The 126748-nt window shown below is 33.1% G+C and overlaps 2 protein-coding genes and 1 long non-coding RNA gene across 4 annotated transcripts; 2 read left to right on the top strand and 1 right to left on the bottom strand.

Annotated features, from left to right (window-relative positions):
- Positions 1-5182: 5182 nt before the first annotated feature.
- Positions 5183-21633, bottom strand: LOC143252228 (lysine-specific demethylase 8-like). Of its 2 annotated transcripts, none has more exons than XM_076504031.1 (10): positions 21472-21633; positions 20606-20804; positions 18284-18474; positions 17519-17665; positions 14728-14900; positions 10568-10703; positions 10203-10250; positions 9409-9555; positions 8727-8819; positions 5183-8023 (listed from the first exon to the last, which is right to left on the bottom strand). In XM_076504031.1, the coding sequence occupies exons 2-10, from the start codon at positions 20778-20780 to the stop codon at positions 7859-7861; spliced, it is 1275 nt and encodes a 424-aa protein (XP_076360146.1). In that variant the 5' UTR covers positions 20781-20804; positions 21472-21633; the 3' UTR covers positions 5183-7858. The 2 variants fall into 2 exon arrangements, with proteins under 2 accessions (XP_076360146.1, XP_076360144.1); XM_076504029.1 differs by lacking the exon at positions 21472-21633 and adding an exon at positions 21205-21307.
- Positions 21634-37882: 16249 nt separating this feature from the next.
- LOC143252226 (laminin subunit gamma-1-like) lies at positions 37883-115642 on the top strand. Its single transcript, XM_076504028.1, has 26 exons — positions 37883-38767; positions 79896-80197; positions 83087-83217; positions 83731-83909; positions 86170-86355; positions 87955-88072; positions 88834-88941; positions 89843-89979; positions 90407-90529; positions 92272-92574; positions 93320-93544; positions 94005-94190; positions 97725-97854; positions 98446-98558; positions 103049-103360; positions 104424-104561; positions 104989-105180; positions 105537-105846; positions 106033-106170; positions 106682-106859; positions 107837-107959; positions 109025-109139; positions 110615-110814; positions 111694-111852; positions 112424-112523; positions 113546-115642. Exons 1-26 carry the CDS (start codon positions 38278-38280, stop codon positions 113797-113799), a joined length of 4950 nt encoding a protein of 1649 aa, XP_076360143.1. The 5' UTR covers positions 37883-38277; the 3' UTR covers positions 113800-115642.
- Positions 40203-51617, top strand: LOC143252227 (uncharacterized). The gene is made up of 2 exons (XR_013028889.1): positions 40203-40495; positions 51440-51617. It is a non-coding gene; the product is annotated as an uncharacterized LOC143252227 (long non-coding RNA).
- Positions 115643-126748: the final 11106 nt, after the last annotated feature.

Raw genomic sequence — 126748 nt, 5'->3', positions numbered from 1 at the left:
ATGCTTATTTAGATTAAAATTAGTCGAAACGGTATAAAAAAACATTGAAAATACACAGTTTATTTTTTGTATTTATTACCCGATGGTCAATTAAATTACTGAGACTGTTTGTTTGTCATATAAGTTTAATAATAATCATTGAATTTTGATTATTTATTTTTATTACGTAAATAATTGTTATTGTAAATTATTCATAGTTATTTGATAAGTTTTAGTGAATTTTTGATGGTGTAAACTCAAACTATTTCAAGTATTGTTTGTTTGTTTTTGAATTTCGCGCAAAGCTACTCGAGAGCTATCTGCGCTGGCCGTTCCTAATTTAGTAGTGTAAGACTAGAGGGAAGGCAGCTAGTCATCACTACCCACCGCCAACTCTTGGGCTACTCTTTTACCAACAAATAGTAAGATTGACCGTCACGTTATAACGCCCCCACGGCTGGAGGGTGAGCTATGCGCAAAATTCAAAACAAACATTCAGATAGAGATGATATAAATACGTGGATTGAAAACGTAAAATGTAATGGATTGTTTAGATTAAGCATTTATGTTCAGAATTTCGGAAATTGTTCTACTGGAACCTCCTAATGGGATATCAAAAGGCCTTCGATTATTCTGTGGATGCGAGGCGCAATCACCACTGTCTACATTAACTTATTTGTTGATTATGAAGATATATTGTGCTTCTCGTGAATTTCATGAGTAGTATAGTTGAGTAATTTATTTTCAAATGTTCTCTCTTTAGTTTAAAATTCGTTAACGTTTGAAAATGTTAAGTAAACATATATTTCTGTTTAAAAAATTAAAAATGACCGAAATACAATTTTTAGAACACTACGTGGAATTAGAAATAAAGCCATGTTGTTTGGTTTATGAAATCTTTCTCGATCTGTGATCCACTGATTCGAATGAAAACAACAACACTTTTTGATAGTAGTTTACAACCAAAGAACATGTGACTCGCACAACTCACTTTACCAAAAAACTGCATGATTGCGTACGAGGTTAAATCACTTTGTGTGTGTTTAAGCATGAATAGCCTCGAATATCTCAAGCAATTAGCAAGTTACAGCGAAAATGATGCCAGATATCAGTTGCCTTATTTAGACAATTAAATTCAACCATTTATCTTTCTAACAAGCCCACTTTAGACGTAGCCTCGAAACTCATATTATTAACCTAGTACATGCAATCCCGAGAAACGTCACGCCAATGAAAATAAATTGTAAAAATACAAACTTATGTTATTAGTAATATTTTAATATTAATAACAACTGACGTATGTGGGTATGTATATATACTCTTCAAAACAAGAAACGCTAAAGGGATATTTTTGTTATTTTAAAAGAAATATGTAATGTAATAACGTTACAAGCTCAGAGTATGTGATGTTATGTGATTGTCAAACCAAAATGACAATAAAGCACAACGCAACAACGCCATTGGTCGCTTGGAAGCAGGCGAATCTCGGAACCACCACTGCGACGTCTACTGCCTCAACCATACCAGGGCTGCGTAGGATTTCCGATCAGACAGTACGCAAACGTCGACTAGATGCAGGAATCCGACCTCGACGTACACTCAGAGGCGTCATCCTCACCCAGCAACATCGTCAAGCACGGCTGCAGTGGACTCGGGCACATCGGTTATGGCCTCATCGACGATGGAGGCATGTTTGGTTCAGCGATGAATCACGTTTTATGCTTCGTAGGCAGGATGGAGGACCCGTGTTTACCGTCGCCGAGGTGAACGTTTTGCAGCAAACTGTGTGCAGGATGTTGAAAGATTTGGTGGTGGCAGCGACATGATGTGGGCGGCCATCGCCTACAATGCCAGAACAGACCTTTTGCACATTCGAGGGAATCTTACGGCTCAACGATACGTCGACGAGATTCTTAGGCCCCATGTGTATCCCATCATGGTGAACGTCAACGACGTTTTCAACATGACAACGCCCGTCCTCACACAGCGAGATGCCAAGTCGTACCAAACATGCTCGCCCTTTCAGCCGTGGGGGTGCGTTATAATGTGACGGTCAATCCCACTATTCGTTGGGATGAAGAGAGTAGCCCAAGAGTTGGCGGTGGCCAAGTGTGTTAAGGCGTGGTGGTGATTAGCTGCCTTCCCTGGGGGCTAGTCTTACGCTGCTAAAAAAGTTAGAGCTGCCTTCCCTCTAGTCTTACGCTGCTAAATTAGAGGACTAGCGCAGATAGGCCTCGAGTAGCTTTGCGTGAAATTCAAAAAACAAATCCATCTCTAAATCATATCAATTTCAGAATAAAATATTTTGCTACTAGTTTTTACACTTTTTTGCAAGTCGAAGTCTCGGCTTTCAATGATGCTGTAACTTTTAGGTAAAAGGCACCGTTTTACCAACTTATTCAGTTCTATTCTACAGGAAGACGTAATATAAAATTAAGTCATGACCAGAATGCTGCGTGGCGCTGTAAGGAGAATACGGTAGATTATCCAATTCCATATAACGCGCATAATGGGCTGCTGATCAGAGACCCGCGATTGGTGTTTAATAGTTTTTATGAACTCATTCCTACATAAGTATAGCTACCGCTCTCTCTGACTTATGTTTAATTTAATGAAATACTATACATTTTATACAGTCTGTCTTAGTAGCGACGTCAATAGGGTTTAATGTTGCGAGAACATAAACTTTGTTTTATCAATTTAAAATGTTGCTGCATTTCATTATTTCATTTCTCTATTTTCATATTATATAGTTAGTTTTTAATTTGAACTTTTTCATGGTTACTTTACAGCGTTTTGTCTTTTCTACGAAGTCTTTGCTATTTTTTCAATCCTGTTTATTTTCCCTTAACTATAATGTTTATTTTTTACAATAAAAATGGTTTCACCACTCTTTTCCTGGGAGTGTTTGTTTGTTTTTAAATTTTGCGCAAAACTACACGAGGGTTATCTGCGCTAGCCGTCCCTAATTTAGCAGCGTAACACTAAAGGGAAGGCAGCATGTCATTACCACCCACCGCCAACTCTTGGACAACTTTTTTACCAACGAATAGTGGGATCGACCGTGATTATATAATGCTCCCCCCTACAACTAAAAGGACGAGCACGTTTAGTGCAACAGAGATTCGAACCTGCGACCCTCAGATTACGAGTCGAGCGCCCTAGCCACATAGCTATGTCTGGCTCCTTGGAGTTAGAGCACGAGCAAAATACTTCGAATCTTAAAGATTTTGTTAGATCCAGGATGGTAAGACACTGAGGTTGGCAATACTTGTTAAACAAGCAAAATATTTTAAAGACGTAGAGAAACGTAAGTTCTCAATTGATTCGTGTCTGTTCTTCTAACACAGAGAGATCAAGAACACATCTTAAGCGGCTGCATTTTATTTTTCTAATACGCAGAAGTCAACATCACATCTCAAACGGCTCTATTTTGTTTTTCTACCAGCTGATTGCAAACATTACATTTTAAGTAACGTGTATTGGTAAAAACACGACCAATAAAGTGAAAGTTATGGTGTAAGTTTTTTTCAAACGCAAAAAGAAATGGGCGCTGACAAATTCAACAAAACGATTTCCTTGTGCTTGGTATTCTTATCAAGAAGTCGATGAAATAAAACTTTGTACACGAGTTGGAAGTAATTAATGGTAAATGCTCAATACAACCACTCACGAGAAACCGTCTCCTCTTGGCGTTTCGCCAACTTTTGAAATATGTCCCAAAACGCGCTGATTGGTAGAAATATGCTACTTGACTCTACTATTCAGAACCTTATTTTCAGATTTAAAATCCATGAATGTAAAAAAAAAAGAAAGAAAGAAAAAAGGTTACAGCTGTATACAGCAGTAATGGTTTTAGAGGCTTCAGCGTTCCCAGATTCTCCAGGATCATCATACATCTTGCCCTCTTATAATCTAATTCAATTTTGACCTATCAGGTCACTCGTCCTTTTCATAACTTTTTTTCTGCATCATGACTTGCTTTATTAGAGCATGAAAACCAAAAGGTAAGCAACATCTACAAACGCCACAGGCAAAGTTGTATTATTTCTTTCTGTTTGTGTGTCGGGCAAGGCATTTCACAAATTTCACTTACTAGTATATTTTTTCAATCAGAAGCTTTTTAGATTGTATTATTGGATTAAGGTTACATAGTCTGGTGCATCCAATCTGTTTTTCAGATTGTATGTGGAATATGTTGTAATACCTTTCCCATCAATATTTCTAGATGTGAAGTAAGGTAAATTGTATTTGGATTTGAAACTTGTGTGTTTGTTTTTTTAATTTCTCGCAAAGCTACTCAAGAGCTATCTGTGCTAGACGTCCCTAATCTAGCAGTGTAAATCTACAGGGGAGGCAGCTAGTCATCACCATCCACTGCCAACTCTTGTGTTACTCTTTTACCAATGAATAGTGGGATTGACCATTACATTATAATGGCCCCACAGCTGAAAGAGTGAGCATGTTTGGTGCAACAAGGATTTGAACCTGCAACCCTCAGGTGACAAGTAAAATGCCTTAACCCACCTGGTCATGCTGGGCCTTTGAAACTTGTGTTATTTGCAACTAGGCTTAAACAAACAAACAAAAAAAGTAACGTAATAAACACATACACATAATGGAGTTGGAAAAAAATGGAAATACACAGTAGTTTTAACAGACTTGTGAATCCAGTAAAAGAAAAACCTGCAAATAAATTGGATAAAACATCATTACCTGATGTCTGTTTCGTGTGTGAGGGTTAATTACATCTACTCTGCTTCAATTACAAATATTTTCTTCCAAGTAGAATCTAACAGTTTGTAACAAGAGTGATGGTAAAGTGCCCCTGCTACCAAAAGTGCATAGCTTGCCAAGCGTTAAGAACACAATTAGCTCCAAGTGACATCAGTTGTTTCGTTTTCTTTAGAATGTTCTTACAAATTATACAAGGGCTAGTTGCACAAAGCCATTTTTAATCTTGAAGTGATATACTATAATGTATGGCAACTATTAGGCTTAGTTTGTCTGATCTTTAGAAAGACATTTATTAGCACTATTTATGAGATAAAAAAACTAAATTTTAAATTTTTTGACAACACTGAAAAATTCACTATCCTTTGTAATTTATATAAAATACAAACCTGTTTGTACAGTTGTTGTTATGGTTTTATGGACTACTAACCAGAACAATAATTGATATACAATCACAACCATAACAAAGTACTGTTTTAACTAAATAAAATAAACTTTACTTGGTTATCATAATTAATTTTACAGTCTTCTCAAAAGAAAAATGTATTCAAGAAATAAAACTTCTGAAACACTATAAGAAATGTTATGATGTCAGAAGGAAATATTCATCATGTTGTTTCTTTCTTATTTGGATTAAAACCTCATTTAAAACAAACCTTCCTAACCCTGTGTATATAACACAATAAAGATACAGATAATTCTGTATATTCATCTCTTACAGAGATTAATATTCTACTTTCAAGCCACATCATATGTAATTATTTTATTTTTAAAGTACTTCATACTATATTAATCATAATTTTATTTCTACTTCTACTTATTTCATCTCACATCTTGTGAAATATCTGATAAAAATCTTTATTATAAAACAGAGAAATTCAATAAATGAAACATTAATACCAGTAGAAACTAATTATATACAAAACTTTTCAGAAATCTGTTTACTTACTTATCTAATGGGTTATGCAGAAGAAATCATATTACAGAGATGCCACCTATTTCAAATGACTAAGCGTAATAATTGTAGACAGAGCCCTTTCACAGTTTTAGTCCTTTTAGATTTGCCAGAAACAAGACAATCTGGTGAACGAGGCCTCTTTCTTTTCTTTTTTTTTCATCTTGTGAACGATCGCATTGGTGTTTCTATGCCGCTTAGAAAATGAGAAATACCCATCTACGCGTGCGCTGGTTGGCTGACAAGCACTGATGACGTAACTATGGATTCCCCGACGTACCGAGTATGGAGAAGCACTGCACTCAAACTATTGGTAGACGTCGGAGATACAAATATTTGTTTATTATTTCAAGTGCAAACATGATTATCGCAAGTAGCCATTTGGACTGTGTCTGTTATTTATTATCAAAATTTATTTGTATCTCACTGCCCCCGCTAGTACAGCGGTATGTCTCCGGATTTACAACGCTAAAATCAGGGGTTCGATTCCCCTCGGTGGGCTGAGCAGATAGCCCGATGTGGCTTTGCTATAAGAAAAACACACAAAAAAACACACATTGTATCTCACTAGAAATTTTCTTTTCACCCCTTTCAAGTGCTGGGGGAACAATTTATCACTTTATTGTATAGGCCTATATAATATATAATAATTTGGGAGTTGCAACAAGTCGTAATATTTGTATGCATGAGCGTATAGTCGTAATGTATACACCAAAATTGTAATGATTATGCTCAAATTGTTATTGTTGGCATTTCTGCTTATTAGTTTAATTCAAAAAATCTTGCTGTTTGCCAACTCCTAATTAAATGCTAAATTTTGTTTCTGTTATGAAAAACAAAAACATTTTTACAAACTTTCTTTTCAAACTATCATCATACTCAATACTCTATATTTTCAAAACAGCTGCACTTTTATAAATGTTCTCCATTTGTCTAGAGCTCTAATTTACTAAATTCACTCTTCTGAATAATCTTTTGGCCATGACTTTTCTATTTTCATGACAACAAATGGTTTGAATCACATTAAGTTATTTTTGATATCATATAATGTACGAGGTCTGTTCAAAAAATATGCGGACTATTTGAATTGCATGGCTCCAGTTGGTTCCAGGGTAATCTGCTTGGTGTCACTAGGTTTGCACAGATCAGCTGATTACGACGCCATTTCCTGATTGCAGATATCTTCATTTGTGTATTAGCTACGCGGTTTTAAGTGAAGTGCGATTTTTTCGTTTGGCGGATTTCAGAATGAATGACCTGAAGGAGCGACTTGCTGTGAAATTTTGTGTTAAACTTGGAAAATCTGCGACTGAAACTTTTGCTATGCTTAACACAGCTTACGGTGATGTTGCTATGAAGCATACGGAATGTTTCAAGTGGCATGAACGTTTTAAGGATGGTTGACAGTCCATTGAAGATGATGAGCATCCTGGACGTCCTTCCACATCAACTCACGACCCACACGTCAACAAAATCAACACCCTGGTGTGGGCAAATCGATGTCTGACTGTCAGGTAGCTTACTGAAGAGTGTGGGATATCAGTTGGATCTTGTTACGAGATTTTGACCGAAAAATTGAAGATGCACCGCGTTGCTGCGAAATTTCTGCATCAGAACTCGTGAGTTTTTGGCCAAACACTCGATCACTGTTCTTCCCCTACTCACCTGACCTTGCTCCATGCAATTTTTTCTTGTTCCCCAAACTCAAAAAACCCTTGAAAGGAAGAAGATTTGAGACAATTCCCGAGATCAAGGCAAATGCGACGAAGGAGCTGGAGGACATTACAAAAGAAGCGTATCAGGACTGTTTCAACAAGTGGAAACACTGTTGGGATAAGTGTGTGCGTTTGGGAGGAGAGTACTTTGAAGGGGTCCCAGACCTGTAACTTCTAAATAAAGTACATTTTGTTTTATGACGTCAGTCCATATACTTTTAAACAGCCCTCGTACTGTGGTAAACAAAAACATTTTTTCTAATTTTATGAAACAATTTATTTAATCACAAATCTGTACATTTGATTCCTTGACTATATACACATAAACATTCCTCATATATCACATTTTCCTAAGGCATTCCAAATATATTTAATGACTTACAATTTATACCACATATACTATTCTTTGTTAGTATTATGATTTGCTATGTAAGCCATCATTCTGAGTTTAGTTATTTCTTTATTAATTTGTTAATTACTGCCACCAAAAACTCACAGAAAAACTTGTAGAAAGTGATCGTACATAATGCCAACATCTTGGAGGAATGTATAACAACTGTCCAGGTTCTATAATACACTCCTTAAATTTGGCTTTACTAAAGAGTGGAAACTTTTCTAGATCTGGATTCTCTACATCAACCTAGAAGAAAAACAGTTATACCTTTGTGATAACAAAGTGCTTATATATGATTATTAGTTTAGACATAAAATAATTATATTGGAAACCTCAGTTCTTATCAAATAAATAAAATTAGAGCAATAATTTAATTGTCAGTTTAATTACAAAACAGCTAAATCTGTTGCTATTGTTTTGTTGAAAACTGATTTAAAAAGTTTAGTTACAGACTAGCAAATTATCCAACTTGTTGTTAAAATCCTTTAATTATCCAACTACGGTTTAAGTCAGATAAATATTCAACAATTTATATAAAAAAAAACCCTAAAATTCACCATTTTGATCACAGAATAACCCAGATTCCATTGATAGTTTATGTATATCAGTTAAAAATGCAGCTAAAATTTAGTTAACAATATTTTCAATAAAGTAAAATGTTTAAACTATACATGCTATAAAGAAAAAAAAATAGTTAAAGATTCAACTAAACGTTAATAATAATCCAATTAAACAGTAAACCACACAGTTTAGTTACAAAAATGTAATTATACTTAGATTTTGACCCTTAAAGATCTAGCTGAGTTGCCAGAGGTTACTTAGAAGTTAGCCTTAAAACTACAATAATATGAAAAATGTTAGGCATTTGAACAAAATTGTATCTGGTTCTTTTACCTTCTTAAATTTCATTCAAATGAGAAAGACAAAATGCTTCAGAAAAATTTCTCACCTGACTAGTGTTATTTAATAATCTTTCCTCATATGGATATAAAAATGGTGTTGTTTCTTCAGAATAAAGTCGAATATATTTTTTCCCAACTACCTATTAAATTAGAAAAAAATTTAGAATAAATATTTGGCCTCACACAACTTACACTTAAAAATAGTGACACCAAATGTTAACTGACTTCCAGTCAGCCTTACGTCACAAAATTGAAGAATACAATTTTAAAAAAAAATTTTTAATGATCACTTTCACATATTTTAGTTCATAACACTTCATGTACCTTTACATAAAAAGTGAATACTAGTGAAACTAGTCTGATGAATCTAAAAGCATACAAATTTACATAAACATAAATTGAAAAAAATTAAAACAAAATTTATAATTAACAACCACTTCACACAGGTTTAATACTTCACTATAAACAAAATTAGTCTTAGCCGTTCCATCAGAACGTTACAGTACTTACTCTATAATCACATTGATATGTTGCAAAATAAAAGTAGCTATGTTAAAAAAAAACAACAACTCTAGATTACGCAGTAAATGTGTAAACACATTTTAGAAGTGAAACTACATTTAACAACAACAACAAAAAATCTGCAGAAAAATATAGTTTAAATAGAAACCATAAAGTAAATTCTAAACTACTTTTCTTGGTCAATTATAGCATGGATAAAGAGCTCACCTGAGCCAAAATATTATGCTTTGGATCATAATGAAGAGGAGAAACTGTTCCCTCTGGACCAAACCATCCATTTATATCCACCTCATCATCACTTTCTGCCAAGCAACAATAAGTAGGAATGCTGATATCTTCCCGAAGTTCTCTAATCTTCAAAGAGGTACCTATCTTAGACAATTTTTCTTACAGGCATTAATAACTAGTTCGAATCTACATAAGCTTTTGTAGATTTCTGCACCTTTAATAAATTACTAAATGAAAAACAAAATATGATTACCTGTGTAGCAGTCAACAGATATATGCTTAATTGTGCAGTCACTGCTTGTATTAACAAGGAAAATTCTGAAAGTAAGCTTTCTGTTGAAATTCAGTTTTGTAAGATGATTTATAAAATTCACATGTACTTCAATATTATGATTAAAGCTCTATTATACAAGTGTAGTTTTAACTTTTACATACTGCAAGTGAAAATTACACTTTCTTTCACATGTAAGATTGTTTCTTTTAAGGAAAGTTATACACTTTCAGAAACCTGGTGATAATTTGGGTCTTTACTATAAAATACAAAGTTTAAATGAGGATGGATATAAAGAGTAATGCTATAATGACGGCTACAATAAATACCTTAAATTTCTTTTAAATAATTGATCATTCATGATGAAAATGAAAAACAACAAAAACAATAATGATGTCATTCACAAAAATCATAAGTTTTATCCACACCTCTCCCTCTCTTACAGTTTAGATACATTTGTGTACTAAACACTGAGGACTACAATATAATGAAATCAACTCACCTGATCAAACAGCTGATGCTGAGCAAGATAGGCTACATCAGTTTGACCCTATAAATAAATATATATAACATGTTCACTTGTTTTATAAATACTTATTACAGGAAAACATGATCAAAATAATAGCTTCAGAAAATATTTTAAAACATTCTGATGTTGATAGACCTAAAAGTAATACACAAATTTTCAGTTTAATCAGCTCATGCACTCTGGGAAGTTGTAAACTTTGTAAAAATAAATTATATTAATTATTACCAGTAAAATAATCTTCAGAATATTTTTTCTTTACTTCCCTAATTTTTTTCTATATCAGTGAGTAAAGATTTATAAAAGGTTTTCAGGGGATAAACTGCAAAATGTATTTCTACCATTTTCTTTAAGATGTAAGTATCTACAAATTCTTGTACAGTCATGAGCTTCTGTGACCAGTTAACATCAGTGTAGCGAGCACCAAGTTCTACAGGAACTGTTCTGGGTCCAGCAACCTGAAGAAGGTAATCAATACTGGAAGACAAAAATCAAACTCCATCTAAGCTTAAAAATAACCTTTGTGTAATATAAACATACCACTGACATAATTAAATTACACAAATTAAATTTTTTTTTATATAGTAATGTTTTTTTTTTGGAATTCAATAACTTATTTTAAAAGATTATTTATGTCAAATTTGATTGATTGATGGTTTTACATTAATGAAATTTGGCATAAATAATCTTTCAAATGTAAGTCAAATGAGTTATTCACAGATTACAAATAACATGAAAAGTAAAATTCATACAAAATTTTATGAAGGCAACAATCAAGTAAGTAGCCCTTTCTGGATCAGTCCTGTATCATTGATATCTGATTAATTTATTTCTCACATTAAAAATATTTATCCAACTCATGAAGCTTACTTAGTTCAAACTTATTAAATAGTATCTAGTTTCAGTTTTAAAAATCCACATAATTTGGTCTGCTCTATCATTTTTTATAATATGAAATATTCAGTACATTGTTATGAGACAGTTTTTTTTTAAAAAAAATTTAAAAATTCTTCCTTCACTCTTAGAATTTGTTTTTTTTAAACTGTTGATCAGAAATATTCATTTTGTATGCCCAGTCAATCTCAACTTGGTTGATGTTCTTTAAAATATTTATTTGCATATGTTATTTGGAAGACTCAACACCACTGATCATAAATCATAAAACGTTGGCAAAGATTTATCAGTGACCTACAACCTGAGCCTTTACAATGGCACAACTCTTTCCTTCGTTAGGTTAAGCAACAACATTTTTGCAAACAAAATTCTTGTTTGTGGTTAATTTGTATCTAATGAATATAGATTCATTTCAATAAAGAATAACTTTTGTTTCTTATTTATGTTATTTGAATAAACTAAACAGGAATGTTCAATAAATAAAAAAAATGCAGTCATTATGATATATTGCCTGTATCTACTGTACTCATTAAACCTAAGTTTACCTGATGTTTTGTATAGAAGATATTCTGTAGTCCTCAAATTTACATGATTTAACACAAAAAACTTTTCATGAGTAACAAGATTGTGTAAAAAAATGTTATAGTTCTGAAGTTTATTCAGATTTTCTAAATTTACCATTAATACCTTTGTTCATCTCTGCAAGGGCTTCACATACAGTCATTCCCCACAAAACTACAAACAACTACTCCCAGCAGTTTACTTACTTTGTACTGAAAATACTTCATTTACTGTTCTATCCATTGATATTTACACTTTGCCTATAACTATTTTACAGAGTACTAATTGTTCAGATCATATGATGTGCTATCTTAAAAATTTGTTATAATGGAACCTCAAAGAAAAAAGGAAAATCACAAGAAAAACAAAGTATGTTAATTGTATTCTCAATAAATGATAGCTGTTCAACACATATCAATCATACAAATCTGTGTGTTTGTCTGGCCACTACCATTTTATACAAGCTCGTCCTGACCATTGCTCAGTGTACACTATGTTTTACACCCAAGTGCAAATTAATTGAAACAAATGGTTTTTTTACAATATTTTCAGTATGGCGGCCCGGTGTAGGCTCGCTGGACACGCTGATTTCCTATAAGAGTCATTTTTTCACACAGACAGCATCATTAGCTGTGTTTTGCTGTGTAGTCAATCTATTTTTGGGATATATGACAAAATTTTGAGGAATATTAGGTCATTCGAAATTGCGTTAGACTTTTCTCAAAAATGAAGCTATTTGTTTTACTGCTAATCAGTCATCTTTCAGCCATCATACACAATGGATGTGACTCCTAGAAAGTGTACAAAGATTGTGACACTGCATGAGCACACCGGCATGACTTACAGGAAAATCGCGGATGTTGTTGGTGTTAACCTATTGGCCTTCAGCCGTGTGATCAAGGCCAAGGTGAGTACCGGATCTATCAGTCCTAAACATAAAGGAAGATGTGGCCAAAAAAGGAAAACAACGCCAAGAGACGACACGTACATGGTTAGGGAGAGTGTGAAACATCCATGGAAGACAAGTGACACCATAAAAAGAGACTTGGAGGTCAAAGGAATAAAAGTCAGCTCTTCAATGATTCGTCATAAGTTTCTTGATGTCAGTCAAAGGGCAAGGAGACCAGTCAAAAAACAACTTCTTACCAACTCAATAAAGAAAAAAATGGTATCAATGGGGTCTGCAATACAAGAACTGAATGCAAGAACAATGGAGGAAGGTGTTATTCAGTGACGAGACTCATTTCTTCATACAAGGTCAAAGAAGTCTGCATGTTCGCAGGTCTCTAGGTGAGAAACTTCGAGAATTTCACATCAATCAACTTGTAAAACATTCCTTGAAAATGTTTTGGGGCTTTTACAGCTACTATGGCATCGGAGGCTTACATATCGTAGAAGGTATGATGCGAGGACCACCGTACATCGAAGTTTTGCAGAGAAGAGTAGTTCCAGAATTGAAAAAGAGATTTCCAGATGCATCTGGACTGCAAAGGTGCTGGACTAGCCTGGAAACTCTCCAGACTTAAATCCTATTGAAAATTTTTGGGCTATTTGTAAAGAAAGACAGTACTACGAAAGATAAGCTAATGAGGCCATAATTGAGGTGTGGTACTTCTGTAAAAAGTAAACTCGATGCGAGCGTATTAATGATCTTCTGAAAAATAAAGGTGGTCATGCCATGTATTAATTTGTGAGTAATTCTTGGATTCTCAGAAATAAAATGCAAAAAATTGAAAAAAATCGTAATTTTCCGTCTTGTTTGAATTAATTTGCACAAAGGTGTAAGTATATACATAGTGACTTCTTAAAACTTGTACAAAAGTTTGGTGAAGCAATACTGAATACAGTAACAATATATTATAAATAAATTATGTGAAAGTTAGGATTTTTGTGTTATTTATCACATATCCACAGCTGATATCTAGGAGAAACAAAAGAAATCTATGATTGTAGCAAATAAAAACATACTTTAAAATGGACAGAAAAAAAAAAGTCAGTAAGTGTGTTGTTTACAGGTATGACTTCTTGGAACTGAAAAGAAATGAAAACTGGAACACTTTGTGTTGACAGTAAACAAATATTAGAAAATAAAAAAAAACTAACATCTCCAAAACATTTTTTAAGTGAACTACTGATGAAAGAGATCTAGAATTATTATCTGTATTTATATTTAAACATTTAATATGCATAAGAGCACTTGACACCTAAAAGTTGCTCTGTGGCCCATAAAGGGTTAATTCAGTCATAGCAAATGACAAAGTGCAACTGATATTCCAGTCTGTCCAAGCAATGGACAATTTATTATTTAGCAAGTGTAAATTATCTAAAATTTAAAACCACTTTAAATTTCTTTATATAGATAATAAATTGATAACACTATGTAACAAAATTTTTACTTTTTCTTGTTCCTGGACAGAAAGTGTTATTTCTCAATTTCTTATGCCTAAAGTAAATGGAAAAGATGTATTTTTCTCTTCAAACTGCTTTTGTGACCTGAGAGCGTATAATGAAAACATGATGGGAGACTATATTTGAGGACTGATACGTGAAAGTGATTTAGATTACAGTTGCAAATCTCAACAACTACTCATTTCTAAACATTTTTGTATAATTTTAGTATAAGTGCATGTAAATCTTGATTCATATGTTGTTTTATTCAGACCATATGTAAATGAAAATGTGCAACTTTTCCTGTTTTTACACAGAAAATAGGTTAATTTCTAAATTTCATTATACAGGTCACAAAAGCAAAGTTTGAATGAAATAATGGCCATTTTCTGTACTTTTACAACATAAGCAATTGAGAAATAACACATACTATCCAGGAACAAAATTAGTGTTACATAGTATTATTAGTTCTGTGACTGTAACTGACAAAAAAGTTTACACTGCTGTACCATTTTTGGCAGATAAGAGATGATTGTTTTAAGGCTTAAAATGATAAAAGCAACACTAATAGATTGGCAACAGTCTTTCAGTAACAAAGTCTGCAAGTTAGGGAAAAAGAACACAAGAAAAAATATTTTTCATAAAATAATTTACCAACCTCCAATGATGAGTTGACAATGCAGGCCAATAATCAATCTCTTTTGTGATAATAACAGGTTGCAGCTGCTTCATGTAAGTGGCTTCAAATGTTTCTAGAGAAGGAGTTGCCACCTGGTGTACTTCAACAGACTTGTTGATAAGTGGAAATTGGCTTTGTTTTATGAATTTTGTCTGAAATATGGAAAAATTGTAAAATATCAAATGAATGAAAAATAAAATTAACACACAACTAAAAATTATATTTACTATAAAGTACAGTGTGTGTGTTTTTCGTACAGCAAAGCAACAAAGGGCTATCTGCTCAGCCCACCGAGGGGAATCAAACCCCTGATTTTAGCGTTGTAAATCCAGAGACATACTGCTGTACTAGCGGGGGGGCATAAAGTACAGAAAATAGAATAAGAAATGTAAAAGCAAAAAAGATGTTTTTTACTCAGCTTTTCAGGTTTTATTAGAGGTGATTTAAACAGTATTCCTCATCAGAACAGTTGGAAGATGGAATAAGATGATCACATTTTTTGGAGCTTGTTGAGAAATAATTGGGAAGTTTAATGAATGATAAGGCTCCTAGATCAGACAATATGTCCACAAGGGTTTTGAAGGAGATTATTGAATAGATATGTGAGGCACTGTTTTTGCAAGTCTTTGAATAATGAGCAAATGCAAGAACACTGGAAGTTGACTAATGTTACTACCCTCTTTCAAGGGAGATGACTAAAGCAGCCCAGTAATTATAAGCCTATTAGTCTTACATCAGTTGTGGAAAAAATTTTGGAAAGTTTGATAAAAGATGCTTTACAAAATTGTGTAACATAGTTTAACATTTCATTGGGTAGTTGATACAACTTCCAAAAATGAAAATCCTCTCTTACAAGTCTTTTGAGATTCTTTGAAAAAATGTTACTACTTATTTAAATGAGGGTAAGGGTGTATATTTAATGTATTTGCTTTTTCAGAAAGCATTTGACAAGGTGCCACATAAAAGGCTTGTATAAACAATTTTCTCTCTAGGTGTGAATGATAAGTTAGCTATTTGGATAGAAGAGTGACTGAATGATAAAAAGCAGAAGGTTGTTATAAATGGAGTTCAGTAAAACTGGATTAATGTTACATGTGAGATACCTCAGGGCTCAGTCTTTGGATGTTCGCTCTCTTTGATTTACATCAATAAGGTAAGTGATGAAATCATCAGTATATTAGTTAAATTTGCTGATGACATTAAGGTTTTGGGTGTTGCTGGCTATGAGGAGGAGGAAGATGCTTTACAAATGATTTACATCATTTAGTGAGTTGCACAAATAAATGACAGATGGGTTTTAATTACAATAAATACAAGATAATGTATGAGTTATCATAATTTGAATTAAAAGTATAATTTGGATAAGAATAAACGTAACAGTGTAATGAAAAAAAAAATCTTGGTGAAATAATAACTAACCAATCTCTTGAGCCATCCAAGCAGTGTGCTGTGGTAAGATGAATAGGATTGTAGGTTGTATCTACAGAAATAATGAACACCAGTCTAAAGAAGTTATTATTTCATTTTATAGTTCACTGGTTAGGTCACATATGAAGTATTTTGTCCAGTCTTCAACTCCTTACTTTAGGAAAGACATTGAAGTGTTGGAAATGATTCAGAGGAGGGTTACTACTACAATGGTGACAGTTAGTTATTTTGATTTAATAGAAAATTATAAAAATGCCACTTTTTTTTTTAGTATAGCAAGATGTGTGGGAAGCATATTAATAAATGCGAGTAATTTGTTTTTAAGGATAATGACTGATTCTACAGCAAAGTAAAGTAGAAAAGTTATATATACCAAAAAAAAACTTTTCTAAGCAAAATGTACAATACTGCAGTTGAAAGGATTTTTAACAACATTCAAATTTTATCTAAGTTTATTAATTGTTTGTCTAAAGACAAAACTTACATGCTAACGATTTGGCAAATACAAAAAAAGTAATAAATGTGCTTACAATGAATCCTTCAATACACATTAATTAGCTTTGTGACAAACAATAAATAAAAAAAAATTAATGTGTCTACATATTTACATAAGGTAATTATAAAAACTGTTTTTCAAACAATACAGTTTAAATTTCCATAAACATAGTAGATAAAATCTTTCTGTATTAACCTACAAATGTTTCACATTTATACACAAAGTTCCAAGCCAGTAAATTTAAAATACTCAGTTAAATGTTACTTTGGAGAAATGCTGTAATACAACACACTGTACACACCCCATACTCTGTGAATTCATGTTATTAATACACTTCTGATAGTGTTTACAATTTGAAATTTGTAAGTATAAACATCTATACAGTCTAGGGCAAATTTTCTGAAATTTCTTTTAATGACTGAACAAGCAATAAATGGCCCACATATGCAAGAAAAATGTAATATATACACGTAGCACTCAACAAGCAGTGAACAGTCCATATATGAAAGAGAAATGTGATGTATACATGTAACACTTCACTCTCTAAAACAATGTAAAATGCACTTAAAAACATCTTCAATTTTTCAGAATATGAGTTAAACTGTCAATAGCACTAACCAACAGAAACAGATTAACTGGCCATAAAGCCATTTTTATACAACAATCTTTGACTTAATATATTTGTTTTCTTGATATGTTATAAATTTCACACATTACTAAGTTCACACCTTAACTTCTAAGCTGAAAATGTTTCATCACAGAACAAACAAATGCTTTTGAAAGATTGAATCTGGTGAAAAACTTGTGTTCTTTTTTCTAAAATTTAAAAATTCAAGTGTAACTAACCTTTGGTTCTTCTACATCAGTTAAATTGTCAGAAGTTTCCTTATCTGGTCTATTCTTGGCACACAATACAGAAGCTATTTTACTTAGTAGACCATCTAAGATTGGAGCTCCCATAATGATACCCATATCACAAGTATATATAAGCTCCTATAATCAAAATAAAATATTTTGATACAGCAACTTAAATTAATGCAAGTCTATAAGGAAAAAAAATCCACACAATTTTTAATAGTTCTATACACATAAAGATAGCACTTCTATACCTTTGTTTTAGAAATCAGCAAAGCTTTTGTAATGATAAAAAATATGGAGTTGATGTACAGGTTAAAACATTAATGTTTTATCCACAGAAAAATATAACATGCTATTCAAATTCTTTTTTAAATCAAATAATGTAAAAAACAAACAAACTGTTTTCTAAGTACATGTAATTATTCAGTTCTGAATTGCTTGAGCACATCAATACTTAAGACTTCACTATCATGGGTAGAATCATCAAATCGAAACTCATCACAGGGACAAAAAACTTGGTTTAAACACTTAAACAATTTTATTAGATTAAAATAACAACTAAGAAATCCCTAACAAATCTGATAGACAGATCTATCTAAAGTGTTAGAGTTATACAGGTTCCGTTTATTTAATATCATTTAATAACTCTTTTAACCCTATATGTTTTTTACTACCGTAAATATTTTTATAAAGTATGGATTAATTAATGTATCTAAATAAGAGCAGAACATAAAATGAGCAAATTATGCTTACCTGGAAAGTTTGGGTTTGATCACAACAAAGAAAAAGTACTTTAAATAGGGAAGCATATGTGTATAAATATCTCCAACTTATATCCACATCCTTCCAATATCCTGTATTCAGTTTTTCCCATGTAATATCCAGTAGGATTTGGGCTGTGGATGCAAGATGTGCATTTTCTACTGTTGAACACTTTGCTTCATCTAATAAATAAAAATTCATTATTTCATCTAATGTTTTAATGTTAAAAAACAACAACACACAAACAGAAAAGTGTACTATTTAGGTTAAGTAAAACCATATTACTCAAAATACAACAGATTTTCAAGTCAGTGTTTTACTTCCATATATCAATACATTTAAGTGTAAACCTGGAAAAACTTGCTATGTTCACTAACTGTGATAAATTTCTGACACCTAAAAATAAATTTGATTAGGTTGCACAGGTCTTTGGGTAAAGAAACTCAGACTCAAACACATGTGAAAGTAAAAATTCTTAATTAAAACTTTTAATGTAAAGTCAGGACTAAAATACCACATTTCAACTACTTTCACTTGGACTATTATCAAAGTATACAAGTAAGAACTGACAAATATTTACTTTGCATTATATATATATATATATATATAAACATCATGATCAATTTCTAGAATCACTGTTTGTAACTAACATAAGAATAAAAAAACTAAAATGTACGTATGTGTGTAATCACAAATTTCGAGAATTTTGTTTAATAAACCAAGCACATAATCAACTCATACTTAAATGAAAGGCAGTGAAAAAACTTATTTCAATTGCTCCCATTTTTTCAGAATGGACAAATCTAATAATTTTTATATTTATCTTGTATCTGGATGAGACTTCACTGTAGTCATATTCATCATAAGCAGCTGAAAGAGAAAGTGTTTCATGTAGTTATCAAAGACAAACTGTTTCTTGTCACCTGAATCTAAAGGTAATAATTGAAGGACAATATGGGATACTTTCTCTATTCAGGTCCTCAATCCACTAAATTAAACACTGAAGAACTCAGAGCCAACCCTTATCATTCAAATATTTATCACGCTTTCCCTTAAACTACCTTATATTAACTACATCTGCCACATCCAAAGGTACTTCAATTTCAAAGTTAGCCAACCTGTTAAAAAAGATAGCTGTTTCAGCTGGAGATGATTCTTACATAGTCATGCCATTCTCACCATTAAATATGAAAAAAACATTATATATCAGTTCCCTTAATAATCTTAAACACCTCAATCAGATACCCCTCTAATTCTTATTTTTTCAGGAAAAATTAGTTCAGAGATTTTAATCTTTCCTTGTAAGATGACCTTTCCATCCTAGGTATCATCTTAGTAGCACTCTATCCTTGTAAGATGACCTTTCCATTCTAGGTATCATCTTAATAGCAACCTATCCTCATAAGATGACCTTTCCATCCAAGGTATCATCTTAGTAGCAATCTATCCTTGTGAGATGACCTTTCTATCCCAGGTATCATCTTAGCAGCAATCTATCCTCATAAGACAACCTTTCCTTCCCAAGTATCATCTTAGTAGCACTCTTATCCTTGTAAGATGACCTTTCCATACTAGGTATCATCTTAATAGCAATCTATCCTTGTAAGATGACCTTTCTATCCCAGGTATCATATTAGCAGCAATCTATCCTCATAAGACAACCTTTCCTTCCCAAGTATCATCTTAGTAGTACTCTTATCCTTGTAAGATGACCTTTCTATCCCAGATATCATCTTAGTAGCAATCTATCCTCATAAGATGACCTTTCCATCCAAGATTTCATCTTAGTAGCAATCTATCCTCATAAGATGACCATTTTATCCAAGGTATCATCTTAGTTGCACTTTTCTGATCCTTTGCCAACAATTCAATGTCTTTTCTATGCTAAGGAGCCTCAGCCTGAATATAATGCTCCATAAATGGTCCATAAGATGACATTTTAAGGTCTGACTTATACTGAATATTTCTATAGTTAAAATCTAAAATCCTATTTGTCCTAACACTAGTAACAGCACATCACTTGGATGGCTTAAGAGACTAATCAGCTAGAACATGAACATTTTGAGTATAATTCCAAACAGTAATAAACAGATTTCTGTTTTTCTTAAATATAGTTCAAGCAAGCATATAACTTATGTAATAAACAGCAACAACTAGAACAAGGTGACCTAAATATTTTGCATTTAATAGCATATGTAATTTTTGAACTGTTGTAATATTTTTTCACACTGATATTACACTGTTCATATATCCATATCTAAGTCTTAACAGCTTTCTAAAAATTACCCATGATATTAATCTGCTATTTCTTACCTTTATTTTCAGTTGCTTGTACTGGGGTGTAAAGACCGTCAACACATTGATTTAGAAGAAACATGATTGGTTCCCCAACAACTGTTGTCTGAACATTTCTTTCTAACATTAAATGCTTTCTGTCTGTTGGTATAAGCTGCTTCATGTATTGTGGAAGATCCTCTTTTATAAACATCAGAATTATTTAAAGCACCCCGTCCTATATAAAACAAATTTATACACATCTATAAACAAAAAAAAAAAAATGTATAGTTGCTATCAAGCTGCATACCAAGTGAGCTATTAATATATACTCAGTTAAAGTTTAAGTTTTATGCTCTAAATATAGCATTAGCATGACATCTAATAAATAGATTCTCTTTCTCAGAAGTATAAGTACACATGCTCATTTGAAATCTGACCATCAAAGTCAAGATGAAACGAAATAGTCAGTGTAAACAAAACGTATGCTATATATATATATATATAGTAAAATAAAAAAAAAATATACTGGACATAATCTTAACCTCGTTATTTAAGTGGGGTAATTAGAGTTGATCAAATCATAAGTCTTACTGGTATGAGAATTGCTGTTTAAAAGTTGACAAAAACTATATTACCTAAAATAATAATCAGTAGGCCTACGGACGACAACTCAACTACATTGTTAGTATAACCATTTGGCTGCATTCAAATACAAGTTTTTAATAAAATTTCACCAATTTTATGGAAAGCAAAACGGAGAATAAAATAATATATATATATATATATATCATTTTAAAAAATGCATGTATGTTTTCTTATAGCAGAGCCACATCGGGCTATATGCTTAGTCCACTAAGGGAAATTGGACCCCTGATTTTAGCGTTGTAAATTTGTAGACTTACCGCTGTACCAACGGGAGACAATTATGAAAAAGAACAAAGAGATGTCTCCAGGATCATAACGCACTAAAAGACGTAAATTCTAGAAGTTTCAATCTAGTTGAAATAAACATTTCTAAAATGTTACTTTAATTTTCGAATCCATCTGCGAGTTCGCGCATACCGAAGACAAATAACAACATTAAAGGATAAAAGAAAAAAAAATTAATAAATTTTATGCAATAAGTTTTAACTTTTTACTTTTTATTATTTTTTCCTTTAAAATTTATTTTGAAATAATTTTGTTGTTTTTGGCAAGAACTGCCAAAAAATGACCCCGTAGTTTCCTATGAATTTAATACAATAAAAACATTTTACAAATCTATTTTAAATATTTAGTTCTTATTAAGCAAAATTTACATAATAAGCTACACGTGCTATGTCAACCACGTTTTTTGCTTAATAAACGTGCAGAGTAATCTTTAATCCTATTGCTTTTCGGTGTTTCATTTTCGTTCGTTGTTTAAACCGCAATTTTTAGGTTGTATGATGTCATTAGAAAAAATACGTTCTGGTACGTGTTAAATATCAATAGATTTGTGATATAGTCATAACCGAGAGAATAAACTAAAAAGTAAAAACATAAATATGAAAATAATATGAAACATGTACACCCTTGTGCAAATTAATTGAAACAAATGGTCATTTTACAATATTTTCAGCATGGTGGCCGGTGTAGGCTCGCTGAAACCGCGGATTTCCTTTATTAGTCATTTTTTCACACAGACGGCGTCATTAGCTGTGTTTTGCAGTACGGTTGATCTATTTTTGGGATATATGACGAAATTTTGAGGAATATTACGTCATTCGAAATTGCGTTAAAAGGGCAAGGAGACCAGTCAAAAAACAACTTCTTACCAACTCAATGAAAAAAAAAACGGTATCAATGGGGTCTGAAATACAAGAACTAGATGCAAGAACATTGGAGGAAGATGTTATTCGGTGACGAGACTCATTTCTTCGTACAGGGTCAAAGAAGTCTGTATATTCGCAGATCTCCAGGTGAGAAACTTCGAGAATCTCACATCAATGAGTTCGTAAAAGATCCCTGGAAGAAGATGTTTTGGGATTTTTTTTCCAGCTACTATGGCGTCGGAGGCTTACATATCGTAGAGGGTACGAGCAAAGACCACAGTACATCGAAGTTTTGCAGAAAAGAGTCGTTCCAAAATTGAAAAAGGGATTTCCAGATGGATCTGGCATTTTTGAGCAAGATCTGGTTCCGTGCCACACATCGAAACTTGTGAAGAATTTTATGACTACAACGCGAATAAAGGTGCTGGACTGCCCTGGAAACTCTCCGGACTTAAATCCTATTGAAAATCTTTGGGCGATTTGTAAAGAAAGGCTTCGGAGAAAAGACTGTACTACAAAAGATAAGCTAATTGAGGCCATAAATGAGGTGTGGTACCGCGATCCAAAAATTAGTAAAGATTGCAGTCAACTTGTGGACTTGATGCCAAAGCAAATTAATGATCTTCTGAAAAAAAAGGCAAAAAATTGAAAAAAATCGTAATTTTCCGTCTTGTTTCAATTAATTTGCACAAGGGTGTATTTAAAAGCCATTAACTTTGATGTGAAACTGCTCTCTTTTTTATCATTAAATTATGTTACATATATAAAAGCCGTCTGTGATTTTGTGTGTGAGAAACGTTCATATTATGAGTCATATTTTATTCAAACATGCACTATCTTTATATTTATTTTCAAAGTGCACTTGAAAAGTGTTTTTAACTTCCCTATGTCTTATTGTTTTTCTTTTATTGTGAAGGGAGAAGTTTGATTAACAAAGTTCGCTTAAGGAAAAAATGTAAGTTTCTGAGGTTTAATAAAACTTCAGTCTGTTATTTTTTTATATAATATATACACTGCAGGCCAAAATCTTAAGGCCAATGAACATAGAGAAAAAATATGCATTTTACGTTGCCTTAAGGTATTTTTAGAAAAAAATTATCAACAAATGTTTCCGAGCTCTTTAGCAACCATCGGTGGTTCAGTAGTAGAATACTCGCCTTCCGCGCGGGTGCCCCATGTTCAATTACCAACCGATGAAACAAGATGCTTATTTTGGACCACTACGAACCCTGGAATGTTTTGTTTGTTGACTGCGTTTGTTGTAGCTTTTCTATCTGTTTACAGATTCTATTGAATGTGAAACCAACAGTCAAATACTATTAATATACCGTCTAAGGGCTAAAAGTACAAGAATGTGTATCTAGAAACTAAATGTACTTACTCAAAATTAAGAGTAGTTCTTTTATTTCTTACATTTGAAGTTCATATGTGTTGAAACGTTATGTGTAGTGGTCCTCTATCGGTAATAAACGTCTGTTTTTTTATTTTTTTATTTCGCACAAAGCTACTCGAGGGCTATCTATGCTAGCCGTCCCTAATTTAGCAGTGTAATACTAGAGGGAAGGTAGTTAGTTATCATCACCCACCGCCAACTCTTGGGATACTCTTTTCCCAACGAATAGTGGGATTGACCGTTACATTATAACGCTCCCATGACTGAAAAGGCGTGTATGTTTGGTTTGATAGGGATTCGAACCCGCAACCCTCGGATTAGAAGTCGAGTGCTTTAACCACACGTTCATGCCGGGCCTCAGAGTAATGGTCGTAGTTAGGCGAAACGTCGAGACATTTGACGTAACAGTATTTATTGTAAAGTTATAACAGTTAAAAAGGAATTTTTGAGTAATAATTATGTGAAGTATCTATAAGCTCAGATGGCCTAAAATTTGTGATAAAAAAACGTGTAAAATGCTGATGTTCTTTCGTCCACGTTTTTCACAGTTTGTCTGCTTATCATTAAAGTCAGAGAAATATAGAAATATTATTGCAGGTTTAGCTTTCCTCACCCGTTAGTCACTGTGACTATTCGTTGATAAAAAATTGCATGAATTGGGATAGATAATAAGAGACAAGGTATTTTCTGAAAAGTTTTGTATGTATGCAGTATAGTACTCTTAAAGTTGTGGTTTAGCCGCCAAAAACTGGAAAAAGTATTTGAAACTAATAGGTCTAAAGTCTGCAATAAAAATTACGTCAACCACACATGTTTTCCCGTCATGTTCCTTTTAATTTGTTCCCTTTGGATTCAAGATTAGAGGGGCATAAAAATAGCGTTTGTAATATATCTTTTGACTCCCAAAACTCAGTGTCCAAGAAACCTTTCGTTAATACCAAAGTTCTCAATTAGACTGGACGATGAGAGGTAATTTAGTCTCTAAAATGCCATTTGTTTAGGCAGTATAATACTGTTTCAAGCTATATTTTTAATATTGTAACATAAAACCTGGTTGACTGGTGCATCACTTTAAGATCAAGATAGTCTTATGTTCTTAGAATATTCTAGAATATTAATAAAGAAGTGGCTTTGTTAAATATTTAGAATTAGAGTAGCTTACAGATATGGAGTTGGTCCATCGAGGAGATAGCCGAGAGGTAGCCGACGAGACAGTGTGAACAGTTATTTCAGGATAGAGAATTGAACCAGTCGAACGTTCCTGTGAAGTATTTGGATCTATGTCTGCTGTAGTGATTATTAGGATACTTTGTACAAATATTACAGTCAGTTGATTTTACATAAGTCTCTGGTATGTTAGTGAGATTTGAACTTCATTTGTAACGTAGGCCTACAGAAACTTACTACGGTGTAAAAGTGTTCAAGATTGTATAAACATTAATGGAAAAAGTAAACTAATTTGCCATTAGTAGATTGACTGAATGTTGAATTACTTCCACCTAATTTAAAAGGACTCGCCGAAAGGAGAATGTTAAGAAAATTCTTTAAAAGTTATGTTCAGAAACTGAAATCTGGCAAAGTATTTAAGATCAATTGACCTGAAAGAGGCAAATTAGGAAGAATGCAAAAAAACAACAACTGAAGTTTCTGTAATTTTTATTACAAATAATAAATTTCTACTACTTTGCTAACTTATGGCGTCTAAATTGTTACTTTTATAGTATTTATAGGCTTACTGTTAGCCAAAGACAGTATTCATGGTAATCCAATGGTAGTATAGAGAGCTCAAAGAACTTTTGTAAAAGCGTAAGTGAAGTTTCTTATTATTACGACGTTCACCACTGGTACAGCTGTAAATCTACGGATTTACAACGATAAAATCAGCGGTTCGACTCCCCTCGGTGGACTCAGCGGATAGTCCGATATGGCTTTCCTATAAGAAGAACACAAAACACACAAACGCCATAATGCGTTACAACCGTTAATTTATTTTGGCCTGGCATGGCCGAGCGCGTAAGGCGTGCGACTCGTAATCCGAGGGTCGCGGGTTCGCGCCCGCGTCGCGCTAAACATGCTCGCCCTCCCAGCCGTGGGGGGTGTATAATGTGACGGTCAATCCCACTATTCGTTGGTAAAAGAGTAGCCCAAGAGTTGGCTGGTGATGACTAGCTGCCTTCCCTCTAGTCTTACACTGCTAAATTAGGGACGGCTAGCACAGATAGCTCTCGAGTAGCTTTGTGCGAAATTCCAAAAGAAACAAACAAACTTATTATTACGATTTATTTTGAATAGCTTATTGTATAATATAAATTGTAATTCTGTAACTAATGGTTTACAAGTGATAATTTACTTTGCAAGATTCCTGTGAAATAGTTGAAGTCTTTTTTGTGAAATTCTTAAGTAAGCCAACCTGTCATTAATCATTATAAGTAACGTGAAACCAGTAAGAGCTTCAGTTAATGTTTAATAACAAAGTAATGGCGATTGAAAGGTGGACAGTTATTGTAATACAGTTAAAGCAACGCGCACACGAGTGTAATAGCTAATTTTTATTTTATAAATCTATGCATATAAACTTAATTTGTTTGTTGTGTGTTTACCTATATTTTACTTTACTATATTTACTTTGATCAATTGACAAAAAGTATCAAAATAAGTAAAAGTTTAAATGGATATTTTTCTCCTGTGAAACTGAAATGTAAAATATTTACCTTTTCTTTTTTTCACGTGGATTCTGATGATCCTAAAGTTTCATTAAAACAACTAAAGAATTAAATATTGAAAAAGTTTGTTTGTTTGTTTGTTTTGAATTTCGCGCAAAACTACTCGAGGGCTATCCGCGCTAGCCGTCTGTAATTTGCCCTAACCACCAGCTCATACCAGTTCCAATACGTAGGGATTAAGTGTATTCAAAATCCGCAACATGTATTAATTTATGTTGGAAATTTATTTAAAAAGCTGTAGATGCTGTCAACCCTAACTACGTCCACGAACTTAGTTGACAGCGTGGATTAAACTAAACTGTACGATGCATACGGATTTAAAACAGTTTAGGCATGAGTACCGATAGTCCGAGTTTTCCTAATTCTATCCTTTGGATCACGTTTTCCCACAGTGTATTACAATTTGATACGTGCTGTGCTACACAGTAATTTTAGACTTGGTAGTTGAATGAACTGCGATTTATTCAGATATTGTGGTATAGAAATACCACCATCTAGTTCTCCTTGTTGCTCAGTTAATGTTTAGTTTGAATTTATTATTAGTTTTGAATATGTACCAGTTTAGGATAAACCACATGATCCAGAAAGCAGTTTAGGTTTCTCAGAACTTGCATTCCTTGTTAGTTTTGTATTTTCCTATTAGATGTCACCACCTCTGCCTGTAAGAATGCTGCAGCATCTTTCCATTAGTTGCTGGTCGATTGGTTGATGTCTGTAAGTTTCAATCAACGAACATTGTGAGAAAGTGACTGGTTATGTGGTAAAACAATCCAAGACAAAGGAACTTAGTTTTCTTGCACGCTGAAAACCTTGCTTCTGATGAGTTAATTTGATTTTAGTTATATGTGGTTCTCCAGGAATTTGTCCCGAGTGAAGGAAGCCCAAGTCTTATACATCGACAAGTTCGGACACCCCCAGTGGTTTTATCTTTGTATTAATAAAAGATATGTTCATATAGTTGTATAATTTGTATTCAGTCAGTTATTTCTAAATCTTAGCTCAATCGCCATACACTAATCACTGTTCTATAATATCCCTGACAAAATAATAATAATAATAAAAGCATGAGCTGGTTACAGAAACAAATAACACTTCTAACTACTAAACAAGCAGCAGTATGTCTGTGGGCTTATAATAATTAAAACTGAGTTTTGATGCCCGTGGTAGGCAGAGCACTAGTAGCCCATTGTGTAACTTTGTACTTAACTACACACACACATACTCTAAACAACCTTTATCTCTCTTAAGTCAAAACAGTGACACTTCAGCCACTGGCTAACTGATTCATTCTTCATAAAGATTAATGTGGAGCATAAACATGGACACTGTAGTTACTTTGCATGCCTTCACAATTACAACCATTTATAGACATATTTACTCTCCTGACTTATGGTGTAAAAATATAACAACTACCTTTATGGTAAACTTACTGTAAAAACATATAGGGTTCATTCAGCCTAATGTGACTTAATTTGAGATTATATGGAATGAGACTATAAAACTGTTCATCTTGGTACCATTCTGAAGTTACCAGCCTTAATACCATTAAGGGTCGTACCATAGGCAATCTATAATTAGTGCTGTTTATTAGTGTGAACACTTACCATTATTTCTAATGGATGTGCTATGAATCAAATTTAGGAAAAAAGCAATGAGAAAAACTCTTACAGAGCTTGGTGGGTATGTGAATACATTGCACAGTGATTCAACCTATTAGTAACAACGTATCCCAGTAGGTGTCAGTGATTCTAAAGTTAAAGCTATACATTTACATGAATAGTTAGCAGGAAAAGTTGACTACATCATTCAGAAAGTTTAAGAACTTATGAGAAAAAGATGTTTTAAATAAAAAAAAAAAAACGTTTTAAATATAGTCATCCTGTGAGTAATTTCTACTTATACTTGAATAAAAAGAAGTTTATTCCTACATCATTAAAATCACATAGAATTCTCAGGATTTTGGAAGACAGATGACAAGACGGCTACAAGACTTCGAAAGAAAAAATATGACTTTCTGTAGAGCAATAATGTGGACAAAATTGTAATAGTTGGTCATATGTTATTACTCTGTGGGCAAGATGTTTAATGTTTGAGATTGCTTTATGCTGATTTAGGAGTTTTGAAACTACATAGCCAAAGTACGATTTGAAGTAGGCCATCTTGAAATAATGACGGTTTTAAAATAGAATACTGATATTAGTATCTGAAATAAGTAAAAAAAATCAATAGTTTCTGTGTGATTTAGGAATTGTTATTCAAGCATTTTCATATCAGTAGATTAATCTGTATTTCTTCAATAAAGCACCATATTATATTTGTCAATGAACTTGTGACTGTGTTCCTAAACAAAATAACTTGCTTGAGATTTAGTTGTATAACATTGATTCTGCTATCAAAGAATATTTCTGTTTGCAGCAAAACAAAAGAAATAATATCCTTCTCAACGGCTTACATATGGAATCGGGTTTAGGATATGCTAAAAATGACGTATGTGTATTGAAGATTTGTATAGAATAACGTAGATTTTCAAAAAATGATATTTTTTGTTCATACATAAAGTAATAACTTATTATTTGGAGGAGATGGATAAGATATTTATATAAAGCATTTATTTTGTTTTTAATAGGGTTATTAGTGCTTGTACCTCGAGATATGTGAAATTTTAGGCGTATAGATTACTATAAGATAATAGATTCCAACTTAATTGGCTCGAATTCATAAAAATGTATATTTATTTAAATTCTGTTGTGTAAAAGAACTGTGTTATTTTCACGAAAGTGGTAGAAAAATTTGTGCTTTTAAAGAATCCTCGCAAAGACACGCTGAATGACGATAGGGAAAATGAGGCGGGGTGTTTTTGTATCTTAGTTAACAAGCTAATACAAAATGTGTTAATAATAGACTTAGACTTCTCTCTTTTAAGAAAACATTTACAGGTGTTCAAGCAGCTTGGAAGAAGTTAATTGATGGAAGTGAATCTGATGAACTATCTATTGACTCCTAAAAATCAAATTTTGGCGAAAGTTAACCTACGTGATATTTTCTGTGTTGATTCATGAGATAATATAATTGATTCAAGTAATTATAGTAAACATAACTGTACAAATGAAACTAAAAACAGACCCGATAATTTTTCTTACGCAGAGCCAAAGGAACGTTTTCGTCAAAACGACCCTTTAGATCCATTCGTGCTTTTGCTGACAATGTTTTTTAAGAAAAACCAGAACCAGCTCTGTCTAACTGAAAAACTGTTTTGGAAGTATTCAGTTTGTTCCTTACTCTAGAGAAGAAAACTTATATTTTTGAAGAAACGAACTGGAAAGAGATTCAAAGCTATAACAAAAAAAGAGTGGGAAACATCTGACGTTATTGAAGTTGATGCATTCGATGAATTAAACTACCTGGAAGAAATTTGAAACCTAAAAGATTTATGGGTTACTGAATATGGAAGACCCATTTTCATTCTACTGTGTTCTATGTAAATACAATTTATTTTGATGACATTTAAACCAGAACTGAACAACTACAAGATTATAGATTTGCTGCTGTCAGGTACATTTGGGATTACTCGATAAAAATAGTAAGAAAAATTACATCCATTGAGAATTTCCCATAAGTGATAAGCTGTCAGTGTCAGATTTCGAAGTGTATATGTCATCTAAGCCATTTAGATACATTATCAATAGTTGGGACTGTTGTGGCACCAAATCAACATACTTATGCTCACATTGACATACTTTGGAAAGCAGGAAAGGAGCGAGATGTTGGGCAGACAGTTATAGTTGTAAGTGAACTCTTTGTCCTATATGAAGGTTGTGCATGAAATGTACCACTGAAGTTTTTCGTTTTATATTATTTGAAAAACTAACAATTGTAGGGGCAACAAAAAAAGATCAAAAGAGAAATACCAGCAATTTTAACGTCAACTGAAAACAAAAAAGAAAACGTCGTCTTCAGTTTTTCTCTTCACCATGGCAACAACTATGACTTATTTATTAGGAACATGTTATATTTATGTCAACTGTACACTGCAACGAGCCCCACAATGGCTCAGCGGTATGTCTGCGGACTTACAACGCTAGAAACCGGGTTTCGATACTCGTAATGGGCAGAGCACAGATAGGCCATTGTGTAGCTTTGTACTTAATTCAAAACAACGACAACATTCTAATGATTCAATCAATATCGCCGAACTAAAAAAAGCCTGATATTTTTGTTTTCCAGTGAAACGAAAGAGGCAGTTGATATTATGAACTAAATTGAAGAAAAATAAAACGTTAGTTTCTGACCTATTTTCTTCAGTGTTATAAACCTTGCAATAGTTTCTGTACTTATTTCATGTTTCTCATTTTATCTCGATTGGAATAATTAATGAAAGTTGTTTCTTTATCATCTTGGGTGAGGAGTAATAGATTCGTACATGTGATGTAAAAAATCTCAACATCTGATAGTCCTGGAATGAAATAGAATTAGTTGGAGTCACAGTATGAAGCCAGACACATGTTGACTATGATCATAAACAATAAAATACAAATATGTTGCCGTGAACAACGCATGAGTGAATCACACCCACAACTATGTACAAAGCGTTTTTTATATAAAAACGTTTGTTTTCTTTGTTTTGTTTTGACCTTATTTTTTAGATATAAATACTCGATATGTAATGGATTTTATGGCAAGCAACAAAAAAAGCTGTTATTTAAAAAAATACCTGAATCATATGGTTAGGGTCAATTAAAGTGTCATTATTTTAAAAGACCCTAGGGGTAGGCACAAACAGATCATTATCTACAAGAGAGCTATCTGCGCTAGCCGTCCCTAATTTAGCAGTGTAAGACTAGATGGAAGGCAGGATGTCATCACCACCCATCGCCAACTCTTGGGCTACTCTTTCATTAACGAATAGTGGGACTGAACGTCACCTTGTAACGCCCCTCACGGTTGAAAGGGCAAGCATGTATGTGCGACGGACCTAAGCATGTATGAAAACATTCGATTAATTAAATCTACCGAAATTTTCTAAATGTATCATAGAAAAAATTAGGATGTCAATATTTGAATTTCAATTTTGATAAATAAGTTATTTACTGCCAACCTCAATATCTAATTCATATGTAAGATCAAAAATGAGGTTAGGAAAAGTTAATATACAGAAAAATTCAATTATAATTCTGGATATCAATAGTGCAGCTTCTTGGTCAACTGCGTCATTACACTGCTTTGTTAACTTAATGTGACCATTGTTAGCTTGAGGTGACCAGGTTGCTGTTTGTTTTTAGAATTTTTGTGCAAAATAATACGAAAGCTATCTATCTATAAATATTACAAATTTTGAAATAAAAGACTATAAGGAAGGCAACTGTTCAACTGTACGAACTGTTAACTCTTCAACTGCTTTTATCTTACAAAATAGTGGTACTACTGGCTTGTATTAAGAAATACATTTGTGAGTTACATCTGACATAAACAATGCAGTAAATAAATAAAATCCGGCTGACAATACTGGATGTCAGAAATGTTTTAAAGAGAATAGTTCCACATACACTAAGTAGCTGAGAATTCCCGAGACCATTTTGAGGACTTCAGTCTGGAAACAACTATCAGGTCATCCCTTAAGTAATGTCCAATTTTAGATTCAAGAAAAGAGAAAGGATTACAAACGCTTTTAATGTTACTTAATCAATAATGTTTGTTCCGTTATTATTAATTATTTCTTGCCAACGATTCACAAGCTTCTGAATACCACTTCTATACAATTCTCGGGGTTTGGAGGAAAAGAATGTACAGAGGGTAGTTTTGATGTCTTCATGTGATCCAAGCTCTTTCCCATCAAGACACTTCTGCAAACTTCGCAATAGATGATAATCAGATGGGACAAGGCCTGGAGAATAAGGAAGATGTGTAAGTTTTTCCCAGTCTAGCTCTTTAATCTTTGCAGATGTGATCCTTGTTGTATGGGGCCGTGTATTATCCTGGTGTAACACAATACCTTTACGATTGATTCAGTGCAACATTCAGGCACTGTAACTGTTGACAATAGAAGTCTGATGTGATCGTTATATTGAGTGGCAGCAACTCAAAATGGATCACACGAACAATGTCTCACCAAACGCTTAACAAGATTTTCCTAGAAGAAGGTCCATTCTGGATTGTGCTTTAGCCAGTTTACTTGCACTGAGCCATTATCTGCGGCGCTTAACATTTTTATAAAATATCCATTTTTCATCTTCACTCACTAACTTGTCCGAAAAAGGTGAGTTACGTTCACGAGAGTGCAGAGAAGTGAAAATGTCCAAGCTTGCTCTAAGGTTGGCTTCTGTCAAATCATGGGAGACCCATATTCCAAGTTTTGACACCCTGTTGCAGAAAACAGTGAACTGTTTAATGGGTTGAATTAAGCTACTATCCTAGTTCTTCAACTGTTACAGCACAATCTTTATCAAATGCAGCCAGCAGCAAGTCACAATTAAACTCAACAGGATGACCTGAACGTGATGCATCACTTAAGATGTGGTCACCTGATCTGAATTTCGACATTTTCTTTCATTCATAAACTCTGTACCATAAACACCTTGAATGTTTCGCGTAGTTTCTGTTACACTATTGCCTTTATCAAACTCATAAAGCATTATATGCCTAATGTGGTCCTCAGACACATCCATCTTCATAAAGCTAATTCTTGCGCTACTCTTTTACGAACGGACAGTGGGATTGACTGATACATTATAACGCCCCACGGCTGAAAGGACTAACATGTTTGGTGCGATGAGGATTCGAACCCGCGACCCTCAGAGTGCCTTAACAACCTGGCCAGGCCAGGCAATATTGAGATTAAGCATTGGTTAAATACTAATGAATCTGTTCAATGTTGGCTGTGGGTGGTGATGATAAGTTGCCTTCTCTTTAGTCTTACACTGCTAAATTAGGGACGGCTAGCGTAGATAGCTCTTAAATAGCTTTGCACAAAATTCAAAATAAACCAAATCAAACTGTTCAATGTATACAAGTATAAGAATGTACATGGAGAAAAACCGAAACATAACTATGATAGTTTATAACACCATGTCGGTCCCAACAAGAAATGATTTATTTTAGTAGTTAGAAGGTGGTTTCACCTGTTGACAGAGTAACAGTATTAGAATGCATGGCTATCATGCACAGATAAGATAGCCTATTAAAAGACATGTATCATGTATGAATGCGACGAACATAAGAAAATGAACATCCAGCTTCAAAGCTACCAGTTGACAAAATTGCCAAAATAAATAGTAATTCTTTGACTTTTGCCAAATAAGCTGCGTCACAGATTCATTGTTGTTTTTATAATCCTTACAAAGCTGCTGCCGTCTAAGTAACTCACTTTTAAAGGCAGTTGAACATGGAAGAACAAAATACCATTTTTAAAGTTATGGATTTGTCAATGACTGGAGTTCATCCTAGTAGTTCTTTATGATGACATCTGACATAAAAGCACAGCTCGAAGTGCACTTGCATGTTTTCCCCCAATTGTGACATCGATTCTCCAAAGATTATAGTTAGAAAAGGAGTTGCCATGTTGTGTTTATAATTGTCGAAGGTACTTGGTGTGGGGTTATTAAAGCGATGTATCTGACGTCCACATATAATTCCGTGACATGTTTCTTAAAACCCTACAGACCGTAACAATTTTCTGGTTTTTGGTATAAACAGTGGAAAACCAATAGTCAACAATTGCACGAAGGGTTGGATAAAAGGAAATCAGCTGACCTACATTTTTGGAAACCCAAATAAATATAAATTACTTTTTCTTGAAGACACACCATAGTTGAACACAATGGTTTTAAATGTTTCTTTACAATTGCAAGACTGACTATGTGCTCAAAGTGAGTAAATATATGACGTAGCCCGTTTGCCTTATTTCACGTTTCCCAACTCCAGCTCTCTCCTTCGGTGTAAATACCTGGATCTCTTGAGGGTTGGCAAGTTTCATTGGGTGTTCTGACAATGTAGATATAAAGCGCTTCAATTATATCGAAATTGATGTGTCGCTTTATCCAACACGTTTTGCAGAGATTTTTCAAAGTTGTTTCTTAATATCAGAGGCAAGGGCAACAACAAAATTTTGAAAGAACTTTTGGCATTTGTATGGACTGTCAATGAATGAAAATAACTGTCGACAAGAATCCATCATATTCCGTATGGAGGGTATGTTATAACCATGGTATATTACTAGGTTTACAGAGTGAAGCACATTTTTGGTAATCATTATTTGGTGCAAATGTTTTAATGTGCGCATGAACTCCTATTTTATGGAAAGCCATGGAGAAAATTGTGTCATAACCCTGGCCTATGCAGTCTTCGGTTTTAACATGTTAGTTCTGTAGCGTATTGCAAATTATTGATACAGTCGTTTCTTCTAATATTCGTTCAATCTCACCTAAGCCCAGATGTACTTATGTTTTTGGCTGCTGTCCAGTTACATCCAATTTCGCAGGCAAACTGAGGGAATTTCACTCTCATTGGAAGATGCTTCATCCACTATTTTTGTATAGTGAAGACATGTGTGGAGACACATTCGAAAATGGACACGAATTTTATCTGCAGCTATTTGTATTATTTTGTTTTGTGTTGTTTCACTGGTGTACTCGGCATTTTTGTGGTTGTGCTTGAACATGAGATGAATTAATGCAATAAAATTACTTTCAATGTGATCAGGAACTGCTGCGTATTAGATTTTGTCATCTTGATGTCCTCGTAAACCTATGTGCTGTTTTTCACAACATAAAAAGGCATCGACTAAGACTGGGAATAATTTGTTTGTTATTTTCTATATTGTCAACAGTAACTGAATTAATAATTGATTTGAAGTTCAGGATTACACACTTTAAATGTATTTTAGGATGCACGTCGAATGCTTCCTTGGTGGTAGTTCTTTGATTCATGACTGCTCAATAACTATTTGGGCTTATAGAAGTTACTGAATGGAGTCTTAACGAAAACATACAAGCTTTACTTTTTTATTTTTTGCAAAAAGAGAACACAAGAGAGACACCATCCACCTTTGTAACTAGAGTGACTACTGTCAATAAGCTAGTTATAGTTGTGGAGCCATGTTGATTGAAAAGCAGTTGTCTTCAATTTTGTGTCCTGTTTTGAAAGTTCTGTAGACAAATTTCTAATATAGAGGAGGTTTTCAGCAACGTTCCATAAATTCCTCTTTGGCCGAGTCACTGGACTCTCTTGAGACACAACAACATTATTTGTTGAAATGGTGTCTTTTATTTGTAGAGTAAAAGTAATTACTTCAGAAGACAGTGTTGTAGTTGTATCTTTTGATTTTCCTTCACAGCATCCTTCATCAAATTTTGGAAACTACTTTTTCCAAAATGAAAATAGAAAAGGCAGTGTTGCTTTAGATGCTTTACTGGTGGTCCGCTAGACTTGATGAATAACTGAAAAATAGAATACGTGAGTATAAAACATCAGAAATATAACTTAAATCAGAAATATAATAAAATGTAAAGTATAACAGAACAAATGTACATACATAGTAAATATGTTTTAAATTCACAATGGTGTACATTGCTTAAAAGAAGAATCCTTTGTCATTCAACTGTGCAATGTAAAAATATTATGCTGAATGCCTGTGGGATTTACTTGAGTCTAAATTTGTAATCTATCAACTGATAGAGACGACACATGAAATGCAACGTAATGCTACAAACATACTTATTGATCCGAGATAGTGTCCAATCAAATATTTTAATGTCTCAATCTACTTTATAGATAGATGTTAGTAAGTTACCTCACGAAGTTTAATTACTCATGTAATCAGTTATGTAGTAAACATTAAACAACACATTTTACAAATGTGACATATTTTTTTACACAATATAAAGAGGGGGTAAATTGCTACAAATCCTCCACTGACAAAGAAGGTCTGCTTTAATTGTGTGTTTGTTGAATTTTACGCAGAAAGCTACTCGAGAGTTGTCCGCAATAGCCATCCCTAGAAGGAAGGCAACTAGTCAATACAACCAACCGCCAACTCTTGGGCTACTATTTACCAACGAGTAGAGGGTTTAACAAACGCATTATACCTTTTACATACGACTTGCATGGCCAGGTGGTTGAGGCACTTGACTTGCAATCTGAGGGTCGCGGGCTTGAATCCCCATTGCACTAAACATGCTCGCCCTTTCAGACGTTGACGTTATAATGTAACGGTCAATCTCACTATTCGTTGGTATAAGAGCAGCACAAGAGCTGGCGGTGGGTTTTGATGACTAGCTGCCTTCCCTCTAGTCTTACATTGCTAAATTAAGGAGGGTTAGCGCAAATAGACTTCGTGTACCGTGTTTCTCCGAAAATAAGACAGGGCTTATATTAATTTTCACTCCAAAATATGACACTAGGGCTTATTTTCGGGGGATGTCTTATTTTGATATATTAAAAAAATGAAGTTACAAAGTAAAACTATTAAACTAACGATTTAAAATAAACTATTATTAAACTATTAAACTAACTGATTAATACTTAAACAAACTAATTAACTAACTATTAAACTATTTTTTTTTTTTATTTCTTTCCTCTTCCTGCCACTCTTAACTAGGGCTTATTTTAAGGGTAGGGCTTATATTAAAACTATCCCCAAAAATCACACTAGGTCTTATTTTATGGGTAGGTCTTATTATCGGAGAAACACGGTAGCTGGTGTACCCGAAATTCAAAATAAACTAAATCGTCCACACGTTTGATAGAGAATGTTCGGTGACGTGTTTCGATCGGACGATTCGCACATTGCAAGTCGAGCGCATCCACCAAGCGATGCGAGACTTGTGACAATCTGCATGTACAGCATAAACTAGTAAAAAGCGCTTAATGATGATATTTGTCACACATAATTACAAACAATTCAATTAGTATAAACTTCCAAAACAAACTTCATAGGAAAACAAAATTTAAATCGTTACTGCAAAACTAAACAACAACAACAAAGATACAAATTCAAAGCGTTAATATTACTTATTTACGTTGAACTGGGCTGTTTGCCGTGTCCACCGCGGGGAACCGAAGCTTCAGCATTGTAAGTCTCTAAACTTACCGATGACCCATCGGGGGATAAGGGTACTCGTGAACTATGTGATGCTTTTATGTAACACATTTGTGAATTTATATTCAACTAATTGTTTACCTTCATTCCAAGGAAGATTTGATACTGATTATCGTATGTACAGTTTTAAGATAAAAAATGAATAATTATGTTATGGTTAATATTAGTTTGAACTCCTTTGGTTAAAATAAAATTTTCTCAATGTCTAGCTCTTAAGAGATTTTGGCCAACAGGTTTTCCTGTGCCGACATCTGGTTTCCATCCTACAGAGTTGCGGTTTCTAATTAAAGCACGAGAGAATCTCTCAGGCTTACAACCGGGTCGTGATCGCTCACTACCAGGAAGCCAGTCGTTTCTTTTCCGGTAATAGCAAGTTATAATAGTTATTTTATTTAAACTATGATTTGATAAAAACAATCTATTTTACTTAAAATGGTTTTTAATAGGATGAAAATACACTGTAATGTTGGTTTCAAAAGCATAACTAAGCTTTAAAATAGTAATACAAATATCAAAGATGTACACGCTTTCTCTATGAGCACGTGAGAACTCCACCCTCGCCTTATTCTGAATGTGGGAGAATCCTGCAGGTTATTGAGAACTGTGCGATACAACAGCCAATCACTACTAGCCGACCTCTCGACGATCGGCCCGCCAATACTCGCTTGCTAGCACTTACGACCATACATGTACATTTAAGAAGCCGCATGAGGTCGTGCGCTCAGAAGGAAATGGCGGAACGGGGTGAGGTAGTGAGTAGCGGTTACTGGTTTAGGAAATACAGTTGGGAAATCTTATGTACGTGGATTTTATTTTCGTGTTTCTTTCACCCTACTGCGAGCCAGAATGTCGAAAGATTAGGGTTTAACTCCAGGCGCAGGACGTCTAGTCCATGTTACGATGACCAGAGCCGACCCCAACGATGTATGCCAGAATTTAGCAACGCTGCTTTTAAATTGCGTGTAGAAGCAACTAACACGTGTGGAGAACGCGGTCCGACAGAATATTGTCTTCAGACAAGTGCAACTGGTGCAAAGAAGTCTTGTGAAACGTGTGACAGTAGATACCCGTATCTTGCTCACTCCCCGGATTACCTGACGGACTTAAACGACAATAACAACGAGACGTGGTGGCAGAGTGAAACAATGTATGAGGGGCTTCAGTATCCCACCCAAGTGAATTTAACTTTACACCTCGGTGAGTGAAAACCCTTGTTAGAATCTGTGGTTAAAATAAATGAAACACACACATTAATCGGAGCATGGAGAAAGACAATACCTACAATATTGTTAAAATATACTTTATTTGTCCGTTCATAACTGTTTCTTTTTGAGTAAAAGGTTAATAAATGTCGCATCAACTTGAGGTTAATGGTAATAACTCGCACAGTGTACTTTACTTTTCTCAGTAGAAACTAAAAACTTGGGATTCGTAGAAACAAAAACTTTATGATTAATTAATTACTCTTTATTTAAATGTGTAGTGTGTAAGTGTATTAACAACTTATAAGAATTAACGGCTTAACTTCCAGGCGTAAAAAAAGTATATATTTTAAGGTTGTTTGCTTGTTAGTTTCCAGTAGGTACAAAAGTTATTTGCTTCGCTTTTACAACTGAGTGCGTTATATTCAAATTAGACATTTCTATTTCCGTAGTGTTGTATTATATCTCTGTGGACTTGTCGCCAAACATGTTTTTACCTGCGACATGTACTGTGTGTACAGGCCGTTTGGTTTTCGAGTGTATTCGGTATGACGTAACTATTTTATGATTTGGGAGAATTGAACCTAATCTCGTATGTCGGGGGTGAGGGACGAAAGGAAAATAAGATGAAACAAAGCGGGTTTGAAAATTTATCTTTTTACTGATTAATTATAATTATGTAATTTCTTAAGTTAAACACTGAAATTAAGGATATATGTATATTTAAATTATAGTTTTAGTGAGTGACATATTATGTATGAGTAAGCTATTAATTTTTTCGGAGTTAACCGAGTTACATATTACGTTTTTTTTTTTTTATTACCCATCATACAGTACTTGTGATGCGTGCAGTTTGTACTTAATGTAAGTTACATCGTCAGATATGGTAAGGTATTAATAACAAGTGTTTTATTATGTTTATTGATATAACGTTGATAACTTTACTCTTTTCCATTATTTCCTTTGCCATGTTTCTCTTTGCTTCTCAAATTGGGCAGACGCGCAGATCGTGGACAGCCCTAGGGCTTGGCTTTGAAACACCGCACATGCTCGTGACTTGCACGGTTGAAGACCACCTCTCTCCCATTGGAGATTTTCCTTTTCTTACGTGCGTATAAAATGAAACTAGCAGGGAAGAATTCTTCATCGAAACGCAGCGCTTTGAGTTGTAAAGTTACAGATAATTGTTCTCGCTTCCAAACGTTGTTTAATACATTGACTATTGGAAGCAGTAAAATATTAGCTATATTTTCTAAACTATTAATATGTTGTGGAAAGAAGTATTGGATACTTTATTGGCATATGCTATATAATCAATTTATTATTCTGTTAACAAATTAATACACATGTTTGAGAATCCTTTAAAGATAATTCAGTCTTAACCAAAATGACCGTATTCCATGCTCAATCTTCAAATAATGTCCATCCGTTCATATTGCTCCAGTACTTCCATATAAACTGATATAAATATAGATGTGTCAGCATTTCGTATTGTTTGTTTAGCACGATTACGTGTAGTATATTTTTAGCATTTTGTTAACCCAGTATCACGCCTGTAGCGGTTATATACAGGAAGACATGAGTAAGGCTGACGCAGCGCCATCCACCCCCTTTTCTTTCCGTGGGATGGTTAAACATAATAAACAGAACTTTACTTCAGGTGGTGCTTACATATTGTTGACAGATGAGCAACGGCAACAACGCATGATATTAACAATTCGGAGTAAGTTGAAAAGGGATCCTTTGGCGGAGTGGCTTGAGAAGTAGTAGACAATAGGATAATAGTTGATGTCATTCAATGTTTTATACTGTTTTCATGTAAATCATTAATAGAACAGAACCCTAACATAAAAATCATGTTGTAGTTTCAGTGTTCAGATAGTTATATAAAGGAGAGGCTGAGGCATATTTAGGGGTAGCTGAAGCCTCACCCTTGCTGTCGCCAGTAACTGTATCGCTTGTTTTAATGTATAACTGTAGTTTATAGCTATTGTTTGTCTTTAAAGATTTATTCAGACTTTTAAACGATTTGTTTTTTCTATGTAAAACTACTTGTATCTTGGGGTGACGCCAGTCTTTTCCCCATGGAAGGATTAAAGTGGACTAAAAAAAAAAACGTCGAGGTCACGCGATCGACACTTACGCTAAAATATTTTTAGTTAAATATCTATCTATTTATTACAGTATTATAATACCCAAGATTGCTTATTTGTATCATAATTAATAATTCGGCAGAATATGAATATTTATTTTTATAAAAAGGTAAAATATGTTCATAATTATGGTTGAATGCATTTCCTTCCTTGTTTCAGTCTAATATTATAAACTGAAGCTCCCAACAAAAAACCTTCGTCATCTTGGAACACTTATGAGTGGGAATATACAACTCTATTAACCCTTCACTAGTCACGTGGGCTTAGGATATCCTAATTTCTCTTAGTTATTCATTAAAAAATAAATAAAAGTTGTAAAACAATAAAAAAAAACTTGTTCCTCTTACAAACTAACTATAGAAATACAAAACAATTTGTTTTTCCTTTTATAACCTAACGGTATTAATACAAAACAAAAAACATTTGTTCCATTTAGAAAGTAATTGTAGTAACGCAAAACAAAAACACCTTCCTTCAAAGAAACTAACTAAAGATACACAAACACTCATTCCTCTAGGAAACAACTGTAGTAATACAAATCAGTCGGTGTCATCGGTACCATTCAAGTTTAGGTCACTCTGCACATCATTCAAACAGGTAACTAAAAAAAAAACGAAACTTTGGAATTTTTAGGTAAGATAAATTTTAAGATCGCACCAGCCTTAGCAAGCGCCCTTTTGTATTGCCAATGTTGACTGTATCACTTGTTGTATGTGCGCTGCATTTATCGAAGAACAATGCAAATAACCTATCAATCATCATTAATTAACATATTGACTGTTAGATAAAATCACTTATGGGATTTGTTTTGGAATAAAACATAACTTGTTTGCTGAAATTAAAACGCACAGAACGATATTTTTACTATAGCTTTAGTAAATTAGATTGTTAAATACATAAAAATTATTTAAAGTTAGGGTATATTTGAGCATAAATTGGAAACAAGAGACTAAAATCTTATAAACTATAGTCTGATTGTGATTTTTCTCTTCACTAATGATGAGAATTCGAGCAGTTTGTGACAGTAGGCTGTTATTCCGCATTTGCTCTGTAAAACTTTACCATGCTTCCGGCACTAGTAAAACGAGTAATTGATCACTTATAGATTCTTATCATGCTTTCAGTAACTGGAACAAAAATTAGAGAATGTTAAAGCATATCGCATTCCAGAGGAATTGAGGGCAAACTTGAGTATGCTTACGGAACAAGAAAGCTGTTGAAACGATTTTCTACGCTGCACGTAAACCTATTCATGAGATGTTTTTATATAAGAACCGTTCAGTTCAAAATAAGCTACGCTAACAGGATGCATATTGACATTTTTGAACTACAAAAATTACGCTTTATTTTTGTTTAACATACAAAATACGTGAAAAATTGAAAACGGAAATTTGCTTTTCAAATTTTGAGATTACCAGGAATATCTTTAGTATATATTTCCAGCGACTGCCATGAATTTATAAAAAAAATAAAAAAAAACCTGACCAATACAATGTTGTTAAAAAGCCGAAAAATATCTTTCAGCATTTTCCCTGCTGTTTCAGATATTAATTACTAACGTCATGACTTTGGCTCGACATTCACGCAGATCCTGTACTGGTCTCCTGACCTTTGACAACGTGTTATTTAATCGGACGTAGAACTGGCTAGTCACACTTATTAAGAACTTAAAAACACTGTTAGAAATTTTAGTTTTTAAATAAATATCTATGGAAACAGGGTTTCATAACTGTTCAAAAACAAATACACACGAGCTTAGAATTGTAAACAGTTGGCGCGTTGTTTTTATACAGAAATAGATATTCCCTGATCTTTGTCCATTTCTCTTTTACTGTATATTTACTGTGATGATACATGTGACAGTTTTATGGCGAAGCGTAAGGTAATATAAATAATCCAAACTTGTGTAATGGCGCTCGCTAATCCATCGTTAGTAGCTCTTCGAGTGCGATGTTGATGTCTTTAATAAAAGTAGTGGAAGTGTATGCTGGTAGTTAGAGCTTGTTAAACATTTATTAATAAAAGTAGTGGAAGTGCATGCTGGTAGTTAGAGCTTGTTAAACATTTATTAATAAAAGTAGTGGAAGTGCATGCTGGTAGTTAGAGCTTGTTAAACATTTATTAATAAAAGTAGTGGAAGTGTATGCTGGTAGTTAGAGCTTGTTAAACATTTATTAATAAAAGTAGTGGAAGTGTATGCTGGTAGTTAGAGCTTGTTAAACATTTATTAATAAAAGTAGTGGAAGTGTATGCTGGTAGTTAGAGCTTGTTAAACATTTATTAATAAAAGTAGTGCTGGTAGTTAGAAGTGTATTTATTAATAAAAGCTGGTAGTTAGAGCTTGTTAAACATTTATTAATAAAAGTAGTGGAAGTGTATGCTGGTAGTTAGAGCTTGTTAAACATTTATTAATAAAAGTAGTGGAAGTGTATGCTGGTAGTTAGAGCTTGTTAAACATTTATTAATAAAAGTAGTGGAAGTGTATGCTGGTAGTTAGAGCTTGTTAAAAAATTTATTTTTATGACATCTTGTACTGCGCGTATGTATACCGTTAATACAAGTCCGATCACAGAAGCTTATATCGAATAAGGTTATATTTGGGGGGGGGGGAGCTACTTCTAGTAACATCTGCGTAATTTATTTCATAATCTTTACGCACATTAATTTATAAATATGACCAACTTAATGAAACGCCTCAAACAACGCAAACGTGCAGCGACATAGTATTGTTTCAAAAATATATGCTACAAATTTGAGAATAAACTATGCAACGCTAACCTTTAAAGTTTGTTACCTTAATGAGTTTCGGTAGGAGAAAATGATTAACACCACGTCATTTATATCTGTATTACAGTTAATCTAAAGGAGGGATGTATTTTACCGGTTTTCATTTTTAATTAAATTAAAAATGCTTTAGTAAACTAGTTTAATTGCATTTCAGTTTTTGTCATTGATTTTGCGCTAAACTGCACGAGGTCTATCTGCGCTAGCATTGTTTAAATTAGCACTGAAAAACTAAAAGGAGCATGCCGCCAACCTTTGGGCCACGCTTTCTACCAACAAATAGGGGAATTGCTCGTCACTTTATAACGCCCCTACGGTTCAAATGAGTGAACATGTTTGGGTTTAGAACCTGAATATTGCGAGTCGAGTTTCCTATTCACCAGGACATGCCAGGTCATTTTACTTTTGCGTATTAGGTACTGACTTTATATATGCAAAAACGGCTCGTTTGGGTTGAGAAAATATTTTACACAGAAGAGCGAACAACGTTTCGACCTTCTTCGGTCATCGTCAGGTTCACAAAGAAAGAGGTAACTAACCGGAAGCTGACCACATTAAATAAAATTATATATTCAAACATCTAACACCGCCCTCTACGTTCAGACACTCAGTTGCACAACCCCTTTCAAACATGTGGTCAGTTACCTCTTTCTTTGTGAACCTGACGATGACCGAAGAAGGTCGAAACGTTGTTCGCTCTTCTATGTAAAATATTTTCTCAACCCAAACAGGCTTTTTTTGCATATATATTTCTCTACAAGTGGGTTTTCTCAACAGGTACTGACTTTATAAACGATTTTTTTTGTTCGGAAAGTTGTTGAAGAGAAATAAGTTGGGATTTATTCTAGAATGATGTCTGTTGGAACCTTTGTCTTATGTTGAGTAAAGCATTGAAATTGACAGGAACTATGAGCTACCAACTGACAACTTTCGTAAGTACATGCGAGACACGTTTAATCAAACAAACCTGTATTCAGTTCTTTTTTGGAGCATGATATTGTGTGAATGTTGAAGAGTGGAATGGTGATAATGATAATACAACCCTCAGAAAGTGTTGTCACGTTCCAATAGTGATTCCAAAGATGGACGAAACTTCAAGATTATTTATGGAATTTGGGTAGGTAGATATAACAACTTTCATCAATACCTTTTCTATTATATGGATAGGTTATTGTCTGGACGTGATAGAAAGCACTCTTTGATTCAGTACGTGAGACCTTGCTACTGATAAATTGAGCAAGACAAGTTCAGCATTCAGTGAATGTTATGTGAATTTTGTACTATGCCATTTAGTTTAACTAAAGGCTGTCGTAGGTTTAAGTTAAAAGGGATTCAATGGGAGAGGTATCTCAGTTATGTGGATATCATTTTTGTATTTGCCATACATTTGAGTGCTGAGAGCTTGATAATGGCATTTCAATCTAACCTTTTCACAGCTTCATGCATAACACCGAGACCAAGAAGATTTGTATTAATGCCTATGTATATGGAACCTCTCGGTAGCATAGGCATGAATGGTGTTCAATGATTTTGTTAATACTGCAGTGGTCGACGTTTGGTCACATTCTGAAATCAAATAGTAAGTCTACAACTTTCTAGGTTTTGCATAGTTTTATCAATGATTTGAGGCCAGTTTCTCGGATTAGATGGATCTATACTGCATCAAAATGTGAAACACGGAACTTCCTGGTCATCTGAGAGAACTGCGTTACTCGTGTGAGCTCAACACAGAAATTAAAAAATCGATGAACTGCTCATGAAATTGCTGGTATTTGTAAATCCGAATGACCAACTGACAGAATAGGTGCAACATATTATGACATATAATGTATGTCTGATTTAAAGAAAAACATAACATAAAACTTATGATGGCCTTAGTAAAGACTATTTTGACTAAAAATGACCCACTTATGATAGATCTCTGAATAAAAGCAAGTATTACAGTGAGTAAAGCGATAGTAGTGTTAGCTTGTTTTAATCAAATCTTTTGGATGGTGACACAAGTGACTGGGTATTTTCACATTTACAGGATGGTGTGTGTATGATGTGAGCGTGCATGTGAATCATACACTAATAACTTCTGAATAATGTGCCAAAAAGAAGCTGTTTGCTGTTGTAACAATTGTTAAACAAAGTTGCACCATTTCCATGGTAGAAAGTTGACCGTTCAGATGGACCATATGTCCACCTGAAGTGGCTGATGATATTCCAAAATAACGTTTGAAAGGTGTACGCTTTAATCATTTTTAGTCAGTGCAATCGTATAACTTCGTCATTACAACACTATCTGAATTAACAACATAGGAATACTAATGAGTAATTTCATCGGTCAGTAAGACTGATCTCATGTAGTGAAGATCCATCATATTTTGGACAAAGTTAAGCAGCATTGACGATAATCATAAGTGACCAACAAGGACCTTTTGTGGTAAGGTGGAGTGTGGTCATCCTAAACTGGAAAACCTAATACTGAAACACCTAATACCTTGACCTTATACACATAGATGAGATAAATATACTGAATATGTTTATAATGGTGTATTATCAAGCTGTGAAACATTTTTGCAGACTTGGGATACAGTTAGTGGCACCCCGAGTTTCACGTTTGGATTTCGCGTGACTGTACGGAAATAGAGAATGTCGTACCTTGATCACAAGTATGTATGTAGAAATATCTTTCCTCGTTGTATTTTAATAAATATTGAGGTGTGGTGTGAACACTTTACTATACGCGCTGCTCAGAGAAAAACGCAAACCAGTTACATCAAAAGAAAATCTGGGAAGTGATTCTACGTTCTATAGAGAACCAGTCTAGATGTAGCTGGTTTTCTGCATGACAAGATAATTGGTATGTACTGGTCGTTACTGCTTTTCGAATGGGATGAGTGGCTGTCGCACGTAGTGGTCAAGTATTACGTAATTTAGCTAATCGTTCTTTACATTCTTTGGTATTCAAATGAAAAGTAGAGCTTCTAAAGGACCTGACTTAAATCCTTTTAAGTAGCACGAGTGTACCGTAGCGTCCACAGAAATGTGTGTATATAGCTGCATATGTTGGTTCACATGAATGTGTTTATTTAGCTGGTGGGTAAGTCAGCTGTAAAGTAAGATGTAGTAATAAAATAAAACTTTGAACTGGTGACTGGTTAGAACAATTATATCTACCAGAGGCGTTTAACCTACTTGAATCTTGCGAGACAAGACCGTATCTCATCCGCAAATAGTTTAACAAGGTGAATTAGGAGCTGCAACAGTCGTGCGATCATTGTAAGTCTAGCTTTTGAAATAATCGTGGAAGTGAAGCCTTTCACTGAGGAACCTCTTCAACTTTTGCATCAGGAAATAGTGGATGAGCCAGTTAATTCACATTAGTGGAGGACTATATTATATTATTTCGACTCTGCTGATGAGGAAGATGTTTCCACCACATATCTGGTAGTATACAAAGAGTCAGATGAGGGATAGTTTGAGAAGACGAATTTGGCCTTCTAGTTATTATGTTTGTCTTTTGGTGTTTGAACTCGCATTACTTCTTGCATTATGTCTGTCCTGAAACTGTATTATTATTATTACTCGCGGAGTTTTATTACTTACTTGTTGGATTCAATTTCATTCGAGAATTGCACAGGTCTTTTAAACAGAGTAGTTGTGTAATAATACTAATGAATATGATTCATTCGTAAGATTGTCGCAAGAGAAACGCCCATATAAACAACTTAAGAATGAAAACAGTTTATACAAATAAGCTGATTTAAAATGTTTTTATATCTAATTCTAACTGAACTGAAACTGCTAAACGAATATCTCTACTTGGCCTCATAGTTTAAGACTAATAATCGTATTTATAATGTTCATATGAAGTTGGCAAATGCATAACAAAAGTTGAAAGAAATCTGCTCTCTGAAGTATATACGAATCAAGCCGTTTTTTTTTTTAATTTAGATGTAACTGAATATTTATATAAGAACCATTAGTTTTGGTTTGTTTTGAATTTTGCGAAAAGGTACTCGAGGGCTATCTGCGCTAGCCATCTGTAATTTAGCAGTGTAAGACTAGAGGGAAGGCAGCTAGTCATCACAACTTACCGCCAACTCTTGGGCTACTCTTTTACCAACGATCAGTAGGATTGAGCGTCAAATTATAACGCCCCCACGGCTGAAAGGGGGCGAGCATGTTTAATGTGACGGGGATTCGAACCAGTGACCCTCGGATTACGAGTCCAAATGCCTTATCCACATCGCCATGCCGGGCCAGAACCATTAGAACTGGCAAGCAATTAGAACAGTACGAACTATCTCGTCGCTTCTGGTCAGGCAGAGACTATAAATGGTGTACTAGTTTTACAACATACAAGATAATGCATTCAATTAAAACGCTTCATCATCTATCCTGTAAGCGTATATGATCAGAACTATGTCTAGTCTAGAAATGTTTCGAAATTCAAATACGCTGTTTAGAAACTATATAAACAGTAGTTTTATCGAACAACAACCAGAGAAGAAAAGTAAATAATAATTGCTGAAATGTTGTCAACCCAAACAATTAATTGTAATTAGAGTAGAGTTTGGTTATTTGCTACTTGTCTTAGTTGAGACGACGAAGGCCAAGGCAATTAAAAAACAAAAAACCGATGTGGTCCAAAATTAGTTGTTTCACGCTTGTTGATTCTTTGTCGATCTGTAGAATGAAAAATGGGGAGGGGAATTGGTTGACGTCTGTTTTTTTTTTGTTTTGTTTTTTTGTTGTTGTTTTTTTTTTTACACAAAACTACACAATGGACAACGGGTCCTCTGCGTTTTGAACCCCATGAGTTAACATTGTAAACATTAATTAGCAGGCGGATCTGGAGCAACTGTTAGACAGCCATGAAAGTCTTTTTGGGGGGGAACATGAATGAGAATTTTATTAATTTAGGGTGTGAAACATTGATATTATAGGTGAAAACAAAATTATTCTGGATGAACCTGGTTCCGGTGTTTGGTTTTGAAGGATGTTTGCAAGGATCACGATCTTTCGTAATCTTCCATATTCAGTGAAAGCGATTCCTTCAGTGGAGACCCTCGCTAGTACAGCGGTAAGTCTACAGATTTACAACGCTAAAATCAGGGGTTCGATTCCCCTCGGTGGGCTCAGCAGATAGTCCGCTGTGGCTTTGCTAAAAGAAAAACGCACAAAAAACACACCTTCAGTGGAACAGTGGTAAGTCCATGGACTTAAAATGCTATACTTCGGGGTTCGATTACCCGCGGTGGATACAGCTTTGTGGCTTTGCTCAAAAACAAAAAAGTAAACTGAAACTCGTTTACATGTATTCTCAAGACGACTGAGTTAACCTGAAGATGACCTAAGAAGGTTGAAACGTTGTTCTGCCCTTTATTTTAACTAAAGTGTTAACACTCACACCAGCCGTCTTGAGAATACATTTTTACTTCAAGTGGATTTCTCGTCATCATGAAACTCGTTCAGTTATACAGCAGAATGATGACGTAGGAGTGCTGGGCAAATAAAGATTCTGAAAATATTTGAAGTTTCTACGAGTGACTGACTTCAGTGCTTATAGATGTTCGTTTAAGACAGCAGTTTCATCTTTCAGCAAACGGCTTAATGTCCATTCTACTTTATCTCTAAGAAAATAATGATGCTCTAGAAGATACAGGGATTAACAATTCATGGACCCTACATAGCCCTCATTTCCTGCCCCATTCCAGTGGATCATCGGTAAATTGAAAGGCTTATAACGCAAAAATTAGGTTTTTGATACCCGTGGTGCACATGGAACAAATAGCCCATTATGGTCCTATTAGATAACGTAAAAAACAACAAAGAAAACATTCTCACTATCACTTGTAATTTTTCTTTCCTTCCAAAAAGTAAATAAAGACCATATAAATAAACCCTGAAATGAATGGTCTGATTTATGAATGAATTCACTGAAATTTGAAGATACTGAATTTCTTTATTTTTCCCCAAGAGGATATGTGATATTTTTATACATTTATTTTTATATACTTGAAAGAGGGATTGCAAAACAAAATGCTTGTTTTCTAAATTACTTGAAGTGTTAATTTTATATTATAAGATGTATATCTACTTTCTGTCATTGAAAGAATTATATAAAACTTGTAGAGAGTGAACGACACATATGCGTAGATAGTCCAGTTGGGTGTACGTAGATATAAGTTTACACATGTCCTTATATGACTTTGTAGAACTTTCTGTTGAAAGCTCTAAAGTTTCATGATAAACTTATGATTCCATCATGTTTGGATAAACATCTAAGCTGTTTTCTTTGGACATATATACGCCACAGATATAACTGGTAGATAGCCTCCACAAATTATTCGCCGTTCTTTACAACAGGCTACTATTAGATAGCACCTGAAGTTATTTAAAGTTCGTTATATAAAGTATTGGTCTGGTGGTGAGGGCGCTTGACTTGCAGTCGCCGTTTTGAATTCTCATCATTGAATATGTTCATCCTTTGAGTTATGAGGGCGTTATTATGCTATGATCAATAACACCGTTTGTTAGTAAAAAGACAGTGCATGAGTTGGCGGTGGGTGACGTTGAGTAGCTGCTTTCTCTCTTGTCTATTATTACTAAAGTAACGACAGCTAACGCAGGAAGCTCTCGAGTAGTTTTGCGTTAAATTCAAAAAACAAAAACAAAACATCGTCAGATTTCGTTTCAGACATATTTTATAGATGATATTTTGGAGCTGATTGGACGAACCTTTAACTAGATGATATTTCGGAGATGATTGGACAAACGTTTGATTATTGGATCTCAATGAGTTTTTAATATTTTCTGTTCTTTTCTTTCCACATTTTCGCATAAAAGTAATGTATGTGATAATAGGTATTTGCTTTTTGTATGATATCAGTATATATTTGAGATTTACAGAGGATGTCTGAGTGTTACACAAAAAGAGGAAATGTAACAAGAAACTGATCAAACTTAACCTCAATTTGTACTCGCCGCTGTAAAACCAAACATTTTTTGCTTGTTTCAAGCTAAACACATAACGGTTGTCAGGGCATAGATGGCCTATTGTTTAGCTTTGTGTTTAATAATAATAAAAATGTTTGTAATTAAGCACAAAGCTACATAAAGGGCTATTTGTGCTCTGCCCACCACGGGTATGGCAACCCAGTTTCTAGCGTTGTAAGTCCGTAGACATATCAAGAAATGACAAAACATGTTCAGATTTATATTGGAGCTTAATGAAATTTGTTATGATGATGTAACTAGTTGTTAATTAGAAACAGTTTGCTTGTTTGAATTTAATTACAAAGCTTCACAGTGGGCTGCCTGTGCTCTGCCCACCACGAGTATCGCAACGCGGTTTCTAGCGTTGTAAGTTCTTAGACAATTAACGTCTGTTATAGAAGCGGAACGTTTTGTACTGCCACATACAAAAAATTTTATAAAGTTTAGATATGCTTGAAATATATGAAGTGATTTTTTATTTACTCTAGCGAATCAATACATTAAATTCACTTCGTGAAAATCGAATCTCGCTGCAGCACCGCCCAATCACACACCGTCAATGTGGTCCTTTTTTTTTTCCCTCAGTATCTGTTTAGATCGGTTAGATAACCCAATTATAAAGTGCAATTAAAATGGTTTAAGGATGAAAGCTCTTGATGCTGGCTTTTTGACCAAAAATGAATTATTCTAGATTAAGCCTACTTGTGTACTAACTTTGGTCACATGTCTGTATTGTTTAGGCACGAGAACCTTGGAGTTTGACTCTGTAGTCACATGACCGTTTGTTAGGTATTACTTGCCATGAATTACGCATAACCATGAATGGCAAGTACGAAGGTACAGTCCATTGACGTTTGTGGGCTCGGGAAATAAGGTGAAAATGCTATCTGTACGTAGATAAGTGTGCTTCGGTATTGCTGCTAGTACTATACAAGGTCTGACGATGACGCAGAACGTAGGTAAGATGGAGATCAGCTGAGCACCGTGAGGCACGGGGTGCTTGACTCACCGTACTCTGTATTACAAACTTGTTCCTTTAAAGCCGTTGGTCAACCACTATTCGTCATGAACGACAGTTGAAGATATTAATCGAATGACGTCATTGCTATGTGAAAGTTGCGTGGGCAGAATCGGCACAACCTGGTACATGTTATACGGCCATGTGTTAAAATTTCAAAAGTAAACACTGAAGTGAGCCCCAAAACACTCGTTACAGGGCCATATGAATGATAATGTTGTTATTCATTACCTAGTAGTGTCAATATTAGCACCTTATATGGTGAGAAATACTTGAAGAAAACAAGCGTGATAATGTTTTTATCGTTTGTGTGTTTTTATTCTCGCGATAAAGAATGTGAGCTAATCACATTATATCGTTTATAATAAACCTCTCTCTAATTTATAAGTATTATACAAAGAAATAAGTCATATGTGGGGTAAATATCTACATGTAATAAAATTTGTATCCGGATATGCATCCCAAGACATAATATCTTTCGTTGGCATAGGAATTAGAGGTATAGCTGACTTGAAGAATCCAATAATTAAATCTAATTTTTCCAAGGTTGAATTTTGTTCGTTTTTAAGCCCAAAGCTGCACAATGGGCTGTTACTAATGTGATAGACACAATAATAGAAATTCTTTAATGAAACATAACATTGTATTCTTCACACCACATCATTTTAAGAACAGAATAAACTCTGATACACAGCCAGAGAACAGATACTGTATTTTCTGTTAGAATGTAATTGAATTGAAATAAAGAGCAAAAACTGTTGTTTATATCGCCTGGCTTGACTTTTCTGTTTCGTTATTCTGCATACAGCTACAAAGAAGAGCCGATGTATCTTATGATCAAGTTGGTATGTAGGCTTAACACTAGGAAATATATGGTAATAGTTATTGTTTTTATAGAAGTTTTTAACTTGCAATACTGCGCATCAACTTCAATTTCAAAATCTACTTGTAATTTTTTTTTCATATAAATGTTCCGCATACGCTGGTTGCTAATTTAAGCATTATTATTAGTAAACTCTTTATTTTATCGTTGGGTTTCTGTAATACATATACCCGCCCCTTTCCCCAATAAGCCGTTTTTTATGTAAATTAGCTATTTTCTTCTCGTACTTTAAAGAAAAGATCATATTTCATTTTTGTCGATACTTTTTATGCTTGACAAAACTTATAGAAAAAGCAGATCGATTACAATATTTTTTTTTTTAAATTTTGAGCAAAGCTACACGATGGTAATCTGAGCTAGCCGTACCTAATTTAGCATTGTAAGACTAGAGACAAAGCAGCTAGTTATCACCACCTGCAGGCCTGGCATGGCCAGGTGGTTATGGTATTCGCCTTGTAATCCGAGGGTCGCGGGCTCGAATCTTCGTTACCCCAAACATGTTCGCCCTTTCAGCAGTGTAAGCGTTATAATGTCACGGTCAATCCCACTATTCGTTGGTAAAAGAGTAGCCCAACAGTTGGCGGTGGGTGGTAATTACAAGCTGTCTTCTCTCTAGTCTTGCACTGCTAAATTAGGGACGGCTAGTACAGATAGTCCTCGTGTAGCTTTGCGCGAAATTCAAAACAAACCAATTACCACCCGTCATCAACTCTTGGGTTAACTCTCTTATCAACGAATAGTGGGATTGATCGTAACTTGTAATGCTCTTATGGCTGAAAGGATGAGCATGTTTTGTGTGACGGGGATTCAAACCCGCGACCGTCAGATTACGACCCGAGCACCCTAACCATCTAGCCATGCCGAGTCACTAAATTAATAAAACTTTGTATTAATTACAAAAACTCCGGCAGTGTCTAGAAAAGACGAGAACGTTCCACCATTTGTGGACTCGACTTCTTTGTAAACCACCCAAGCCTCTGTGATGGCATCAAGGTCTGCTGGTATCTCACGCTTTGAAGCTTAACTTGATTGGTTTCAGGGCGGGAAAGGAACTTGCATCAATGAATTAGTCACCCAGTATATTAGATGTGGGTATGGTGTTCTAACAAAGTTTTTAAAACGTTCTTCCTGTGATTTTAAGATGTTATATTTCGTTAGTATCCGCTATTTATTCTACAATCGCACATTAATATGTATATTAACAAAAACATTTTTTTGTTATCCGATACGACATTATAAACTGAAATGCATTAATATGGAAACGTAAGAACAGCCTAAGCGTAAGCAAAAAGGTACATACAACACGCATGATAAAATTAACTGTATTGGTATAGTGCAATTAATGACCTCATTGTAAAGACCGTTGGGTTGGGACCTCTACTGTCTTACAATGCTAAAATCCGAGATTCGATTCTCCGTTGTGGATGCATCAGATAGTCCATTGTGGCTTTGCATTATAATAAAGACAGACCCAATTACAACGGATAAGTCTGCAGGATAAGGTCTTAAAACTCGGGTTTCGATACCCAAGGCGGTCAGAGCACAAATAACCTATTGCGTGCTTAATAACCACCCAACCAAAATGTTGGGCACGTTTGGTACTGAGCCACAGGTGGAACATTTAACTTAAGTTTAGAATTCACGCTCTTAACCTCACCACTAGTGGCGTTTCTTCGTGTTTATAATAATGTTCATATTATCTGTTCATGCATTTAAACTGGTCGTGGGTGTTCACAAACTGCTTGCCAGTCCATAAGTGGGACTCACGGGACTTTAATAACGCGGGTCACACACAGAGACAGACAGACAGACAGAAAACGTAATCAAAAGCTGTCAACATTATCTCTGGGAGTTCCTATGTGTTGTACATATAAAACGAATAACGTACCGTATTATTGTTTATATTTACAGTTGTAGCAGGCTCAAAACAAACGTACTCAATATGTGGACTCCTACAAGCAGTGAATAGTATACAAAAAGAAAAATGGCATTTGAAAACTAAAGTTCCCTCCATAAAGGAAACTCAGAATTTTCGGTTGAACTTTTCGCCTTGTTTTATAAGAACAAATATCTAGAAAAGAAAGAAAATAGAACTAAAAAAATTATATTTAAGGATTTACTTACAGAACTGTTTAACCAATAGTATTGTAGTTTTACATTTATTAAAACTACTTAAAATTTGTATTATATACGCATACTCTTTATAATGTGAAAAGGACTTTCCCTCTCTCTATGTGAGAAGTAAACTACGAGATAAACTACAAAAAACAAAGTAACTTTCCTTTTAAAACTGTGAAGCTGTGTGGATAGTGTTTTGTTTGTTTTGATTTTCAATTGAAGTGCAATGAAGCTTAGCTGTTTCCATTTGTTTTACCTCCAAGACAATGACACGTTTTTAATAACTTCAGTTAATAATGGAGTTAAGTCACTTAGTTGTTGTTCAGCACTTCTCATTCTCACAAGTGTTAAAACAAACGCAGAAGACTGGGGGAGGGGGATAATGGATAGCTCAACTTTGTAAGTAATGGAAAAAAGTAACAAAATCAGAGGTGAAGAAGTCAAAGTTACGAATAAACGTGGGAAACTTTGACATGCAAGAAAATAATAGTAAGAAATATTTATCACAATGTAGTTTATGAAAAGTGTTGTTTCATTTTGAGTATATAAAACCGACTTCCTGATTTATCAGTTAGTTGTTTTTCTGAATGACAGTGAAATTAATTCAAATAAAATAATTATTAACAGTTGGTATTGAAAAAAACGAATATTGTATTATTAATTATTTACCTAACGCTGATTTATAAGTGACTTGAAGAACATTTATTATATAAACAATAACAAATCATTTACTTAATTTAGTTCATGTTGTAACTACTGCAATGTCTGTCGTATCCAAGCCGGCTTGCTAAGTCCTGGTGATATGCAAAAAGCCTCTTCGGCACTGGTTATGACGGATATAGTGAGATTGGAATCATAACACTGCACAACAAAGTTATTGCTTCTTGAACACTGTTGGGTGTTCCTTGTATATTTTTAGCTGCTGATCACGAAAATCACATCCAAATTTGCCCATCACGTACCGTTTCATCGAAATCTTCAGTTTCACCAGGACATTGCTACAATGGAAAAACGATATCATGTCCAATGCACTGAACATTGAATACAAACGAAAATCAGGAGCAAAACAATTATGTTGAACTTAATAGCGTATTAGAAACATAAACGCACTTAAATACGTTATTGCCGGTAAACAGTTAACTGTCTTTTTCTCAGAGTTCCTACGTGATGAAGCAAAACCAAAACTATATTCGTGCATACCCACCAGGTACCTGTCACAATCAGCAAAAACTTTTCAGGAAGCAAAACTTTGCAAAAAACTTGTTGTGCAGTGTAATTTGTATTATTCTTTGCTTTCACTCGGTAATTTTCTAGAATTATAGAGAGCGTGTAATGTCGTGGGTGCGAATTTTGTTACGATGCTTTTTTTTTTGTTTTTCTTTTTCAAATATATTATGATATCTTAACCGCTGATTATTGCTATATTAATTATTAATGTTTTTCCAGAAACATGCAATATTTATTTAAGCGCAATCTTTAATCCTTCATCAAATGCCTCAAACTAAAAGGGGTGAAAACATCGCTAGGTTAAATTGTGTAATAGTGAACTTTTCTTGGATGTATTTGGAAGATAAAACGGATATCGTAGTTTTACAAAGTTTCAAGGTCACCGTTTCAATTATCACGTGATGCCTTAACTCTTGGCACTAAAATTTAGTACACACAACAGGTGTGCACGAACAGGTTCAGTAAGAAACAAAACATTACAATGTATGTTTTTTTTTTTTGTTTTTTTTTTCATTCGCCGGAATAAACATGCACGTTCCCTTTTTTGGAAATTCCTTAAGCCTTATTGATCGTACAGTGTTGGGTGGGTCGTTAGTTCACTTGAACACGCGAGTCCATAAGAAGAACGCTGGTTTGCACGTGTTGTTACACTATATAAAACTACACAAAAAATACATCGTTTCTTTTACACTAAATGTAACTTTGTACGAAAGAAGAAAGGCAGGTGTTTCTTCTAAATAATGAACTTTCATTGCTTTCACGTGCTTGCAAACATCATTTGATGACCGTTTTAATGTCTAAAAATATTGTACTTGTCAGTGTACAGGTGCAATAACCTTATTAATATTGCAGCTTGTAATATATTTTTCAGAGACCAACGTACGCTATTAACTAATTATTTTATGTATACAATCTGGCCAGAATAGCGAACTATGAGGCTAAGCCATACCTGAGGTCACTACTAAAAGTTAGCCAAAGCGTTTTAGTCAGTTTCTATGATTACTATTCCAATTTAAGAATATTTCAGTTTTCTGATCCTTTCTCGAATAAGCCAGTTTCAAGTTACTATCTCGAAATAGACAGATTAAATGTTTTTTGTTTTTAGAAACTACACGAATAAATAATTTGTTCGGTTTCTGGAGTGCTTTTGTTTGTCTAGTTTTGAATGCTTAGCATTCAAGTAGTATTTGTATGTCTATACTTCTATAATGCATTTGGAGTTACGAGAGGGTCTCTTTCTTTATCTTAGCTTCGAGCCTCTCTAGAATTTAACCCAGCACTTCAAACAGTAAGTCATTGAACAACCAATTGTTCCACTCATCGTTTCGTGAATGATAACATTTGTCCACACTTTTTTTTTTTTTAAAGATTTTCACTCTTAATTTCATTTATCAGGGCCTGACTAAAAACGGACGGCAAAAATGGTTTGTTCTTAGAAAGTGAGAGCAGTGTTTTGACTCTATTTACGGTTATCCGTTGTCTTCATACGGGTACAATCTGTAACCATGGAGTTAACACTTGTATTATATTTATTCAACAGTACATACAATGTTTTCATTCCAATCTGGAAATTCAAACCGGTACTTTTCTTGTTATTGGTTTTTAGAAATATTTTTATTATTACCTATAAATAAATTTTACGGTATGTGATCACAATTATTCGTTTATTCCTAAAAGAACTGCATAGGGTTTACTTTTTGTTTACGTTTAGAGCGATGACTTTAAAGTTTCCTATTAACGAAGTTTCTTATTTTATTAAAAATACTGACAAAAGTGGTTCTAGTTAAACTTAAAAAGAGGACGATGTACTGGGTTAAAGAAATCATCTCAGTTCAAGCGTATTAACTCCTTATTTCTAATACATGTGCACAACCGTTTCTAATTTTGAACTGAAAGATTGAACGGCAGTTAGTCAGCAAAACCTAACAGTGAACTTTTGTGCTACTGTCGTCGAATATCGTGAATCCTCATCAAACCAAACGGACTCGACTTTTCAGCCGTGGAAGCATTATAATGTTACGATCAATTTCACTGTGCACATGTAAAAATATTGGCCAAAGAGCTAACGGTGGGTGTTGTTGACCAGCTGCTTTTCCTCTCGTCCATCACTGCTAAATTAGGGACGGCTAGTGTAGATAGCTCTAGTGTAGCTTTGCGCGATTTTTAAAACAAACGAAATCGAATTAGTCAAATAATCAGATTTTACCGTCACTCTCCTAGTGTTCCTCCAGTTTCAAAAAGCGGAGCGAGATTTTACGACAAAGGGACGCGAACCATGGATCCATTGATCCATAGTCCGTCAAGCTAAACAGTGTAGGCCACCAGATCTTCTATCGCATCAATTAAGTAGATACCTTTAATTGTATTTTTAAATTAGCCATCTACATTAGTTGCTAAAATCTTCACGGAAGCCTATCTAATTTTTTTTCACCGTGTGAACAATTTACAATAAAAGGCAAGAAAATATGAACAGGCTTTAAAATCGTTCATACTTTTTGTTATAGACAGAATACATTTTAATAATAGCTCCTAAAATCGCAAAGTTATCAAAATGTTACTTTCTCGATAACATGAATCATTATCTCTCATCGATTAATTTGGTGGGAAAGTAGATTAAAGGCTACTTAGGCTTACAAAAAACAACAACAAATGAATTCAAAAAGTGAATAAATTGCAAACAAAAGATGACAGTGTTAATTATTTATCGCAATATACGAGACTTAAAAAAAACAACTTTTGTAGAACTCTGCAATTCCACCCAATATGAAAGTTATCAGGGTATTAAACTACGAGTAGAATGCTTGTCACTTCAAGCACAAAAATTATTTTAGGTCCATTATTAACACCTAAACATTTAGTTCTGCTCCAGTCGGACTGATAAATTTTGAAGTTAAACAAATTGTTTCTCCAGCTATTGTTTTTGTTAGTGCAAAGCGTGATTCGGCATGGCCAAATGGTTAAGGTACTCGATTCGTAATCCGAGGGCCACGGGATCGAATCCCTGTTGTATCAAACATGCTCGCCCTTTCAGCCGTGGGAGCGTTATAATGTGATAGTTAGTCCCACTACTCGTTGGTAAGAGTAGCTCAAGAGTTGGCGTGGTGATGACCAGCTGTCTTTCCTCTAGTTGTACACTGCTAAATTAGGGAAGCTAGCGCAGATAGCCCTTGTGTAGCTATGCGCGAAATTCCAAACAAACCAAATTTAGTGCAAGCAACAAAATACGTAATTTGCACTTTGTCCGTTACATGAAATCAAACCCTATGTGTTGACGTTCCATGTTCATAATGTTACCTCTAATCGACTAGGATACCAAATGTAAGAGATTATGGAGTGGAAAGTATATAACCTTGTTAAAAGTTTTATTAATTTTTTTTACTCTTATTAGGTTAATTAGAGGTTATGATATTAATGAGTATTAGCATTTTAAGTCGGTAACCCCCCCCCTTCTCCAATCCTATAAATTTTTTAACCCTCCAATTTTTTCTTGGTATGTTTTGATGTCTTTCGGTAGGACAGTGGTAAGTTCACGAACCTAAAACTCTGGGGCTCGACTCGGTAGACAGAACAAACAGCCCACTGGGTATTTTGCTCTAAAATAAACTGTTGTTTTGATTTCTTGTACATATATTTGTGGAATAAAATCGTCAATGTATTGAAATTGGATGTTTCAAATAACTTTTAACGAGCCTGTGCTTACGAGTTTGTTTGTGTGAAATCTGAGAAAGACCCTTTTCTAAAAGAACCAGCAGGGCTGAAAATCATTCTCTAGGAATATCGTGTTATGTGTGAAGCATTTAATGATTATTTATTTGTCATAATTCGTCCTTCCTTTCTAGTATTACGTAATAGAATTAATCAAAAAAAGGTCAGGTTCTGGCAGTAATGTTCCCTCATGTGTAAAGAAGTTGGAAACAAACGTTCTAAAACGGAACATGATGACAAGGTTCTTAAAAGAACCGAGGACACAATGCCTTAATCTTAGCAGGATTATGAGAATATGATATTAAGAATTCGTTGATAGGGTCAACAAGTCCTTATTTTAAGATGAAAATTTACACTCTGACCGTCATAGAATCGCATGATTTTTGTTGTACTTGAACTGACCAGGTATATGTATGAATTAATTTTAATCCAGGCAATATGATTTAATACCTAAGGTAATGTTTTAACGAACATGTACGTGATTTATAACTTGCAGAAGTCTGCAAGATTTTAAATTACATAGTCTCTATCAAAGTATGCAAGTAAAAATGGCCTGTTTGTGTATGTTCTTTTTACAAAGCCACATCAGGCTACTTGCTGTGTGTCCACCGAGGAGAATCGAACCCCTGAATTACCGCTGTTTCAGAGGGAGTCTCGAGTATAAACTATCAGTGGAGCCAGAGTTGTTCTACACTCAGTACGAAGTATAAACAGTGCTGTTTTCTACCAAGTAAAAGTCAGGATTGATTATCATGTTTTGTTAGTATTTCTTCAACATTTTATAGTGCAATCTATAATTTTATTTGGTGTCTTAAGGCCGTTTACATAAATATCAAAAATATGGTGGATGTATAGTTTCCGAAACTTGAAGCTGTGTGCAATTAACACTCAATTACAAGAGCAGCTGTTTTTATGCTCTCCCACTGCCACAACGGTATGTCTACGGAATTACAACGCTGGAAACCGGGTTTCTATAATAGTGGTGGGAAAAGCACAGATAACCCATTGTAAAACTTTGTGTGTGTTTTTATAGCAAAGCCAAACTGGGCTATCTGCTGTGTCCTCCGAGGAGGATGGAACCCCTTATATGTAGTTGTAAATTCGTGGACCTATCGCTGTCCCAGCAGGGGATGTAGTTTTGTGTTTTAATTACCAACTAATTATTTCTATATTTTATTTTCTACTTGCTTTATTCAAGAAACCAAAAGATGATAAAGAAGCAATAAAAAAACTAAAACAATTCCTCTGTAATTTTTAATATGGTAGTTCTCCGTAAAAATGTGTCTCACACTTTGGGGCCGTGAGTGTGTTAACTCCGTTCTGATAAGAGTACTTGTGGGTACCGTCCACGTACTTCCGTTCTTTCCCATTAGTTTAAAATTAGGGACGGCTGTGAGAACAAGTACCATTGCGCGATATTATAAAACAAAAACAATCGTCAGGTTTAGGAGCTAATATTATGCTTGATTACAGACCCAGGTCTCGCGCTCTTCAATGATTTGGCAAGTAACTATCACACGAAATGAACACCACTTATTTACATGCATATAGATTATATCCTTTAAAACCATTTTTAGAAGATTTATTTGATATTGATTTATATTAATTTCTGATTAGAGCAAGATATATACTTAAAGCAAAACTAAAAATTAACATTTTTCATACTTATATAGGTTATAATGCAGTGTTTTATCAGTTAGATACTCTCACCGATAACAATATTTTCAGAATTCTGTTACTGTTGCGATAAGTGAAGCTATGTTGTCCTAACGAATTAACAATCATGCTAACAGTAGGAGATGTATTATTACACTGTTACTACTTTTAACGACACCATTACTCACTGTTTCAATAGACTTCAGTAAAATGTGTGCACAATATTTCTGTCTGTCGTATGTCCTACCGCTACCAACAAGTCTTAAAAGTGCACAAAACCATTTGTTGTTTAACTGTTCCAATACTATCAACGAGTCTTTCCTCTTATTTCTATCAGTAGAGTAGCATGTTTGTTTTTTTAATGCTCTTTGTTAGAAACTCGTCTTCGTTTTTTACAACATCCTGTAATTTTGTTCACAAGCAGCAAAGTTTAGAACGACGATGTAATTGTGAAGGCGATGTAAGAATAATGTTAGCAATAAATAATTATATTTTATGTTTCCATGGAGCTGTTTAACTGACACATCCGTTTAACAAAGTCGTATACCACTAATGTTGCTGGATGCATCTAAGACTAGTTTTGTAAGGGCTAATTGTAATAATTTGTGGTCGCTCTGGAAGTTTGCTGTAAACCTCTATATAATTATGTTAATGCTACAGAAAAATTATACAATAACAAACAAGAGCAACTCTGCTGCGTAGTGTTTAGTATTTTATCTTTCCCATCCTAGTTAATGACGGTGATTAGCGACTATTTTATGTAATGTAGTTTGGTTGATTTTAAAAAAAGCTATTAGGTCATTGTGAGAAAATTGCCTGAGTCGTGCCACACACCACACTTTGTGATGCATTGTTATCATACTGAACTGACTGCACGTGCGTTGATAGGCTTGAAGGAACTGTTCTAATATGGGCTTTTGTTCATCGCAACATTTTACAATCCCAAGTTTGTAAAGTTGTTTTATAACCTGTACTTTAGTCTTTTATTTCTATGTGGTCTTTTTTGCTATAAATAAATGTTTTATATCCAGCCTATAACTGAATATTTTGTCGACTGTCCAGGTCTGCGACGAACAAATTAATTCTGAGTTCAACTTATCACACTTCGCTTAAGCTAGCGAGCTTGGTTCTTACAAGCTGACGTCTCCCGGCGAAGATATTTAATGTCCTTTTGAGAATAATAACGTTCGAAGATGAAAGGTTTGTAATGTTCGAAATAAATATATAAACGTTCCTGGTCAAATTCTGTAGTTTTCCGATTAATAAACTTTGATCACAATTATAGCTTTCGAAGCCTATTATACACTGACCGTAGCAGACGAATAATACTATTTGTTTCTCGACGCGTCGGTTTTTATATACCAATTATGCGAAACTCTTAGAACTTTCAACAATGATCGAGTACACCAGCATTTTCGTAAAACAAGTATTGTTGATTTTTACACTCAAGAACCTTCTACAAATTTCGAGAGCAAGTGGGACTTGCACAATACACAATGAAGAATATACGTTACATACAAAAAGAAAACTGCTGAAAAAACATAAGCACTAAAATAACTGCACAACAGTAAATCTGTTGCAAATAGTACTTCATATGTTTTAGAAAATATAGAAATCGTATAGAACTAGTTCAGAAATATTAGAATGATGGATAAATGGAAGTTTCTTATTAAATTCTTCACTTATCTTTGTAACACCCATGAAAACATGCGCCGTTTTCATGTCGACAGATATAGTTCGTTTGCATAAGATTTTTTAACGTTAAACATTGATTTTAATTCATAATCGGTTTTGAAATTTCACTTCTTCATTAAGGCCAATTTTGTGAAAGAGTTAATAAAATAGTTCTTTCAAACACCTTTTTTACTTAATTATACATTGAGATGATGATGTACTATGTTTGCTAATTTTCTCTCATAAGTTTCAGAGCTCACTTGAAATCAATATTTTACATTTAGATTATGTGCCGAACTCAAGCTTCCATTTTAAAAAAAAAAGATATTTTATTTACTTTTGTTATTTTTTTTGCAAGATCTTTGATTATTCTAGTTTATCAAACTACCATAATGTACGTTGCTAATCTAGTTTCGAAAGTTAACTGTCAAAACAAACGTATAAATCAATTAAAGTGTTTTTTTTGTCCATTTTAAAAACAATTATGAAACAAATTTACCTACCATTAAACAGATACAACAATTTATTGTAAGAAAAGGCTCGACTTAGGAAATTATTCCAGGAGTTAGATTTATAAGATAAGTTTGAAACGTCGGTACTGTCAACATTTTTTATATCCCTCTGGGACCGTAGAAATTTTGTTTAAAAATCTAATAAGCTAAATATTGTGTATACCATTTACAGTGTGTCAAATAAAGACTTTGCTAAAGTATCCCATTAATGCTCCAAAATTTCCTTAACCACATTAAAAAAAAGTTTTAAGAAAATCGAGCCCAGCTTAGCCAGTTGGTTAGGGCACCAGACTCGTAATTTTAGAATCATAGATTTGAATCCTCGTTATATCAAACATGCTCGCCCTTCCAGTCGTGGGGCATTATAATATCACGATCAATCCCACTATTCGTTGGTAAAACTCTATTCCAAGAGTTGGCTGTGATGACTAGCTGCTTTTCCTCCAGTCTCACACTGCTAAATTAGGGACGGCTAACGCAGATAGCTCTGCTGTAGCTTTGCGCGAAATTCGAAACGAACAATTCAGATAATAGTTCCGAGTTTCTTCTTCTTGTACCCTTCAAATAAAGAAAAACTGGGATTTCCGCTTGTTGGACTTGTTACAAACTGTCTTGAGTGGTAAAACGATCAAGTAATTCGTCGTGTTTGGTTTCACGCTGAATATGTAAACATGTGTTCCAAGCAAACACTGAGAAATCGTAAAAGGAATCTGGAGATGAAATTCACGTGATCTTATAATCGAAACAAATAACGCTGTTTACTAGAATAGTCTTAATCTCGGTAGTTCTGTGGTGTTTTTGGTAGTTTTACACTTCCATATTTGTAGCTTACCAAAAATGACATTCATGTATATTTAACCAAATATCAAGGGCTTCAAAGATCAATTATCATGATTTTGAATGAAAGAATCTAATTTTTTTTTCTTATAAACTAAACATGTTACCTAACTTTAGAAACAGTCTTCAGTTGTACAGACCTACAAATTTAAGTGGATAAAACAGTTACAAATACAAAACAAAAATTCCAGTTTTATATATAAATTTGTATATGGTATAAGATATGATCGGGAACAATATAACAAATAAAATTTGCAGATAATGTTAAAACCATCAAATAGAAACAAAACCCTTACGTTAATAAAGAGCAAAACAATCTTCCCTTAATTAATAAGTAACATTAAAAAAGGAACAAAAATGATGCTTACGGTAGGGTATTTTATCATGAAAAAATATTCTTTCTATAAAGATTTTAGCATGTACTTGTATTTTGATGGAAGCCAAATGCTCAAGGACAAGTATTAACTTTCCCACATTTATAAATACGCCACCTATTGGATACTAATTGTAATTCAATGAAATATTTTTTTCAAAAATATCTTATTTTACAATACGAAGATAAAAAAAAAAAAAACAGACACCAACATGAAAATGTTTTTTTAAGTTGATAACATTTTCTTACTGCCGTAAAGAACGTGCTTACTGCTTGATTTTCAGGATTTCGAGCACGATACTTCTTTAAATTCTCTTAATTTCAAATTATTAGTTACGATAACATATTAATTCCCACAGCCAGTGTATTTTTTACGACGTGAATTACGTTGTCAACGCTGCAATTGAAATTACTATTAGTGTCAGAAATAATTTCACTATCACCATGTATAATAGTAGAACTATTTTGTAAGTAATTCTTATAACACACTGGAAATTTTTAAATTATATATAGAGATCTTTTTCTCACTGGTTTCTTGGTATTTAAAGTTCTCTGTACGTTTGGAGGCTGACTTCTTGCCTAAATTAATTCACAATAGGAAAACACAGCTCTTAGCTCGCTAACAATAACATTTTCAATTTATTGTAGAACAGAAACGACGTTTATATCTCTATAGGGAAGAAGTGTTTTAATTATAATAATTTTTTTTTCTCTATTGTTCGATTGTTTTTTCTTCTAATTTAAGTGTTTTAATCTGGAATAGTTTATTCAAGATTGTGGTTAGTGATAAAAACCTTTTTAGTTCTTCCAAACTATTTTTTTTTTTTATATTTCAGTGTTCCACAACGAAAATAATTTGTGCCAAAATAACTAGAAATGTTTAATTTTATGTTTAGCAATATTCAAATCCGTGTGATTTTTTTGCCCTATAAAATCCGTCACTACTAATTCAGTTGTCTTCAATATTTGTACAAAAACTTAAACGGAAGTTCGATTCCTGCTTTTTTGTTTTTTTAAGGTAAGTTAAACATTTCCATTGTTTAAGACTCGAAGAAAAACATTCATTTCGTAGCGGTTGTTTTATACAACATAAGTAATCATTATTGCTGTTCGTAAACCGAGCGAATCGTACACTTGTCAAAATAATAGGATCATATATTATGTTTTTCGAATGTTGCTTGCGTGAGTGCAGTTTCGGAAAATAGAGGAGTTACAGAGTTTGATTTATTTGATTTTGGAAAATAACATGTATCAAGAGAGATAGAGAGCCCGTAAAATAAATTCTTTATTAATGAGGCCTGCATAACCAAGTGATTAGTGCGTTCGACTCGCGCGCTGAGGGTCGAGGGTTCGAATCCCCATCCCACCATACATACTTGCCCTTTCAGCCGTGAGGACTATTCGTTGATCGCAAGAACAGGACAATAATATATCAAAGAAGACAAAGCAACATTTTTTGGCCCTGGTTGAATAAAGTTCTTGCTACATTTAATGTTATTTGCTAACGTAGATACGAAAACACTGTGAAATGATTTCCAATACATTATTTAAAGGCTAAGTTATTTTGTTAGTACCACTACAGTTGGTTAGTCGATAGTTTCTAAGATATTCTGATTCTTAGTTTATTTTGTTTTCCCCAGATATTCTTTAAAATATTTGTCTTGCTAAAACTAAGGTAAAAACTTTCAAAATTTAACTGCTTTGCAGTAAAAAGAATTTGCGGATTGAGTCGTGTAATTCTATTAGTTTCCCTCTTATTTATGTGAAAATCGTTGATAATTATTAAAAACACATTTAACGCTACCAAGTTGTTTAAATGTTCTAAATCCGTAATTCAAGGGTCCGGCATAGCCAGGTGGTTAAGACAGTTGACTCGTAGTCTGAGGATCGCGGGTTCGAATTCCCGCCACACCAAACATGCTCGTCCTTTCAGACGTGAGAGCATTATAATGTGACGGTCAATCCCACTATTCGTTAATAAGAACATTCCAAGAGTTGGCGGTGGGTAGTAATGACTAGCTGCTTTCACTCTAGTCTTACACTGCAAAATTGAGGACCGCTAGCGTAATTAGCCCTCGTGTATCTTTGCGCGAAATTCAAAACAAACCAAACCGTAATTCAATGACACCCCCATCCATAATTACCTAGCATAATACTGTCTTTATCATTTTCTGAAATATTCTGCTATCTCTCTCTCATATTTTTCTAGGATATACCTTTCTCCTCCAGAAATGTTATCACTAATGCTTGTTCTTCTGTATTAGGTTTGGTTTAGTTTGAATTTCGCGCATAGCTACACGAGGGCTATCTGCGCTAGGCGTCCCTAATTTAGCAGTGTAAGATTAGAGGGAACGCCGCTAGTCATCACCACCAACCGCCAACTCTTGGGCTACTCTTTTACCAACGAATAGCAGAATTGATCCTCACATTATAACGCTCTCCTGGCTGAAAGAACGAGCATATTCAATGTGACGGAGATTTGAACCCGCAACCCTCAGATCGTGAGTTAAGCGTCCTAACCGTCATACCAGGATATTGAGTATCATGGTAATGGTATTCTCTCCATTGTATGGTTTTTGGTTTTAATATGACGTACACATTGTTTTTATATATAATATATTCCTGATTTATGTAATTGATTCTAATCCTGTGAAAGACACATGATTTATAAGTTTTGTTAAATTTGTTTTGTTTGATGCACTTGATTTTAGAGATTTGTATCAAGAACAGTTTTTGAAACTAATCAATCAGAGGAGCCCAAGAGTTGGATTTTGACTTAACGTGCAAAAATCCAAAGTTCAATTCTCGCGGTAGACACAGCGTAGGTAATCACTAGTGTAGCTCTGCACTAGAATAAACAAACATTGTACATAAGTGCTTGTGTGTGTAGTATCTTTTGTAAAATTTTGTGTTACTATCCACCATTCGGTGTGTTTTTAGTTTCTTAGAGAATTTCCCGGTTGAGAGTACTTTTTGTTTCGTCTTCAGTTGCTGAAAGAAACGTTAAGTGTAGTAAGTAAAAAAAAAAAAGTTAAAAATGGTCAAGTAAGCGATATTCAGTGCACATTAATAAAAACGATGTCAGGGCTACGTGTGTCTGCTTTGTATGAGAAGCAAATCCAAAGGTCATGTCGAATCTGAGGCACAGCCTTGACTCTGTGTGTGTAATCACGGGGTGGACAGCTTCATTCATTGAAGCTTCAAGGTTACAAAAATGTAATCAGGCAAGCAGCGTTTCATTGAAAAAAAAATTCAAATTTGATTGGTGCAGAGTTGAACATACAGTTCTTACTTTTTCAACCATCAGTTACTAATTTAATGTGCTTTAAATTGTTATTTATCTTGCCCTCAAGTTCAGTTTTAATGTACGCTAAACTTGTGACCGGAATTATAAAACATCGCGTATAATGTACTTTACCAGTAGTAGACGCAGATCAGACCTGTGGTAGAACTCTTGACTTCTGAACTGGTGAACCGGGTGAAAAAACCGGGTGTTTGCGTTTATAAGAATCGCCGTGTGTGATAGGATGCTGCGGACTCGCCCCCCTTCCTTTCCCGGCTGGTCAGTGGAAGGATCTTATTACTAAGTACAAGGAATAGGAGTATGAACAGATGTTTCATATACACTTGTTGTAACTCAATGAATAGTAATTGGTTGTTTTTATCTCACCCCGACTTCTTAAATAGTCAATTGATAACGGTTATTAACCTGACAGTTTTCATAGATCGGCGTACTGTATCAAACAAACCAGAGTTGGCACTTCTTTCAAATAAAAAGGGCATCCTTTTGTAAAACTAGGTAATTTCTTGCATCGTTAACCAAACTTCGTTTACTTATATTGCACAATTGTTTTAATACAGTACTTGTACCATTCTGAACCAACAGAAAAATATTTTAGCAAACTTTAAAAACGTCGACGCATCAAAACAATATAATCTCGAACCCAGTGTTTGTTGTAGGGTTACTTTAGAGGTTTGGCTGCGTTCTGTTGTGACACACACACACACACACACACACTTTATTTCACGAGTTTCACTGTTTCTGTCCACTTTGATGTGCATAGCAAAAAAACTTGACTGGCCAGGTATTATTATATCACATATAACTTAAGTAAGTTAATAATATGTCCCAAAAATATTGAATGCATTTAATACGTACAATTAGATTACATTCAAATGTGATTATATTTTAAAGTATTTGTTAGATGCTAGACGTTTAACTTTTGTCAAAGCCTTTTGAGCGGTACGTAAAATAAATGGATCACTGATCAGAGAAACTTCATGGTTACAAAAACAAACTAAAGTTGGACGAATGTTCAGGAAAAATAGTGTTAGTGACTATATTAAAAACAGAGTTAGATGAGGGTTAAATAACTAACTGTATGAGTAGAAACTGTCAATCTGAGAGTTCATCGATCACGTATCGTTGCTACTGAAACAAAAATATAAACTTAACTTTGCATTTAGAACTGTACGTGTTCTATAAGAGTAATAATCAAATTCCGCTATTCGATTAGATCAGAGTATCCCAGGGGCTAGGGGTAAGCGATCTGCCTTCCATCTAGTCTATCACTTGAAAAGTAGGTACAATGTATCTTGGCACAATATGTTGAAATAAATTACAGCTAAATTAAATAACCTGTCCAACCTGTATTTCTCTAACACATTTTATGACCTCACCGTCACGCAGATAATACGATATAGATGCACGTTATCTTCTTTTACTTAACCATACGATATTTAACATATTTATACCACGTGAGAAAATTGCTGGTCGTGTTAACACATTATCGAAATAGAAGTTTGCAACGCCTGATTCTCTGTCTGTTTTGGAAATGGAGAAGTATATTTTTTATAATCGTTTTCGGATGAAAACATCAGAAACTATTTCTCTCTCTTTCTTTTAGTTATGTCGGGGATTAAAACAAGCACTTTGACCAATGGATTACTGGAGATTCTTTACAGGACTTTTTAGTTGGGGAAAATACACTGCTATAGTTCTAATTACTACATTAACCAAAAGGAGTCGCTAAGCTGATACTTTCATGTTAGGTCTGCAAGGTTTGATTCTCTGAGACAGTGTATTCATTTGTCGATAATAGGATTTATCGTCTGGCGTGAACAAATTGAAATATAAACTGTATAGTTGGTGATCGTCAGTTCATAAATAGGTAATGCAGGCATGAAAATAGTGTGAAACGAGAAATTATAAACTTTTTACACCATGTTACACATCTTTGATCATACACTTTACAGGATATTAGTGTGAGAACACAAATTATAAACGTTTTACACATCTTGGATACCTTAACTTTTATTAAATTTAATGTTCTGAATTAGGATTGACATAAATATTATGGAAACCTTTGTTCTGTTTGGGTAGCCGAGCTGAGGAATAAACATCACGAGATGGCACTGCATACCATATGTAAATGTATAAAAGGCTTAGAAAATACTAATTTTTCATAGCCAAAGGTGACTTTCTGGTTCTAGCGGTCTGATTATGATGCATACTAATACAAATATAGAAAGTGTAGGTGGAGAATTGATTCCTAATACTTAAATATGTCCAAGATATTTTAAATCATTCTTCGAGATTATTCGCTTTTGATATAAATTCAAAAATTATACAAGCAATAGAATTTTTATTTAAAGACTAACATTTTAGTGTTAGGTTACTTCTGGCTACAGTACTAAGAATTAGTCGCACTAAGTAAAGAGTGGGTTGACAAAACTATAGAGGTTAATTTGTACATTTTGAACACGCTGTCGTAAATTTAAATCAACCCATCGGATTAGCTGAGCAGACGACAGTTGTCTCTCTTGAAACTTCAGTTGTTATAATAAATGCAGAAACAACTTTCTCTGATGTTTTTTGGAGGGTTACGAGGGTTACATTAATAAGATTACTTTTCACTTAGTGAAATATTTCTTTGAGACTTAAACAACTACAATTGCGTCATCACTTGTGACATTAAACACGCGCACTCGCCCATGTGTATGGGTCCACCAGAGCGCTCTAGTTCCGTGAGCGTGTTTACATCATCTCAATATACCATGTAGGTGTTGATGTCTCAATCCGTTCTTCTTCTTCTTGTTTATTCTATTTTAGCAGCTAGGCTGTGAGCTGCTTTATTGTGAAGTAAAACTGTACACGAATTCTGTTACTTTTACCTATACTGAATGTGTAGCCAAAAACGTAGTGTTTTTTTCCTTTGTATCTTTTGAAGTTAATTTTTAATTCTTGAATTTTAATAATTCTCTGAAACACATTTTGATATAAATCTGTTTTAACGTGTGTGAGAGAGAAATCTTTAATCAGTCTTCAATATAAAGTTAAATACTTAACATTTCAGGTAATTTTCTTACCAAATGTTACATTGTTATTGTCCTTCGACGATGCCGTAAGAGAAATGGATCACGAACCTATTACTTTCTCTTAAAAAAAAAAAACTGTCTTATCTTAGCACACTGGTTGGTGTGTCTAGAATGTGAGAGTTCGCGATTCAAGTCCTGTCGCGCAAAATTCTCCTCCGCACTTTGGAGCGTAAGTGTGCACTAAAGAGCGACAGTCAAACTCCACTATTCTGTCAGCTAAGAGACTGATGGCAGCAGATGCTGTTTAGTAGCTCCACCTATCTGAGATCGATGTTAGACCTCTTACTTTCTCCTTTACGGTTCTGGATGCTTATGTTGAATTCTGTGGAAATAATTTTGTAGTACTTAGTGCTAATTTGCCAGTTCTTTTCATTTGGTTGTTATACTCTCGCAAACGGTTCTATTGACAAATTGTCACTTTTTTACCTGGCCACATTATCAAACATGTATTTGACATTTAAAATAATTTTTGAATGCACTTCTGATAACTTAAGCGATATTTTTATTGTCCAGTATAGGTAGACTTTTCTTTATAGTTCATATTTAGTGGTGAGAAATACTTAGGACTAGCACCATCCTGTTTGATATAACGACTTATGGAAGTTAATAAATCATTTTTGTATTGAATTGTATCGAATTACTTGAACAATCAGTCTAGGAGATTGTCAGATTTACACAGTTGAGCATGAATTTACATAGGTTACTTTATAAGATGGTAATAACTACTAAGTTTTGTATTCTTTGTAATTTGATAATATTGGTCAGTGTTACGTTATTCCGTGCTGGACTGACATATTCGTTTTTGAGGTAGTTTATCAGCTTGAGATTAGGGACAGCTATGCTCAGATAGCCCTTCATGTAGTTTGGCGCAATAATTCTAAAACAAATGCGAGTTTAGAATTGAATTTTGGTTGTATTTTATTAAAGAAGTCCTTGTGATTGTTTATTCTCTATGACATTATCTTGGCAAATGTGATTATCGGCTGGAAAAGAGCTTTAGGCTCTGTATCACGTGATTTGAGTTAGACACATGTAATCAGATTCAGTTTCAACGAAACATAAAACCGTTGTTTGTAAAACAACTCTTTTAACGTGATTGAGTCACGGGTCAAAGAATAGGAAAATCAATTGTGTATAACTTATAAACACCGTCTGCACGAGCCCTATGTTTGTTTATGTAGTACCAAACATTTGTACCGTAGGTGTAGTTTGAAGGATTGAGTTATCTCTGACTTGTAAAGATCCAATCGTTGTTAACGATACGATAACTAAAAACTTTAAATTATTTAGGTTAAGCCTGAAATATGACAACTTTCCCTAAATTGTGTTATATTTTAACTTTTAATCTCGTTTGTTTCAGGCCTCATTTCATTTGCGTGTATTGATTATGTTGTTTTCTCTTTGTTATTAACAGAAGATTAAAATGAATGTTCATATTTGTTCGTATTTTTTAGCACAAAACTATATATTGGATTATCTGTTTTTCTTTAGTGATTTTTAGCGTTATAAGCCTGCAAGTTCACTGCTGAGCCATTAGCAAATAGATGCACGTGATTTGTATAGCCCCTCTAGAAAACTGAATATTTCAAGTCTTTTTTTTTTTTTGTTATTTAAGTATAAAATGACTTGAAGTAAAACAAAAAAGTTTCACAACCCTCACACTTTGTCTCCATAATATTTGATGAATTTTGTGAGTATTGCATAAAGACAGGGAAAACAACTTAACGTACAGATACTATGTATGAGTTCTACATTTTTCTTTTCTCAAGAATCACGAGATCAGTAATTAGTGTTTTGGAACAATTGAAATGTTTAAAGACGATAATGTAAATATATTGTAGCTTAAGATAAGGTCTGGAAATGTAATATTTACCTGTTGAGTATGTTTATTTTAGATTAGAAAAATCGGAATGTATCATATGTCCTCGATATGACATCGGTAAATCTAAGACGTGTAACATTAAATCCGGGGTTCGATTCCAAACGGTGGACTCAGCAAAAAAGCCCAGCATTGCTTTGTTCCAAAACAAACGATTACATCATCAATATAAAAATAACGCATGTTTATTTTTCTCCTGAATTGGGATCTTTATTAGGACTGTAAAATGACTTTCGCAGTTCAGATTTATTCTGGTTTCTCACATTATAGTAGTTCTACTTGCGTATCAGAGGTAATAAACTGTAGGTATATTTTTGTCCCTACTACAGCTGGAAAACTTCAACTTTAACTTCTCTTGCAGAGCTGCGAGTTTTAAGTTAAGTAGAGTTAATGGAAACTACAAAAACCAAACAAACAACTAATCTACTTTAGAATACAATTCTCAGCTGTCTATTTTCGTTTTTTTTACATTGTAGCTTTAATATAGTTTAACCTTTTATGTGGAATGACTACATGAAACCGAACTCCCTCAGTGACTAATCGAAAGTGATGCGCCATATAAATGGTGTTTTGAGTTGTCTTTAATTTAACACACTAACCTGTATTTATATAGGATTTGAAGAACATCTAACAGTGACACTATTTAACTAATATTTTGATTTATTCAGTAGACAAGTTGGGTTTATTATCTCTGTTTACTTTAAACACTCTCATCGTACTAAAAACAACATACGTATACACTCCACCACTACAAGAAACCTTGTCTTGCTCATTTGAGTTGCATCGTCTACGGTTACCAATGAGGTAAGCATTTTCCCGTGACAAGTGGTGAGTCAAATAATAGATTGGATTTCATTGTATAAAATACACAGTTCATTATAAAAGCATAAAAACTTATTCACGTGCTTTTCGTCTGCTCTTGTCCAGAGTTACTGTTGAGGAATATAATTCCACAAATCCAATATAACTTAGTGTCAAGTTGTCGACACAATAATTGATTTGAAGTTGATATTTAACTCTACAGTAAGACCTTGTTAAACCGATTTAGTACTTAGAGAAGAATGCGTTCATCTGTTTATCTGGAAGATAAAACTTGTCTATTTTCAGTTTGCTTCATGGCGATTGATTGGATTTATTTGTAGTTGTTGAAAATGTGTTTTGATATGTTGAACTACGAGTCTTTAAAGTTTTCCTTCGTAGTTAACTATTACTGATTTTACACCAATATACAGCATTAATGGACGAACATGTTAAATTGCCCTCAGTCGATGAACCAGTGTAAAGGCGAAGGCTGTGTAGAATATTGTCCGTTTCGTTTTTATGAGATCTTACGTGACATCATCATAATTTGACGTGGGTTTACATTTTACAAACACGTGTGCATTAGGAGATGAAGTATTTTATTCGACGTTTAAGCAAGTTCATTTTACCGCCTGTTAGTTTGTTAGTGTTTTATGAGATACCAAAACAAAACGGTTAACTTTACGTTTTCAGCATCATGTATCCCGTTTTCATGCTAAAATATTATCTGAATCAACTGTAAATGGTTTATAAACACGATGTTTGTTAAATGAAGGTAATATATGGAGCTCACGCTCCATAGTTTTCATGCACAATTCGTATTTTAAGATCGTTACCCTGAAATTGTGTAATTTATTATTTAAAAAAGTCTTAACCCATACATTGGTTTACCGAACTCATTAGATAAAACAAGTAGACAACGACAATTTTATGGGCCATTTGTTTTTATCCTGAACGTAAGCGAACTGGACTTAATAAAACTGCGAACTTAATTAAAAAAAGATGATTTTCAAAATATGATAAATAAAAACGTTTGAATAAGTAGGCACGTGAGACAGTGTGATAACAGTTCTGCTTAGTTAGCATGAGTTTTCACAATATTTTTGTTAATTTCGACTGCTGTTTCTTTCACTAAGTAGCCATATAGGAAATAAATATTTTACGTTCTTTATAGCAGACCAGGTAAATTACGTTTTCAGGCATGTCAGTTTCTACAGAAATTTGTTAATCAATTGGTATGCGGTTTTAGATGCTCTAAAGAAATTCTCGTTTTTGATATGACCTAATGTTTAGCAGACTGGACTGGGGATTTAAGGGTCCATGTTCCCGTCCCAATTGCTGTAAAATTGCACTGTGCATTTTGGGGCCATGGATGCGTTATAGGAGTGGCGGTGAAATCCTCCTATTCGATTAGAACAGTCCAAGAACTGTCGGTGGAAAATGTTAATTAGCTGCCTTTCCTCTAGCACCTACAGGTTGAAAGTTAAAGACTGCTAACGCAACTGGCCGTTCAATAGTTTTGTATGAACATGTGAAATACACAAAGAGCAAAAAAATTATCGGTAGGAAATAGTCGGAGATATAAAATGGGTCACATGAGTAAAAACAAAACCAAAACTTGTGTATCATGTATAAGCAGCCTTTATATTAACATTTGAGGTTGAAAAGTGCTAAAGTTGGTGAATTATATAATTTATAGAGACTACCATATTACTATCACAATTTATGATTGTCCATGGATCGATGATCCATACAACCAGAAATGTGAGCGAGAAACCCAGGATGCTGAAAGATTGCTAAACTACGGAGCGTATATAACTGCAGAATCTAAGGCTCGATCAACTCTTGTGTCCACAGCGCAGATGGACCACTGTACGGCTTTGCTCTAAATGAAAAAACAAATGTACTTATGAATAAAGCTTTAAGGGAAACCAACTTTTCACAGAACTACTCGAATATTACTTCTATTATTATGGCTGGAAAACAGGAACGGAATCATTTAAAAGTATTACACTCGAATAAATAAAGTAATTTATGACATTAAATGTACCGTATTCGTTAATTTAAGCATCTCTCTCTCTCTCTCTCTCTCTCTCACACACACACACACACACACGCACACACACGCACGCACAACTATAGCGTGTGTTGCTGTGTTCTGAATATCGGAAACTTTAACGTTGAACCACAATGTAGTTTAGTTGGAACATTGAAAGCACTTTTGGGTCATAGCATAATCTGTCCAATTTTATATTTTGTCATGACTTTAAAAATATCGAGTGTTATCTTTATCTGTTTTTAACGTTTGTAGAAAAGGTAAACAAATTTTCGGTACCAAATTCATTGTTTGAGGGCGTATTTAATTATTTCCAAGCATACGGAGACAAAGTAGATAACTTAGTCTTTTTATTTAATGTTGTCAACATCACGTGCGCTAATCATAGATAATTTTTATATCCCGGAGACACTGCGCTACATTATTAAAAAAAAAAAAAATCCCATAAATATATACTTAAAGCGTCAAACAGATCATTGGTTTGTCTCATTCGATAACTGCCAGCAATTGAACGAGAAAGTTTCATTTTGGGTGTTGGAATAGAGAAGGGATAGGTACGTGGAATCTTTGGCGTATAGGAACAGCTGCTAACTATTCGTAAAAATATTCTTCAGTTTAAGTCATGAGGTTCTATATAGCCAATTTCTGCATTGCATGTAAGTGTATTGTTTATTTCAGTGTTAGTGTCTTTCTGATATACGTAGCATGGTAATAATAGAATATTCTTGTTCTCAGATTTTTAACCTAAAATATATTTTTCTAATTTTCCGACACTTAAACTAATACATTCTTTTCATTTATTTTGTTATTAATGTGATTTTATAAAGATTGAATAAATCAATTTTTGTAGTTACATAAATTAATGTAGCCAATTTTTTTGTTTTCTCTAGATTTTTCTAAGTTTCGAGATAGCGCAACTATTATCTGAAACGTTCATTAAGATATAAGATTTTATCGGTATTTGAATAATTCGACTTCATTGTTGAATTGGTATCTGTTGTTGTAGCTATTATTGAAAAAGCTATTATTAATTTTAGGACGCAGTTGTGACTGTGTTAGAGCTCTGGATTTCGATATTGACAAGCAGATTTCGAATTCATGCGGCACAACGAAAGATTTCCTGCACTTTAAATTCCGAATGCATTAGAAGTGTACCAGTCAATTAATTTACATGGAGAGTATAGATTTGCTGACTATCAGTATTCTCTCTGATCACAAGTTTAAAATTAGGAGCAGTGGTAAAAAGCATTAGTAGCTTTGGCTAATGTATAAATATTTTACTTATTGTGCCAAGCATTGGCAGTCAACACTAGTTTCCCTTGAGGCATATGCTCGATAATTTAAGATATAAATTTATTGTATATTGGTTACAAAATAAAAAATCTCGTTTCTTTATGGGTCTATAAACTTGTATTTTAAAGATGAGGTACAAATGGAACTAATCTTCAGATGTTTTGAAATTTTATCCACTTTTTTGCGATAAGGAGTTTTATAAAAAATATATTTATTTATTAGAAATTCAAGTAAAAAACATACACGTATATTGCTAATGGATTTACTGCCCGGTGAATTTAATGTTAAAGGTCAGGTTTCAATACCTGCGGTAGCAACAAATGAACTAAAATTTAGAAAAGGTATTTCACCCCTTTTTGTATTAAATATAACAAACACTTACGTTATTATTACTTTCCAATTAGGTAACTTTTTATCTCGTACGATTTTTTTCTTTCACCAGTACCTGTTAAGCACCCTAGAATATTTGCATTTTCTGTTCGTCATATTAGGGTTGAAAATATTGTTAGCTGTGAGGGTACACAATAAATAATTCAATATATTTTAACCATTACAGTGCACTTGAAACAATTGAAACAATTCAACTGTAATTTTCTTAAGTAGTGATGAATCGATAAAAAAATGTGCAGTCAACTCAGTGCCTTTGATAATGGGCTATTTACAACCGTCCATCATTTAATGCGTTATTCCAGTAAAGAAAATTGAATTGTTTGCGTTTAAGCAAAGGAGGCTGACTACAATGCATTGTTGGCAAAACGTTTTGAGTTTCGATGCAATTGGTGGATCCAGCATAACAGAGTGCTCAGGTTCGGTAAGTAGCGTTGGCGATTTTCTGCTGGCTGCCAACGTTCCTTGTTATCTGCGGAGCGCAAGAAAGACCGTTACCATAGTGAACCTTTTTGACAGTTTTTCTTTTCCTTTTTATAAGAAATGTCACGAGAGAGAGAGATTTAAATCAAATTAATTTATTCGACATGATAAAACAGTCATACATATACACTTAGTGGTGACTTTATCAGACACACTTGCTCTTTTAACGGAAACAGCCAAACAACGACTCGTGTGGTTGAAATTTTCACGCACAACAATCTCTAGAATTTACATAAAATGGTGTAAAAAAAAACTCAACAACAAAACATCCAGTGAGCGATAGTTCTATGGACTAAAACACCTTCTTAATAAGAGAGGTCAAAAGAGAGTGGCCAAACTCGTTCAAGCTGACAGAAAGACCACAAATACTCAAATAACCACTCTTTACAACAGTGATGTGCAGAAGGACATCTCTGAACACACAACGCGTCGAACCTTGAAGCGGATGGGCTACAGCAGCAGAAGACCACGCCGGGTTCAACTCCTGTGAGCTAAGAACAGAAAGATGAAGCTACAAAGGACACAAGATCACCAAAACTGGATGATTGAAGATTAAAAAAACGTCGCCTGACCTGGTGAATCTCTTTTCTGTTGCAACATGCAGATGGTAGGGTCAGAATTTCTCGTAAACAGCAGGAATCCATGGATCCATCCTGCCTTGTGTCAATGGAACACGCCGCTGGTGGTGTAATGGCGTGGAGAATGTTTGTTTGTTTTTTGGCACACATTACAACTTTAATAGCATTTTAGCATCATTTGAATGCCACAGCGTACCTGAGCATTTTGCTGACCATGTGCATCCCTTTATGGCCACAGTTTATCCGTTTTCCATTGGCTACTTCCAGGAGGATAATGCGCCATGTCCCAAAGCACGCGTCATCGCTAACTTTTTCAACGAACATGACAGTGACTTCAATGTACTCTAATGGCCTGTAGAGTCACCAGATCTCAATCTAATAGAGCATCTTTGGGATGAGGAGGAACGGGAGGTTCGCAGCATGAATGTGTCGCCGACAAATCTGCAGGAACTGCATGATGCTATCGGGTAGGAATGGACCAAAATCCCTAAGGAATGTTTCCAGCATCTTGTTAAATCCATGGTGCGAAGAATTCAGGCTGTTCTGGAAGCAAAAGAGAGTCCTATCCAGTATTAGAGAGACGTATCTAATAAAATGGCCACTGAGTGCAGACGGAAGAAGTCCCGTTATTTTAATAACATTCTCCCACGAAAATAATTTTTTTACGTTTGTTTGTTTTTTCTCATATTGACTATTCATCACATATCAATACTGACGGATCGATGTTTTTATATGGATAAAACATTTAGGGATTGCAAAATAATAATAATAGTTTTCATGTATGGTATACTTGAAAGCGAGCATTTTGATATATATGAAAACAGCGTGATAGATAGGACTTGTACATTGGTTTATAATAATTCACTTGTCAGTTGCTATATAGAATTAATATAATTAATTTACAATATGAACATTATGCAGGACGCGGAGTTTAAATATTACAAGCAGATTATTAAGATCATTTTGGTAGTATCTCAGAATAAATCTGAGTTATTTTTTTAACACCGAAAAAAAAGCTAAAACTATGACCTGTGTAAACACATGAAAAAATGTAAATATCATGTTGGAATAATAAAAAGAAACAGTTTTATTATGATAACCTGAAATTTTATTGAGATTGGATTTATTAACGCCTTAGATACAACTATTAACGATTTTAGTGTTGTTAAGCGGCAATTATGTATAAATTTAAAAATATAATGCCACACTTAAATTTATCTTTAAAATTCCACAAAAGTGTTACTTATCAGTGGAATTTTTTTATTACAAATGTTTTAAAACTCTCTGAAATTTTTATTAATTAATAATATTAATTTTCTATTTTTTCTTTTTAATTAGCGAAAGCCTTTGACATCACGTATGTGCGTTTGAAGTTTCACAGCCCTCGACCCGAAAGTTTTGCTATTTATAAACGCAAGAATGTAGATGGACCATGGATACCTTACCAGTATTATAGCGCCACGTGTAGGGAAACTTATAATTTACCAGACAGTTCATATGTCAGCAGGGACGAGGAGACAAAGGCGCTATGCACTTCTGAATTTAGTGACATATCACCGCTTACAGGTGGGAACGTTGCATTTAGTACATTGGAAGGTAGGCCTAGTGCGTATAATTTCGAGAACAGACCACTTTTACAGGTAATTATGTATACAACTTATATTTTTACGAATACGCTTACAAATAAAACGTAAAGAGTTAGGTTTATTTTAACATCTAAGGAAAATTTAACATTATAGTATTTACTTCTTTAAATTATTTTTATAAATTTTCCAACAACCAGACTATAGGATGAAATAATTATAATCTGATAGATGATGTGTATTCAATGTTATGTTTATTTTGCTTTATTTTTGCTGCATTTCCAAACTGTCGTGTGTACTTTAGTTTTATATTTACCTCCCTAGATATCAATCGGATCAAACTTTAATTTGATATAACGCTATCACGATATAAGTAAAACCTAAGATACTAACTATTGTCACAAGTCTACTTTATGGAACTCAACACTGTCGCAAGTCTACCTTATGGTACTCAGTACTGTAACATTTTGCTAAAGCCTTGGAAAATTAGAATAAATGGATACTTATTATATTATGTTGAACTCAGTAACTGTTCATCCTCAGCTCCAGTAATTACTACTTTTGTAGTTATAACGACGTAATATTTTCAGTATTCTTAATAAAAAAAATTGTAACAAACAGTTTCTTTCTGACTCAGCTTTTAGGTTTTCCAATATTCTTTTCTGTAAAATATCCAATCGCTTTGTGATATAGCAGGGCCTACGTATTCGTACAATAAAGATACGTGGATTTTTAATTAACATAAACGAACTTCTTTTTTTCAGGACGACATCCTTGAATTGAAATTAACTGTTTGGTGCATGTAACAGGTTTTTAACACACACAATTTTAAGTTGTTGATGAATTTTATACAGGATTGAAACTAATTTCGTTTTTGCCATTCTTGTCTTATACGCCCCTAAAAATAAGTATTTTTACTTTCTTAGGTACATAAAGACTTTGACCCAGTTGCTTAGGGTGCTCAACTCATAACCTGAGGGTCGCGGGTTCGAATCCCCGTCACACCAAACATGCTCGCCCTTTCAGTCGTGGGTGTGTTAACATGTGATGCTCAATACCACTGTTCATTAGTAAAAGAGTAGCCTAAGAGTGGGTGGTGGGTGGTGATGACTAGCTGCCTTCCCTCTAGTCTGACACTGCTAAATTAGGGATGGCTAGCGCAGATAGCTCTCGTACATCTTTGCACGAAATTCAAAACAAACGAACAAACCTGCATGATATATAAATATTTGTTTACCGGTAAAAGTTATTCTCTGATGTCCTAAGTTCCAAGGCATTGTGATGGCTCTTATTTTCATGCAAAGAATTTATTAATTTAGGCGCATTTTTTATCTTAGTAAGAACCTACAATGATGAATATTCGCTTAAAAACAGTTTGTAGGACAGTAACGAATAAATAAATAAATACAGATATTACAGAAAGAAGTGGTCCAAGTCTATTAACTGAAAACAATGAGTATCTAAAGTGTTAAATATGAAAACGTACTTAGGTAAACTGTGGAGGGGTTTCCCAAAATGCCATCAATAGGAAGTATGGATGGTAATTTCTAATAATGGAAATACCAAGGTACATTTCAGAAAGGTGTGCTATTTTGAACTGGGTTTTCAATGCAGTTTTTATCAACTACTACATTACATTAAATTAGGCACTTCTAAATATCCAATGACTATTTCAAAATTCATTCTAGAGTTATTTAGAAATATTATTTGGTCAGTTAACATGTAAGGTTATTATCTAATTATAAGTATAACGTTAATTGGATTGTAAGTCACAATTTTAAGTGTATGCCACAATCATCACTACAATTTTGGATGGCTGATACACAATGCAAAATGATCTCACAGAGGACACAACACCGGCTAAATGCTTCATAGTTTTGACCGATACACAATACACTTATACATGCATGCTATCTTTTACTTTTCAATAAAAGATAAATGATATTAATGGGTAAATACCTATCAAACCTTTGGTTTATCAACTAAAATCACTGATGATCTGTTGTAACTTGAAATCAACGTGGTTGTGTAATCTTCGTCAAAGCTCAAGATAGAATGGCATTACACAGGGAGCGGCAATGCAGCGCATGAGTTTCAGTGCATTCAGTACGTTGCTATGGGACATAGCATAACGCATACTTCCGTCTTAATGAAGACGTTGAGCTCCACAGATCTGTCTCTCTTTTGATGTCGTTGTTGCTTAACAATTAACGATTGTGTTTTCCGTATTTTATGAATATATGTAGGTAACAATATTGGGGGGCTGAGAGGGACTTGGCTCATCTGAGGAGGGTCTCAAGTCCCCCCTTGGCGCTGCCACTGACGAGTTCGAATTTCCGTTACATCAAACATGCTGGTTCGTTGGTGAAAGAGCATCTAAAGAGTTTGCGGTGGGTGATAGTGACAAGCTGCCTCTCTCTAGACTTACTCTGCCAGATTAAGGACGGCTAGCGCATATAGCCTTTGTGTAGCTTTGCGCAAAATTCCAAACAAACCAAATCAAATTTAAACGTTTCTACAAACCATCACCAGCGAAAGTAAGCTTGAAAAAGCAACTGTAAAGTACTCTTTCGCGAGGAACATCGTACGTAAGTGACAACTTATTTTTAGGGCTGCTTTAGTGCTAATCAGTATAATAAAAATATTAACATGGTTATTAAGTAGGTAGTACTCATTCACTTGGTAATAAGAAATCTCACTTTTTTTTAATCAGTCGTTTTTCTTTCCAGTATTGTTTTTGTGTTTACTTTTGATAAATAAAAAAGGTACTGTTCTCAAGTAACAAAAGTAGTAATAGAAAATATCCAGCAATATTTTTTTAGAATGAACTGTAACAACTTATAATCAGAATTTTCTAAAATCATTCCAGCTGTTTCTAAAAAAAAAAAGTTTTATACAAACAACCAAAAGATACTTTAAAAACATTTAATATATTTTCCATGTCAGGAATGGGTGACTGCCACAGACATACGGATTTCTCTAAATCGGATGAATACATTTGGTGACGAGATATTTGGCGATCCTAAAGTTCTGAAGTCGTATTACTACGCCATTACAGATTTTGCAGTAGGAGGAAGGTAAGTAAATAGTAACTAAGAGCGGTGTGACATTTGTGTTTGTGTGAGAAAGGTCACTGTTGTTAATTGCATAGATTACTTTGAAACGTGGATGTGAGGTTGTATTAGAGTTACGTGAAAAATCACTTAAACCGTCTGAAGGATGTTTGTCAAGTCGCTACGTTCTGTATAGTGTGAATTGAGAGACCATTGAACAATTTTGTAGTTCAGCGTTACGTTTATTATATAATCTTAATCAGCTATTCTCAAGTGTAAACCTCCTAAGTACGTTTTAATATTTAACACTTTAGATACTCATTGTTTTCAGTTAATAGATTTGAACCACTTTTTTCTGTAATATCTGTATTTCGTTACTGTCCAACAAACTGTCTTTATTTTCTTCGACTGTGGTGTTTCTAATTAATATGTTATCTATGTACATAGGAACAATAAAATAGTAACTTTACTGTTAACTCGTGACTGGTATTGGCTCTACGATTTCTGTCAGAACTAACGTTGTTTCTTTCATTTTAGGTGCAAGTGTAACGGACATGCAAGCGTGTGTATCGTCACTGATGATGGATATGGACAACAGGAACTAGTGTGTCAGTGTGAACACAATACTACTGGACCCGACTGTAATGAGTGTTTACCTTTTTATAACGATCTGCCCTGGGCTAGAGCAACGGCAGCCGATGCCAACGAATGCCAACGTAAGTATGGATATAGTTAGTTGTAATCTTATATGCTGGTGTGTCCTCTTTGAATTCCCTACTCCATACAAAAACGTAAATGTATGTATAGAACCAACACTGCTTCATTTAATATTAGAAGTGATAAACGGGTTAATTCTAAGTTCAATCAAATATTACATTTATTTGTATTGACGATAAAATCTGTTTCGTGAAATCTAGGTAGTTATTTTTGTTCCGTGATTTGTTAATTTTGCTGGACCAGTTGCAAGTTACAGGTTTTAAGACAAAGGGACATACAATTACAGGTGTCGGGGGTACTTCAAGACACAACTATTATTTATACGCAATATCTTGACACAAACTAATATATCAAACATAAAATAGGCTTCGCAGCTCTATTATTAATATCTCTATCTGGCTTCTAGAGACAAATTTTGATAAACTAAAAACAGCTTATAGAATATATCGTAAGGAAGCTGAGAAACTGACGTAAAGAGTACACTGACCTCTGTTGAACTGGATTGCTAATGAGGGTGTATATTGAGTAATAAAATTACTCGGATTATCACACCCATAGACCCGTTTCAAACCTAAGAGAAATAACCATAATTTGTATTATATAAAATAAAGTTTTTAAAAAACATATAACCCAAAATTATTTGTACCAATCCCAGTACAGTCAATAATATTGTTATGAACTAAATGCTAGAGAATACAATATAGTCTATTTTAAAATATCTTTTATAGTCTTAGCGTTTTTAAATTATTTTCAAAATGATAGTGGTTATATAATGCATCTGGCTTATTTTAAATTGATATATTTAAAACTCCTTATAGCACATATAGTTTATTTGTGAATTATATGTTTATAAGCCTTATAACGCATGTAGTTTATTACGAGATGACGTATTAAGTAGCCCTTAACGCATATGCCACTCTTACCCAGTGAACTACTATTGTGATATTACTGCAACCATTCATCGTCTAAACCAGTGGTTCCCAACCTTTTTTTATGCCCCGCACCCCTAAAAATTTTAATATGTTCTCGCACAGTAATTATTTATTTAAGAATAAAGGTGAAGGTGGCCAAAACAAATGTTATCTCTCACCCCCTGTTTGGGAACCACTGGTCTAAAGGAATGAACCTTTTGTTCTGTCAGCGATAAAGTATGATCAGAAACTACTGTTATATTAGTACATACAAAACTAAGCATGTGTACAAGAATCTTAGTAAAATAAATGAATCCTAACATTTACCGAATTTAGCTGATTTTCTACAGTGTATCAAATATTATTAATAATATAATTCAGTACTCATGAATCGATACGCTATCCTCAACGAAGAGACGTTACTACCATCACGAATATCCAAGTTGGATCACGGAACACCTGAGGATTATTGTGGGATTGTGCTACAGCACAGGGTTTTATTGAGTTAGAAAGAACCGGTGTCTTTTTCCGGCATCCAGGTTAGGTCGCTCGCAGAAAGGGTCAAGCAGGTACATTTATTTGAGTGAAAATTGCACATAAACTTAACGTCGTAGTTAAACTAAATGTTTTTAGTAATAGTTTTATTACAACTTGTAAATTTGTGTTCGCGTTAAGCACACGTAACAAGTTTTAGTTGATTAACGTCATAAAAAACGGTTCGAACAAGTTTATCTTCTCCTTGCGCGTTTTGGTTTCTTGAATAAACGTTTCTTAATCTACTTGTTTGAATGGTTCTTCTGATAATGTAGTGACGGTAACATTAATGTTTTGTTACTGGTGACGTGATGTAGTAGCGGCAACTTTAGTTGTTTATTACTGGAAACCTGCCATTCTTAATGAATATAAAATATGATCATATAACTTCTAAACAAACTGAAAGATCTACATTATGTTTTTTTCATGTAAAAACAATCGGATAACCACAACAACAAATGAAAGTTACAACAAGTGTCATATATAAGTAGTATTTACAAATTAAAAAGAACCAAAATTAGAATTTCAACTCTTTAAAAACTGTAGTAACCATGAACAATGTCTGACCACATATATACAGCTAGTTTTTGTAGTAAGCTTGGTTTATAAATTCTTTAAAATTCAGTTATACAATGGATTTCTTGTAAAGCTACATGTAATTAATGTTGTATATTTCTAATCTCTGGGTTTTTAATTTACAAAGAATTTGGTATTATTAAATGGATGTTGAATTATTATTCAAGTTATCGTGATTAATACAGTGTAACATGATTAAAAACGGTTTATGACTTAAGTTCTTGTTTTTACTTTCTAGCATGCAACTGCAATGGCAGATCCAAAAAGTGCTACTTTGACAGACATTTGTACGAACATACAGGACATGGTGGACACTGTGTAGACTGTAGGGATCACACTGCTGGTCCACATTGTGAGCGATGTGAAGAAAACTTTTATGAGAGAGAAGATGGAAGATGTGTCCCGTGCAATTGTAACCCAACAGGTACATCTCTGCTGAGTTAACGAAACATTGGATATGTTTTCTTTACTGTTCTAGACATTTCTTTCATTGTTACATTCATGGTAGTAAAAACCTTTCTATTTTCTTGTTGTTTTTTTTGTAAAAACAACAACAACAACAAAAACCATTTTTCAATATTAAGTTAATTGTAACAGATCTCGTCTACAACCAGCAAAGATATATATTCTTATTTTTGGTAATTCTCATTAACTTAAACTGTGTTGTGCTATTTAAATTATTGAGAGATTAACAAGGCACAGAACTAACAAAAAACAAACTGATAAACAACAAACACAGATTTTTAACATTTTTTTTTTTTAGTACTGCATGGCATATCTTAGTGGTTAGCATGTGAGATTTAGAATAGATGGATCAAAGTCTCAAGACATGATGCTGCTGAACACACTCTGTGGGTCCTTTTTAAAAATAATAATCAATCCTATTGTTTAGTACAGGGAGCCAGACAAAGCCCTTGTAGCAGATGATAGTGGTGGTGATTGGATGCTCTCCCAGTGGTCAGTATATCAAAATTAGGGATTGTTATATCTGGACTCTAGAGATCTCTAATTTGGCAGTTTAACTTCTCTGTATAAGGTGTTGTTAAATTTGAAAATTTCAGTTGTATTAATACATAAATGCAATACATTTTAATGTAACTGAAGTGATCTTGCATGTGTTTGTTTTCATCAAGTCTCCCCACTAGTACAGCAGTAAGTCTATGGATGTACAAAACTAAAATCAGGAGTTCAATTCCTCCCGGTGGGTTCAGCAGATAGCCCAATGTGGCTTTGGTATAAGAAAACACAAACAAACGTTTTCATCGATAAATTGTCATAAGTTGATATATTTCCACGTTTCTATGAATAAAAACAGAACTGTTAATGTTGTAATTTCTTAGTTACAATATAGAAAAAATGAAATTTAAACGTTCGACACAAGGCAAAGATTTGTTTCATTAATAAGAATTCGATACTCTTTCAATTGACGTATTAAAATGTTTAGATAATGAAGTAATGAAACTGTATTAAAGAACATATATCTTTAATATGAGGAGAGTAGTAACTTTATTTCAGAGAAGCTAAGTTGTACGTTGTAATACAGAACACAAAAATAAAGATTGAAAACACATTCATTCAGTATTCGTACTGCATTTTAAATAAATATAATTATCAAATAACTGAAGTCGTAGAGACTGCTGAGTTTTGCTTAATATTTATACTAATGTAGATTAATATAAAATGAACACATTTAATATAAAATGGAAATAAGCATCTAGACAAAGGCTAAGGGGAAAAAAAACACTAACTTGCACATTAGTTTCATTTAGTCACTTTATAACATCCTAAGACTAAACAATTAACATGAAATAACAGAAAAGGAAAGTTTTCACTGTCTACTTAAATATTTATACAGAAAAACAAAAACTATTAAACTTGGTTTTCTCAAAGCATGGTTTCTTCCCATCTGTATCTCTATACTAACCGAATATATTTGTAATTTTCATGCTTTGATTAAATGTTTCTATACAGAAATTATAAACTTCTAAATATGATTGCAACTCAAAGAATTATATGTTTGTAGGTTCTCGAAGTTTGCAGTGCAATCAGCAGGGCAAGTGTCAATGTAAACCTGGAGTTGATGGTGCAAGGTGTGATCATTGTTCTTCTAATTATTATGACTTTACTTCACAAGGATGCAGGTATGTTTTCAACTGATAACAATGCTCTAAGCCATATTAAAAGTGGCACTTTTATTTTTTGAGAACCTTAAATAGTATTTTTCAATATGTTAGACAAAAAAATGTGGAATATTTCATTTGCAAGTGTTAAGATACTTTTTATATTTCTTTTGGATCATAATCAAACTCGGTGTTCTACCATCAAAGCTGAATGATTAAACTGCTATAATTTGCTGAAAATAAGTTTTTAGTAACTTAATGTACAACACTTAACTCTTGCTGTGGCAGCAAAATTTCAGTTGATGACAATAATAAAAATCATTTTTCTTTATTTATATTTTAGGTGACAAACTGTTTTATAGCACTCTTGATTTCTTTGAATACAAGAGTTTAAATATTATGAGCATTTTATCTGTATTCAAACTTACTCATTTTACTTGCCAGAAGTATATATGGAGAGAGTAGGTGTTTTATTGTGAAAAGTGTGAGTTCAAACTGACATGAATTATATTTATTTTCAATTATAAATTATACATCTTTCAAGTTTAAAGAAAGTGTATGCTAAAATTGTGTTTCAAGATTAAAAGGTAAATATGTGCATTTTATATTTTTATTTAAAAAGTTTAAATTTGAAATTATTTAACACGTTAAATACAAAGATTACCCCTTTTTTACAAAAAGAAAATTGTATTTCATAAAATAAAAACTTTGTGAGTCTGTAGTTCTTTTACACTGCCCAAGTGGAAATTTTTAACTCCTTTCTTAAATACTACAATTTGCAGGCCTTGTGGTTGTAATATAGCAGGAAGTGTAAACAGTGAGCCAAACTGTGATGCTGTGACAGGAACATGTAGGTGTAAGGATAATGTTGAAGGACAACGTTGTGATAGGTGAATTTTTGCTTCTCAAGTTCCTTCTGAAAGAGTGTTGTGTAACATATGATTTCATATTCTATTTCATTATTTCAAACTTTTCATAAGTGATAAACAAAAAAGGTCTAATTTGCTTGTTAATAAAAAATAAACTGGTTTGACTGTTATACATATAAGGATGTGCAATAAAGTATTTATTATATTTTGTGCAATATAATTTTCCTAAAACTTAAGGTAAAATCACTTAAGTGTGTATTTTATATCCTTAGGAGTGTGTTTATATAAATACATAATATTGTGATTGTTGTAAACAGGAGTGGATCAGGGATTAAAACATTTCTGTTCCACCAGTGAGATCAGGAGAGAGGGATTATTGAAAAACAGGGGTAGAGTAGAGTGTGAGGTGTAGTGCTTATTGCTGCATAGCTTATAGTATGTAACAGGAATATTCATACAGTTCACAAATGAAACATAAATACATAGAGCAAAGTATTTCATTTACAATTGAACTTTGATTACCTTCAAATAATAGGTAACTTAGACATATAAGTACTGGAGTTTTATAATTACCTGTTAAACACTAATTCATGCTACATCTATATACTGTTAAAAAACATTAATGAGAATGTGGACACCAGATTAAGTTCTATTTAAAGGGTATAAAGAAAGAAAGGTATGATGGGTAAAGATTCACCTGAAATTTCCTCAGTGTTTCAACTGTTCAATTAACTTGTGGTTATAAGAAAAGAGATTGATAAAATGCTTGCAGAATGAGTGTAGGTACAAATTTTCTTATGTCATTGATTGTTTCTTTCCATGAAATGGTATTACTGATCCCTTGTGAAATTATTTAAAAATAAAAATATATTTTGTTATAAACACAAGGATAACTGATTCTTTAATCTCTATTTCCATGTAGATGTAAACCTGGATTTTTCAGCTTGCAAGAAGAGAATGAGTTTGGGTGCCTTCCTTGCTTCTGTTACGGTCACTCTTCAGTATGTAGAAGTGCCCCTGGTTATTCTAAAGTTGCTATTAAAAGCACTTTTACCAGAGGCAAGGACACTTATTTTTAGTCATGCTTTTCAGTATAGTAGATTCTAGTGAACTATATAACTAAAAATAAAACAAACCTTTTGAATGTATTTAATGAATTATGGCTGCACAGGAGAACTACAGTTTTTTTTTTTTTTTTTTGTGTGTGTGCATATCATAAGTTTCAGTTAGCCTATTGATTAGTTATTGTGAATTATGATGTAATATTTTATTCTTGTTGGGTTTGCTTGGAAGATTTACAAGTAAGACTTACATCAATAAGTCAGTTATAGTTTCTGTTGAGTGAAAATTATTTATATTCATAAGATAAGCAAATAAAACGCTTGATATTTTGTTTTCTGGAAATTCTCTGAAATGTTTCTGACAACTCAATGTCTTTTTTGGAGATAGTTTAGAAATTTTGACTCGGTTGACATTTTTCCAACAGGGAATGAAAATTGGAAAGCTCAACTTAAGTCAGGCAGAGAGATACCTTTTCAGTTCAACCCCATAATCCAAAACATTGGTGTGGATTCATCAGGAAGAGATCCAATCTACTTTGTCGCTCCTGGTAAGGCACTGAATCTGAATGCCTAAAATTTAGCATTACAAGTGTTGCATTGATTATTATCTAAGTACACTTACTCATAGGATTTGTATTCTTAGTGTGAGTAATCTTATTTATAAAATGCTGTGAATAATTCACACAAAATTGCATGGGGGGGTGTACTTTATTTTAAGCATTTGATAAATAATTAAAAGTAAAAAAACAAAAACAAAAAGAAAATAAATTGTCACATGTTAATAAGACATCCCTAAAGCGAAAATAAGTGATAAGTTTTATATACTCTTAGTGTTGTACAGCTTTTGCTATTAATGTAGATCTTCATGAAGTAATGTGTCCTATATAAAGAAGCTAGTTACTGTCCTGATTTTTATATGTATTAGTATTAAGTTTTTCAGGGGCATTGTCCACTGAATCAGTGGTAAGTTTATGGACTTGCACTGCAAAAATAAAGTGTTTGGTTCCTCTCCATGGACAGAGTGCAGAGATACTAATGTGTAGTTTCACACTAAGAAAAGAACAACAAAACAATACTTATAGTGGTTTTTACATTAGAGGACAATGGGGACCCACCAAAAAAAAAAAGCACCTATATAAACTTTCAAGTAAACAAAATTGGCATAAATTTCCCTCTTCTTAACTTCAAAATATCCACTATTTGTTATGTTTGTTTGTTATGGTCTTAAAAGGTTTTAAGTACACACTCTAGTATTACATAATTTTTGTAAAAGACTGGTTGCAGACATCTAGCTACCTAGTAGAGGTACCTCAACTACACTGAATTCATATCAACTTTACATCAACTCTTCATACCCTGCATGTGAACAAACCACTAGTGTATGATTCTAATGCATACTCTGATGTCATCTGGAGATTGCTGTACTTATACCTGTATAACCACTTGGTCTTAAATCTTATTTTATCTATTGTAGTGTTACAATTAGTGAAGTAGTAGTTTTTCTATTATTGACATTGTTTGATTGATGTTTTGAGCTAAATATTGAATGTGAGTGTATGTTTATTACAAAATAAACTCTGTACAGTATCATTATTGTTTTTGTGTTGAATTAAGCTGCAATTTGTGTAGCATTCACAACACAAATGTATCTTCAGACAATTTACAATTTCATAATAGTAAATCCTTATTAGCATTTAGCATTTCAAGTAGACATATTGTGAGAGTTAGGTAATATTATTTACAAAGCAAGTGAACTGTCATAAGTAACTTTTTAGGTAGTATGAAGTCCTCTATTTTAAAATAATAAAATATGTTTAATTCAAATGAATTGAATTAGCAAACTTGTAGCAATAGTTTGTAGATAATTTGTTAAATACAACACGTGAGGTGTTTTAATGGTTTATCATTTACCAATCAATAGAATCGCCATAAATTTATGTAGTCGTTACGCGGCAAGTTATTTCAAAGGTGGTGCAGTTTTTGAAGTTCGCCAGTTTAGCAAAACTGCATGAATCAACTGTCTGATAAAGTTGCAGGTTAATGATTGGTTGAAATCTAAGGCATCTACATAAAAAGAAATGAACTTGTAATAATTTTATAGAGCTTGGCTTGATTTTTTCACTGCTGTAAACAGCCAAATATCTGTCTCTCTTTCCAACATATATAATTAATGTGATAGGGATTACATGTTTTAAAAAAATTGAAATATTTCTAGTTTTATTTTATGTAACTTATAGGATTTTCAGATACACAGTATAATAACAAAAAAATATTTGTTCTTTGGTATCAGATCGATTTTTGGGTGACCACAGAAGTTCATATAATCAGTTTCTTAGTTTCACTCTAAGAATTGGTGATGGGGTACCTCGAGCAACAGTAGATGATGTTATTTTAGAAGGATCAGGACTTACAATATCACAACCAATTTTTGGTCAAGGAAATCCGTTACCAGCTGTTAAGAACCAGGACTATAAATATCGGCTTCACGAACATTCCATTTATGGCTGGAACCCTAGGCTCAATACACATGACTTTATTAGTGTTCTATCAAATCTAACAAGCATCAAAATCAAAGGGACCTACTCTGTACAAGGTACTATATGTATACATGCATTCATTTGTGAAAGGTATTTTCAGTTAACTGTTATATATGACAAGGTTACATATTTAATTTTTCTATGTTAGGTTTTAGTGGATTAAAAATCACCTGCAATGTCTATAGCAAAGGGCATTTGGATGCTAGACTAAACTATCTTTATTTCCTTTATTATCTTAAATATGATTACCTCTAGTTTAAATGTATATGTAATAGCATGTTGATACCTTGGAAAAGTATTAATTTGTGAGTAGAAAATGGTAGGGCTGCGGTGATTACGGACTTTTGTAGCCAGTTAATCTTTGCTTCGTAACCGAACCATAACTGGTTAATCGTGTAATCGTTACAGCCCTAGAAAATAGTTTGCTTTCAAAAACATATTAAATCATCACTTTTCTAATTCTTGAAAGACCAAAAAAAAGCTTTTACTAGTTATGTATTTCTCATTGTTGCTCTTGAATTACGAGGTAGTTGCAAAGTTTTGTGATTTTTATTCATTTTTACAGGTTCTTGTTAAAGCAGGAGTTAAATATATTGTGGAAAGAAAATTTTTGAATGAATTGTATAAATTACTCTAGTCTTAAGTTTACAATGGTTTTGTAAAGAGGAAAATAAAACTTGTATTGGATTAAACATAATAATAATAATTAACAAAATAGTCGTACAACAGGAGAAAATGGTTGCTAGTTTATAAAACAATTACCTTTGCTAAATACAAACTACTTTTGGGCTGTTTTTCCAGGAACTGGATTTCTGGATAATATTCAGCTTGACTCAGCTCATCGTTCTCCAATTGGATTTGAGGTTGCTTGGATAGAGATGTGTACTTGCCCAGAAGGCTATGTTGGCCAGTTTTGTGAGTCTTGTGGACCAGGATTCCGACATGATCCACCTGGTGGTGGAAAGTTTGCTCGTTGTGTTCCATGCAACTGTAACAATCATGCTCAGTATTGTGATTCTGAATCAGGTAAATAAATGTTTTGATTTTTCTTTTTTTTTTCAGAATTTGAGTAAAAAGATTACCTTTTGGTTCACAAGGTTGAAACATTCCAATTTTCTACTGAACACAGTCCATACTTCTGGAAAGTATGCCCATTATTTATTGTATATAATACAGTTGGCATGAAGAATTCATTTTTTTAAGGATTCATTTTTTACACTTGGTGTAAAAAAACAACATTTAATTACTTCACTCAACAGCCTAATATGGCCAGGTTTATGGTGCTGCACTTGTAATCGGAAGATCAATTATTTGAATTCTTGTCACACCAAACATGTTCACCTTTTCAAATAATTAAATGGGAAGCGAAAAAGCAGTTTTGTTAACCTATATTCTAAATAAACAAAAAGTTCAAGTTCAGTTGTTTGTTTTTAAAATTTTGTGTTTCATGTTCTGATGTTGGTTTAAACAAGTAATCTTTTTGTAGGACGCTGCATTTGTGAACACAATACTGCGGGTGACAACTGTGAATACTGTGCTAGTGGATATTATGGGAATGCTCTACGTGGTTCCGTTGATGATTGCCAACCATGTCCTTGTCCAAACAATGGAGCCTGTGTGATCCTACCTAATGAGGAAGTGGCATGTTTGCAGTGTCCAACAGGCTATACTGGTTAGTGCAGAAACATTAAACTCTTATGTACTAAAATCCACTATCAAATGTTGTAAGAAAAGAGTAAATTATTTTGACCTGTTAAAGAGAAATTTGTTGAATGACTAAACACACACAAACAAAACAAGAAACTTGACATACACAAGTCCTTTTAGAACTAAATGTTTGCTTCTGGCTGTTAAAAAATCTACGAAGCACACAAGTTTTTTTCATTTTCAGTGACAAGCTTTACTGTTACAAAAACGTCCTAAGGGTCAGTTGCTATTCTCATTTGCATATACCAAATTCTTTTGAGAAACTGTAAAAAACTCAATAAGCACAACAAACTCAAACAACTTTGAATCCTCCTGGAATCACTTAAGTTTAATTAACTGAGTTAATTAATTAATCAAACTAAACAAATTAATGGCACAAACTAAAACAATAAACAGCTGTCAAGACAAATTTTATAAAACCAAATAAACAGTTAACAAATTTTGTTAAAAAAGAGAAAAGAAAAACGTATCTCGAAATATTTGCAATATATAATTATATTAACCAGTTTACATAATATTCATAAGAGTGATGTGATAACCAAAACTAATGTAGGTGGTGTTTGGTATTTTGAAAACGCCCAATAACGTAGATTTTTAACAGCCAGGAACAAACATTTAGTTCTAAAAGGACTGATGTATGTCAAGTTTCTTGTTTTGTTTGTGTATGTTTAGTTATTCAACAGATTTCTCTTTAACAGGTTAAAATAATTTACTCTTTTCTTACAACATTTGATAGTGGATTTTTGTACATAAGAGCTTAATGGTTCTAGTTGTCTACCCTAAAAAGTAATGATATAAATTTCTTAGTTAACATGTTACTTACTGCTTGTAGTATTAATATTAATGTTTTAACTAACGTTACAATTACATATGCCAGCTGAAATACATGTTCACTGCACAGGGAAGACATATGGTGTGTTAACTCAAAATACTTATCTCTTTATGCATTGAATCCTTAAGCTATATATCTAGTGGTGGGATTCAAAAATTTTAACTTGTTCTATCTTGTTTTACACACTCCAATGTTTTGCAACAAAAAATAATAACAAGAATCTATTTCAGTAAGATATTTATCTAAAACCGGTTTTAAACAGTGATTTAAGAAATGACAAGTTATGATGTCAGGAAAATTATTTTTAAGTTTTTTAGTGCTCACCCCTGACTTGTGGCCAAGCATTACACTTGCACTATCTGAGCAAAATGCAGTGAAATTATTTTTCAAATATCCACTATCAAATCCTGCATCATGTAAACTTTATAATAGAGATTTGTATATAGTTTCAGCAGCCTATCCTTCCAACTTAATCAGGAAAAATTATTGGCGACAGATCACAATCTTCAACCTTTTACAAAAATTATGATCACTGGTTTACAAGATATGGTTGAAGTTTCATCAGTGATGACACAGTTTTAAATTTTGTTCAACTGTTTTCGAAATATTTCATTCTTAATTTCCTTTGCAATGTGCTCAATTATTTTAACAGCTGTTTTCCGAAAGTGGAGTCCCTTTCCCATGTCCAACCCATTTTTTATTTGTCGCTCAATCTCATGTTCAACATCAGAAAATGGCCTGTTTCATTTTGCTGCACTGTAGATTGTATTAAAAACTTTACATGTAGAGGTGATATATTTTTGGTTTATTTTATCTAGGCATTTGATAATTGCATCATCTGCACGATCTTTCAATTGCATTGCACATATATTGTCTGCCTTCGATGAAAAATGTTCGTTCTTTTTTTTTTGTTTCTGAGAGATGCTTGCTGGACAGTTTTTTATTCCTTCCTGATCTCCAACACTGTAATTTCTCAATTCCATCAATATGTAAATTCCCTTCATATTTATGGAATCAAATTTAGCTCAATGATCACAACCAAATTTCTTGCTGCAAACAACCAAACCATCATATTTTGTCTTGAACTCCTCAGCCTGCTTCATATTTCAGCAATCTAGAAGAGCAGTTGCTGGATCTTCATCATCTATAGTTTGTGTAATATTAAAGCAGAGGTTTCATCATTTCTTGAAGTTGCTGGTGTTAGATGTTCATTTGGATCTTGCTTTGAAGTTTCAGTTCTTGTGGTTTTTGTTACAAGTTCCAGTATATAACATTGCCGCTTCATTTTAAGGGCTGAAGTCTGAAATATCAAAATTCCTTTACTCAAAAATAAATGTATTATTATAACTTCTTATTAAACTTTCACCACAAGGGCTAAAAATATAGAATTATTTTCTAATTATTTTTATAAATTTTCATTCGAAAATTGTTTATGGGCCACCAAAAAATTAAAAGATGATTATAAAAATAAAGAAAATTAACTTAATATTTAACTCTTTTTGTAAATATTGTTTTTAGGTGACTCTGTTCCACTTACACAAGGAATTTTGTATAAGTATATATCAACAAACATAAATATAGTGAAATATAATTTTACCAAGCCATACAATTATAACACAAATGTAGTACTATGGTGTTATGGTTCATGTTTATATTTATTATTGGATTAGTTTTTCTATGCGAGTGCTAGCCTACTAAGCCTAGTATCCAACTTTCGTATCCTGTCAGTATGAAAATACAAGCAAAAAGAGATTCAGTATCCCAAGCAAAAACATGATGCATTTTATTCCCTTAGATGGTCAGATGCCATCATGTACTAAGTTTAATATTTTTGGTAATATGCATATTAAAAGAACTTGTCTGTGACCAGTACTAAAAAGATTGACAAAGAAAACATCAAACCAGACTAAATCTCCAATCCATGGACTTTTAATTTTGCTCCAGAATAGTAAAACCAACAAAATAACATTAATAGCACATAAGTCTGCATTGACTTCATTATTTTTCAAACTCAACTTCTTTTCTCTGTCTGCTCCAATGTAGGAAAATGTAGGCCAACATTAGTCTATGGCAATGCTCTTCTTACTTCGTCTAAGATGGGTGATCTGTCACTTGTAGAGGCCTGTGCAATTCTGGCCTCAAATATTATCTTACTAATTTACAATTGAGTTATTGCTTGTGACTTTACGTACCAAGAATTCCCATAGTGACAGTTGATTGTAGAGCATGAATTCTCATAGTGACAATCGATACAGTGTACATCTAGCATCAGAGGGCTAAGAACCGGTTTGGTAAACTTGTGAAATTTTAAGAACAGGTTCTTAGGAACCAGTGCAAACTGGCTGAATCCTACGATTATATATATCAGATTTTGTGAAGGTCTGTTCAGCAGTTTGTCAGTTATAAGCTTGCACACACACAGAGAAACTTGTATCAAATAATGGTTAAGATAATATAACAAAAACTAATAACTTTCAATGAACTTCTAAAATAGCCTTTTGAATACTACCAGTTACTATAAATGTTAAATACAGTCAATAATACTGTAACAGGGTAATGTAGGCAGTTGCATAATTACGAGTGGTGCTTAGTTTAGTTGTTCATACTTTATCTGCTAAAAAGTGTAGAGATACAAGTAACTTTTTAAGATAACTTCTTATCTTTCAGGACACAAGTGTGAACTTTGTGTTGATGGCTACTTTGGTGATCCAGATGGACTTAAGGGCATTTCCAAACCCTGTAAGAGATGTGAATGTAATGAAAATATAGATTTGAATGCTGTAGGAAACTGTAATACGTAAGTTAACTTTAACAAAAAAAAACATTGTCGAAATTTACTAGCCTTAAGAAGAGTTTTATAGTAAAATCTAATTAAACAATAAATTTGTGTTAAGGTTCTACAACACTTTCATAATCGGTCTGCCCTTTTTTATATGAAATTGAAGTTAAAATCGTTTATTGACTTAATAAAATAGAATTTTACATAAAAAGTTATGTAAACATTTTCAAGGAGAGAGTTTTGTTCTTTTTCTGGTGGGAAAGATAAGAGATCACCTAGATCAGGCTAAAAGAATACATGCCGTATCTGGTGTGATGTCATATTTATAGAGTTTGAACAACATTTTTATATATGCATTTTCATTTAAAGTAAATTTAGCTTAAAACCTATATAATCTGTATATCAATGAACATAAATCAAAATGTTTTGTGCATGTAAGAGCAAGATTTTATTGATTCTAGGACAAAAATTTTTTTTTCTTGACCTTTACTCTTACAAAAATATTTACTTTTCACATAATAATATAAGGTAATAACACATTTAAAATAGTCCATTTTGCTCTTGTGAAATGTGTTTATAAACTCTTAACTTTAATTCCTTTATTATTAGGACAACTGGAGAATGTTTAAAATGTATATACAACACAGGAGGGTCACAGTGTGACACATGTCTTCCTGGTTACTTTGGTGATGCCTTGGCAATCCCTAAAGGAGACTGCAAAGGTAAGCAAATGTTTAAATGCAAATTTTAAATAAAAGAAAAACAAAATAATATTGATTGTTTAGGGCTATTATACAAAGCTATCACAAAGGAACCGAAAAATATATCGATATAACTAACCACTTTCTTACTGCTAGGCCTCCATATAGCAACTTGTAACTTGATGTGTGTAAATTAGAATTTATCTAGTGAAAGTACAATCAGCAAGATTTACAATGCAAAGTTATTTAATAAAGTTTAAATTTTATTGGATAATCAACATGTTTTCAAAAGTGAGAAAGCTTGCCTAACTGATCTTTTGACATTCTTTTAAGAGGTTATTTATTTCATATGCAAGGGTACAGGTAAAGAATTGGTGTATCTGTACTTTTAGAAAGCATCTTACTGTGTGCTTTATTAAAGACTTCTTAAAATGTTATATCTGTAACTCATTGGATAGAAAACTGGCTAGAGGGAAGGAAGTAGGGAATCATTATGGAGTTTAGTGTTAGCATCGTTGCTCTGTTGATTTGTATTGACAATATAGATGAAGGAATTGTCAATAGATTGTTTAAATTTGCTGAATATATTAAACACTTGGGTGTTGCTGGTTGTGAGGTGGATGCAACTGTTTCACAAAAGGATTTAGATTATTTAGTGAGTTGTGCAAATAAAGAGCAGATGATTTTTAATTATAATAAATGCAAGGCAATGCATGTGTGATACTTTGATTTGAACCACAAATATAAAGTTGGACACAGAAAAATCTAATACAAGTTTAAAGTGGTTATAATGTAATTTTATAGGTTGTTAGTTAGGTTGTGTTTGAAGTTGTGTGTTTAGTTGTGGGCTTCTTGCTTTAAAAAAGACATTGAATTGTTTTGAAGGGATTCAGAGGAGGACTACTAGGATTATACCTGAAATAGAAAAGTTATTGTATGAGGACAGGTTAAAATCTTTTTTGTTGGGGGGGACAACAACAACAACAGAGGTGATCTGATTGAAATATTTAAGATTAAGTATTGATATTATTGGTGCTTCATTGTTTTCATGTTTAATGGTGAGAATGGTAAGATAGGAGACATAAATTTTGGTAGTGTAGGAGTTATCTTCAATTAAGACAGCTTTATTTTTCTGATAGGGCTGCAAGTCTTTTGTACTTAGAGGGTTTAGTTAAACTAAAGGAGCTTAAGGAAAACGTTAAGTATTTGAATGATAAGTTTTGAGTTTTTAATAGGGCTTTCTAGATGGACCAAAAGGCCTCTTGTTGTTATTTAATGTTATTTTATCAAAAGAACATTTTTAGAAACAGATGTTTATTTTTCTTGAGTTAAAATATTTTGCACAGAGAAATTAAGTAAATTATAAGATGAATTCAGTTGTGAACAACAATAAAAAAAAAAAAAACACCAAAAAAACACTAGCATAGCACTTAACATTGTTTTCTATATTTTGTAAGCAAAGTTATTTAGGAAACATTGATATAATCTATATGCAAAAACGGCTCGTTTGGGTTGAGAAAATATTTTGCGAAGAAGAGTGAACAACGTTTTGACCTTCTTCAGTCATCATCAGGTTCACAAAGTAAGAGGTAATTGACCAGAAGCTGACCACATGTTTGGAAGGGGTTGTGTAACTGAGTGTTGGAATGTAGAGGGTGGTGTTAGATTTTGAATATATAATTTTATATTATTTATTTTATTATATTTAATATAGGTACAAAGGCTTTCCTTTATATTGGTTTATTTTGGGTTTATGTTGTTGTATAAGTAAGGCTTCTTTAATTTTACGTTTATTTATGTTTGTTTCTTTATTTAGTATTTGAGTGTTTTCTATGTTTATGTTGTGTTTATTTGACTTGCAGTGTTCGAAAACCTGTGAAGGTGACTTCCATTTTTCTACTTGTTTCTCCAATATAGAAGTCGTGGCAGTAATCACATTGTATTTTATAAATAATGTTGGTGTGGTGTTTGTCAGTGTAGTTTTTACATAGTATAGACCTTAGTTTTGTGCCTGTTTTTTGAATAAATTTGGTATTAACTGGAATGTCATATTTTGTTACTAGTTTTTGCTAAATGTTGGTTATTTGTCTGCTGATGTCGGGAATATATGGTATGCAGCAGTATATGGTTTCGTGATTTTTTGATTTGTGAGATATATTTACTTTTTTTGGTTGATTTTGCTTTCTGTCTAGGTGTGTGCATATAATGTTTTTTACAGTTTGTGGAGGAAACTTATTGATGTTGATGAAGTATTGTTTTATTTTGTCTAATTCATCGTTAATTTTATCTGGTGAGTATAGTTTTATGGCAGTGTTTATTTGGTTTCTTAGTATGTTGAGTTTTTGTTTTGTTTCATGTGCTGAGTCCCAAGGAATATATAGTCCAGTATGAGTGATTTTTCGGTGGATTTCTGTTTTAAATTGTGTGTCGGTTCTTGTAATTTTGAGGTTAAGAAATGATATTTGATTGCTTTCTTCCTGTTCACATGTGAAGTTAATGTTGGGATGTATAGAGTTAATGTGATTGAAAAAATTAAGTATGTGTTCTGTAGATTTGAATCCCGCAACCGTGTCATCTACATATCTGTACCAGTATAGTGGTAGATGTAATGCTGTGTTAATTGCTTGTGTTTCAACTTGTGTCATGAAAATATTGGCTAGAACTGGTGATACTGGGTTGCCCATGCTTAGTTTTGGTTGTTTGTTTGTATATAGTTGTGGTTGTTGAACATGAAGTTTGTCTTTATCGGGGCGAATTCTATGAGGGTTGCTAATTGGTTGCTGGGAATGTCTATACTTGGGTTTGGGTCTCAGATATAGAGTTCTAAGGCTATCTTGCAGGCTTCAGTGGTTGGAACTTCTGTAAAGAGTGATATAACATTGAAATTGGCCATTAAGGCTTTATGATTAAGTTGATTTAGATTAGACTTGAAATTAAAAGAGTCTTTGACGAATGAGCTGGCTGATGTTACATATTTGGAGAATGCCCATGCTATGCATTTACTTAGATTGTAATTAAATCTAAGTTCATATGTGGACATTATTGGTTGTAACGGATAATCTGGTTTATGATGTTTGGGGATGTCTTATATTTGTGGTGTGCGCGAGTCGGTTTTACGTAGGTAGGAATAAAGTGTTTGTGAAATTGTGTTGGCTTTTTTCATAAATAAAGAAACAAACATAAACAAATGCAAAATTAAAGAAGCCTTACTTATACAACAACATAAACCCAAAATAAACCAATATAAAGGAATGCCTTTATACCAATATTAAATATAATAAAATAAATAATATAAAATTATATATTAAAAATCTAACACCACCCTCTACATTCCAACACTCAGTTACACAACCACTTCCAAACATGTGGTCAGCTTCTGGTCAGTTACCTCTTTCTTTCTTTGTGAACCTGATGATGACTGAAGAAGGTTGAAACGTTGTTCGCTCTTCTACGTAAAATATTTTCTCAACCCAAATGAGCCGTTTTTGCATATATATTTCTCTACAAGTGGGTTTTCTCGACATCACTGATTGATATAATCTGACAAAGTTATCTACTTTGGAATTCTTTTCATTCTGTTCAAAAATAAAAAATGAAATTATTTTTTAAAAATAGTTCTACATGAGTTTACTAATTCAGTAAAGGTTTCAGATATTTAAAATGTATGGTAAATATCAAAACAAATGTAGTTTTGTTAAGCTGATGGTAATTGGACATTATATTTTATACCAGATCCCATCAGACTTTGAGTTACAACATACAAAGTCGTTTAGTTAACTGATATTCTACAGTAAACTTTTCTTACAGGAAACTTAGGTGAGTCTAAAACATTGAACTGATAAATTATTATCAGACTCATGTTGTGTAGTATTTCACGCCTATTTCTTGTACATCTTGGTAAACAACTATTGCCTGGTACAGAAAGGCAAGCAAAAGTCTTCTAATATTTGAGTGAACAACTATACTTTTATTGAAACAAGTTAGCAGGAGTTTTCTAATTTATTAATATACAAGTATGCATTTGATATATAAACCATTTGCCATAAGCCAGAAAATTGTAATGGATTTTAAGGAAAGAAGAAAGAGGTTTGAAAGTTATATTGTACCTTGTAAAGAAAGGTCTAATATAAACATTTTATCATATGTGTAGAATTCTACATACTTGATGGAATTAAACCTAACCTTTTCTAAAATTTAGTAAAGTTACCAAAAACAATGTTTACAGTTACTATTAATCACTGGAGTCAGTTTTGAAGACATCTATTCTTTTAATTATAAACCTTAGTACTGTTATTTTCCCATTATACTTTTTTATGAGGTTATTTTTTGTTTCAGTATTCTAAGTGTTTTGTAATATACTAATGTAAGTTAGTACTGCTTGATTGGAATTATGAAGATGCAGAGATTCTGTTTACGTTTCCCAACCCCTAAGACTTTCCTGTACATAGTTGTTTTTATGTTGTAATGGATTAAATGTAATAACAAAAGGTGTTTGTTTATATTCATTAAAGCTTGCAACTGTTATCCACCTGGGACACTACCTGAAGCAGTTGATAATGAGATTTTGACATGTGACCTTGGAAGTGGTCGATGCCACTGCCAGTCACATGTCAGGGGACGGCAGTGTGACCAGTGTGATGATGGCTACTGGAATCTTGAGAGTGGGAATGGGTGTGAGCTTTGTAACTGTGATCCAATTGGAGCATTGAATAGAACGTGTAACATAAGAACTGGGCAATGTTTCTGCAGGTCAGGAATCACTGGTAAAAGATGTGACATGTGTTTGCCTAATCACTTTGGCTATTCTTTGGAAGGCTGTAGAGGTGAGTATCCACAATTCACACTATTTTGTTGTATTTAAAACATTAACTGTTCTTCGACAGAAATGCACTTCTTATTGTAATGGCCAAATTAACTGACAAGATAGCCTAAAACACACATGCTTTTTATAATGAGGATTACATCACAAGGGTACACTGAATGCAACTTAGGTCTTACTTTAAAATACCTGAGCACTTTACACATTATTTCATGCTTTGTACCCCAGTGTTAGATGTTTGTTTTGCAGCTACAGTTTAAGTTTTTTTTTATTCTATCCCTCTCCTAAAAATACATATAATTATAGATGCCAAGTATATTTTACACCAGTGTCCCTGGATAGAATAACCTGATTATTTTCACCCTGTTTCCTCACAGACTATTCTATCAACATGAATTACTAATAACTATAACCTCTTTTTAATCCACATCCTTCTCTGACTCTGTTTCCTTCCCTTGAATAGTTCATTTGGAGAAGCCAAGGTCTGAAATGTGTTGCTCAAAAGAATATGGTCATTATAACTAAATTCACTTTTGTAACTCTAATAGTACTCTAATATCCTGAAAGTCAATGTTAGCTGATGTATCCCTTGTAGGTAAATGTTTAAGCTCCTCCTGAACTCTTATTAACATTTCTCACAGTCTACACTTCTGTTTATCTATACCCTTTACTTTAATTGGGATAGCCTTTAACTTCTCCTCCAGGTTAGAAACTCTACATAATAATTGCATACCTTCATTACTAGCTTCCTTAAAAGTACACACCATTTGTTGCACCCATTACACGTAACATACAGTTAACACTTAACTCTTACATTAGTCTTAATCATTATATAGCTTGAAAATAAATACTCAGTACCTAATATCAGTATCTTGTTGTTAACACTGGTACTATTAAGCCTAACAAGTAACATTTAAGAATCAATTATATATATATATTATTATCATTACTTCTTACACTAAAGTAATAAAGTTTATCTTTAATTAAATAGAGCTTATCAGTTATGAATAATTTATTGAGTAATCATTAAAAACTTTCAAAGAAGGATGCTTGTATATATATTTCAGCATGTGAATGTGACCCTGTGGGATCAATTTTGCTTCAGTGTGATGATTCAGGACAGTGTAAATGCAGGCCTAATGTTGAGGGTCGCCACTGTGATCGATGCCAAGAAAATAAATACAACAAAGATGCTGGGTGTATTGGTAATATCTTTCATTTATGTCAGATATTAACTTTATTTTATAAAATGAATTATTTCCACTTTTATTTACAATTACTGACAAAAATTTTGTATGTTTTATTTTTTACTTTCTCAACTTCATCTCTCTCTCTCTCTCTCTCTCTCTCTGAAATCAAAAGTGTGCAAATAATAATCTTATTGTCTATCTTGCTAATGTGTTTCCACTGTATGATTTTTAAAACTCTATTTACTTAAACATCTTCACTGTGGTACATTTTATAAACATCACATTTTGCTTAATACGTTTTTAAACAGATGTTTAAATATTTAAACAGAAACATTTGATATTTCTTCTTATTGCCAGCACCAAAATAATTTTACATATATTTGATAAAGCAAAATATTTTGGAATAACACACTGACAGCTCTGAAACTTCTTTATTTGATAGATTGTCCTCCTTGCTACAATTTGGTCCAGGATGCAGTAAATGAACACCGAGCTAAGCTTAATGATTTAGCCAAATTGTTGGATGAGATAAGAGAAAATCCTCAAGTTATAGATGATCTAGACTTTGAGAAAAAGTTGGAAGACGTTGTAAAACGTGTTGATGACTTGTTAGATGATGCAAGAAGAGCCGCAGGTACTGATGAAAGAAATCGGAAATATTTGATTCAGATGTGTTGGAACTGAAGTTTCTTTGAATAAAAAAAATAACCTGATGTATGAAAATTTATTATTTTATTTCACAGTATTTTTCAGTTAAATACATGCTGTTTTTGCTCAAAAGGATTTGGTTTGTTTTGAATGTCATACAAAAACTTTGCAAGGGCTATTTGTGCTAGCCATCCTTAATTTAGCAGTAATGTGTTAACATGTATTCAGTAACACAATGCTTGCTTTGGGTGTGTATATATTTTAGTGGTGAACATTTGTTATCTTCTAAGAAATATGATAATATTTACATATGTGGTTTGAAAATAAATCTTTTTTGCATAGGTGGAGATGGTAATCTGGTTGGTCAACTTAATGAATTGAGGAAGAGAATTGAGGATGTTCAGAAAATAGCTGGAGAAGCTAGTGACAAAATTTATGATGCTGGAGATATTAGTGAACAGGGAAGACGCAACATTACATTAGCAGAGGAAGCCATTAAACGTGCTCAAGATGCACTGGCAAACGCTCGACGATACCTGGAAACTGAAGGGATAGATGCTCTAGAAAAGGCTAAGGAACGATCGGATAAATTTGGTCAGCAGTCTCATCGCATGTCTGAAATAGCACGTGAAGCAAGACATAGAGCAGATGAGTAAGTAGGTAGATTCGATGAATAGTCTAACTACATCAGATGATGCAAGATAATAGGACAATCAGTTTGATTTATGTCTTAGAAATATGTATCAGTAAGTTGATAAATCTGATCAGTAGTTTGGCTGTATGCTTACAGTTGTACTTGAGGTAGACTGATATTATATATTAGATTTGAATTAAACAGGCATCAAGAGGAAGCAGTAGTGATAGAAATATTAGCTGAAGAAGCCTTAAATACATCCACAGAAGCTTACCAATTGGCAAAAGGTATGCTCAACACACAGGATGAGACTCAAGATGAAATCAGAAGATTGAGAAATCAGTATGTTAAATTTGTCTTTTCTTTCAAAATTAAATTACTTTTTACACCTTTAGCAGTAATTTGATGTTCATTATTCTCTAAATAGCTCCAAAATGTCTTGTTCTAATGTCTCTAAATATTCATGCTATTAGTAGAGTGATAATTCAATTTGATTAATAATTTAATAATTGTCTATTTATGTAAGCCTGCAATTTATTAACTGCTATCTGTTTCTCATCTGATATACAACATTCAGCTGCTAAATCTTCTGTTATAGTCTTTTTACATACATTGTAATTATACAGTGTGTAACATAAAGAATGAAATTATAGGCCAGAAGAAGTAACGAGTTTCTATTAAAGAATGTAAAAATTAAATAGAAATCTTATAACCCACCTTTTTGATGGACTTCTTGGACCTATGTGTTTCTAGAACATTATGAACATTAAAGAATGTATTTAATGTGTAGTCAAAGTATTGTTTGTTGAATGTAATCCTTATTAGTTGTATGTAATTTTATTATTAAATTTAGGTTAGATGATACTACTGATCTTCTCCAGGAGACAAAGGATATTGCACAAGAGGCACAAGATGAATCCAACAAAGCATATGATGATGCTTTGGATATCTATACCGATGCTAGCTCTGTTACCATTCCAGATGTGGATGTACAAGGAATGAAAGATAAAGCTCAAGATATCATTGAAGAGGTATGTTTGTATGCAACAAAGGAATTGTTGTAGGACCCATGGTGTAAAAACAAGTGTTTTTAGATGAGAACAAGGTAATTGATTTTAAGTAAACAAATGATGGGTCTTAAGGGAAAAAAAATAAATTAATGGGTTCAATAGTTATTTAGCATTCACACATTGTCATTGTAAACGTTTGTATGTAGGTAAATAATGTGTTATTTAGAAAATAATTAGAAATACAGAAAAATATTAAATATATCAAACATATAAATATGAAACTAAATTTAATCCAAAGTAAAATCATGGGCTTTGATTATCATTACCTTTTAAAACTAAGAACTAATGCATGTGTCAGTGAATGATAATATCTATCGAATGTGTGAAACTGAGGTGAGGACAAGAACTTAAACTAATTACAGTGAATTGCATACATTATAGGTAATATCATGTCTCTAACAATATTCCAAAATGGATAGGAATAAATAATAATACTTTTCAACAAATACATTTAATGTGTTACCAAATTAATAGATCCTGGAAAGCATTATAATACAATTTTCAATTGGGTTTTAATAAAGGAAAAATTTCAAATATGTATTTCCACTTAGTTATTAAATATTTAACTCTATTAATATTTTATTTTCATAACTTAATAAGCAAATTGAGTAAATCACTTAGTAAAATTATCATTAATAGAAAAGTTACTAAAGGTGTATAGGAAAACGGGAAAAATATGAATACAATATTGAACTTTCATAATCTGCATTCCTGTATAAGAATTTCAAATTTTAAATGATTTCTGCAATTTTGGATATTCTTTTTCATTATATAAATACTTATTATACAACAAGAAGCTTTGGTTTATTGTTGACACTTTTGTCTAAATCTTTATAAATACTTGCATGATAAGGTCAAAGGTGGTTAAGAAACAGAAACAAGACCAGAGTAATAACATAAACATATAGTGCCTTTACTAAGTTCATTGTGTATTATAGGCACGAAAGATTAGAGGAAATGCTGATGGACTTATTGAAGATAACCAGGAGCTAGTGGATAAGATTGAGGACCAAAAATTAGAAGCTGAAGAACTCCTGGCTGAAGGAATGAGACAACAACAAGTAAAAACTGTAGATCTGTTATTAACACACATCTTATATTCAGATGCAGTTATTTGATGGCAGCATGAACTTGAATTTAGTTAACTTTTAATATCGAACTTTCTTTTTAGTAAGCCATCATGATACAAGGGTTGAAGTAATAATTTTCATAATTGTTTACTTAAAAGTTCTTTCTGTTTGAGGAATCGCTGAACATTACAAGAGTTCCAGGTATTTAACGTAGTAAGCAATTGAAAAAAAGTTCTCAGGAGTCTTTGTTTACTTTTCACGATTTAAATTAGATAAAACCTTAAATTCTCTGATTTAATAAATGAATTGATGCATTATATCAACAGCTTATTTTTATCTATAACTTCTAATATTTATAGCCAACAGAAGGTTTGTGTTGGTGTAAAATTCTATTCTATGATTAACAACCTGTTTATAGACATTCCAAACAAAATGAAGTTTAAATCAAAACACTAGCCACTGACCTAGTTTGTGTTGAAATGTATTGAAGGTTAACAACTGGTTTAATTATATTATTTTAACATCTTGTGTTTCAAATTAACTTTTGTTTAGATGTCACCAAAGGGATTGTTAATGTTACTTATCCAGACTTTTAACTCATTCATTGTATCCTGTAATATTTCCAATGATCTGGTATAAATGTATAAAGTGATTATTTTCAATTTCATGTATAAGAATAAGCTTTTTCTTAGTTTAATTCATGATACAGAAATACTACAGTATTTGTAATATAATAAATATACATCTATACACATGGTTAAACTTTTTCAGATTTAGAAAGGATGGTAATAAAACTTGATGAAAAACCACTAAAGTAACTTAAAAAATGTTTAACAAAATTTAATGTCTTACTACCAGACTTTGGTAAATGGTGGATATTTATAAGTTATTTGGATTTTAATAAACTAATTTTAATATTAGAACTTTTTCAGTTGTGAATATATGCAAGACAAAGGTTATATATTTTCTTGTATGAAAATGCCATGGTTATTCTTTTGTCGTTCTTAAGTATTATAAATCAATTTGAAAAGTAAAAATCAGCTTTGATTGTTTCAGATTGGAGATGAAATGCTAGCTGATGCAGATGCTGCACTGGCCAAGGCTAAAGAAGCTGTAGCATCTGGTGATAGAACATTGGAAGAAGCAAATAATACCCTTGATACTTTAAAAAGTAAATCTTGTATTCTAATCCACTGAGGGGATCTATAATAGGATAGTTTTAAAACACCTAATTTATCATCAAATTTATCATGTTATTCAAAGAATGAAAATAAAGCATTTTATAAGTTGTTCTTAATATTTGTTAATATATTTCACTATAACAGAATAATTATAATGTGTAAAAGCATCAAAAGTGGTTAATTTTTACATTAAATGTGGATGTGTTTATTAAGGTTTTTCCTGAGGATCCTACAGAGTATTTGACTTTAGCTGGCCAAAAGAAAAAATATTTTGCAGGTGTGAGCTACGTGAGAAGTATACTTAACTAATTAATTTCTGCACGTATCAGATGTATGAGGATTTGTCTTGTGATCAAATAGCAAGTGTTTGGTCATTGAAGTTACATTTGTGTGTGATAATCTGTTGGAGGCAGCACTACGTTTTTACAGTTCATGAAATTTCATTGTACTATCAAGTACAAATACCATAAACTATCTGGGCAGTCTATTACATATTTAAAGTCCAAGAGTTGACAGGATCCAGTGCATCTTTCAAAAGCATCCTGTCTTTTTTGATGTGACTGGAGTTAACAAGATATTGTCCATTTCATTTAGCTATTTACTTCTGTTTCAAAGATTGCAGCAATGACTAGTGTGATAAAGGTGAACATTTCTTATTTGTTAGGCTAAACAAAATCTACTTTGTTGTTTTATTATACACTTCATATTCTGTTACTTATTATTATACTCTTGATGTGTGTTGGGCTCTGGGCAACTCCCTATTTGCCCATAAGATAAAATGGCCCTACACATGTCATGTTATACCTACACCATACTTCTGTCATCACATGTGTCACATTTCTGTATGAAAATATCATCATTTATGGTTACAGATTTTTATCATACAAGATATCATGCTTTAGAGTGAAAAAATAATGTTGATTTCCTTGTTATTAGTTCACTGGATGTGATTTTGGCACGACTGCAGATAAGAATAAGTGAAATGCACCTTAGTTAACTTGTGACTATTGTTTCTAACTATGTGTATACTGAACATAGCACTCATTTGCATCTCTAATTACTGGGTGACCAGTTATTATTTTTAACACCTGCATTTATTAAACCTTTTAAACTATATATTTGTCAATTGCATAAGTGTATATTATTCAGAACTAAAATTTTCTTTTGACCTAACTAAACCCTAATTTTCCTGCTTACTAAACCTCTGCTGGAGAAACGCATGTCAAGTAAATATACTTTAGTTTGTGATGTTTTTGTCTGTAATATATTAGAAAGATAAGAGATCTGTAATCTGTTTGTTATGTAAAATTATAATTGATTTCAAGTCATTCATAAAAACAACCCAATAAACTCTGACCTTTTACTTCTTTTTACTAGTTGAATTATCTAGAGTTGTCTGGAAAACATAGTAAGTGCTTTAGGAAAACTTATACTAGTAAGTTTTTAATTTTATTTTTCTTGTCAGAGTTTGACAAATTAGTTAAAGACAGTAAAGAAGAAGCTGATGATGCCCTAAAGAAGGTTCCAGAAATTGAGAAATTGATTGGAGAAGCTGAGGAGAAGACAAAAGATGCAGAGAATGCTCTTAGTGGAGCTGGAAAGAATGCTATGTTTGCTAGAGATATAGCTCGAGAAGCTCAGAAAATAGCTGAGCAAGCTTCCAATGTGAGTATCTCTTTTCTTTTAAATATGATAAATGTGATACATTCATAGCCTGAACAGTTCTGCAAAACATAAAATAAATTTGCACTTCATAAAGCTATTTCAGTTCAAGGCCATTTTTAAGACCAAATATTTTGTATTAAAATAGTTTTTCATGCTGGAAGTTTATTTTGTTTTCATTTACTGTTGTTCCTTTCCACATTCCAAGGATAGCATTCGGTGATTACAGAATATTCTAATGCTTCTTTTATATATTATAGCTATCAAAATAAGTAAATGCTGATCAGTAGAATTGTATTTTCATAACATTAGCTTACTGATATGATTTAGTGTTTGTTCTTGTTACAATATTAAATTTTGGAATATGTTACAAAAGGTTCCTTATCTATTCACATATAATTATTTTTATGAAAAAACAAAACTGCAATATTAGTAAAAACAATCTATTTATTCTGTGTAGTTTATTTGAATTAGTTTGTTTTTTAACAACTGAATCTCATTCATTATTAAGTGTACCTTTTATTCCTCCAACCACTACCAGAGCAATATATAAGAAAATGCACCAAAAATGGTTAATTTTATTCATGAAAGGTTATAACCAGTTAATATCCTAAATAACTAAATGCAAGAATAAATTTCAGAATCATGTTAACTTTATAATATTCATTATTGTAACTTTGACACTTGTGTCAAGAAGTTGTTTTTTTTTCTCTTAAAGTTTGCTAGCTTGAAATATCTAGCCAATACCTTTTCTCTTGATTGTAAAAAAACAAACAAAAAAAAAACAACAAGAAATAACCTATGCAGATTTTTATAAATAGTTATTTAATGTTTCTTATTCTAATTGCATAACATTTTTATACGTTTCTATTTGTGTTTTAGGAAGCAGATGGTATCAGGAAAGATGCAGACCAGACTAAGGATAAGGCAGGACAGTTACATGATCAAGCAAACAATTTAGCTGGAGAGGTAGCTGAGACTGCTGATCGAATGAATGACTATGAAAACCAGGCTGAAAAAGATGAAGAGTTAGCTGAGGAGGTGAGTTCATCTATAAGAAAAGGTATTATAAATTATATATAAATTATTATGCAGTGGAAGAATATCCAGCAAAGTGTACTGCATCTACTTGTTTGTTTGTTGATTATTTTAACAATCATCACAAGATTATAGCACAGACGTAATTATCTGTGTATATAAATCAGATGTTTCTTAATTCATCTAGAACATTAAACTATTCTGATGGAGCAATTTCTTCTCTGTGGAGCTATGCTAAATTTTTATACACAAGTTCACTCTTTCTTTAAAGAGCATATGATTCAGAAGAAAGAACAAAATGGAGTTTGATACGCATTACTTCTTTGCATGCAACATCAAGTGATATTTTCAGTTATTAAAGTTATATAAATGATTTTGATAAATTAAAAGAATCAAGTGTGTTAAACTACAATCACTGAGCTAAATGATATTAAACATATGTGAAATATTTTTCAAATTTCATAATATTTTATGACGTACAATTCTTAAGTTAGTGATCAAAATCACAGTTTATTGGCTGATTAGTTTGTGATACCAATTAATATGAAAGTATCTCATTGTAATGTATTTTTAGGCATTAAAAAGAGCAAATCAAGCAAAGACAAGTGCCACAGATGCTTCCAAAAAAGTTAAGGGAGGTTTGGATGCTGTAGATAGGATAATGGGTGCTTTAGGTAAATTTACTTTCAATTCTTACTTAATATTTGATTGAGGAAAATAAATCATTCTAGAGACATAAGAATTATTTTACTATATTATAATTGTTTTGATTTAAAGTTCTGACTTTCCTAGTTTTCTTTGGAAAATTTATAGCTGCCTCACACTTTTAAGAATAATTTCTATTGATAGAACTATGTATAATACATAATTGCTTTGTAAAGAAGAAATAAATCTTAATCTTAGGAATACTAAAATCAGGCTGCAATTAGTGTATTTGAATTCACATATTTATATAAGAAAAATTATGTGCAGTAACATTTAGTGTAATTTTATGTGTGTGTGTATTTAATGTTTTTTAGAAACTATGAGAAATGCAAGTAATGATGCTAATGTTATCACTATATGCTAGAAACGTTTCTGCCCTATTACGTGTATTATACTAATTGTCCTGGCCCAGCATGGACAGGTGGTTAAGGTACTTGACTCGTAATCCGAGGGCCATGGGTTTGAATCCGCATCACACCAAACATACTTACCTTATCAGCGATAGGTGCATTATAATGTGATGGTCATTCCAACTACTTGTTGATAAAAGAGTAGCCCAAGAGTTGGCAGTGGGTGGTGATGACTAGCTGTCTTTCCTCTAGTCTTATGCTGCTAAATTAGGGACGGCAAACACAGATAGCCCTCATGTAGCTTTTCGCAAAATTCAATACAAAACAAAATACTAGTTCTGTACTATTTTATGCTTGTACCATTTTATTGGGCAAGCCAGTATTTATATTTGAAAATGTTCAAGAAAATGAATTGAACTATCAATTGAAAAGTTCTTTAAAGAGTGAAAGCACAAAGTGTGGAAGTTAAATATTGTGATATGTTTTTATCAAAATCGAAAACTTTTATTGTTTTGAAATTAAGGCAATCATTAATAACAATTAAATTAGGGACTATAGGTTTGTCATGTGGCTTAGCTATCTAAATGATATCCAGCTTTCACATGCCAACTTGTATTAATCATAATTGTTTTTCCATTTAGATAATCTAGATGAGATTGATCTTGGTCTGCTGGAAGAACTTGAAAAAAGGCTTGCTGAGGCAGAAGAAGAACTGAAAGATCCAAACTTGGACAAACAAATGAACGAACTCCGTAAAGCTCGTAATGAACAGCACAGGTGGATGCGAGACTATGAAAAGGAAATTGAACAGTTGAAGAAGGATGTAGAAAATGTTAGAGAGATTAAAGATGCTCTTCCAGAAGAGTGTTACAAAAGGGTTGTTTTAGAACCTTAAGTCACTTGTGAATGTCTGACATAGTAAATCTTCTGCATTTAGGTGGAGCCTTTTATAAAGGGCATAGCGTTTGATTATAAGTTAAATCTGATTAGGTCGTACAAACTGAGCTTTTTAAGTTAGACTTAGTTGATATGTGTACAGCTTCACCTTGCTGTTTGTTTTAAAGATTCAAACAAAAGTGACACTTTTCCTTTTGTTTGTGTGTGTGTGTATATGTTTATATACACATGAGAGTCAACAGCTGAAATTGAATGATACTTTGTAGTTTATTGCATTATTATTATTATTTTTTAATTCAGTAACATTTGTGCTCCAAAAACATAAGTCTCATTGCTTTTGGAAATGCTGTTTGCGATATCTTGCTTTACCATTTCCATTGTGATGCTATTTTTCTATTTTAAATTTGGTTAAAGTGTGTTTTGCACAACTTTTCCGAGTTCTGGAAGCTATCAAATGTATTTTAGGACTTGCTCAGAGAAAGAAGTGTTTCCATAATACTATGGAAAACATAAATTGCTTTAAGCCAGATACTAACAACTTTATCAAAGAAATTAAATTTATGAGTTTATTTTTTTGTTAACTGTTACTTAACTTTAAGAGATTTGATCTGTCAAATATTATTTATGACAACAAAGTTTCTTATTACACTTTTGCATTAAACCAATTACTTAATTTTATATTATCTGAAGATGTTCTAATCAATATTTTACCCGTGTTTTGTACGACTATTCATAAACTCTTTCAACCAAACCATGATACTTTCATAAGTGCCAACAGATATACACATGACCGTGTGGTTCGTGTCTTTGTATTACATTATTTGTTGTAGATTTTCTATTATTTTTAATTTGATTTTTCACTCTACCGAGAAATTTATGGTACAACGAAAATTTTTATACTGTGTTTATACTGACTTGGTGCTGAACGTAAGTACCAAAATTATTTGTGAAATGTCTTCTTTAGGAGACGATATTCTATACAAAGCTTGGGAACAAATACTTGTTAATTAATTGCAATAAGTTGTAACATCTTGCTTTTAAACAAATGTTTGCCAATGCTTTTTGCATAAGTTTATATTAGAGATGATAAATGTGTGTTATATATTTAAAACTGAAAGAAACAGCCAACTGTTTTGATTTTAATTACCAGTATGAAATTAAAATATCAGTTGTTGGTAGCCATATTTTCTATTGTAAGGAATAATAGCATTTATTTTATGCTGTTAACATAATGAAGTTATAAGTTTATTGTTATAATTAACTCTCATCTGTTAACGATATCTATCCATATTATTTTTGAAAAATCAGATATTTTCATTTAATACTTTTTTAGTATCATAGAATTAATTTGTTTGAAAGTGATGATTTTGTAATTTGTAGAATTCTGCATTGAAAGATGAAAGTAATTTTTATTGTGAAATTGTATCTGAGACATTTTGCAGCCTTTCTTTCAGGTTTATAAATATTATTAGTATGTCAGCTGTGGGTTTATCATATGGATCTTCTATATATTCATGTTTTTAAGAAATTAATTTGCTTTAAATTCTTGGTTTATTATTGTATTTGTAAAAGAATTATTCATGAACAATATTTATATGAAAGAAACGTTTTTGAAACTGAACTAAATGACAATAAAACGTTAAAAATGGAGATTTTACTTTTTTGATAAGGAGTAAAATATATAATAATGAAGAAAACGTTTAATAAGTGCAATGACATAAAAAAATATACGTGTATGTGCACTTAACAATGCCCTGAATTGTATGATGTTTTAGTGTTGTTCGTTTTAATTATTCAACATCTTGCATAATTAAATGTGTTAACCAATTTTCACTCCTAAACACCTTATCTGAAGTGCTAATGTTTCGAATATTTGACCATCTTAAATAATGAATGTAATGTGGTGTTTTTGATTCATTCCTTTTTTCCAGAGTGCAACAATTAGGACAACTATATAAATTATATACAGTAATACTATTTTCTGCCTTACTCTTTGAACAAAAAAGAATTTGAATAAATACATTTTATTGAAAAATAGTAAATGGTAGGTTATTAACCAAAATGCAAACCAATAAAATAGAAGTTCTAACTTATCTCAAGCTGGCAATTCCAATAATAGTTTCAGTATTGATGAAACCAGAAATAGTAATCATTCTATACTTGGCATTATGTGGATACCCATTTTTTAGTTACTAGCGTTTAGATATACAAGTTGACTTGCGACATTTTTTCTGTGTGCTGTCAACTTTTGAAGATTTTCTGTTTTTTAGGACAGTTTTTAAGTGAAAAATTTATACTAACAAACACTATCGTTAAAGTTATAAATAACCACTCGAGTATAAAACAACTACAACAATCGAACCAACATTATAATCACTTGTGATAAATATGAAGTGTACCTATTATTTAATTAATAAATAACCAAGCTGAAACACCCCATGTGCCACTTCGAAATAACAGGATAGTTTCAGCTTATATTTTATTGAATAATTAACTACACCGAAATAATTGCTTTATATTATTAAAACTAATAAAACTGCCCATTAAATTGCGTATATATTGTTTTCTTCATTATTAATAACCTTTGTTTCATTAGGAGATACATTAAAATCGTTATGATGACCGTATTACCATTAAATGCATTTGGGTCTCTATTGGATAAAAATTGAAAAGCCTTTCAGTGGGAATAAGTTAGGGACAATCAAATGATAGTGATAAAATTAATGAGAACCCTTAGAATTAGATTAAGACTACAGCTGTTAATGAAGTCATAATTGTGGGTGATTATCATTTTTCAGTATACATGCCTGAAAACAAAGAGTCAAACCACAAGGGAGAAATGTTTTTGGAATCTTTTCAGAATGTCTTTCTTTACCAAGTAGTTAAGGAACCTATAAGGAACAATGCTATTTTAGATTTATTGTTAACTTCAAATACAGAAATGATCAAAGAGATAGAAATAGGAGAACATTTGGATTCAAATGATAATTTCTTCATTAAGTTCAATGTTTTGCTGCAAATGTAGATACAGAATAACGATATTTTAGTTACAAATTTCTATAAAGCATATTTTGAAAGGTTTCAACAGATGTGAATTGGTCAGATGACTTCTGTGGTAATACTGATCAGATGTGGACATTTTTTTAAAGATCTCTTTTTCAATATTCAAGTTGAACGTATTCCTTATAAAAAGTATAGTGTCGGTACAAGTACGAAACCATATTGGCTCATAAATAGTTTAAGAGATAAAAAAAATTAAAGAATGTTTGTGTGTGTTTTCTTATAGCAAAGTCACATGGGCTATCTGCTGTGCCCATTGAAGGGAATCAAACTCCTAATTTAGCGTTGTAAATCTGAAGACCAACCAGCATCCTAGTGGGGGACAAAATTAAAGAAAAGCATCATAAATTTAAGAAATTTAAATTAACTGGTATGACAGGAGATTAAAAAGAATATTAAAAGCTAGTGTAACTGGAAATTGGGATACCAAAAGAATGACTGAGAAATGATTGGCTGGAATCGAAAAAATTAAAAGTCAGTATTTTTTTAAGTATGTTAAAGGTAAACGAAATGTTCGAATGGGAGTAGGAACCTTAAAGGGTGATAAAGAAAGGCTTAGTGTCTGATCCTTATGAGGTGTATGGGTTAGTAAATTTTGTTTTTTTCTTTGATTTTATTAAGAAAGATTTAAGTAGTATTCCACGTCTTGACCATTTAATAAAGGTAAATGAGAATGAACAAAATGATTGCATTAATTTTGAACTGCTAAAACCAGTTTGAAAGTGTAGAAAAATGTCTAATGAGTCAGATAATGTTTTCCAATGCTTTAGAAAGATGTTAAATATTGGATATGAGCTATTTACTACTATTTTTTATCAATTCTTAAAACAGTAGACAGAAACCAGAAGATTGATAGTCATCTGCGATAGATTATCTTCTCAAGAGAGGTGATAAACATGTATTTCAAGACTGCTGTTAAAATATAGAACAATGTTTCGACCTCCTTAGGTCAACTTCAGGTTAACAAAGAAATAATTTGCAACTGACAATTGCCGATCATATGTTTTAGGGACGAGAGTGTAAACGCGTGGAAGATTACAGTTGGCTTTGCAGTTAGATGTTAGGTTATTAATTAGTACTGGCATAAAGGTGTTTCTTTATATTGGTTTAATTTAGGTTAGTTGTATAGGTAGGGCTTTGATTTTGCGTTTGTCTATATTTGTTTCTCTACTTATTATCTGGGTGTTTTCTATGGTTATGTTGTTTAATAAAAGTTGACCCAGTAGTCTTGCATCAGTTGTGGGGAAAAAATTGTAAATTGTATTAAAAGATGCTTTGGAAAGTAATTAAATAGTTTAAAATTTTATTGGACAGTGAACATAATTTTACTAAATAATCTTGCCTTACAAATTTTTTGAGACTGTTTGAAAAAGTTACTGCTTGTACAGATGAGGGTTAGGGTGTAGGGTTTTTAAGATAATCTTTAACAAAGTGCCACATAGAGATAAGTTTCTTCACAAAACTTATGTGTGGGAGATAAGTTAACTACTTTGACAGAAGAGTGGCTTGATGTAAGAAAGCAGGTGATTGTTAAAAATGGAGTTTAGTCAAACTGGATTAATTTTGTAAGTGGTGTACTTCAGGGCTCAGTCTGAAAATCATTGCTCTTTATATTTGCATGAATGACATGAAGAAACGGTCAATAAGTTACTTAAACTTGATGATTATATCAAGCTGTTGGCTTCGGAAGGAATGTTGCTGCTTTCCAAAACTAATTAGGTCATTTAGTGAGTTGTGAAAATAAATGAGAGATGGGTGTTAATTTATAATAAATACGAGATATTCCATGTGGGTTTTAAGAATATGAATTATAAGCATAATTTAGACGGAAATACTCTTAATTGTGTTATGAAAGAAAGGGATCTTGGTGTAACGGTTGATCAGTTTCTAAAGCCATCTACGTAGTGAGCTGTGAGTGGTAGGACAATTAGGATTTTAAGTTGTATCTAAAGAAATATTGAACACAAGTCTAAAGATACAACTTCTCTGACAATGTCATATTCGGAATGTTGTGTTTATTCTTGGGGCTTCTAACGTTAATAAAGACATTGTGGTAGAGTTGGTAGTAGGTTTACTAGAATGGTGCCTGGGATGGAGGTGTTGTCATACAAGGAGAGGCTGAAATACATCGTATTGTTTTCTCTTGATAAAAGAAGAGTTAATGGGATATGTTAATGTGTTTAAGAATGTTCATACCGTCGCAACATGTTTTTCCATATTTAACAGTGAGAATAATAGGACGAGCTAACAAAGTCTCAATTTAATAAGAGGGTGGTTGGCCTTTAGAATTAAATCTCTTCAGATGTGGTAAATTTGAGTGAGTTTATATATAAAAAAAAGCTTAATAAGCATATGAACGATAACTGCTGGCTTTATAAAAATTAAATTATTTTAATGTAGTTTAGATGATGGAACAGCAAAGATGGACCAATCGCTAAAATGTTGTCCCAAAATGTTATGGTGGTGTTTTGTGTAGGTCATACTACAAATTCTTTATTGTGAGAAAATTAATTAATGTTTAAAAGAAATATGTCCAATTATTTTATTATAATAATATTATCATAAATTATTCATCACTCAATTTATAATTAAAAATTCAAAGATTACATTTTAATTATTCTACGATATTATTATTTATAAGGATGGTTTAATTAAATGGTAAGGAAACATAATTATCTAATAATTTACTGATTTTAAACTGACTGGGTTAATGTATATGTAAAAACGGTTGGTATGAGTAGAGAAAACCATGTTGAGGAGCGAACAATGTTTCGACCTTCTTCGGCCATCGTCGGGTTCACAAAGAAAAAAGGGTAACTAACCGATAGCTGCTGATCACATGTTGGAAGGCGGTTGTGAGTAATTGAGTGTAGGAATGTAGAGGGCGTGCTTAGATGTTGGATATATTTATTAATAGGTGTATAAAGGTGTTCCTTTGTATTAATTCATTTTGGGCTTGAGTTGTTGTATAAGTAAGGCTTCTTTAATTTTGCGTTTGTTAATGTTTGTTTCTCTATTTAGTATTTGGGTGTTTTCTATGGTTATGTTGTGTTTATCTGATTTGCAGTGTTCGAAAATGTGTGAAGGTGACATTTTTGTTCTTTGAATCTGGTTTCCATTTTCCTACTTGTTTCTCCAATATACAAGTCGTGGCAGTTGTTCGCTCCTCTACATAGAGTTTTTTTATCCATACCAGCCGTTTTTGTAAATATATTTTTCTCTACAAGTGGGTTTTCTCGTCATCACGGATTATGAATGGATTAATACTGATGTTGACCAAATTTATGCTGCCCCGACTTTGTGGAACTCTGACGTTCGGCCCCCGTCATGGTGGTCTATAAATGCACCCTCTAGTGACATCTTTTGGGAACATGGCGTCACGTCGTTGTAAGAACTCGCACTCCAGTGACAATTTGTTGAAATATTATGTTGTCATTTTGGTGGCATATCATTTCCTCCTGTCCGACGCACTTGTAACGCCATCTAATGGCGTGTTGTGCAAAAGCTGGGATAACTAGTTCAGCCTGTGATTTTTGTTCTTTATATCTGTTACACAAAGTTAGAAGTAAGATCGTATGAAAAATATTTTTAATAAAGAATGGTAACCTAGAACTCATAATTTGGGCTATAATTTGAGAATAATGTTTCTCTATTCAGTGTTCTACGTAACTTAGTTTTTCGGGATAATAACGAAATTTACATAGAAGGTAAATTTCTTTCTTACAATATGTCCAGTTTTGTTGCTTTTTGTTTGGCTATTTGAAGTGCAAAATAACACCCAGTCAAAATCCTATTCTTCTTCCTACAACGCGCATGCGTCTGCCATGAATGAAACTTAAATATACCAACAACAATTCTAATGACGCGAGAAATCTTTCGTTGGCTCCCTTGAGATAGATTGGGAGCCCTGCATGGCTAGTTGGTTAAGACACTCGACTCGCAATCCGAGGGTTGCTGGTTCGAATCCCCATCGCACCAAACATGCTCGCCCTTTCAGCTGGTTCATAAAAAAATAACCAAGGAGTTGGCGGTGAGTGGTGATGACTAACTGCCTTCCCTCTAAATTAGGGACGGCTATAACAGATAACCTTCGTGTGGCTATGCGCGAAATTCAAAACAAATCAAACAAATCAGGTAGATTGGACAATTCGATATGTTTTCGTCCTGTTGTATTTAATATCAGGAAAAACAAATATAGAATTAAAGACGAGAATGACATAAAATTCGGAACATAACGGTTTCAGACAGGATAGGACGTGACGTCTTAACGATATTAATATATTCTAGTGACATCTGAAACAGTTATCTAAAGACAGTTGCATTATTTAATCTAACCAGCCGTACGGACAGAAAAACATTTATTTTCAGTGAAACTTTATAAGAGGAATTGTATATCTTTATGGGTTGATTCTTCTATAGCTATTCTGCGGATGTGATTCCGTTTATTCACCAATAAACTCCAACACAGAATTTTGCAAGATACATAAAATACAATAAGTTTTTCTAACATTCATTGTTTTACAATATTCATTTTTATAACGTCACCTATACAAATACATAGATAATATGATTAATAATACAAATGCTAATAAAAGTCAAAGTGTCAAACCTCCAACAGATGGCGTGTCAACGATACGATACGGTCATTCATATTTTGTACTTTGTTACTGTTTAGTCGTTTACCTCTGTGATGCCTCTTTTCTCTGACTTTAATTCCATAAATCTCTAAAATTTCGTCACCTGCATGAAACAAACAACCAATTGAGGAAAATCAATGTTTCATAATCTCTCATCTGGGTTATGAACATTCCTAAAACCATCAAGACAACATATATACATGAATCGGGAAATATTTGTAGATATTTTTCATTGTTAGTGCGTTCTCTCTACCCAAATCAAACTCATCCAATAATATCTAACTCGTGAGGTTAGACACGAATACGAATTAGCCTGCAAAAATATTATCCATACACAGAAAAAAAAAGAGCTTGAAAATATAGATCGCCTTAACCAATTAAAATCTCTCTTACATCAAATTATCTTATTATCATTATTGATTCGGCAGTTACGGATGGTAAAACTGATGTTTTTTCCTAGCACTATTTATCACTTTCTATAGGTGAGAATTTTCCAAACTGACAATTCATTATTTCTAACAAATGAATCATAATGGTTATATTGAATGTTGTTCAACTGTATTTGGAACCTGCTTGACTGAATAATTAACATCAAAAACTAAAATAGGAACTTTAACATTAGGTAAATTGTGACTTTTAATAGTTACATCCTTTCGTCTGTTGGCATGGCCTAGCGCGTTAAGGCGTGAGCTTCGTAATCTGAGGGTCGCGGGTTCACGCCCGAGTCGTGCCAAACATGTTCGCCCTCCCAGCCGTGGGGGCGTTATAATGTTACGGTCAATCCCACTTTTCGTTGGTAAAAGAGTAGCCTAAGAGTTGGCGGTGGGTGGTGATGACTAGCTGCCTTCCCTCTAGTCTTACACTGCTAAATTAGGGACGGCTAGCACAGATAGCCCTCGAATAGCTTTGTGCGAAATTCCAAAACAAACAAACAAATCGTCTGTTGGTATGACATCATCATCAGATAAAAATTGTTGTTATTCTATTTTAAAATCAGCCATCACCTTATTTTCTGCGGGATTATGCCATGATAAGCCGTGTTTCTTAATGTCTAAAATCCAGTCCACAATGCAGATAAATCCAACTAGAGTATAAGGTGATTGTGGCTTCCCATTTAGCGCTCGTGAGCAGAAGATGCCCATGAATTGAAAATATCAGTATTAATCTACTAAGCGGTATTCTAGAAGGGTTTGGAAAATTATGAACTCTCAATCTTTAACATATTTGTGTTTAAATGTATGATAGTTTGAAATAAAAACAAATCTACTAAATATCCATTGAAAGTTCGAGTTAATCTCCCTTTATACGTATAATCTCATTAGGAGTTTTTTTCCAGATCACTAGTGCCCCGAAAAGACCATGATAATAATACTGTTTTGCGAATCAGATAATAATTATGGTATAAAGAACACTTTGTGTAATAACTTGACCGCTAACAAATTATCATCATTTCACCAAGTAAAATACATCTAAATAGTCAGTATAACTTCCACTAATATCAGAAAAATATACAAAAGACACCAAATTCTTCGCAAAACTATTTTCCCACAAAGTTTTCGTGTTTAACTTTCGTCTAAACAGTACATTATGAAAAATGATTATATAGTCGTATGTAGTCAAAGATGTAGGTTTATTAGAGGGCCATAAGAAGGCCAGTAGGGGCTATGGGTTGACCACTTTTTAATAGCTACATTTTATGAATTAAAACTTGCTTCTTGTAGTGCAATACATTACATTGAATATATGCAGTGTGAAAATTCGGTGTCCTACTTAAATCATAAAAACCTTGTACTTACGAATCGTGACATAAGAATTTTCATAAAATAATTTGATCGTCTGGATTTGCAAGAATTTTGTCCTTTCTTCACTTCACGAGGTCGATAGATGTGACCCCTGAAGAAAATATTTTGTACAGCACTTTTGGGAGATTTTTGTCAACCCTGGAGTCGCTTCTTAAATGACTTTTTCGACGACGTCGATTTTTTGTCACTGAAATAGAAACAATAGCTTAAAATACTGAATTTGTTATGGTACATTCACACAAAAGTGAATTTCATCAGAAAGGATCTATATTTATTTAAATTAACAGTGTTATATTGATAAATCATGGTCTTAGTTTTCGTGGTTAATAACTTTGGTAACATTGACAAATATCACGATTTACCAACTTAAACAAGTTCAAACCCAAACAGTTATTGTGTCAATCAACTTGACAGTATGAGTTGTGTCTCAACAACTACCAGCCTTGCCGTGTACCAGCCGAAGTGAAGAGTCCTGGTATTACATGAAAGACCTCGTATAGCAGAAGAAATACATAGATTATGTAAATAACTATGAACCCCAATCTGTCATTGCATTACATACTTATCATTGGACTATATATTAACAACTGACTTTGTAAATAAGTAATACGCATCACTGATACATGTTCTTTAAACTTATCACTATATGAGTTCAGTATAGTGATAGAAAACAGCTGTAAAGAACAATATATAATATTCATCAACTGATATACGCTTTTCTTAAACCATTTGTGTCTTATTTGATTTAGAAAATATATAAAAACGTCTTCACAATTTTAAAATATTTATTCGATACTTCGCTAGTTTTCGTAACGTCTTAAATGCTATAAGTTTGGCTGAGATCTTTTGAATTTTGGGCAAAGCTGCACGTCGGCTATCTGCACTAACCGACCATAATTTAGCAGTTATAGACCAGAGGGAATGTACCTATTCAACACCACCAAACGTAAACTATTGGGTTACTCTTTTGTCAAAGAATAGTGAGATTGACCGTAATATATAACACCCCGACCTCTCCTCAGGGCGAGTGTGTATGATATTACGGGAAGTCAAATCTGTGTCTCGCAGATTGTGAGTAGAGCGCTTTGGGAACCACTTAAGCTGAGAGTTAGGTTTAGTTTAAATTACATACCTTTTAGGCACAGCCACCTCTGAACAAACACTGGCTTCTGTCCCGGCTTGAACAAGTGATTAGAGCGTTTGAGTCGCAATATGAGGGTTGTGGGTTCAAATCCTCGTTTCACCAAACGTGCTCGCTCTGTCAGCTGTGAGGGCGTTATAATATCACAGTTCATTTCACTATTTATTCGTAAAGGCCAGCCTAAGAGTTTGTGGTTGGTGGTGATGACTAGCTTCCTTCACTTTTGTCAAAATACGAATATACAAGATGATCTTATATATAAAATATTGCATAAGTTTAGGTTTTTAGATTATCAAAATGGCTTATATTATATTTACTTAAAACAAGCATATTACATTAGCAGGATTTCAAAAATATGCATTGTGGTACCACTTTTATATATATTTTTATATAATTACACTATACCGTACAGTTTATATTACTATAGAATTCTGCCATGTCACACGTTTATTTAGTTATAGAATCTCACTAGGCTATACAGTGTATACTATCATAAAATCCATCTATGCTTTAAAGTATATATCACTATATACACTTATGACATGATATATGTCACTATATGTCATGTTATAAGTGTATATTATTTTAGAATGCAACCATTCTATAAAGTGTATATTGTTATAGAATCCACCATGCTATAGAGTGTATACTGTTGTAAATTTCCACCATGTTATCGAGTATATTATTTATATAACGCATGGATAGTTTCTATTTAACATAGCAAACATATACGTGAAAAAGTTTAAAATTTCATCACAAAATGTTGACGTTATTGAAATAAACTCTCATTAAGACAGTTTCTTTTATTTCCAATATTAATAAACCACAAATAATAATATTTCACCTTGTGTATTATTTCCGCGGTATTTATTTTATAACTGTGATAACTTGAAAATCTACTGAAACCGTAATGAACCACTGACGGACAATGGACTACTTGGTGAACTTGAAGGCAATTAGCTAAAGATACATATAAAGGTTTATTAAGTTTATTAATAAGTTATAGACGAGACTGTACAGAAACTAAGCAACAAGTGAGATGACAGATTTTGTCTTTAGTTTGAGAAATTTAGTTTGAACATTTAAATTAATTGCACCAGATTTCAATAAGTCCAGGAACCCAATCTTTGTAAACTTTCCTTGTTAGCCTGAAGATGACCTAAGAAAGTCGAAACGCTGTTTTTGTACTTGATTTTAATTAAAATTTTAAAACCAGCCATTTTTACTTAAAGTGGGTTTCTCGTCGTCAAGAATCTTTGTTTCAGAGGACTTGCAGAGATTTCTTAAAAATAAAAAAAAATCGCAAAGTGCAAGATAAGCACCGCTGACTTATAACTTTCTCGAGATTCGCAAGCAGGTTTGTTTTATGTTTATTTTTTAACTTTGTGCAAAGTTACACGAGGGCTATCTGCTCTAGCCGTTCCTAACTCAGCAGTGTAAGACTAGAGGAAGGGCATCCAGTTATCACCACCTACCATCAACTCTTGGGCACTCTTTTACCAACGAATAGTTGGTTTGACAGTCACATTATAACACCCCCACGACTGAAATGGCGGTATGTTCGGTATGACAGAGATTCGAACCCGCGAACATCGGATTATGAGTCGAGTGCCTTAACTACCTGACCATGCCGGACCTTCCCCCATGGACAGAACCAAATTAAAAATAAGCCTGATTGTTTGTTTTTGATCACATAGTTATACGACAGGCTATTTGTGTTATGCCAACCATGGATATGAAATTTTGTTGTTGTTTCTTTTGCATTATAAAACTGTAGACTTACCGCTAAGCCACTTGGAGGCTAAACAAAAGAAAACTGTAATATGTAATAAATGGGAAAGAAGACTAATAACACTTGTAGCACTTTTATTTGAAACTTGTAACAGTCTTTTTTAATTCGTTCACTGGTGGCCCGTCTGTATCACTGAAAACTAATAACGCTAAAATAAGAATTTGATCTCTATGACGGAAACAGCACAGATCCCATGCTGTGACTTTACACTTAGAACAAAAGTTATTTTTTATCCTATCTATTAGCAGGAAAATGTTTTTTTTGTTATTGTTGTTTTGAATCAAATACAAAGCTACACAATGGGCTATCTGTGCTCTGCCCACCACAGGTATCGAAACCCAGATTTTAGCAACGTAACTCCGCAGACATACCGCTGAGCCACTGGGGTCAGTAGGAAAATATAAAAACCAAAATACATTTTCACATTTTGTTTTCACTAGCAAGACCAAGAGAAACATAAGGTTCTTTCTTTCTTTTTTTCCTACTATTCATGTATTTAAACATTTAATGAGAAC

This window comes from Tachypleus tridentatus, chromosome 6 (assembly GCF_004210375.1).
Source record: "Tachypleus tridentatus isolate NWPU-2018 chromosome 6, ASM421037v1, whole genome shotgun sequence".
Taxonomy (NCBI): Eukaryota; Metazoa; Arthropoda; class Merostomata; order Xiphosura; family Limulidae; genus Tachypleus; species Tachypleus tridentatus.
This window is presented reverse-complemented; position numbering and strand designations above follow the sequence as displayed.

Bases quoted from the DNA above. Each gene is read 5' to 3' on its own strand.
- LOC143252228 (XM_076504031.1), bottom strand. From the start codon at position 20,780: ATGTTTATAAAAGAGGATCTTCCACAATACATGAAGCAGCTTATACCA. The intron at 9,556-10,202 runs GTGAGTTGATTT...ACCTCTTTGAAG, and splicing joins AGCATCAGCTGTTTGATCAG to ATTAGAGAACTTCGGGAAGA. The intron at 8,820-9,408 runs GTGAGCTCTTTA...CTAATTTAATAG, and splicing joins AGCATAATATTTTGGCTCAG to GTAGTTGGGAAAAAATATAT.
- LOC143252226 (XM_076504028.1), top strand. From the start codon at position 38,278: ATGAGGTCGTGCGCTCAGAAGGAAATGGCGGAACGGGGTGAGGTAGTG. The intron at 88,942-89,842 runs GTGAATTTTTGC...ATTTCCATGTAG, and splicing joins GAAGGACAACGTTGTGATAG to ATGTAAACCTGGATTTTTCA. The intron at 106,860-107,836 runs GTATGTTTGTAT...TGTGTATTATAG, and splicing joins CTCAAGATATCATTGAAGAG to GCACGAAAGATTAGAGGAAA.